This window comes from Rhyacophila brunnea, unplaced genomic scaffold, assembly GCF_057557595.1.
Source record: "Rhyacophila brunnea isolate RB1 unplaced genomic scaffold, BYU_Rbru_1.0 scaffold_18, whole genome shotgun sequence".
NCBI lineage: Eukaryota > Metazoa > Arthropoda > Insecta > Trichoptera > Rhyacophilidae > Rhyacophila > Rhyacophila brunnea.
In genome coordinates, this window is record NW_028232837.1 from 35,885,633 (window position 1) to 36,007,528 (window position 121,896).

Sequence of the window (121,896 nt, forward strand, 5' to 3'; positions counted from 1 at the left end):
CACGAAGCGACCCTGTGTGAAGCCGGGTACTTCAGCTAGTTAAATATAAATAAAACTATACTAGACTCTTTTTATGCCAAGCACCCAAAGGATTTTTAAAATTAATATTGGCACCCCCTATAAAAATAACATCACATGTGAAGACGAATGTGTCAATTTTTAATTCTTTAAACACGTAACCGTGGTCAAATAAATTGAACTAAAACCGGTGCATAAAATGTAAATTATTTAATATTAACTGAAAATGAAATATCTTTTATAAGAAAGTAAAATATAATATTTTATGTTTAATAATTTGTAACAGTAAAATACTGAAGACGAAAAAAATCAAAATTTGGCTAACCATACTCACAATGGCCGAGCAGTTACCGCGCCGGCTTATAATGTCGTGGGTCCCGAGTTCGAATCCCGGGTCTTCAAGTTCACATTATGTCTTTCAATATGTATATGGCGATATTACATATTACAAATTGATTTAATAGGCATTTCCATGTAGGTATCAAATTATAGCTAACTTTCTAAATAAATGACCGCGACAATAATCTTTGTATATCTGTTCTCACTTAATTAGTTAATAGCCTAATTATTACATAATTATAACTTGATAAAATAATAATCAGTACGTCATGATTGATAAAACGAGAATTATTCGATTGTAAGTTTTCGATTGAAGCACATCGCTCTGTGCTGTGATTCGCATTATTGTAACAATTGTACACCTGTACCTATGCAATTTAAATAAACTCACACCCTTCATAATCACGACAACTATAGATCTACCATCATAAATTGGCATTTCAGCGAGAGCGCTAGTATGACATTGAGAATATTACCATAACTAACAAAAAAATGGTAATTTATAATTTTTTATTGGTAGTAGATTTCTGTACAAATATTATGCAATCCATAACTCGAGAAACATGTTGTAAAATTAAATGGCATTTGTAACAAATTTATCCTCGATAGACAATTTTAGTTTCAAATTCGACCGGCTGCCAACTTACGATGGTAGATCTTTACTTCTCATCTCTCCTCGTCACAACACCATTGGCCCTCACATCGAGGGATCATAACATGAACTTTGAGATAAACCAATTGAAAAAATTTGAACAGTCATAAAAGTACCTTTGCGTGTGGCGCGGCTGCCATCAGATGTGTCATATTATTGTGAATTTACTTGATAGCAAAGGATTCTTCATATATGGCATCTCTCTAATACAGTGGTTCTTAACCTTTTCGAAGTCACGGTGCACTTTTGATCATAAGAAAAAATTGCGGTGCACCAAAATCAAACGGTCAGAAAATAAAGAAAATTATGTGGACATAACTTTTATTACAAAATAAAGAGATTTCATAACAGCCAAAGAAAAAAATGTTAAATAAAAGATATTTACATGTATGGAAAAAATGTAACTAAAAGTACCCTTAAGGGGGGACATGCTCGTCGTAGGTCAAAATTGAGTTTTTATTGTATATTCAAACCATGATCCTGGCCACTCCTTAAACGTTGTAGATAATCTATTTATATAATTTTAAGGCCTTATTATCCCTCATATTTGATGACTGCATAAAGTATTTTTGTTACATAAAATAGTATTCTTTTAAACCTCTCGCTCTAATGTTTTAGAATATAGTCATATTTCGGTACATAACTGTGCAGTGGTGTTAGGATTTTTTACATTTATTAATTTTTAAATGCATTTATAAAACCATAAGTATAATTTATGACGAGATAATTTTTGTAAAATATTCACGATAAAAAATTATATTGATAATCTCTGTGATCCTAAATTTGACAAGAATTAGGCATTTTATTATTCAAAAATCAGCTAGATTAACACATTTAAAGAAAATTCTAAAGATACTTATTATAAGCTATGTCTTTGACCATTCAAGTGTGATAAACATCTTACGAATAATGATTGCTTTATAATAATTATTGACCTAAGAATAAGGTAGTGTTTTTTTGAAATACGCCATTTCTTTCGGCATTCCCCAATGATTAAGCTACAACATACGGCCGTTGCTATAAATTAACAAACTATAATTAAAGTAGGAAGTATTATAAGATAACTTATAATAGGTATCTTTAGAATCATCTTGAAATGTGTAAATATTGCCCAGTTTTTGAATAATAAAATGCCTAATTCTTGTCAAATTTGGGATCACAGAGATTAATTGAATTCATGTACCGAAATATGACTATATTCTAAAACATTAGAGCGAGAGGTTTAAAAGAATACTATTTTATGTAACAAAAATACTTTATGCAGTCATCAAATGTTTAAAATAACTATAAAGGATAATAAGGCTTCAAAATTATATAAATAGATTATCTACAACGTTTAAGGAGTGTCCAGGATCATGGTTTGAAAATACAATAAAAACTCAATTTTGACCTACGACGAGCATGTGGGCCGTTAACAAAATGGAATTTATTTGATGTGAAAATCAATTACTTATATGATACCTGAGCTTGCCGGATTTTGCAAATTTCACAAATATTAGGTCGAATATTTGATATAGCTACCCTCAATTCTTCGTCTAAACTCGTGTCATTCTCGTTTTTTAGTTTTTATATTATTAGTTATTTTTAAGAAACTGAGCTCACATATATATTATGATGTTGAAAACTGTAACAAGATTTTCAGTACCCTCATGTAGAGAGCTGGATATTCGTCTTCGACAGAAATAATTCCTCCATAGTTATTTCAGAAAATTTAATTATTAGAGTACGATCCGTTGACAAGGTGATCAATTCTCCTTCTTCTTGGTAGGTACGAAATTTCACAACTTGATGTATCAATCGTAGTAAAAGGATTTCGTATCCAGTCATAATTTTCTATATTTAAGGAAGGAAAGTAATTTGCAATCTTTTCTTCTAATTAGGTTAAATGTTTTCGTTAAAGTCAATTCGGCAAAATCGAAATCACATTAGATCTTTCGTCGGCTTTCATAATTTCGGAAAAAAGGACTTTTTTGGTTATCACTATTTCGCGGATTTTTCTGCTTTTATCATTTTTTTTGACCGGTTAAGAACCACTGCTCTAATATAATACGTAATATAATACGGAAGGAAGAAGGCGTAGATGCACTTACCCCGTATATGAACTTACCTTTATTCACCTTATTAAATATTTTATTTCAGGTGAGAAGGGTGACAAAGGTACAGGTGATATTATCACACCCATATATAAAGAAGGCTTGAGCAACCGTTTTGAAAATTTGCACGTACTTAATAATCACGAAAAAAGAAGATATAAAAGAGCACAAATTGTAAGTAAATATAATTTTTTTTATATATTTCAATATAATATTAAAATTTGTTCTTAATTTTATGTCGAATTGGCCAGTATGCTTGCAGTGGAGTATGGCTTAAAAACCGGCTACTGCGGCCCAAATAAACTGGTAAGAGTTTAAACTGTGACATCCCAACGCAAAGTGTCGCCCTTAAGCAAATTTAGAATGCCCTCCAAATCATTTGTTAAAAAAAATCAGCGAACTAGTTACATATTTTATAATTTATTTTCGGCTATCTTAAACAGACAAATACGTGCAAAATCTTTAAATTGACGTACCTACACGTCTACTGAGAGTCATTGCTTTTCTAAGAAACCTATTCTGAAACAGTGATGATTTTAAATACGTGGAGGCCTGTGGTGCTGACAGGTTTGTAGGCAGATTATGGTCTATGCGATAAACTGCCATTACAATATGTAAAAGGTATTACAACACAGCAAGCTATGCTGTCAGGCGTCACTCCCCCTTAAGAAGTTTCATAAGTTTGATAAGTCAAAATTTTAAGGCAAGCAATGGCTTCTAAATACAGATTGTCATATTTTCCCATCAAAGCGCTTGCTGAACTTATTTTCTTGCTGCTTTCTTATGGCAACATAGATTACAAAGAATCTATGTCTATGGGTCATGGGTAATTTTGTTCTAACAAACAACATAAAATTTAAAAAAATATATATAAACATAGGTAAGTACCTAATTTTTTTATTATTTTCAGTTGAAGGAAATTTCTCCAGATATGCAGGAAATGCCACATTTTACTATGAATACGATAGAAATTATTAAGGTATTTTTTTTTAAATAATTAGTAGGTATTAATACAATTTAACTATACGAATATTTTACATTTACTGTAATGAAATTAGTCTTATTTGTTTCCTTACATAGGTATATAGACACCTCTGAGCTAAAGGGTTATTTATTTTTGAGTTGCCGACAGAAAGCTAAGTGTTATGCCGGGTCCACATGTCGCGCGACAACCTCGTTAAATTTTACGATACGTATGACAATTATCATAAAATTTCTTAAGCAATTATGATAATTATCGTAAAATTTAACGAGGTTGTCGCGCGACATGTTGCCAGTGTGGACCCGGCATTAGAATTTCCTTACAAATGTTGAGTGATAAATTATAATACATACATTATTTATATATATGCAGAGTCTCAAAAATAAATAGAATATTAATTTTAAGACATAAGTTCATTTATGTAACATTTTTCAAACTATTTAACTGTCTCATGGACGAGAGCGTGGCAAAACAGAAACGGATTTTTAAAAAAACTGGCCATTTAACTAAACCAGCCCAGTGACGTCCCTAGATAAAATGCCGCCCCTAGGCAACGCCAAAAAGCCGCCTCATTTTTTATACATTTTTCTTAACATCCTTTCATGAGTCCAATATCTAAGAAATGTTTTGTATGGATACATTACCAACATAATATCAGACTAATTTTTCGCAAATTTGCACGTGTAGTTTCTGGTCACCAAAGGCGTCGAAGGGCAACGGGAGTAAGCTAGACATCGCATAAACAAAAAATAAAGTCCTGTTTAACCTTTTATGTTAATTAATACATTATGTTTCCGACCAGTAAGCTGAATGTTTAATGGAAATATTTTCGTTATTACTAAGTTTAGGTGGCTATTTCTCTTCGATTTGCCGCCCTTCAAGTAACTGCCGCCCCCAAGCGACGCTCAATCTGCCTACCCCCACGAGACGTCACTGAACCAGCCGCCCGTTGTCAGACAACGCTTATTGATTTTTCTTCAACCATATGCCAGCGTTAATTAAACTGACTATAATGGCTTGTTAACATAAACTGTGTTTTACAGAAGCTGGAGGCAGCTGGTCTTGTTCCACTTGCAGAAATTCTGAAGAACATTAAAGTAAGAATGAATTTGACAATATCGACCTATGTACGTGCGTTAAGAGTTATACTAATTTGGCGTAACAAAACAAAAACAAAACTTGTGATACTAACTTAGATTCTTCGACTAGCTCTTAATTATCTTGTTAAATTACACACTTAACTAATCAAGGGGTAATTTTTTCTTGAGCTTACGGGCGCCGTTGGATTATTTCTATACACTTTAACTTACATTACAAAATTGTATAATTATTATTTCTCGTTGTTTTTATTTTTTTATTTTAACAACTGTTTTTCAAACCATACATAATTTTAGATATTTTATAGATAACCGAATATTTTTTGACTATTTACTATATTTACAGTGGCTTTGAATAGGCTGGGTTTAATTGAATTTTAAAAACTAACAAACAGTATTCACGCATTGTAGTCTTAATTCAATGAAAACAAATATGTTTGACTGACAAAGCTAATTGTGCACTATTTACGTCAGATCTTAAAAGCCTTCACACTTCGCCACTAGGTTATTGTCGTTCTTGTAATTATGAATAGTGATCTATTTTTATTAGGTTCTGAATATACATAATGTTTTATGAATATTAATTAGACTCTTTAGTAATATTTCTCGGCCTCACGACCCAAAACTTAATTACTTTATTCATATGTCTTCCACCTAACTCTAACGAGTTTAACGCATAGTGCAGAGATTATATGCCAGCCGAATGCTTTCTCACTCATAATTATTGTTTATTTTGGTGAGGCCTTGGTATAAAACTTAAATTAATGAAAGATTAATTTTCAGGGAGAAAAGGGACCTCCGGGAATGCCAGGAGAACAGGGACCTCCAGGATCTGTAAGAATGCTAAATCCCAAAGGGGAACCTGGAAATCCTGGACCAATAGGTCCAAAAGGAGATCCTGGATTAAAGGGTGATACAGGAATATCTGGAATGACAGGTAGTAAGGGGGAGCCCGGGTTGACTGGGTCTACAGGACTGACTGGATCGATAGGTCCTAAAGGCGATTCCGGCTTAATTGGACCTCGGGGAATAAATGGTATCCCTGGTGAAAAGGGAGTTTCTGGACCTAGAGGACTGCAGGGGCTCCAAGGAACAAAAGTAATATTCGATATTTCATAGTTGACACTATACCTCTGAGTACATATAGGTGTACAGATTATGAAAAGTTAATAGAAATGGGACATAGATGTTTGACACTAAATAAATAATTATTATACATTTTAAAAGATAGTCAATTTATTGGGATATTTGGTAGCTTTGATTTTGAATTACTGTTACCGTCTATACTAAATTTAATTATGATATTAGCGTACCTGGGGTTAAAGTTCCGTATTAGTATTATGTTATCCAGGACTAGATGGCATATATATTCATGAATGGCTGGGCCTAGAGGATCGCTTGGGTTACAAGAAGTAAAACTAATTCCATAATATTTAATGAGTTAGCATTTACTTTACATAAGTTTATCATACTCAAAATCCAAAAATCACGAATAGCGTATCGTGTCATGAATGAGTGCACGCTGGGCATAACACCTAAAGATCACAGAAGAAACCAATGGATAAGGAAGCAGACAAGAGTACACAATGTGATAGAGGTCTCTAAGCAAATGAAATGGCAATGGAGTGGACAACCGCTAGACAAATGCCGTCATACAGTGGTACTCAAGGGGCACTAAACGCCCACAGGGATGCCCTAAATCCTGCTGGGTAGACAAACTCATAAAGTTCGATGCATTACGTGGCAGCATAGAACTTGGGACCGAGAAGAATGGAGGAGCTAGGGGATGCATTTATCTAGCAGTGGATCGACCCCCCATGATGATGATGATGATGATGATATTAATTACATATTTTTCATAACTAAATAATATATTATCATAATTGGTTTCTACTCGTACCTAATGGCAATGATTTTTTAGGGCGACGTCGGACCACAAGGTCCTCCTGGATCGAATGGATTAATGGGTCCCCAAGGATCAGATGGAATAAAAGGAGTTTCAGGAATGCCTGGGCTTAATGGACTACCAGGCGTACAAGGAATAAAAGTATATGCCTAAATTTTCTTTTCGTTTAATTCTATCCTTGTGGCAAGTAGTTATCTAAAGCTAAAAGCTAAAGGTATACAAATTAAATAACTAGATTTCCAACTTGATTAAAAGAGAATTGAATGTGCAAGAATTTCTATAGATAGTAGGTACATAATATGAGCGCTTGCACCAATAAGGCAATTTTGTGGTATTTTTCTAAAAATATTTTTTTTTCAATTTAAATTTTTATTTAATTTTGAGCTTCAATTAAGAGACTTAGTTTTTATGAAGTGCCCTGTTAAACATTTGTTGACTAATGAACTGGAAAGTAGTTAAATTTTATAATATTGTTTTTGAAGTTAAATAGGAATACACTCCAAATTTTAAAAAAAATGTAGAGCTTACAGTATTATCTCAAATAGTAGTTGGTCAGTATATGGACACGCGTTATTTATCATAGTAATAATAATTAGTGACCGATATAGGAATTATGCGTATTAATATCAGTAAATAAGTAAGTTGTTGTTTGTAAATTAAGATATTGCAAGGGTCGTTTGAAAGTAGTTTTTTTATGATTTTGCTAAAGAAAACTGCATGTTTGCATTTATAAACCCATTTTCATTTAGTGAACAAAATATAATGCAGATGCGTAGTAACATGCAAATAGAACTGATTTATTTAAAAACAAATTTATTATTGAAAATGAAATTTGTAGAGATTTTTCCAGATCAAAATGCTTCTGACATAATTAATTTCTGGCGTTCATTGCCATGTGAACATTTCCCAGAGCTAAGAAAATATGCAAAAGTTATATTTATGTCGCTTTGGATCGACATACAGATGTGAACAAGGATTTTCATCCATAAAATTGATTAAAAGCAAAATAAGGCTGCGAATAACTGATTCAAATTTGAAGGATTCTCTGCTGCTCTCAGTAACAAATTTAACACCAAACATTGAAAGACTAGCGAAATCTAAACGCTTATAAGCTCTCAGTGCTCCATTTCGCTCAGAGCTCTCTCTCTCTTATCACACCTAAGAACTGTGGTCCAGAGTTATCTTCACCAAATGAGACTCTCCAACATCTGTAGTACCATCAGCGGAGTCCACGACAGTGATCACCCTCTCGTCCAAGAGATCATTTCTGAATATTGTAGATTGGTGCTCCAATAAACGTGTGTTTTTTGAACTGGCATAAATTAATTAATTTAATTGCGTGACTGAGTTATTTTTTTTTCTTCCCCTAAGCAAAGCAGATCCGATCCCTATTTTCCAACCTCAACCATGAACGTAAGAAGGTAGAAAAGGTGCTTGAGTTTTATGTAGCATCTGAGCTCGTCTGTAAAGAAAATTGGCGCATGGTATGCAACAAGTTGGCCACCCCTGGCTTACAGCATTATCTCAAACTTAATAGGCGGTCAGTAATAATAATTAATGACCGATATAGGAATTATTTGCGTATTAATATCACTACATACATAAGTTGTTATAATTAATAATATAGATTTTAATTAATTAGGGTCTATAGTACAATTCAATTTTGTAGGGTGATGTCGGACTACTTGGTTTATCTGGACCAAAAGGATCAATGGGACTTCCAGGACCAGAAGGTTCTCCCGGATTGAAAGGAGATCAAGGAATTTCTGGACTCGATGGATTACCAGGCCTACAAGGAATAAAAGTATGTATCTCATTTTAAATCATTTCCTATATATTATTATCCTACGACTTTTTCCGTTTTGGCGAGCGATTATGTGCCTTATTTGTCATGTCCGATGGGTTCAAAAAAACAAGCATTACTGAAACGTTCTTCATTTGAATTTGTCAGTACAGTATGAGAGACACGGTTTTTCCTTATTTTCAAATCTTGCAATGTATTCCCTATAGCTTTCCGACACGATACGTGACTTTATTGACCGCACAATCGACTGGGGAAAAAAATCACTTAATTGTAACACTGGTTTAATATCATCCATATGAACGATTTTAAAATAAAAATGAGTTTTTGACAATCTATTCTTACTCGGATCGACAGATACACATATTTTATATTTCATTCGCAAATTTATTCATAAGGTCGTCTCAAAAATTATACCCCAATAACCTAAAAATATCCGTATCGACCAATTATTGTAATCATTATTTACGTTAATTACTTACCACATTTTGCCCATTTTTTGAATAATAAAATGCCTAATTCTTGTCAAATTTGGGATCACAGAGATTATCAATATAATATTTTATCGTAATTATTTCACTATAATAATGTCAACATAAATTATACTAATGGTTTTATAAATGCGTTTAAAAATTAATAAATGTAAAAAATCTTAACACCACTGCACATACATGTACTGAAATATGACTATATTCTAAAACATTAGAGCGAGAGGTTTAAAAGAACACTATTTTATGTAATAAAAATACTTTATGCAGTCATCAAATGTTTACAATAAATATAAAAAATAATAAGGCTTCAAAATTATATAAATAGAATATGTACAACGTTTAAGGAATGTCCAGAATTACACTCTGAAAATACAATAAAAGCTCCATTTTGATTTACGCTGAGCATTTCCCCCCTTAATATTCACGTCATATTACACTTTTTAAGATAATCATAATATATTATATTGCTTTATATTTGAATGATTGAGATGTATAATTGATCATATTTAAATGCACGTGATTTAACAAAACATTAAACACATATTGATAAAAATATCAGTGGTAGCAATCTGCGATTGTCAGTTGTTTTGCTTGGACTAGCAGCCTGAGGTGGTATCAGACGACATTCTATTCTTCCAGATTAAACTACGCATATGACCTCAAATTTATATTAGCAGTAACAACTTGCAAATCATAAAACTGACGAATCAGCGAAATGTCAAACTGTCTGAAGTGCATGAAAATCCATCCCAAAGGGAAAACTATAACTTCAGATTTTTATAAAATCCAATACCATATCATTATGACGAAAGCTGTCCGCAAGACCTAGCGAGACAGACTGGCGAGAGCCAGCTGGCTCAGCTAGTTTATATTATTATAGAAAATATTTTCATAGAAACTAAAGCAATAAAAAGATAATAAATTTAAACCTAATTTACTTATATATATTATAGAATTTCTTCGAATCTGTACACATGTATAATGTATGAAATCTGTTAAAAAATCACTTTCAGATTCATAGCGGATTATATGGCTAATAGATAATGGATTTCGTTAGCTCTAATGAATAAAAGTGGCCTGTCTGTTTTGTACGGATGCCGGTATAAAGTATTGGAAATATCAGTCAGCAGGCTGCTTAGCAGGGGGTGCCAGGGTACAAGCTCGTGAAACACTTGCAATAAAAGTAATATTAAATGTATACTACTTTTTTAAGAATACGGATTACTAATTGCATTCAAATATTTAAAAAAAAACTTAGACTATTTCTGGTTTTAAGGAAACGACAGTATTAAAACTGGAAAGTCGTTCGGACTATCAGTTCTAAATACAGACAAAGTGTGAATATATTCGTAACAAAAATGATTTTAAATAAATTCTATAGGTAAAGAACCGTAAAATGAAAAGTGTAAAAATGCGTCGCAAAAAGTTTCGTCGTAAAACAGTGCGTCGCTGTAATTTACAGGGAGTCTTTTTCAACACATTATACTAATAGTTGGAGAAACTCTGAAAATCTACCCGATACTGCACAGTATTAAGACTTAGCCTAAACTGGCGCTACAGAAAATCCAGGTCCATGGGAGATTGCACAACTATTCTACACGATTCTGTCTCCCGTCGGTTACATTCAGCCTCTCTACGTTCCTTTTGACGTTATTCGCCCATCGCTTCCGGGGAGGCCCAGGAGCCGAGTGCGTAGAGAGGTTCCTTCATAAACTAAGTTGAGAGGTCTAGATCTTTTACTTATAATAAAGCGACTGACCAATTGGTTACCTGCTCACGTTGTATACCCGGAATTTTGTCTTTTTGGACAGTAGTTTGGACTTGAATAGACAACGATTAATTATTAGGACTAGACGTTATAAGGGGTATCCTTTCTGATAAAATATAGTTTTTTTCAACACCCAATTCAACGTAGCAGATAGCTGTCAAATATGGTACATGGAAAGAATGAAGGCGCTCGCTAGCTCTATCCAGTCTTATCGGTCCCTAGTTCTTGGCGACCTATATTATATCGCGCACTCTTGTCTGCCTCCTTATTCTGTATGTAAAGATTCTTTGATTACGGTCATAAGACATCTATAATAATTGATGATATTAATTACATATTTTTCATAACTAAATAATATATTATCATAATTGGTTCCTACTCGTACCTAATTGCAATGATTTTTTAGGGCGACGTCGGACCACAAGGTCCCCCTGGATCGAATGGATTAATGGGTTCCCCAGGACCAGATGGAATAAAAGGAGTTTCAGGAACGCCTGGACTTGAGGGACTACCAGGCATACAAGGAATAAAAGTATTTACCTAATTTTTCTTTTCATTGAGTTCTATCCGATACTACACAGTTTTAAGCCTTAACCCAAACTGGTGCTACAGAACATCCAGGTCCATGGGCGACTGTACAACTATTCTACATGATTCTGTCTCCAGTCGGTTACATTCAAACTCTCTACGTCTCTCTTGACGTTATTTGCCCATCTCGTGAGGCCCAGGGGCCGAGTGCATACATGGGTGCCTTCATAAACTTTGTAGAGACCTCTAGATCATTTGCTTATAATGAAGTGACTGACCAATTGGTTACCTGGTTACGTTGTATACCTGAAATTTTGTCTTTTTGGATAGTAGTTTGAACATAAATAGACAATTAATTATTAGGACTAGATATTATAAGAGGTTTTGTTCTGATAAAATGTAGCGTTTTCCATACCAAATTCAACAGTTCTAGCAGAGAGTTATCAAATATGATAGATGGAAAGGATGAAGGCGTCCGCTCGACCCATCAACAACTTACTCTTCTCGGTTTCTAGTTTTTGGTGACCTTTATTAGGTTACATCACATTCTTTTGTATGCCTCATTATTCTGTGTGTTGAGATTCTTTGATTACGTACATAAAGCACCTATAATTGAGATTTTTTTCATGATTTCATTTACCATTGTATTGTCGCCTCTTCTAAATCCGACTTGCCTCTCTCGGTTATTGTCATTTCCTACAATTTCCAGGCGGCTTAAATTATTTTTGTAAATTTTTTTATCAGAATTGGTAAATGACTAATTGGCCAATAATTTTTAAAATCTTCGGGGGCTCGTTTCATATGAAGGATGCGAAAAATGAAGTGGATGGATTTGGAGGATTGAGGAAATTACCAAGTCCTTGGAAGTTGTCAACAGCCGTGCAAGCACTTTGTTAACAAATTTTATCGGCCCTCTTGAAATTATATATTGTTAATCCACCTTCTCGTAAAGCTTTCCAACTATCCATATTGGATGATCTGCTTCATAAGTACACACCAATATTTAACGTTATATTAACATGTAAATCGATAATTTTTTATAACAATAATTTAGGGTGACATTGGCGTACGGGGTCCACCTGGAAAAGATGGACTGTCAGGATCCCCTGGTGAAATTGGATACCAAGGTCAAAAGGGAGAGCCGGGGACGAATGGGCCACAAGGATTGCAAGGCTTACGTGGAGTGCAAGGAGAGATAGGATCTCCCGGTCTCAATGGGATCCAAGGTCAAAAAGGAGACCTAGGCCCAACGGGCTTAACTGGAAAGAATGGGGCCCAAGGAGCAACAGGATCTCCTGGTCGTGATGGATTCCAAGGTCAAGACGGAGAGCCGGGGACGAATGGACCACAAGGATTGCAAGGCCTACATGGATTCCAAGGTCAAAAAGGAGAGCAAGGACCAAGAGGCTATACTGGCATGACTGGAGCTCAGGTAGGCAACATTTTTTATTTTAATTATTAACATTGTCAAAGGTTTCATAACCATAGCTTCTAGTGCTTTTCGCAACTACTAGTTTTTGAATTTAGAGTTTTTTTAAATGTTAGTACTTTCTACGGTACTTCCAATTATAATGACTAAAATAACAGGTTATTACCCTACAATCTACATAGTCCCTACGCCCGCAAGAGATGTACCTAGAATGTACCTAAAGGTCAATTAGATTCATCATAAATAAGACTTTAAAAATATTTTATGTCTATTATGTAATATAAACTATTGTAATACGTCGAAAGAATTTTAGAATATATTTCGTGTAGGTAGTTGATATACATTCTTTCTTCCATTACATTATGACAAATTAGTGTTTATCTTTATATCTTTCCATCAATAAATAACGGTGGAGAAATCTTTGCTCTGCGATTTTCTTAGACGCAAATGATCTAAAATGGGCCTTCAATTAATTGAAATCAGTCATAAAATTATTAAATTATAGCATAATCTAAAAGAGATTTTTAATTTATCACTATATTGTTAGGACAAACGATCAACATTCAACAATGTTTAAATAATTGACGTTCTGTGGGAGTACACTGATCACGCGTTGCTAAGAAACAGCAAATTATGGCAGAAATCGCATATTATATTCAATTGATAACAGATTCCGTGCACATGAAGCTATTTAGAGGGAATTTTGTTTACGTGGGACTCCATTAACAGTGGGAGTAGCATATAAATATAAATAAAAACAGAATAATTAATTATTGTGCTATGCAACAGATTAATGTCGCTTCAAAAATATTTATAAATTTAATTTTGTATGTTTTAGTGGTAGGTATATTATATTTTGTTAGTAATGTATCCATACATCATACATCTTAGATATGTGAAGAAAGAATGATACAGAATACTGTATAAAAAATTGGGGCGGCATTTTAGCGCTGTCTAAGGGCGGCATTTTTTCTAGGGACGTCACTGCTTTGGATAAGACCAAGATAGAGGCAAATGCTGGAGGAGGCTAAGACCCACAGCACATACATATATTCATACCAACAAAAATGAGAAGATATATACAAACTTGATTACCTACACTGATGGTTGTCGCATTAAAAAATATTACAAATGTTGATAAAACGAAAATTTGTCTTAAATTTTACAGGGCGAAAGAGGATTTTCGGGCAGTGATGGAATCCCAGGAATGAAAGGCGACAAAGGTGATTCGTACAGACAGTGGATTCAGGAAAATATTGATAATAATAATTATAGGATGACTGAAAAAAATAATGGAATCCCTACGATGTCTGGATCATCAAGGCTACAATCAATGGTGATGGAAACCTGAAATTCAGATTTTTTTTCTTTCATAACATTATTGCAATATAATTTAACATTCACAAGTAGTTATGCTAGTTGATAACCTGTTTATTTTTAAAGAAATGCAAGGGTATGACAACTGAAGATTTCGTTGAATTCTGACTTCAACTATGCTGCTAGTAATATAATTTACCTTTATTAAAAGCCTATCAAGTTATACACATTTATATATATATATATATAATAATGTGTATAAATAAAAATCCTTTTTATTTGAATTAAATCGAGGTTAAATAATAGTGCAACCATATCGAAAATTCGATATAAATTGAATGGATTTCAAGTTAAATATTACATACGTAGGTACCTACATTATTGAATATTTCAAAAATATTTAAAACTAAAATTTAATAATAAAAATATCCATAGATTAATATGTAATAAAGAGGTTGAATTCACATTTTATAAAGTTTTTTTTATTGTATGTTTATCTTTGACTCTTTCTTTTTAATATTTTAGAAACGTGGATATTGATTAACTAATTAAAATAAGTCTTTTAAATGTAAATTATCTCTTAAACTTTGTATTTTGAGCCTCGTAGGCCGTTATAAGGGGTGTAGTTGTTATTTTATTAGTCAACTATCCCCGTTATTGTTTTATATTTGGACGGTTGCTTTTATAATATGTGACATGTGATATCGTATGGGCAGTGTTGAAGGAAAACACGAGTCGGTATTTGTATTGTTTATATGGCAGAAATACATTAGTGGTTTTTTTATTTTGTTAACTATCAATTCATGATGGAACTACATTGTGTTTTGTTTAATTTAATAAAACACATTTTTTTGTAATACTTATTCTGCTTTTAATCAATAAATTAGGACCAGTTTCGTCGGCGTCAGAGGGACATTTTCAACAACTGGTCCTAATTTATTGATTAAAAGTGGTATAAGTACTACAAAAAAATGCGTTTTATTAAATTAAACAACAATACATTAGTGGTTATTACACAGCAGATAGCATGAAGTTATATTAAACTATATTTTGAGTGTGAAGTTGTATCATGACTCTTTTAACTGGATAATTTGGAAAAAGAGCTGAGCGCCTCGTAACCTCTACATAGATTCAAGGTCTCTAGACACCTGTAATTTACGTCTCGCCATTGTCTATGCTCTAAACATAATCATAACGTTTCAGTTGTAGAGTTTGGTAAAACCCACACAGTTAATTCCTATTTATTGGCGGAACCTCAGAGAGTTAATAATATATACTATTATATTCTTAAATGTCATGTTTATTCAGTAGCATAAATTGATATTTAAAATTTGTTTTTAGCCACCGAGGTACATCTCAAGACCACGCGAATTTGGTGTCAACGGTAATATTTTTACATTATTAAAGCATTATAATTTTTTCCAATAGTAATTAATCATCATTTTAATAAGTACATTAAAATATTGTTGACATTGTTTTTAAAAAATCGATTTCCGTTGACCAAAAAAATTGAAGCGGCTGAACCCGCGTTTATAATATAAGGTTAGCTGGGGTATATAGATCAGTGGTTCTCATGTGCGGCCACCAGAGGATTTTGCTGTGGCCACCAACATCATTTTCAGTATTTATTTTAATTTAATTAACTGGGTTAACGTTAAATATGTGTTATTGGAAATGAGTCATGACCAAGTACTGAAAAACCATTTTAATAATACCACGGTTGAAAAATTTTGATCGAAGTCATATTTACACGACTAAGTCAATTCAAAATATTGGCAACCATTGCTTTATTAATATTGTTGATTTTTCCTACTACTGTATACTGTGAAAGATCATTCAATGTAATGCACTTCATAAAAAACAAATATCGAAGGCAGTTGACAGATGTAAACTTAGAAGCAGCCATGCGGCTCGCATTGGAAAAAAGGAGTATTGAGGAATTACCATTTGCATTATTTTTAAATAAATAGATATGTACATAAATGTTCAAATGTCTTTTATTAAATTGACTTGTCTATAAATAAATTGATCTATTTTTTAGTAAATAAAATTAAGCTTTAATTTTTTCAATCATAACAAAAAGTGAAATTTTTTGCGGCCACCAGACGTTTCCATAGAACTGTCGATGTCAATTGTGCGGCCACAGTTGAATTTCATTTTTATGTTGATTGACATAAAACTAATAAATCGCATGTACAGTAGGTAACGGCTCATCTTTCGTAAGCGACGTCGGTGAAGCGATGAGCGGCGCGCGCAACTCAAACGTATAAACGTACAACCAAAAAAGGCTGTATACGAACATTTTCACACACGGTTATACGTTTGAGTTGCGCGTGCCGCTCAACGCTTCGCGCGACTTCGCCAACGTTAAACGCTCCGTTAGAAGTGGAGTAAAGATGTATTATTACATTGTGATACATACAATATAATATTTCGAAGTAACGAAGTAAAATTTCTTATATTATTAAATAAATAAATAACTTTGTTTTTAGGTGTGATGAATCAAGAATTACCGACTCACCACTATCATCAAGAACATTCATCTTACTCCGTAACCAGGGAATCCAATCCCGGGATCCCGGGATTCCAGACTAATTCCAATAGCTATGGAAACTGGGATTAGTAAACATAATCCCGAGACTTTCAGGATTGATTTTTTTATCTATCACAATCAATAAAATTGGTATTTGTACAAAATCATTACCTATGTTAGTGACGTGTATGTAACTGCATATACGGATAGTAAATAACCATTTTTTGCTGCCATACCAATGGTTACAACATTAGAGAAATACGCCACTGATGTGCAGGCACGCACTTGTTTATATCCCAATTTTTTTAATTTTCTCATTCAATTTGATACAAACATATCAACTAATGAATAGCAATTGTTGTTAGAATCTCGGAATATTTATGAATTTTATTCTACGTATTGTACTTACTGTCAACACCAGTGGCGCACCCAGGTGGGGGAGCAAGAGGCCCTGGCACCCCCAAACATCCCCCACAATTATCAGAATGATTTTAAACATTGAAATTGAAAGCCAATAAACTATACCTTTGTTGGGCTTAGACAAATAAAAACAAGGCAAAAAAAATATTTGTAATTCTCCAGCACCCTTTTTAGAAAAATTTCTTAGATTTTAATTTCTAACACAAAAATTTCGAAACATTAATGTCAGGTTTTTCTAGAAACCTAATCCCTTGTCAAAAAATTCTCGGTGTCCACCCGAATTCTGAAGTGGTAAAGGTCATGGCTGGGGAGGACTGGCAGGGATCTAGCCTGGGAGCCCGGTCTGTGGGGGGCCCGGCGCGTCGGGTTGACCAGATAAGTGAAATAAACACACATCATAAATTAGTTTCAATATTAAAAAAAGTCGCCTGCGGAGCTATTAACTTTACTTATTACTATTAACGGATATATTAAGCGGAGGCCATAAACATTTTCAATTATGTAATTGTGCAATATATTTTTGATTATTATGTGTCGATACTCGACAGCTCCATTAATAAAGTAGATGTATTAAAAATCGCCAATAATTCACTGTATAGTACCCTTAATTTGAACTAAAACACAATTTGAAATACGTTAATGTAGTGTTTTACACTGTCTTTAATCTTAGCAGTAGGTAGAGGGCCCGTTTCAGGATATGGGGACCATGGTGTAGGTACACCGAGTGCAATAGACAAAAGGCCGATAAACGAGAAATTAGGCTGTGAAGAAGAAAAAGAGCCGATGGGACTAATTTACATTCTGCTCCTTGGGCCGCCCCCAATATTAAATCCTGAGTGCGCCACTGGTCAACACAATATGAAATTTTTCTTTTATTTTAATTGAACTTAAATTTATTATCTTAAATACAGGGGGTCCTCATTATCCGACAATTCGTTATCCGAGTTATCGCATTTGCACAAAAATGCAAAAAAAAACTATAAAAACACAAGCGCAATCAATAGCGCACAATCGTCAACTACTGTTACTTTCAATCTTTCCATCCCACACTCTTATGCTATTTCTGTCCTACGCATGTGTCTTTTTCTTTTCTAAAAGTGTCCCAATTAAACCCATTTACCAAGAAATTTTGGTCGCCGTTTTAAGAGGTATTTTTCGATACCAATTACCCTGGGATAACGAGGGGCCCCTGTAAATAAATAAAACTGTTTTACTTTCATATTATTATTTATATATTACAATATTATTTAATACATTAAATCTATGTATTTCTAAGATTTAATGTACACAATATTAATAATACATGTCTTAAATAGTATAAATTATACTAGGCATTTTGGACCGATATTTTTATAATTAATATAAAATTTTGGTACTGTTCGGTTAAAGCGGATACAGCGGAAAACGCAATTTTAAATAGCCGATAAACTGGATTATGTGTTAGGTTAACTTAACCAAACCTAACCTAACCTAACCTAACCTAACCTAACCTAACCTAACCCAACCTAACCATAACTAACCCAAACTAACAAATAATTCATTTTATTGGCTATTTTAAAAATGCGTTTTCCGCTGTATCCGCTTTAACCGAACAGTACCAAAATTTTATATTACTTACGAAAAAAATGCGTATCGGGACCAGTCCTGGGATCGTCAAATTGTAATCCCGAAATCCCGATTTTGACTCGGTATTGGATTCTTATCTGTAACTGATAATAAAGGCACTCGTACTACCTACTGTCGAATAAGAACTTCTTGTCAACGTGTTAAAACTTTGAACTATTAAGACCCTCATACTTTTAACCTTTCTAACGCGGCAACTGACTTTAGTCAGCCTATACGCGCGAGTCATCCGCGCGTCAGCTGACTAAAGTCATTTCGATTTTCGTTTGCCTAGTACTCCTTTCGGCCAGGCGCGAATAATTCGAACATTGATTTAATTTATTCAGAAATCATCCTTCTCTTGACATCTGTCAATGGATAGCCTAAACTTTTGTTCTATCTAATTTAAATAAATATTTTTCGGGAGCGTGTCTTGAATAAAAAAATATCAGTCATCGGGCCAATTCAAATTTGCCGCGTATATAGTGTCTTATCGCTTCTTAGTGCATGTGCGTCGAAGACATTTGACTGACGTGTTTGTAACGATACGAGTTTGCGATATAATAAGTTATATTGTTTTTTAATGATTGAAAAACTATTTGGTGCGTAAACTGTTAAATAGAATATTCGAAATTTACATTGATCAAAGTGAATTTACAAAATATTTTTACAAAAGGAATGCTTTTGGAGATTGCATTCATTCGCCTATCTGCTATTATATTATCCGCGAGTAAATAGTTTCGGAAAATAATTTGAACAAGGTGTCATTTAAATATACCTAGGAGTCCGCGATTCAATATGTCTCTTTGTTTATCATTGATTAACATTTTTAAATACTATTTTCTGGTTATAGAATTAGGTGAAACAGACAAAAATTATTTATTTACCCTAGTTATCAGCCATTTATAAAGAAAAGACACGAACAATCAGATGCCCGTTCCCGCATAAATGCGGAAATTGTCGTATTACGCTACACCAGGTCCCGCGCTACTGAATTTTTATACACTGCGCGGCAAATCATCGTCTGCTGGTGTGAGACAGACACTTGAGAATTATTTTTTTCGTAACACTATTCAAAAGGGTTTGATTCATGACTACTATTTTTTTTTATGGAGAATTCTTCTTATATTTATAGTCGAAAATAACTCGAGTTACTTACTATCATGTCATTATAATAAAATAAGAGATTACCTATTCTAGTACCAGTGGGTCTATTCTATACTTATCGACCGCTAAAGTGATAAAGTAATAAATATTATCATACTTAGGGTAGGTTTGTATCAAAATGTTAGCACTTATTGTAACAATTACACGAAGTTGGTTTTTATTGTTGCAATAAGTGCTATATTTTAACAGCACCTATCTTGCTGCTGTTGAAATATCGCACTTATTGCAACAATAAAAACCAACTTCGTGTAATTGTTACAATAAGTGCTAATATTTTGATACAAACCTACCCTAAGTTTGATACTATTTATCACTTTAGTGTTCGATAAGTATAGAATAGACCCACAGGTTATTGAAGTAATATAATAAAAAAAAAACAAATGAACTTGAAAATAAAATTGTGGTGACTATAAAGCATTTAGAAGTGCAAAAAGTGTTTGAAATTTAATATTTTACGAATTGTAATAGCCTAATAGGTATTCGAAAAATAAACCGTTTTGTTATAAACTATGTGTCATTCGATTCCATTCAGTTCGGGGTCAATGGTAGGTACAAACCAGGCACTGGTGGTAAGTACATTACTCTCAAATAGCCAGTAGTTCTCAAGGATGATTTATTTATACTCGACCTGCAGTGCTGCAATGTGTATGGGAGTTCAAATAAAAGTTACACAGTTTGAGATGTCCTGGATGCTATAAAAATGAGCTATTTATGACTGATATTTTTTTAACACACTCAACAAAAATGCTCATAAAAGTCATAAACCATATTATTATTCATTATGTGTATGACATATTTGTCGAAATCGTAGCCGTAGACTATAATACTGAACTGTTCTTACACTTGTTAATCTGTCATCGACGCATTAGTCCAGCACCATTTCGTAAGTGTCATGGCGCCGCTCGAGTAAGCCGGCATTTTTTCAATGAAGAAATCTTGTTCGTGATTTCTTATCAGTTTTAGGCGACGAATGTTTATTTTTAGAGTCACATAAAATATTAGGTTCTGTCATAATCATTTTTGAACTTGACTCCGATTTTTTACTACTCTATTTGTGTATGTTTGACTGACATTTATTACGATTTATTGATGCTTGAAATAACAACGCGCACTGTTGTACTAAGTCGGGATTCGTAACGCTTAGAAAGGGTTAACCGCACTTTGACTGCAACGACTTATGTTTATTGACGAGTTGTCCACGTGTTAAGCTGTGAACTAATAAGCCCCTCATACTTTTAATCTCACTTCGACTGCAACGACTTCTGGTTATCGACGAGTTGTCCACGTGTTAAAACTATGAACTAACAAGCACCTCCTACTTTTAACCGCACTTCGACTCCAGCGACTTTCAGTTATTGCCTAGATCTTCTTGTCGGACAGTACTACATACAACTAACAGTAAATAGAAAAATCATTGTGGAACCTTAAAATCATCACAACAACATAAAAGCATTAACCCAATGTTTACGGGCTTTTTTAATTATTTTTTTAATTAACGTGTTAATTTGCATTTGAAAAGTAATTAGCAAAAACACAATTTTGTGCGGCCCGTAAGCATTGGGTTAATTATAAGAGAGAGACTCAAATTGGAAAGTAACAATTAGAATATAAAAATAACTTTTTCTATACTTACCACGTTTTTAAATTTTCTGTTGAATCGTATACACTTGACAATTATATGTATTAATAAAACCTTTTGTATTGTACTTGATAGAAATACTGAATAAATATTATAGAATATTGATGTCACTTTGACATTTCATATTGATTTCCATAGTAACGCACGTATATATTAATATTTCTGTTGCTAGGACCCCATTAGCAACCAATAATAGTGAGTAGTAAATATAACTTTTAACGATTTTTTTCCGAAACATACTAAACAAAATTAACTGAAAATGAATTCAATTCTGCTAAAAGATGGCCAAAAGTATTAAAAGAATGCGTTGTCGTCGTGTATCTTTTAAAAGTTTCAAATATCTAGCTAGTCGGGAAGTTAGTTAAAAATCTTCAATCCTCCAATAAAAATCTTGGACAAACAAGAAAAAAATTGTACTGGACACACAAGAAAAAATCTGTACCGGACAAACAAGAATACGAGCTAATACAAACGTGGGAAAAAGTAATAACTGTGTTGTACACCGGTGTCAATACTTTTTTTGATTTGGAATAATTATATAAGTATAGACGATTAGTTCAACAAAAATTCAAGAATGATGCAGAATTTCGTGTGGTGACTAGTGGGTGTATCTATAAGTCAGTTTTACGTGGTATCAAAATAATGTTTTAAAATGGGCGAAACTTAACAGGAATCAAACATGGAGTACAAGATTAACACAACGAAAATAAATGTTCTTTATGTGCGTACAAGTTTTCATATATTTTGACATGCATATGGACTATATTATTATGATAGTTACTCTCTATCTTCTCGTACTCAATACCTCGACAGAACTAAGATTTTCTAAATTTTATTTTATATATTGATTTGGTATGTTTAACTAGTGACTACAACAAGTAACTCGAACAGTAATAATTCAACATTTGAAAAGATGCACGTCATAATATTCATAGAATGTTAAAATCAGATATATTATGAGGAGTTTACAGTCGAACAATTAACTTTGAAGCTAATTGGAATATATTGGTCATCAGCGCATTTTTATTAATTCAACTCTCAGCTTCTCAACTTTATAAGCAAAGGATTAAAATTTCAATTAAAGAAAATCTTGCCAAAGCAATTCTGATGTAATACTTTAATTAGAAAATTATCAGGTGCGAAAATACGAAGATATAAAATTTACATAATAATAAATCAGTTTTTAAAACGAACCCCTATTTAATATAAAAAAGATTAAAACTATGCATAAATCAAAAATATCTTAGGTAAAACATATAAAACTAAATAATCTAAATTTTAATAATAAATATGACCATAAAATATATGTATCTAATAATAAGATGGGGTCATTACAAGTTTATCTTTGACTCGAATAAAAACATTTTTCTTTTTAATGATTTTAGATACCTATATATTTATTAATTAATACAGTTGAAATTGTAAATTATCAAAAAAAACGTCTCAAATTGCAAGTTTCATATTTTTCCGCTAGAAAGGTGGCATTCAAAAGGTACTTTGTTTAGATACGTCACTGGATACACGGCCATCATATTGATAATGATAATACGTTTTCACGTTTACGATAAACGGTGAGCTTATTAGGTGAGGTTTTTTTTTTGCCAGTCACTCATCAGTTATGACACATCTTTCTAAATAATTTGAATACTAGGTACATATTATATACGTTTAATATTTTTTTTTTGAATTCTTTTTTGGAAATCCCGAAAGGAAAGACCCAGAATTCAAAATTTCATAAATTTGGGAAATTCCGAATCTTGAGATTGTGAACTTCACGGAAAATACCCAACTTGAATTCTATAATCAAAAGTTTTTGCTAAAATTCCAAGAATCATTTTTTTACGTACTTCCATAATATTTGGCAATCGGTTTGAGGGAAAACCCGACAAAATAACACTGACGACAGAGATAACTCAAAGAAAAGGTCAGACTGATAGGTTAAACTCAAATAATCATGATATAAAATAACATTATATTATATAGGTAAGGCAAGTCAATAATTTATTCAGTATACATACGGAATACAGTAAAATCAACACGTTTTTATATTTAGAGGTAATTTAAACAATAAAACATTAGATAATGGACAAAAACGAGCTGTTTTCTAACAGACATGATCCAGCATTATATGGAAAAATGAAATTCGCACATAAACAAAACAAAATGTTAACCTTAGAAGATATTCCAAGTAAAAGTGATAATAACAATAAAATTGCGTGGATTATTTCGTTTTCTTTAAGTTTCTACGCTATTGTCAGGTGTGGTATGTTGCAAAGTGAGTTAAGTGATACCAAATCTATGCAAAGTAATGTCAGTTTTATGCCAAGTGATATAATAATGAAGCAGATTGAAAATGAAATCTATGAAAGAATTCATAAAAGGATGGCGAAAATCTATGAATCATCTACAATGGCAAGTGTTTCACAGGAAGGAAGCTTTTCAAAAGAAGAAGTGGTCGATTTAATGCCGAATATTAGAAGAATGCAAAATTGTAACTGTCCTAAAGGTATAATACCTATATGTTATTGAATAATAGTTATTGATTTATACAATAGATTTTATTTGCTAGTTTTCGATTCTAACATAACGTCCGGTTATTTCAGTCATCTTATCTAGCACTGTTTCCACAACTTTTATTTCTCAGCGGCATAAAATTTAAATTATTAAATTGTCATGGCACACTTTTTTAAACATAAGAATAACATTGGATATACCTAAGAAACTAACCTGTTGCAATATGTGTTTGTAATAAGGGTAATATAATAAGAGTAACACGACATAATATAATACACATAGTATTTTATAACACTCATAGAAATGTGTGAACACTGCATTATAGTAATTATAACACTAAAAAATCAAGAAACTCGACGTGACGAAACCAGATAAACGCGTAAATACCTATCAGTCTCATATTCAACTGGAACTAAAATTATTGGAATTTATAAACTGAATTCAAATTTTATACGTGATTGTGTACATGAATAATAATTATATACTTAAACAATTTGTGTAAAAATGGCTTCTAAAAAGCACTGTCACAGCTTTTCACGCCAAACGCTCTATATAATATCCCAAATACTAGTAAGTATTTTGGAACAGGTTTTGATACTAAGCATTTTTTTACACTGGTAGTAAGTATACCTACTTAGTCTTCAAAATCGACTAGTTTTACTTTTATCCGTGAAAAAGAATTTATAATAATATATGAAACCATTTTTTTTACTAACATTGTATTACAATCCATGAATATTATCTTCCATCAGACAGTCAGATACAATAGCGGCTGGTCCATTAGGTCAATTGGTCAATGACCCTCCAAAAATAAACATCTTACAATCTATGTAGGTTATAATCTAAGATGTAGGTACAATGTATTATAATAATTATCGGCTAACACGTCAAGGCGAGACGCACACGGACGAACGAACTGTGTGTATAAAATTCAAACAAAAGGAATCCGCTCGGTCACTATAATTTGGGCATTTGGAAATATGCCGGAATAAAATATTTCTACCTATTTCTCTTTCTCTCTCATTTTCCATATGTGAAATGGAGAAAACACACATTTCGCCAGTCTTTTTTTTAATTTGTTTTTACGCTGCATAGGCAAGATTTTCGTCATTGTCCCAGAAAGAGATAACAATACATTTTTCAGTGTGTTAAAGGAAACAGGTATAAAACGTTGTTCTGTTATTAATTATTATTGCCTCGCGATTTCATCGAGCATGTATTATATTACCTACCAAGCATGGTTTCAACCGTATTATTTTTTATATTTTTATTATTTCATACTTCCTATTGTTGTCTGAAAGTTTCATATTATGCAATGTCATTGTTTGTTTTGTAATATTATAGTACTCAACCAAAAATAGCTTTTTAGTTTAGTTTAAATACAACCTTTGACTAAAACGCATCGAATGCATTCATTGTATTAAACAGTTAAACCATTGTATAAAAGTTACCCTTTAAAATGTAATCTGCTATATTAATCGTAAAAGTTACCTTCTAATAAAATCAGTGGAAATATAAAAAGTGTTTATATATACATGATCCCGCCATTTCATAACAGTACACAACACTTTTTCTGATAGTGATAGTTTAATGAAAAAGCTACGGAGTTTTTATTAAATATTTTTGATTGTTTAATGTGAAAATAGACATTTTTTTTAAAGGGTTAGTAGGTATCTATCTTTTTAATCTAACTATCTAACAATTTATATCACTTCTTTTATAATGTATAAAAAGCCAATTTGCTATACGTCTTTTAAGTGTACAACGAAAAGGCAAATTAAAATAATATAAAACTGACCTACCAAATCATCGAGCATAGAGCCGCCAATGGTCAGATATATTTATACCTATATGGACTACTCGTATTTTTGAGATGATGAGCCACAGTTATGTTAACATTTATTTTGGAAGTCTAAAGGGTGTACGACGGACTACATGGATTTAAGTATATATTGATACCGAGAAGAATGGTAGAGAACTCACATGTATGCTGGCAGCATTCTTCACGAGCGTCACTTCGATTGAGGGATGTGTGGACATCAGGATATATAATTCAAGATAAAACACGTCTTTGATTTGACAGTTCCACGTGGAACTAGGTTTATTTACGCTAGAGCATAGGCAAACATTGATAATATTACATCATTTACATCTAAAGAGGTCTTAAATTAGTCACCGCACTGTCTTTATATTAGGGGTCGATTCACTATTGTAATCACACGCACTAAGCACTGATTCACTTTTTCTCTCACTAGGGAATTGATTAACTTTCATTGGATTTTTGCGCGAGTCACCGATTGGTATTACAACGATTACGGATTATTAACGATTGATTTAAAAAATGGGTCGGGAACGCCACCGATTGCGCGGCGACACACCTCGCCGGCGTGACGGTTATTTTTTTGCGTTATCCCTTCATTGTAAGTGGACTCCAAATGACTTTATTTTTCAAAAGCATCTTTTTAATTTTAGCGGGATTTATTCTTCTCAGGAGAGGGGCAGAGAGGTGCGGGTTATTCGAGAAATATTTAACTCTGCCTGGGCGGCGGTCAGTATTCAAGGTCGCCTGAAATTTCTTAGAAAAACGATCAGGTACTCGGCCCTGTTTTCGCCTGTCAAAGTGCGTTGCAATGATGTTATTTCGTAAATCAGGGGAGGTGAACCCTAATTCGGGGGCGTTTGATTAGGTTGTGGATTTGTGATTTGAAACTGCGGACCAGGGGTTTTTTCGTCCGGTAACAATATATGTAACGTTATTATTATGTGTATAACAAAGTATAACATTTGAATGTTGTAGCGTCACTTGTCCTTGTAGTAACATCAAAATCTTGAGCGGTAATGCAGCTTACTGCATTTTCATTTGTTTAAAAAAAAAAAAAAATGAATCATGCTTTCAGTTGTTCTTTTTGACTCCATCATTAAACATCAACAGCATAAAAACTGTTCTGTCATTTACTAAAATAAAATTAGCAGAGCTAGCTGCCTCGCTAGACCTTGCAGGTCGCTTGGTGTCCTAATCTAATGGAAGTCTAGATAAAATGATAAAAAAGTATGATCACCATGAAACCCATTGATTTGGTACGCTAATTATTTTATGTAGTAGGTAGTTTGTATTGTGTCATAGTTTTTCATTAGAATAGATTTTCGCTCAATTTGTCTCACCTATAAAAATTATAATATATTACATCTGGGATTTTAACAGCTCAATGACGATTTACTGTGAATACATACATCCTGATTTAAGGTGAAAAGGGTGAAAAAGGGGACAGTTATCCTTATGTGAAAAGCGAAGCAAACATAGCGAATACAATTTTTGAAAATTCATATGACGTGTTTGGTGATGATACTAGTAAACGGTACAAAAGAGAGTACATGGTAAGTTCGTCAAAATTATGTTATATTTAATTTATTTGCATGAAAAAACATTAACAATTTGCAGTTGAATACGTTCACAATATAATATAAAACTGTATTATAAAAAAATATCACCTTCAACCGTAGTTAATCTACTGCCAGATTTCCAGACCTCCTCGCTCTCTAGTTCTGCGCTGCCACGTTCGTCGATCCATCGTGCTTTAGCATAGACCTATAGCCTGTAAATGTATGTTGGGTGCCATTGTAAGGGCTCATACGCACTAGCGGCAGGCCGCCGTGGACAACCACCAATCGCGTTTTGTACGAAAAGTACCTACACCATAGGTACGCACTGCGTCTTGGCGGTTTGGCTAACGCGGCGGTTGTCACGCACAGCGTGGCCCGCCCACGGCCAATAGCTCCGCAGAGTAGTACCAGTGCTGCCAACCGTACTATAATTATAGTAGTTGTACTAAAATTTTGGTCCGCGTACTATGTACGATATAAAACAGGTATAGTACGCCCAAAATACTATAATTTTGAAAATCGGAAAAAATATGTAAAAGTACTAAAATGTCGATATTTCCGTTCGATAAATTGGTGCGAAGTACTATAATTTCGCAATATAAGAAGATTTGGAAAACTTGGAAAAAAATGCTCGAAATACTTCCGTGACTTTGGTTTAAAAAGAAATTTCTTGAATTCTTCGGGAAGCATTTTTGGTCGGAAGAGGTACCCACCTAAATAAAAAGGGGTCTCGGAGTTCCTCAAAATCTCCGTTATTTTTTTTTTTGAGAAACAAAAAACCTATACATTTTCAACAGATGACAACGCGTACTATATTTTCCTCCCAAATACTGTAATTTTGGAGGCTCTGTACTATAATTCCACTATGAAAAAATGACAACACTGAGTGGTACGTACTATACGGTTAGTCGGAGGCTGACAGTATGCGTGATTACACGTTAAAAACTTATTCCGATATCGATTTTGACACAGAAAAATTTATTCACTATGTAGAAAAACGACCTTGTATATGAAACATGAAATGTGCCGAATGTCATAGAAATTTAAAAATTCTGAGTTGGAAAGAATTCGTTAATATTTTTGGAGGATCAGACGAAAAAAAGAAAAACATAGATTTTTTATTACTTAAACAAATCTGTTCATTTTGAAACTAGCTACGCCTAGCTGCTAACGTAACTTCGTCCCCGCGATCAGCCGTCTTGCGGACAACCGCGAATATAACGGCAACCCGCGGTTAACCGCAATGCGGCCTGCCGCTGGTGCGTATGAGCCCTTAGACTACATTTTCTAAAACAGTTGTTTACTCGCCGAGCGAATTGTTCAGCTTATTCCCATTTTACCAGATGGACGATCTCTATCATATTGTGTATTTGAAAATTCATGGACAAATGTTAGTTATTTTCTAATATTGTCAACTCCAACTACGAGTTTAAAACAGAAGGTGCTAATTACATTCTAACCAATTACCTACAATGTCAAGAAAATATTTCACTTTTCACGTGGCTTAAGTTTACTTATTACCCTCATTTGATATTCCAACCGTTAGTTTCGAATTATGTCAACTACCAATTCGAAGGATTTGAACGGTCTCGTACTATGCAAAATTAATGTAACTTGCCTAACACTGAAACCATAGGACTCATTGTGTGTGATTTTTAATTTTATCTATTAGTTAGCATGTTAATAATTTGTTTGTGAATAATTTATTTTAATGTTTCATATTATTCTATTTTGAATGCTTATGTACTTACATTATTTATTATTTCCAGGAAAATAATGTTCATCGAAGACGCATTCGTGGAACAAAAAGTAAATCAGGCGATGATATAGCTGATATTATAAAGGTAACAGTTTTTACTATTGAATACATTTACATGGGGTTTGGGGTGGGTACTCGACTGTACAATACTCAACCGTTCTCGCAACCAACAGCGACCAATATGTGTCATTAACGCAGTCGATCCAAATGGGCTAAATAGTATGAAGTTCAAGAGAGAAAGTTTTATTTATCATAGGAATCTGGTATCTACAAAATTATAATAACATCGAGATAGACGAAACCGGTCTCAAATGTTACCCATGATCTGGGAACATTACACTGATGTTTGGCGGTATTGTATAAACATACTAATAACTTCATATTTTTTTTTTGTTCATATTGATCGTGGACAAACTTTTTTTTAAATTTGGGTACCTACCTAATAACTTTGGATGAGACAAAAACTTTTTCTAATTATCAAACCACTAAATCTCTTATATTATGTATTTTAATTAAATTGTATGATTACACACTACAGTTAAGTTATTTTGGGGCTTGTTTGTTTGTATTATATTAATCTTGATTAGCTTCTATACAAATAATTATCTAACAAGGTATTGTTTTTTAGGACTTAGAAGCTGCTGGACTGGGTTCGATCGCTCAAGCTCTAAAGGATGTTAAGGTACATAAATATAGCTTAATTTTTATAGATTTAATATTTATAATATATTCATTTATTCGAAAGAGGGCGAAGACCAGTGTTTCCCAACGTGAGCGCACGCCCCACTGGCGGGCAATATGACTGTTTTGGATGGCAATGTGCAAATCGATAATATTTGTTACATTTTCTTTGATATTGCAACCCTGACTTTCCGAGAAATAGATGGCAGCACTGTAATATGTGTACTTTTCCTTATTATTTTTTACTGATCAATATGAGAAAAGATCAACAGTACATTCTCTTGTTAGGAAACTATAAAATTTTGATAAGGGACATGGAGGTTTTTGAAGCATAGAAGTGGGGCATGGCTCAAATAAAGTTGAGAAATACTGGTGTAGATGGTAGACGATAACACACAATATCCACAAAAACACAGTCACTGACAGACAATCTGAAAGGAAGAAAGTCTCCCAGGAAAGGCACACATGGCACAGAACACAACAACATACTGTCATCTCCCGTCAAGTCGTGAGTGAGAAGATGCATTCTCTTTTCGCTCAGTTTACTGGTTGCTGGTTATCGTCTGTCATTTGGGACTTGGAAGTGAACAAATTACACTTCAGAATGGTTGAAAATGGCGATTTTTTTTGTTTATTCTTCTTCTTCTTCTTTGATGGCGCTACAGCTCAAATCGAGCCCTGGCCTACTCCACCCCCGTCCTCCAGCCGGAACGGTCCTCCGCACGTCTTTTCCAGTTCATGATTTTTAGCGGCTGGTTGGCATCTTTTGTAATGTTGTCACCCCATCGTGTGCGTGGTTTTCCCACTGGCCTTTCCCCCCCTGGGTTTCCTTCGAGGATCTTCATCGGTTGTTTATACTATTTAGTAACTATATTTTATATAATTTTTGCGGAGGACGAAATGTATCTATTTACGATTTGGATGTCTAGGAGCGTCTGCCAGCCAAAAATCATGTTTTCCATTTCGCTTTATTTATAGCGCTGTCAGCGAAAAAGCGCTTTAGCGCTTGAAGCATTACCTCTTCCAATGCAAGCAGTCTCCCACAACAGCGGTGTACAATTCCAGCGTTGCAGATATTTTTTAATGGCCGCGACTTACAACGTTGCCGGATATTTTAAGTTATACTTCTTTTGGCGCGTTTTGGAAATCAGATCAGAGTGTTTTTTTTTGCGTGTGACATGTAACACATAATTTATTTAAATCACCGATTGTTCGGTTATCAGCCGAACGCACTACCTTTACGCCACAGTATGATACTGCAATCGTGACGATTATACATTATAATATTATAGTTTAGAATTGTTCCGTTGCCTAGGCAGCGAATTTATTAATGTCGGACATTTGCAATTATTCCTTACGTAAACAAACTATTGAACGTCAGAGTGACATTTGGTACTTTAAAAATAAAAACAACGAGAAACCAGTATATAATTTAGTGGTGTAAGTTAAAATGTATATAAATAAACCAACGGCGTTCCAATAAGCGGCCCATTTTCTTACGTGTGTAATTTAACAAGATAATTAAGAGCTAGTCGAAGAATCTAGGTAATCACAAGTTTTGTTTTTGTTTTATTACGCCAAAGAAGTATAACTTCTAACACGCGTACATAAGTACACACACCGTTTTTTTTCATAATCGGCCATTACTTTAAGTCATCTCAAAAATGGTCCTGCCCTCTCTAGACCCCCAGAGAACATCCCGCAATCGGTGACAATACGTACATCGGGTATGTCCGCAGCGTAGGCCTACGATGCATCAAGTGCTTGGAAAGGCTACCATTACATCTATAATCATAACTATGTAATATAAAGTATAAAAACGACCGAATCCTCTATGACCCGACTGTTCTGTTATACACCTACCATGTGTTTTGTATTCAACTTTAAGAATAATAATTTAATATTCTTTTCTAAATATTAATTTAAAATTGAAATATTTACGAACCAGAAAGCTATGTATAAATTTTCCAAGAAACGGGTCGATATTCTCGAGGACTTCACGAACCGAAGTTGCGTTCCAGTCCGCTCCAGACCATTTTGAGCACTGCCTAAGACGTAATCTTTTTAAACACACCTCTGTATATAATATTACACCATTAAATAGGCTCTGTATCCCCGCTAAGCCCATATATTGAATGTATTCGTAATTGTGCTTGGGTGTGGGTCCATGACTATGTAGGTAGATAAATGTACACTACTTAAAAATTACTAAAAGTATATCATAAGTATTGACTTAAAATAAAGTTTATTGAACCTTTAAAAATTTTATTGCCATTAATCAGATTAATTTATCGAAAGTATGATATTAAATGACGTTTTAATATAATGTTTATATTAATTAACTACTTATAACTTTTGAAGGGTGATCGCGGTCCGCCTGGCCCACCAGGTGTGAGTGGGCCTCCAGGAATAATCGGGATGAGAGGCGACAAAGGTGATCAAGGACTTATGGGGCCAATTGTAATTATACCTTTATAAGTTAATAATTCATTGTGCGGGCGTTTCACGGGTGATCTGGTTTCCACAAGGGATAATTATTATTAACTATTTAGTAAGAGAGAAGTTCTCTCATAATCTAGTAATGACTCTCAGCTGAAATAATATACAAAACAAATTAAGCCCTGACGCCCAAAATTATTAAACGTGGAACATGCTTTAGCGTGTTGGCTGGCAAATATCTGATTTTCTACCTACTAAATCTCTGAATGCTGGTTTTCCAAATTCGAAAAACTAACAAATAATCCAGTATATCGGCTATTTTCAAAATGTGTTTTCCGCTGTATTCCTCATAACCGAACTGTACCATTTTTTCTTTTTTTTTTTAGTTTTAATTGCCAGTTTTGCTCCTAGTAGAGTAGAGTATACCTATAGGTTAAGGGTGGATTATTGTCATTTTAAATAACATTACTTTGTAGGCTAATTAAGTCATCGATATTTTAGGACAAGGATTTATAATTCACAACCTCATCCCCAAGATTTTTTAATTTAAATAATAAAAATTATTACTCTTCTTTGATCAAATAAATAATCTATCCGTGATGGAAAAAGGTTAAATATCTTTTTTATAGGTATGTATTTGGTTTTCTAGGGTGATACTGGTGCAGAAGGTTTACCTGGCGCCATAGGGTTACCAGGAAAAGTTGGATTAAAGGGAGATTCAGGATTACGAGGACTTACAGGAATACCTGGTCAAATGGGAGAGAAAGTAAGTTTAATTATTTTTATCATAACTTATAATTATGATTTAATAGGTTTGATTTAAATCTATCTGGTCTTGGGAGCATTGCAAGACCCAAATTACGATGATGGGATGACGTGGCTCAGAATGATTGTAGAAAGCTATCCTAGGATAGACCACGATGACGACGACAAGTTGTTGGGTGCGCACCACGAATGATGATAAATATGATGTTCTTTTATGAAATCTGTCAATAAATTTATTAAAGGCTATATTGCGTTGTTAACAATTGAAACCTAATGTCTGTGTAGTAAAAAATATGCAATCATCAGCTAATTCGTGGATCTCCTCAAAAATAACAAGTATCATTGATTAATGAAAACTATGTAAGTTATGAAATGTTTGATTATTTTTTTTGTATTTAGGACCAGCAGGAATAAAAGTAACTCAATATTTTAATTCTCCACATTTAATTAACAGAAGAAAGATTAATTTGGATTAGATACATTTTATAGCACCTTTTTTACTAGGTTGAAAAGTTCCCTTTAACTGACATAGTCCCTTTAGTAATGTCTCCGTAGGTAGACAACATCTGATATTGGACTTAATTTGAAATCCCCAATAATGTGTAGGTAAATTTTAGAGCCATACAAAAAATATCAAGTAAATAACTATTTTCGCAGTAGAGAAGAAAATTTATCAATTTCGATGATATTGCTTTGATGGATGAAGCTGGCTTCAGAAAAAAGACACAAAATGAGAGATGGCGTGTCAAATCAAGAGTGTCGCGTATATAGTATAGTACCAAAGACGATGCCGCAATCAATGTTCAAGTTGCAGGATGATATAAATTATGAGCGCTATAATCACAGTATCGAGAGAGGAATAAAATAGACCTTAGTAGGTATGACAAAACAGTCTGTTTCTATAAGAATGATTTTTTTAATGAAAAATGTTTTTCAGGGTCATTCCGGAATCGGTATTCAAGGAGTTCCGGGACCAATAGGGCCAGCTGGACCTCCAAGACTTAATGGAATAGCTGGGGTTAAAGGAGATTTGGGAATGCCAGGAGCTGTGGGATCACCTGGGCCTGTAGGCATGAAGGTAACTTAATATTCTACTTTTTTACTCCTGTAATTGCTTTAATATTATTGTAAAGCATCTGAGATAGATCCCTATTCCGTTCGCATTATTTTAATAAATTATGTCGATAGTGAACTGATGATGATGAGATGGTAGAAAAATAGACGCATCTATGCGGAAATAATACGCCTGCTTGCTAGCAACCTGTAACTCTTCTTCACGCATATCGACTTTCACTATCTATCAGAAATCATGGAGCTCCGCCGTTACTATCTAGGGTGAGCCAGCGATATTATATAAAACTTGTCATTGATAACTTGATATGAATAGACAAGTGTTTCCCAAACGCCCGTCCGCCGACCACTACCGGTGCGCAAATAGTTATGGTCATTTTAACTTGATCACTGCCAGAGCTGAGTTAGGTCATCAAAGCATGTATGTCAGGCCATGGATAAGTTAACTCGGTAAAGTGACTAAGACACTGAAGTTGTGACAACCCTGTTTGTGTATATTTTCTAAACAATATTTATCATTTCGGCGTGAAAATATTCACGAAATATAACTCGAAAAACATGTTGAGTTGACAAATATTTATCACTCTGTGCCTATTTCATAATTATGTTTGCGTAATGGATTTATTTTATTCCAAAAACAACTGTCCTACAAGTCTTAGTGTACACCTAGTAAAAATTAGCTGCCAGTGATGTTTATGCCAAAAATTCCAAGAATTACGAACTTAATATTTTTCGTCAGGGATTTTCCACAAATATTTTTATGCTGAGAAATAAGATGGATGGGTATAAAAATAATATGTTTCTTTGGGATAACCCCGTACAATAGGAAGAAATAAAATGTTTTCACCTTTGCAAGAATTTTTAATTGCTTCCGACGTCAACCGCAATGCAGCGATTTATCTCTCCGAAACAACACTAAAACTATCAACTACCTATTCAAGCAAAGATACAGCAGCATATTTTACAATTACTCATTTAATAATTTTAAATTGTTTTAAATATACTTAATAATAAATTAATATTATTCATTGCAACTACTAGGTAGGTATCGTTTCAATCATAGGTTTTTAAATAAATTGAATGTAATACACAATTATGTACCTACTCGCTTATGGATATTATGAGATTATTCATAAAGACATCTAAGGGCATAATATCATTAATTATATTAAGTACATAATACTGGCACTCCATTCGCGAGCCTAAAGTCCGAGAACAATAAATCGTCCGATTTGTCTATGCTCTGCTACTAACCAACGAACGAATAAAAAAGGCGAGCTGTCAAAAGTTGCGATTATCGTAATGTCTTCCGATAATCCTACAATTTTATGTTATGTATATGTAGACTTGCATAAAACAATATAGCAATATATGGCAACTCGGAGAGTAAAATATCAAATTGTTTGAAATCCAACGAGCCTGGAGTGCGGATTTATAAGTCCACAGACCTGAGGTGTTCTACGTGGAAAAAAAGTCCGAAGACTGTAAATCGTCTGATTTGCGTGCCAATGGAGCACACGCTTAATTATGTAGGGATATTTTCATAAAATATGAATATTTTTTAAATAGCATATATATAGAGCATATAACTAACAGTTACAGCTAACGGCTAAAAGGAATTTCTTGAGAAATCTGCCCAGAAGATCATATTGCATCGTGGAGCCATTTTTTGGATACATTCATTATAATTATAAAAAATACTATTCTAGATTTCTAGTGGCGAGGAAGTCAACTCTCATCTGTCAAGGTACAACATAACCATAGACGAAAAATATGGTGCAACTAAGTTAATTAGCCTATGGTACAATTAACTTGTTTATTAGTCTATGGTATAACTCTGGCTGGAGTGCCAGAGAAGAATACTAGGTATCCTACTAAATTTTTAAAAGCGGTCAACTAAATTATTTCTGTTCAAATTTTAATCTAGTCTAACACACAAATATTATTATACTTGCCATTAAGCATTTTAATAATAACTCCCTGTGCTTATTTAAATACTTTCTATAATATATTATTTGAATACTTACCATTTAGCATTTTTTTACTTGTTGTTGATATTAAATTATTCCACATTCCAACATTTAATAATCCACTTTTATTAAGATACTTCCTTTTTTTGCGTATATCCATAAATAATGCTTCCCTAAATTTCAGAAGTTCGATAATTAACAATTTATTTATTGATCGGGTTTTGACTATTTCAATTAACGATAAAATGTTGATGGCATATATTTTTTGTACTCACAATCAGACTGTTAAAATGTCTGTTATACATTATAATATATGATTTAAAAACTAAAAATTAAAATACTATTTAAATAATTTCTTCTTTAGCGGTCCGCGAACTATTTTTCCTATATTCACCGGTCGGCATATTGTGTAAAAAGGTTCAATATACTTACAATATACCACTGCAAAACTGCAAATCAAAATATCAATAAAATTGGTCAAGTAACCCTGAGATCAGATAATGATTGACCGTCAGAAGACATTAATAAAATATCACTAAGCAAAGGGTCAGAGGTGTTATAATTTTATTCAAGTCATAAGCTCAAATTACATTGGCAAATTGCGTCTGGCCCGATCGTCTGCCACGACTGTCAAACTCTATTCTCTATGGATTTCAAGGATCGTGAGCGATCGGGACAAAAGTGGAAAGTTTTCTATTATTCCGTCGTGCAATCCATTCATTAGCAAGCGAAAATTGCCGAAAACGCGCCCGCTCGTGAGCCATGCAAATGGTCGTTCATTCTACTGCTCGATTTCAATAACTACAAGATGGCGAAATCTGAAAAATATGTATGGACTAGCGCTGAAGACACAGTCCTCGTCGAAAAATGTCAAACGGCCGCGCAAATTTCAACAGCTGATGCTCGCTAGGTTTGATAGTTCAGTTTTTTTGAAGTAAAATTGCGCGGAAATACGTTTAGTGTAGCCACCAATCTAAGAAATAGCTAGTTTTCGGTCAACCTATATTTTAATAATAGCAACACTTTGTTAATTTTAAACCAATCAAAGGCAATGATCAACGCGATTGAATCGTTGCATGTAATTGCAAAATAGCGTTAAAATGTTGGCCACGATGGTTATTGGATCGGGTTGGGTCTGCGCGTCTGCCAATGTAATTAAGCCTATATACCCATGCACAAAATAATCAATAATATTATTTAGAAGAAAGCATTTATATTCGCTTGTATGAAGGTAGAGCCAATACTGAATGTGTGAATACTAGACTCAATAGGAGAGTACAAAATACATCTGAGATAAACTATGTCCAGCAGTCGTTATAGAGGAAATAATTATTTATCTTAATATTTTTCCAGGGCGACGCCGGTATTGGGATCCAAGGTCTGCCTGGACCAATAGGTCCAGTCGGACTTCCAGGACTTAGTGGAGTCGCGGGAGTTAAAGGCGATTCGGGAATGGTAGGACCCGTGGGATCGCCTGGGCCTCTAGGCATGAAGGTAATATTGATAAAAATATCCTTAATAATATCATAACAAAAGCAAAAATACTAGAACATCGTATGGATGAGGGAAAAATACCAAGTTCACGCTGAACATCAGAATTTTTAAGAGCAACCAAGTTGAAATAATTGTTACTGTCTTTATGCTATTTTCTTTTACAATAATGTATTTATTGACTTATTAAGTTCCGTACTAAATGTAAAGAAAATTTCAAGGGTGAACAAGGTCTACAAGGGCTTCAGGGGGCAACTGGAATCCCTGGACCACAAGGGCCTCAGGGAGCACAAAGCCTACCTGGGCTACCTGGACCACCAGGGCCTGTAGGAGTAACTGGACCACAAGGAGGACAGGGACCACCAGGACCTCAGGGAGCACAAAGCCCACCTGGGCCACCTGGACCTCCAGGGCCTGTCGGAGCAACTGGACCGCAAGGAGGACAAGGGCCACCAGGACCTTGGGGAGCACAAGGACCTCCTGGACCACCAGGACCACAGGTAATAACTTCAATAAATCTAAACGTCAATACAACTAACGGGATTACCAAAATTCTACCGCACATATATTATACGACTGCTTGTGACTATGAATGGTGGTAACCGTAGGTTGCGGACTGTATTTCTCATACTGTTTAAATGGAATGTTTACACACGCTGCGTAGTCTGTGCCGACGTTGAAAAATCTCCGTTCTTACCCCGTAGGTACCTTACAAAGAAAGAGAAAATTTTAAATTAACATTTTAGTAAGAAGCTAAATTGTTAAACTAATAATATAAGACAAAAGAAGTAATTTGATTTTGATATAGATAGTGTGATCTATTAACATGAGATAATTTATAAATTTAACAATACTTAAAATATAGGAAGTTTATAATGTAAGTAAAAAAGTTATGTTAGAAAGATATTGAGTAAGAATAGCGCAATCTGAAAGGTGACAAATCAATGAAAGAATAAAAAGAATCCTTGAATGAAATATTTGACATGGATTCAGCAGGAAAAGAGGTACCATGCTTAGACTATAAATACATCTAGACGCCACCCATTGCATTGCTAAATGAAGGTGTGTGCCGTGCGTTTGGTTTGTGGGCGAGCGAACGCATTCGTATACAAATGTTTGAGACCATAGACCATTATTTTGCTAGTGCTCGCCCAAAGTGCTCGCACTAGACGCTCAGCATTAAAATATTTTTTTCTATTTTTTTATGTTATATAGTATTTTTAAGTGGTCAAAATGCAACCATTAGGTAAAGATATCCATTAATTATGTTATTTTAAAGAAACACTAGGTCACTTGATGTTAAAATACATAATAATACACTTACAAATAATTTGTCACGAACATGTATCTACTTACCTGTGAAACATAATACCATCTTCTTGCTTAACAGTACGGCTACCATATTTTAATACAACACACAGAACCATCTTTTCTACTTAATTAACTAAAAATATTTACCACTGACTTTATACATACACTGACTTTTACAAAAACTAGCAATTTTAGCAACACGGTTTTGACGCTTAGTTAAGCAATAAAGTAAGATTTGGCGGCGACACCGTAGCAAACCATCTCCCACATCTGTAAACTTTTTATCTTACTCTAGCGCGTGTCGCAGAGATTATAAGGGTGCCAAATACTTTCTCACTCGCACTTATGCATCGTTTTTGTGCAGGCCTTGGTACCGTGATATTTTCACAAATCATTGTGTTTTATTTTCCAGGGATTTCCAGGAGCAGTTGGCCCACCAGCAATGCATGGTACGTACTGTAGAAACGTATTATTATGTTTACATAGGAAATAAAAAAAAACAATTTTGAATATTAATGATTCAATTCATTTCAATTCAATTCATTTATTTTATATATTGTGGTATAGACATGCGTATAGACGTGAGGCGAACAACTTAATAAAATCAAATATGCATTTAATGATGATGTATATATAGATCTAAAAAAATATGTTCTGCTATAAGAGGTATCTAAAAATAATATATTGCATTAGACATACAAGAAGATTAAATTTCATGTATTCCTAGGTACAGTCTTATTCCTAATGACTCAATGTTCAAAGTTCTTATTTCCTGCCAATACAACCTGGGGTGACCCTTTGCCGTCTTGAACCATACTCTTCCAATCTGCTTTTATTCTCCACTTAAAACGCCTGCAAGTCCTTCTGTAGGGTATCAAGCCACCAATGTCGTGGTCTTCCCGCACTCGGTTTTCATTCTGTGGGTCTATTCTATACTTATCGACCGCTAAAGTGATAAAGTTATAAATATTATCAAACTTAGGGTTCGTTTGTATTAAAGTATTAGCACTTATTGTAACAATTACAATAAGATGTTTTTAATTGTTTCAATAAGTGCTAAATTTTAACAGCAGCAACCTAGGTGACAAAACAGAATAACCAGGGGAAAAATAGAACATTTTTTTTTGTAAAATCTAAATCTTAATTAAATACTGATAAAACTTAATTTTATAAACAAAATATGTATATATAAATAGTTAATATTTAAAAAAGAACAATTTTTAAGTGAAATCATCAACTGTTTATTAGAACTTAAAGGTATACACACTGACAACGAATATGTACCGATAATTATTCTAACTTATATAATAAATTAAAACAATAAAGTAGGAAAAACTTTATCACCTACCTATTAAGTCAAGGATCACAATAAAAAATACAACAAACCAATTATGAATAGTTGAAGTGTTTCTGAAAAACCCTACCTCATTACTAATAAATAATAATTCACTCGATAAGCGTATAAATCGACAAATCCTAATAATAGATCATTAATAATTTATTATAATCAATAGAAATACTTTCTACACTCAAGAGGTGTAAAATTGTCTATTCTGGGAACCATATCAACGTAGGGTAAGAGGTACAATGATGGGCCAGTTAAGCGAATTGCTTGCTTTGATCGGTCAGAACAAACTTATTAATGCGGTTTTGTTGAAATGCAATTTTTTTTCGTGTTAACAAAGCATGTATATTGATATATATGTGTACATATTTTATAATACCAAACATGGTTATTACAAAAAATATAAAAGAAAAGAAATCACAAAAAGTACAGTGATTGGCCACACTCAGATAGTGATCGGCCACTTTCCAGACAGTGATGGGCCACCCGTCTTTTTCTGCATAAATTAAACAACTAAGGCTTACTTTTCAATAAAATATTGAATCAAAGTGTCTAATCTTATGATATAATCAACAAACATACTCCTTTATCTCACCGTTGATGTAATAAAAGAGGATAGAGTGACAGAGAGTGGATTCTAAGGTCTTAGAAAATTATTGACCTGTCTGTTGAATACTTCATCACCTGAGTCACTAAATAAAACATCAATCTCAATTGGGACATGAACTTGCTGAGATTTTGGAACGCAATTTGAATGGAAGCTATCTTTATACGCTGAAAATTATAATTTATAAAGATGTTTTATTATTATTTCACAAATCGCACAACGATTTTGGCCGCCATTTCTTAAACTTTATTATTTTTGATTGCCTCAACTTTCAATTGCCTCATTGAAATGTGCTGTTTTTGCCTTTATTTTTTTATCTTCCTCTGCACTTTTCTTGTTTTCCATTTTTTGGTCTTAAATACCTATCTCTATATTTTTGCAAAGTAATGGCGAATGGAACTCTTTGTAAAAAACGTTTATCGTTTATTTTCGGTCTCTGAGGCCATGATAATGTTTGAATTAGAACTGTAGATATTATAGTTACCATATTTTTATTTATTTCTTCCATGCGTCCAGTATCTATTGCCATGTTACATTCTCTCTCGGCACTGACACTTTAGACACATTTAATTGGGTTATATTTTATATGCTCTAGCTGTTGTCAGATAATGACTTAGTTTTTCCGCAATCGGTAGGTATGGTATAAAAAATGTTTTTTCTGCTTACCTCCACTAGTATTTTGAATATTTTTTAAGATTTTCTTCTATTTAATTGCCTACTAAATCGTAAAATCTTTAAGGATCAAAATAGCATTTGCGGTATTTTGCAGCTTTAACTGGAGGGAAACCAGTTATATCTATAGGCTGAAGAATCTTAGGTGCATTAGGATTATAGTGCTATAAGATGTATTTCAAATAAAATTTTAGACACAGCTAGCTAACTTGGTAGATGAGATGTGACTTATGCCTTTCGATAAATAATATAGGAAACTCTATACCCACAGTAACCAGATTTGGATAGAAAATATTTCCAATGTATTGATATCGATCGTGGCACTCCGATATTTTTTTTTTGCAATTTCACATAGTGATCCCCTATTTTTATAAAAGTATGCAACAGCATCATCTATAGTTTTAACATCATATTTAAACTTAAATTATTCAATAATTTGATATTCTGAAAGAAATGGGAAGTTAAATGTTTCTAAATACAGTAATCGGCCGCGTGGCCAACGACTGTTTAAAATTAAAATAACATAAAAATAAAAACGGCAGGTACCACAGTGCATTATAAATATTGTATTTAGCATAAAAAAGTTAGTTAAAAGTAAAAAAAACATTTTTTTAGTCATGGGCCAGCCCGGCTCATCATACAACTGCTGCCAATGGCCACCCAGCTAGATGTGACATTTAATTTTAAAATAGTCATAGTTTAACATAATTATATGTTTGAATATCCAGCATAACGACTATTAAATAAAAAGTATAATTAGTAATATAGTTAAAGAGATCTTACCTTCCAAAGTATGTTATTTCCTTAACAAAAAGTTAAGTAATTGTCAGACAAAATGCAAAACGTGTGACTTGGTATACAAAATGGTCACTTATATGGTCAGTCCTGCTACCTATACAGGAAATAATGTACTAGAACCAAAGTATATGATGTTGTGAGTCACATATAGGAACAAATACCCATAACTTTGGTTTTTAAATACCTATTTTTTGTGTTTTACTGCTGAGTGGCCCATCACTATTCTACCATCAGATTGTACCTCATACCCTATTGGGAATTTAATGGAGTCAACTAATGAGATATGTGAATGATATTATTTCTTCAACTCGTAGTTCAAATATTCAATAATATTCTTACATGCTACTTTTTTATTTTTTATTATTATTATTTATTACAATGTTTAATATTAAATATTTCTTAATCTTTAGTCAACCCGCCTCCTCCAGAATATACTAGTGGTATCAACTATGGCCCACCACATGAATGGCGGCGGTAAAACTGTACCCGGCACAGGGTAAGTGAATGTAATGGCTAAATTACATGATTAAACTAGTTGACTTGCCAACTCTCATCGCCTATCTGTTACTTTGAATCATCTCGCCGAGATGTGAGCAAAATAGAATAAGTTATATTTTTTCCCCAATTCAATTCCATGACTGCCACAATGATGGAACAAAATCATTATTTTATGGTCCAGACCTAGCGCGGTGCAATCTATTAATGTTGTAATTGCCTTTATAAGAATAGTTACCAAACTGTTATAATATGTTCATAATTTCAACACAGTAACTACAAAGCAAACAAGTGGATATTATATTTTAACAAGTAAGGTGAATCGGGGTAAGTGTAACTTGGGGGTAAGTGTATCTATTAAGATTTCTCAGTATCTACTACAAATTGGATGATGCCATAAATAGAAAGGTGATGCAAAGTCACTGATTTATAAAAATAATCAGAAATGGTGTCGATACCATGTTTTCTGAGGTGACTACATGGATTATTCTCCAGGCGACATTTTGAAGTCGACGAGTGAGATGGTAGCTGTTACTAAACTATTTTTTAATACACGGAAATCTGCACATTGTAGTTGTAAAAATTGATGAGTATATGTGTTTTGATACCGTGCTTCACGTTTTGTTATCCTGCGATCTTTCTGTAATCAATTGGTACTAGAACTTGTCTTATTAAACAGTACAATCATAAACCTGAATTTAAAAGATTGTCCACTAAGCATAATAGTATTATATTATGTTGACAAAAGAAGTTTTTCCCATGATCCTTCAAAAAGTAAATACGTTGACTAATAAAAAATACGTCGTTTTGGTTTCGGGACATCACTAGCTCTTCATATTACATCAGTATGACACACTTACCCCAAAAAATGTTATAAGTAGTTCATTTTTGTTGAAATTCTATGCTTACTTACTATAGTTTTAACTCAAGGCTCAATATCCATTAAATGAAATATTTATTACCTTTCTATGCATGTAATACTTTATGGTTTTGAAGTAATTATGGAATAAAGATGAATTTAGTTACACTTACCCCAATATTGGGGTAAGTGTAATAATCAAAAAATATTAAAATGTCGTAGTATAGTAAGATATACAGTGGATTCCTTCTGTGTATATTAATAATGTAATCTTAGACTGTATTGTAATGCTTTTGTCAGCGCTCGAAATGGAAAATTTTACGAACCGGAACGCTCGATAATTTTATGAAAATATTAACGTTGTTATCTAATTGTATATGTATTTCATAAAAATAAGTCTGTTAGACTTTTTATTATATGACATGTCTAGCTCAGACGGTCAAATTTATATTTCCACGAGAATTTATGAACCGGAACGGCGCTCCGGTGCGTTCCGGTCCATTTCGAGCCCTGGCTTTTGTATATCTACGGTAAAGTTTTCAACTGTTTAAAACACACTTATTCATCATGAACTAGGTTAAAATTCATATCATTAGATTCTATGTAACACTCACCCCTGACTCACCTTACTTAACAAGTTTCTGATTGTATTTAGTAGCATATAGCATAATATTATGTTTGTTTCGCATTCTAATGGTTTGTAAAAATCGAAAAATCAGGCAACCTTCATTGTGTTAACGTTAAATACGTTAAATAATGTAATGCGAACTAAATAATATCTGCAAATAAATATTATAGTAGATTATCTGTAGAATACTGCAGTACTTAACTACTCGTATAGGTACAATCTGAATTCCGCATATTAAATTTATATTTTAAAATCTGTTTTGAAATGAATAAATTGAGCAAAAATCGTAAACTATTGACATTGTGGTAGGAGTTCTAAATCAAAAAACAGCATTGTACGCTAATAGAGTATATTATATTCGTTTAATTGAAAAAGTTTCTTAAGGTGATTTTTACATTCAAACTTATTAAAGTGGAAGTCTGCACTCATGAAAAATATGAGTTGTGCCACTGTAGTTCTCCTTGCCTGATAATCCAGATATAACTATTGATAGTTCCAGGAGATCATGCATCCCGATGGTACATACAAGCTAAACCGTCTGATGGTGGTCGGGTTATACTTCAACGACCTTCCAGATCACTTTATTGTATAAATAATTACATTTTGCTGGACAAACGTTTATTTCAACCTTTTTGATTTGGCGGTGCCGTTGAAGCAATATCTCGGGGAACCTATCTGATTGACACGTCGATCCAGAGTTTACGCCTAGATCGGTAGATAGTGACACACCTGGCCAAAAATGCCAATTCGAATAATAAAAATGCTTCGTTTACTATCATATTATATTATGTTAAATCGAGACCCACTATACTTTATTATTTTACGTGGTTATCCTCAACAACTATTTATGTATAAATAAATTGTTTATATATCCTAAACCCATATTATCAATAAATGCCTGTAATCCATTGATAATAAAATTTTAATAACCATTTTTTGTTGCCATAAACAATCGTTACAACATCAGAAAAATAATATATCCGTGCAGGCACGCACATGTTTTTACGCCAAATTTTATGCATGTATGTTTTAATTTTCTCATTCAATTTAATACAAACAGATCTAAGAATGAATAGCAATTGTTAGAATCTCTGAATGTTTGTGAATTTTATTCTACGTATTGTACTTATTAATTGTCAACACAATATGTTATTTTTTATTTTAATTCACTTGTATTTGTATTTATTATTTTAAATAAAGGGGGTTCTCATTATACGAGCTTTCGTTATCCGAGTTTCCGCAGTTACGACTTTGCATAAAAATGCAAACAACTAGAAAAACACATAAAAAAAACAAGCGCAATTATTATCAATAGCGCACAATCGTCAACTGTCACATTCAATCCCACACTCTTACGCTATTTCTGTCCTACTCACATGTCTTTTTCTTTTCTAAATGTGTCTCAATTAAACGCATTTATAAAGGAAGTCCCCGTTTTAAGAGATTTAAAACTTGAAATTCTTTTAAAAAAATTTGAAGTTATTCACATTTATATTTTTTATAAAAATAGATGTTTTTAAAATAAATTTAAAAAAGATTAAAACTATGAATTAGTCAAAAATCTCTTGGGCACAACATAGAAAACTAAATAAACTAATATTTAATAATGAACATGACAATAAAATATATGTAATAATATTTGACAAATTTACGTTTTATAACATTTCTTTACAATTGTAAGTTTATCTTTGACTTAAATAATAAATAAATTTATTTTTTATGATTTTAGTTAGGTACCTACATATTTACTAATTAATACAGTTGAAATTAAAGATTATCAAAAAAAAAGTCTCAAATTGCAAGCTTCGTATTTTTCTACTATGTGCCTCTGGTAGGTACAGACGTCGCCTTAAGGTAGCCAAAATTAAATAATAAAATAGGTAAGTAGGTCCCTACCTAACGAATTTGTAGAAATTTTGAAACAAAAAATGAAAAAGGGTGGCATTCAAAGAATACTTTGTCTAGATATGTCACTGGATACACCGCTTAACCTAACCTAACCTAACCTAACGACTTTTCAGACATTTTGAAACTAAAAATGAAAGAGGGTGGCATTCAAAGTCCGCTTAAGAACGGCACTTTGTCTAGAGACGTCACCGGATACACCGCCTAACTTAACCTAACAAATTTTCAGACATTTTGAAACTAAAAATGAAAGAGGGTGACATTTAAAGTCTGCTTAAGGCTATACCTCAGTTGAGGCACGGTCTAAAAAGATCGTGGCTAGGCGATGCGCGGATTGCGGGTCGCGGGTGCAAATGACGCATGCCAAACGAAATATAATTTGTCATATAAATCTAAATATGATATGAGGTTAAGGGTACTTAAATAGGATTTACAAGGGGATATCATATATATATATATATATATTATATATATATATATATATATAAGGGGCAATTGGAATTATAAAATACGGAAAAGGGAATTCGGATAGAGCGAGGAGAAGCTAGTTTCAGGAAGTGGGTCTCGATCCCCGTACCTTACGCCGCTCACGTGCCTTCCAACAATATAACTTACGGTTTAGACTTATGGCCGAGGAGGTTCTGAAACAAGAAATACTAGAAATGCAACCCCCGGAGGGGATAATGTCAGATGTAACAAAATAAAGAATAGGTTCAGTTAAATAAAAGACGGCGGTAGTTATAATAAATAAATAAATTTCTTGAAAGGCAACATGGTGTATACATCTGACATGGTAATACTATGAACACCAGAATTTAATCAAATTTAAATATACTGGAAAGAAGCTATGGTGAACTAACTATAGAAACATAATACTAGCCACGATGTCCGGATGCCAAATACAAAAGATCACAGGAACGATACAGAAAATACTTGCGGTTCAACTGGATGATGACAGTTCTTCAACATTGTTCTTTTAGGTTAAACGGTGCACTGAATTTAAAGTAAGCCCACCGGTTACTAAGTTCACCGGGGGCTTACGCTAACACTGGACTCGACGACGGCTGGGTATCAAAAAAACCTCATAATCCCACCGGATTATCTTTTTATAACATCCTTAATCGGCGGAACCTGTGTTCAACTTGCAACTTCAGTGTTGTGACGTTTCGGCTGCCTCGTCGCTATGTTTTTTTACAGGTCGCCGGGCGAAATGGTGTTGCCATCGTATCGACAGATATCATTATGTATACTCGTTGGTTATGTTATTTGAACATAACAATGCATCCATTTAATGTTCTGTTTATTGTTCTATTACTAACAATAATAATATATTCATTGACATGTTTTCTTTTTAAAGTAAATGGGTAACGTATTTAGTCATCTTTACACGATTAAAGAATTAATACGCACGTCGCCATCACGAAACAAATTGACGTGTGCCCAGCTCGACGTTATCTCTCGGAATGCCAGCGAGTAGTGAGCGAGTCCAAAATTTTGTCGCGCCTATAGTTGAAAATTATTTGCCGTTTCACTGATGTATCACCTTAACGGCCCACATGCTCAGCGTAGGTCAAAATGGAGGTTTTATGTTATTTTCAGAGCGTAACCCTGGCCATTTTTTAAACGTTGTACATAATCTATTTACATAATTTTGAAGCCTTATTTATATTTATTAATTTTTAAAAGCATTTATAAAACCATAAGTAAAATTTATGTCGACATTATTAAAGTTAAATATTTACGATAAAAAATTATATTGATATTCTCTGTGATCCAAATTTGACAATAATTAGGCATTTTATTATTCAAAAAATGAGCAAGATTTACACATTTAAAGATAATTCTAAAGATACTGATTATAAGCTATGTTTTTGACCATTCAAATGTGATATAAACATTTTACGAATAATGTTTGCTTTATAATAATTATTGACCTAAGCATAAGATAAGGTAGTATTTTTTTGAAATACGCCATTTTTATTGTCATTTCCCAGTGGTTAAGCTACAACATACGGCCGTAGCACATACATTGAATGGATGTACTGAAATATGACTATATTCTAAAACATTAGGTCGAGAGGTTTAAAAGAATACTATTTTATGTAATTAAAATACTTAATGCGGTCATCAAATGTTTAAAATAAATATAAAGAATAATACGGCTTCGAAATTATATAAATAGATTATCTATAACGTTTAAGGAATGTCCAGGATCATGCTTTGAAAATAGCATAAAACCTCCATTTTGACCTACGCGGCGCACGGCCCCCCTTAAGAACGGCACTTTGTCTAGAGACGTCACTGGATACACTGCCATATTGATATGACAATACGTTTTCGCGTTTACGATAAACGATGAGCCTATTGCGCGAGGTGTTTGTTGCCAGTCACTCATCATCACTCTCATCAGTTATATGACACATCTTTCTATATAATTTTAATATTAGGTATATAAATTTAATAATTAAGACACCCCATATAAATTATGAAGTCCATAATCAATATTATTTACTAGAATTCCAAGAAGCATTATTTGTTTATGTAGTATTTCGCAATTGGATTGAGGGAAGTACCGGCAAACTAATACTGATAACAGAGATAACTCAAAGAAAAGGTCAGACTGATAGGTTAAATTGCAATAATCATGATATAAAATAACATTATGTATAAGGCAAGTCAATAATATATTCAGTATACATAAGGAATACAATAAGATCAACACGTTTTTATATTAATAAGTAATTTAAACATTAAAACTTAAAACATTAAATAATGTACAAAAACCAGCCGTTTCCTAATAGAAATGATCCAGCAATATATGGAAAAATGGATTTAGCACATAAACAAAACAAAGTATTCACTGTAGAAGATATTCCAAGTAAGAGTGGTAATAACAATAAAATTGCGTGGATTATTTCCTTTTTTCTAAGTTTCTACGCTATTGTCAGGTGTGGTATGTTGCAAAGTGAGTTAAGTGATACCAAATCTATGCAAAGTTATGTCAGTTTTATGCCTAGTGATATAATAATGAAGCAGATTGAAAATGAAATCTATGAAAGAATTCATAAAAGGATGGCGGAAATCTATGAATCATCTACAACGGCAAGTATTTCCCAGGAACGGAGCTTTTCAAAAGAAGAAGTGATCGATTTAATGCCGAATATTAGAAGAATGCAAAATTGTAACTGTCCTAAAGGTATAATACCTACATGTTATTGAATAATAGTTATCGATTTATACAATAGATTTTATTTGCTAGTTTCCGATTCTAACATAGCGCCCGGTTATTTCAGTCATCTTCTCTAGCACTGTTTCCACAACTTTTATTGCTCAGGGGCACAAAATTAAAATTATTAAATTGTCGTGGCACACTCACTTTTTTATACATGAATAATAAATTAACATTGGATATACATAAGTACCTAAAAAAACTAATCTGATGCAATCTGTGTTTATAATTAAGGTTTTTCAATACAACATAATAATTATAATACACATCGTATTTTATAACACCCACAGAAATGTATGAACTCTGTATGTCGACATGCCGTTGCCAGATTGGTTAGATTAGTGACAATATGTCAAATGTTCAGGAGACGAAAAACAATGTTCAATACCTTATATTGTTTCAATGCTAGAAGGTTTTTCATATATATTTATTTCAAATAGCGAGATATGCATTATATTAGAATATTTTAAAAGACTGATCCAGCAATATTACTCATTTAATTCAGAAGAATTTCTACTTATTCAACAGAAGATACTGCACTTAAGCAGCGATCGGTCCGCATTGTGGAGATTAGATAATTCAAATCGTATTTATAAATGCTTGTGGCAAAAGACGGTTATCCAGAAAATATTTAAATTAATTGAATTATAATAAATACGTAACCAAAATATTACGTAGTTTTTGTTAGAACTATTATTTGTATATAAAAAGTAGAAGGAACATAATTTATAATAAATATTATTTATGTGGGAAATTAATTATTATACTAAGGCTTATATGAATTATGTCGGGTTTGGTCGTACTGATTTTAATGCTATAAAAATATCAAAAAATATACCTAAGTTATCAAAATTATAAACAATATGGCTTAATATTCTTATTCTATCATTTTTAGTTGCATTGCATATTCAATTGCAATAATTAAGATACGCGTTCGAAGAAGCATAACGTCGGTAATTTTCTACAAACACATATAAAAGTGATAGGTATATTATTATACGCACAAAATGAGTTGGGACAGCGCCATCATCATAGAGTCGGCTGTGGTTGGAAACATCTTTTCAAAAAGAATGTAAAACCATTTTTTACTAACATTGTATTACAATCCATGAACATCTTCCGTCAGCCAGTCAGATATATTTATATAATATGGATTCTTCGTATTTTTGAGATGTTGAGTCACAGTTATGTCAACATTTATTTGGGAAGTCTAAAGGTTGTATGACGGACTACATGGATTTTAGTATACATAATAATAGTGTCATTACAATAAGGGGGGACATGCTCAGCGTACGTCAAAATGGAGCTTTTATGCTATTTTCAAAGCATGATCCTAGACATTCCTTAAACGTTGTAGATAATATATTTACATAATTTTGAAGCCTTATTATCCTTTATATTTATTTTAAACATTTGATAACTGCATAAAGTATTTTTATTACATAAAATAGTATTCTTTTATACTTCTCGCTCTAATGTTTTAGAATATAAACACACAAATAAAAACAGTTCTGTCATATACCTACTACAATAATGTACATCCTCTTTCAAACACTACAAATATTTATAAACATAAGGAAATATCAATATTGATTCCAAGTAGGTATTATCTATCATTTCTATGATATGTCTATAATGTTTTATATGATTATCTAATTTTAATAAGACCGTAAAACCTCCAATGTACGTTGAAGCAAGATAAATCGAGTTATTCAGAAACGTTAAGGTTTAAAGCAATTTTTGTCCCACCGGAATTTGTTACATCTGGGGTTTTAACAGCCCAGTGACGATTTACTGTGAATAAATCCTGATTTTAGGTGAAAAGGGTGAAAAGGGGGAGAGTAATCCTTATGTGAAAAGTGAAGAAAACAGAGCGAATACGATAATTGAAAATTCATATATGTTTGGTGATGATACTAGTAAACGGTACAAAAGAGAGTACATGGTAAGTTCATCCAAATTATGTTATATTTAATTTATTTGCATGAAAATACATTACAAATTTGAAGTTAAATACGTTCACTCACAATAAATATACATAAAAACAAAAAACTGTATTATAAAAAATAAAAGCCTTCAACCGTAGTCAATCTACTCTCAGATTTTCAGACCTCCTCGCTCTCTAGTTCTGCGCTACCACGTTCGTTGATCCATCAGGGTTTACAGCCGTATTCATACAGTTTCGAACCGCGCTCAACACAGTTAGTCATTTATCGGCCGAATAAGGAAACTATAAAAAATGCATACGTCACGAAGATGCGTACAGGAATGCGCACCAATACATATATTATGTCTAAAATGAGTTCATCACAACAAGCGTTTAGTAGGTTTAGTTCGTCTTGATTGAAGTTAACTGCCCGTCGTCGTTGGGCTAGAGATGGATTCATGATGGTAAACATACTAAAATTGTAAACATGTATACAGATATCGAGGATCGATGGAAATGTCAATATTGTCAATGAGCCCGCGAAGCTATATTGCCATATTATGGAAATGTTTACGGGGCATACTTCATCCTTTTGTGCATTGAAGTATAAAATAAATATGATATTGTAACAAATATTTTTTTTAAAGTTCATGTTAATTATTCATTTATAATTATTAAATTTATATGGTACCGTTTGCACATTTTTACAACTATTCACAATTTCAAAATTTTAAATTAATTATCGGGGAATAAAAATTTAAAAATTGGTAACATTAGTCACGGCATGACGCGTATTACGTCAGCAACGTGACGTCACTATTCAACGGTCTCTATTTAGGTTTATGCATGCAAATTTGCATTACATAGCTTGAATGCAGTTTGCTGTTATATGCATACGCCAGCATGGACCTATAGTCTTTTAATACCCATGGGGTACCATTGAGACTACATTTCTCCAACAGTTATCCACTCGCCAAGCGACATGTTCAGCCTACGACGAGCACCACGAGTTTAAAACGGAAGGTGTTAATTACATTCTAACCAATTACCTACAATGACAAGAAAATATTTCACTTGTCACGTGGCCTAAGTTTCATCATTACCTTTATTTTATATTCCAACCGTTAGTTTCAAATTATGTCAACACCCAATTCTAAGGATTTGAACCGTCTCGTACTATGCAAATGGCTAACATTCAAACCAATTGTGTGTGATTTTTAATTTCAGAATAAGGCAATAATAATATAATATTAGTAAGCAAGTTAACATATTATTTCATATTATTATATTTTGTACGCCTACTTATATTATTTGTTATTTTCAGGAAAATAATGTTCATAGAAGACGCATTCGTGGAACGAAAAGTAAATCAGGCGATGATATAGCCGATATTATAAAGGTAATAGTTTTTACTATTGAATACATTTTGATGATTTCCTACACTTACATGGTGTTTGAGGTAGGTACTCGACTGTATAATACTCACCCGTTCTCTCAACCAACAGCGACCAATATGCGTCATTAACACGGACGATCCAAATGGGCTAAATATTATGAAGTTCAGGGGAGAAAGTTTCATTTATGATAAGAGTCTGGTATCTACAACATTACGAGTATAGTACCCGCAAGTTAGACGAAACCGGTCTCAATTATTGTTACCCATGGTCTGGGTATATTGCACTGATGTTTTCAGCATTGGATAAACATACTTCATAACTATTTTTTTATTTTGTTCACATCGATCATGGATTAACTTTTTTTTAATTTGGGTACCTGCCTAATAATTTTGGAAGAGATAAAAACATAATTTTTTTTTCTTATTATCGAAATCTTACTCTTTGATATTAAGTATGTACTTGAAATAAATTTTATGTTGACACACTACCTACACTTAAGTTAGTTTTGGGACTTGTTTGTACTATATTAATCTTGATTTGCTTCTATACAATTTATCTATTATGTATTTTTTAGGACTTGGAAGCAGCTGGGCTGGGTATGGTCGCTCAAGCTCTAAAGGATGTTAAGGTAAATAAATATAGCTTAATTTTTATAGATATACTATGTATAATATATTCATTTATTTGAGAGAGGGTGTACTATAGACGGTCGAAGTTAACACACAATATCCACAAAACCACTGTCACCGACAGACAATCCGAAAAGAAGAAAGTTTCCCAGGAAATAAATACAGGACACAGATCACAACAATATACGTATATCGGCTACGTCCGCAGCGTAGGCCTACGATGCATCAGAAGCTTGGAAGGCCTACCATTATAGGTTCCTATAATCATAACTCTGTAAAATAAAATATAAAAACGACCGAATCCTCTATGACTAACACATATCTAAATAAATAAAAAATATATAGCTTTGGTATTTTCTATTTTTATGTATGTGGTGGAATCCTGGACTTAACGAGCCAATTATGGGCGGCGGGTCTAAGTGTCCAGCGCTCGAAAAAGATTTTTTTTACCAATCGGAGCGTTTGATAATTTTTCAAAAACATTAAAAAATGTCTGTTTTTCTGTTATACACCTACCATGTGTTTTGTATTTAAATATTTATACAAAATTTAAATATTTACGAACCAGAAAGTTATGTATAAATTTTCAACAAAACGGAGCGATATTCTCGAGGATTTCACGAACCGGAGCTGCGTTCCAGTCCGCTCCAGACCATTTCGAGCACTGCCTAAGAGCTAGCGAGCGAGCCTGCTCTTTTTAAACACACCTGTATAATATATATTACACCATTAAATAGGTTCTGTATCCCCGCTAAACCCATATATTGAATATATGTTGTGCTGGGGTGTGAGTCCACGACTATGTAGATAAATGTGTACTACTTAAAAATTACTAAGTATGTTATACGTATTAACTTAAAATAAAGTCTATTGGACTTTTAAAACTGTTACTTCAATGAATCAGATTAATTTATTGAAAGTAGGGTATTGAAATGATGTTTTATTGTAATGTATATATTAATTAATTAATATCTTTTAAGGGTGATCGCGGTCCGCCTGGCCCACCAGGTGAAAGTGGACCTCCAGGATTAATCGGGATGAGAGGCAACAAAGGTGATCAAGGACTTATGGGGCCAATTGTAATTATACCTTATTTCTAATATAATAAATATCTAATGTCTAGTCTCAACCAACTACGCTAAAAAATAAAAACTTATATGAAAACTGTTCACTAAGATTTATATATGTAATCAATATATTTACAGTGACAATGTTTTTTTGTATTCCACCATAGATGTAAAACATAACGTATTCACATACTTTGTAATTATTGCGACTTCGTGAATATTTTACCTATATTAGGTACCTATCCTAATATGGAAGTAGCGACAGAATGTTTGCGTATTTATGTGTAGGCATTAGAGGTGGGAAAATTGATCGATTTTGAAAACTAAGCTTACTTACTACCCAGTATAAAAAATACTTAGTATCGAAACTTGTTCCAAAATACTTATTAGTATTTGGTATATTATATATAGCGTTTGGCGTACAAAGTTGTATCAGTGCTTTTTAGAAGCCATTTTTACACAAATTATTTTATATAATTATTACCTATTTACACAATCACGCATAAAATTTGAATTCAGTTTATATGTTCCAATTATAACACAAAAAATTGAGAAACTCGACGTGACGAAACCAGATAAACTCGCAAATACTTATCAGTGTCATACTCAACTGGAACTAAAACTAACTCCAAATTTTTACCATATAAAACGAACTTGTCACCATTTCTGTCCTTCACTTTCACAACTTTACAACTGGGGAGAAAAATGACGCCAATGACGGTTATGTGTATCACTGCTCGACATACGTGTAATATGCTACGAGTATCACGCTCGCGCGCATTTAATGTCATTAGTATTGAAAGGCGAGTCGCGATTAACTCGTCGTATGAGTTCGAACAAGTATCTTGGAACAAGTTTATTGGGCCACACGTAATATCTATGGGTAGTTGCATCCGATACTTGAGTAAACAAACTGGTGACAGTATGTCTAACTCACCTCTAGTAGGCATATGCTTGTTAATATTAATGGAGCAGGACAAACATTTATTAAAAATATATAGTGCATTTACTGCGCATTTGTGTTTGGGCAGATGTTTACAGACATTTTTATAATTTCTTTACGGGCAGATGTATCTTGCTCTGAAGCATAATGATTGTATCGTTATAGATGAAAGTTGTTTATTTGCACATTGTATCAATGCCGACGTAACATTATCAAATTGTCGTTGATCAAGGAGTTTGATAGCACAGTCCAAGGTGGCACTATTTACCTCGGTACAGTACAATTTTGAACTCTTCTTTCTATATTAACTATGCAGCACGTGGGTCCCTCTTCAAGAAACGTTATAGTATGAGGAATGTTCAGTAATGACGATATATAATATATATTATATGAGATTGGGAGGTTAGTGACATTCGGAAGGCACGTGAAGCATTTCTTTGTCACAAAAAAATAGGAGCCGTAATCAATAATACTACCGCATTTTATATACCTAGGGTACTCCAGGACTACCAGGTGAGCGGGGACTTTCCGGACTACAAGGAGCACAGGGTTTAAAGGGGGATCCAGGCTCTCCCGGACCTGCAGGATTCGCAGGAAGTAAAGTAATTAATAATATTTTATTATCGTGGCATAAATTTATATTCTATATCAATCGAAAAGGGTTTTCGTAATGCAATTTACATGGATATATTTAAAAAAAATGCAGCATTTGGAGTCGCAGCCAAGAATGCAATTTGAAAATATATGTTAGGTAATAATATCATTACAATAATTTAACATACCTACAAATCAAATCTTCACATTTCGTAGTTACATTTTGAACGTCAATATATTTCGTACGACAGATCTTTATACCTAGGTACATATTTAGATAATTGATATCTTTTTATACTTCATCGACGGTTCCTAATCTGGGGTGCTAGAAAAGGGAAAGGATTTAGTCGAAAAACATCTAGGTTTCCGTAATACCTATATATTTTTTGTGAATAGAATATAGAAAATTTATATTCCCAGTACCTAAGTAAATGAAAAAAATAACTGATATTAAATTTGATTTTGTACTTTTGCATAGAGGAGTCAAATAAATTTTACCTATGAAATATGTTCATGCACTTCTAGAGGGGTGTTTTTGTAGAAGATGTGAGCATTGAACAAACAAGTCTTAGGGGTGCTAGGCATGGAAAAGGTTGGAAACCTGTCCTCAATAATGAGTAGTGCATGGAGCTAGATAATCAGACTGACTAAACAATCTAACTCTAAACCATTATACTAGTTCTATCGGCCTCCTGGTTTCATACTACGTTAAAAGGCGCTTCTCAGTTGTCATGCTACGAGTTACGGTAATCCGGTAGATGGTAATTTTTGGCGGCATTTCTCCACCGATATAAAATCCGAAAGTCCAATGTATCAATCTTCTTTTTGATCTTGTGAAAAATATTAATCTTAGACTTATCCTCCTTTTCCTTTCGAGCAGATTAATATTCTTTCAAATTTAACCTTTCAGACGTATTAGCATATTTCCATTGGGCAGTGGCCAAAATGGGTTCAACATTAACATATAGCAACCAGCGAATACCCGCAGCCTTAGATGGCTGTATAAATTATATATGCCATATAAAATATATGTAATTCTGCAATCTATTTTCCCCACTATTTTTTTTTCAATCTTCTATAAGAATAAATCATTATACGGTACTACAACCCTTGGCGGGTCTTGGTCTCCTTCAAAAACTTCCCCCAACCTGGACGATTCAGCGCCGCACTCTCTAGTTGCTTTGACCGAGCATTCTTAAATCTCATGTGGCGCAGTGTAGCTATCTCAATTTTGGCCGTACAGGTCTTATATTGCCCTCGGGGGTTGCGTACATAACCCGCGTTGCTGGTGTATCCTCCGGCATTCCATGCACGTGGCTGATCTAGCGCAGTTTCTGTTTTTCATATGCCACGTAATCTTTTCGCCCCTATAAAGTGTGTAAGCTCCTCATTATATCTTCACAATGCCAGTTTCTTTAACAGCCCCATATGTTTTCTCTCTCTTTTTATATTGAGATTATTATAATACTTAGGTATATGAGATTATTTTTATAAATATTTTAATATTTTTCTCTATTGTTGATTTTTAGGGAGATGCTGGTGTATCCGGTTCTCTTGGCCCAATAGGTCTACAGGGACTTACAGGATTGACCGGTTTGAAAGGAGATCCGGGAATTATGGGACCTATGGGATTAACAGGTCATCCAGGAGGCAAAGTAATATGTCTTCTTCTTTTTTTCTGGGTTAATTACAATTTTTGTTTAGGAACAAGGAGTAGAGTATATAGATTAAAGGTGGATCATTGTCTCGATATAATTGGAATTTTATTTAAATGTAGTAATTAAATAGTTATTAAATGCTCCGCGGTGAAAAGGTTAAATAACATAACTAGGTAGGTTAATTAAGTAGGTATTCGATATTTTAGGAAAACGTTTTATAATCGACCACCTCATCTCCAAGACTTTTTAATTCAATTAATAAAAATTAATACTCCTCCTTGGATGAATTAACTAATCGCTCCGTATTGGAAAAAAGTTAAATGATTTAATATATATTGAAAATGATAGGTAGGAATTTGCTTTTCTAGGGTGATACTGGTGCAGAAGGTTTACCTGGCGCTATAGGGTTACCAGGAGTAGTTGGATTAAAGGGAGATTCAGGATTACCAGGACTTACAGGAATACCTGGTCAAATGGGAGTGAAAGTAAGTTTAATTATTTTCATTATAACTTATAATTAATTATGATTTAATAAGGTTAATTTAAATTCATCTGGACGGAGGAGCATTGTGAGACCCAATTGATGACCCGGTGATTGAATGACATGGCTAAGAATGCGGGAGGAATCCACATCGTGGGTTGGAATCCAGAGAAGATTATAGAAAGATATCCTAGGATAGACCACGATGAAGACGACAAGTTGTTGGGTGCGCACCACGAATGATGATAAATATAAATGATGTTCTTTTATGAAATGTGTCGTAATTTCTGTCAATAAATTTATTAAAAGCTATATTGTGTTGTTAACTATAATTATTGGAACTTAATGTCGGTCTAGTAAAAAATATGCAATCATCACCAGATATGTCGATCTCCTCAATAATAACAAATAGTATTGAATAATGAAAACTATGCAAGTTATGAATTGTTTGATTATTTATTTTTTCTAGGGTGATGCTGGTATTGCAGGTATTGCAGGTATTCCCGGGCCACCCGGTCTTGCGGGATCTCCAGGACTTAATGGAGCAGCAGGGATAAAAGGGGATACAGGGATGATAGGAGCAGCAGGAATAAAAGTAACTCAATGTTTTAATTCTCCACATTTAATTAACAGAAGAAAGATTAATTTGAATTAGATACAATTTATAGTAAAAGATAAAACATAGCACCTATGACATTTTCTCCGTTGATATGTGAGATGGAATCATTTAATATTCCTGTTACTTCATAAGTCGTGAGCATGTGCTGTCCCCTATAGTTTTTTTGCTAGGTTGAAAAATTCTCTTTAACTGACATAGTCCCTTTAACCTCCAAAAATGTGGCGCCAATAATAATTATGAGTACCTTAACTCATTCACTGCTGACTAGATAATGATTTTTTAATTACAACCTTTAAAATTCACGTTAATTACATCGATCGGCCGCCTGATCATTACGCGCCAGGTGCGTCTTCAGCGTCCAAAGTATTAATCACAATTCACAGTATCGAGAGAGGAATAAAATATACCTTAGTAGGTATGACAAAACATTCTCATTCTATAAGAATGATTTTTGAAATGAAAAATGTTTTTCAGGGTGATTCCGGTATCGGTATCCAAGGTGTGCCAGGACCAACAGGGCCAGCTGGACCTCCAGGACTTACTGGAGTAGCTGGGATTAAAGGAGATTTGGGAATGGCAGGAGCTATGGGATCACCCGGGCCTGTAGGCATGAAGGTAACTTAATATTCTACTTTTTGAAGTTATACTTTTTTTGGCGCGTTTGGGAAATCCGATCAGAGTATATTTTTGGCGTGTGACATGTAACACATAATTTATTTTTTCACAGAAAAAAAACGCACTCGATTGGATTCGAACCACCGATTGTTCGGCCATCAGCCGAACGCACTACCTTTACGCCACAGTATGATACTGCAAAAGTGACGATTATACAGTATAATAGTATAGTTTAAAATTGTTCCGTTGCCTAGGCAGAGAATTTATTATTGTAGGCCATTTCCAATTCTTTACGTAAACACACGATTAAACGTCAGAGTGACTTTTGGTACTTTAAAATAAAAACAACGAGAAAACATTATATAATTTAGTAATATAAGTTAAAGTGTATAGAAATAAACCAATGGCGTTCCAATGAGCGGACCTTTTCTTGAGTGTGTAATTTAACAAGATAATTAAGAGTTAGTCAAAGAATCAAGTTTATCAAAAGTTTTGTTTTTGTTTTGTTACGCCAAAGAAGTATAACTTCTAACGCGCGGGCATTAGTATACACACCGATTTTTTAATTGTACAATTGCAAACAATATTTATCATTTTGGTGTGGAAATATTCACGATAAACTCGAGAAACATGTTGATTTGGTAATTTTGCACAAATATTTATCATTATGTACCTATTTCATGTTTTTAAGGGATTTATTTTATTCAAAAAATAACTGGCCTGCAAGTGTCCACCTAGTAAAACTTGGCTGGCCGTGATATGGTTTTGTGTCGATGTCTATGCCAAAAATTTCAAGAATTATTACGAACTTAATATCTTCAGGGATTTTCCACATTTTTTTATACTGAGAAGTAAGATGGATGCGTATAAAATAATATATTTCTTTGGGATAGTACATAAGGAAGAAATATAAATGTTTTTCACTTTTAAGTACAAGAATTTTTAATTGCTTTCGACGTCAACCGAAAAGTGATAAATATAATAAGTCAACATTTAAAGACGTTATTCTAAACATTCTTTCTTTTGACCATGTCATATCCTAATATGATTATTAGGGCCTCCAAGGAGTGGAGGTTTGTATTAACAGATTTTTTGTTTTTACGAGAAATGGATGTTAGCCACTCAACCTATTAGGTCCATACTCTGACTCATTGAAAAACAATATATTAAAACAGTCTATTTACCAGACCCATGATTCGAACCTGAGACCCACGACATTATAAGCCGACGCCTAAGCTGCTCGGCCATTAAACATTAATCGATAATATTCCGAAAATGAGAATCCTCGTTAAAGCAATCTATTAATAATTAATAATCGCTTTATAAAAGACGTCATTTAATGTGCACTTAATATTTAAAAAAAGGAAACCCGAGTTATTATCTCTGATATCCAACCATAAAATACAAACTGTGCCTGTGTATATCATCAGAAGAAAAATATATATCTCTATGTTACAAATCCGTTAAACTATTTTCCGCATTTTTGATTTCCTTTTCATGTGAGAAAACTTTTAAAAACGAAACATAGAAACTGAATTAATGTCAATGCAACGATTTATCTCTCAGGGACAATACTCAAACTATCAACCACTGTCCAACAAGTCTTCTTGGCTACGTGTTAAAACTGTGAACTAACAAGCTCCTCCCATTTTTAATCGCACTTCGATTATAGTGCCTTCCGGTTAGCGACGTGTTAAAACTGTGAACTAACAAGCTCCTCATACTTTTAACCGCACTAGCGACTTCCGACTATTGCCTAGATCTTCTTGTCGGAAAGTACACATTCTAACAAAGATACAGCAGCAAATTTGACACAAATTTTTTGAAAGTAAATAATGCTTCCCTAAATTTCAGAACGCCTATTATTAATAATTTATTTACTGACCAGTTTTTGACGATTTCAATTAACAATAAAATTTTGATGACATATATTGTTTTTACTCGCAATCAGACTGCTAAATGTCTGTTATCTTCTTCCACGGCGCTACATTCCGGGGTGGGATTTGGCCTCCTCCACAACCGCTCTCCACTCACTCCGGTCTCTCGCCACATTTCTCCAGTTACCGGGTCTTCCTATATGAAGCCAGACCACTTCTACGGCGTCAGCCCATCTCCTTCTTGGACGGCCTCTGGGTCTCTTCCGTTGGGGTAGCCACTTCGTCATGATCTTTGGCACTCTAACTTCAGGCATTCTCTCCACATGTCCCGCCCATCGTAGTCTTTGGGACTTACAGTAGTGATTGTTTGCTGTTCAATCAGCTCTTCCAACTCATTTTTATTCTGTAGTTCCCATTTTCCAACGTAGGTCCAAATATCCTGCGGAGTATTTTGCACTCGAAGACAGCTAATTTGTTTTCCTCATTTTCAGTTAAGCACCAAGTCTCACAGCCATAAGTGACCATTGGCCTTATAATTGTTTTATAAATTAGAAGTTTACTTCTTCGGCTTAGAATTTTCGACCCCACCAGTCGCTTGCAGGCATGCCAGCATTTATTCCCGGAGATAAGGCGGATTTTTATCTCCTCTGCTGTCTTATTTTGGGTATTTAGGCTGGATCCGAGATACGTGAACTTGTCCACCTCTTCATATGCATGTTGTCCTATGTCTATATTCTGCAGCGGTACCTGATCGCGTGTGCTGACCATATACTTAGTTTTTGTCTGGTTTATTTGCAGCCCAGCGTTTTCTGCTTTTATTTTCATAGTGCCACCATGGTCGATCATCCTCTGTTTGAATCTGCTTGTAACTACTATGTCGTCAGCATAAGCGCACATCTGCGTTGTACTGTTGTCTACCCATCCTCTTATGTTGGTTTCACGAGCTATGGATTCCACCACAAGGTTAAATACCATAGTGGATAGCGCATCTCCTTGTCTCACACCTGATTCGATTGAATTGAAGCTTTCAGTTTGCTCATTTTGCACAGTGACAACTGCTTGAGTATCCGTCAGTGTGGTTTTTATTAGCTTTACTAGTTTTAAGGGAATTCCCAGTATTTTTAGGCTTTGCAGCATCTTATCCCTATTCATGCTGTCGAAAGCTTGTTTAAAATCAATAAACAGGTGGTGGAGTGTAAGGTTGTGTTCGTGCGCTTTCTCCATAGTTTGCCTCATGAGATGGATGTGATCTATGCTGGATCTATTTGGTCGGAAGCCGCATTGGTATTCTCCCAGGATTTCCTCACCATAGATCATTAACCTGCTATACAGTACAGATGAGAAAACTTTATAAGCTGTGTTTAGAATTGTGATCCCTCTGTAGTTATCGCACATTGTTTTGTCTCCCTTTTTCAGAATAGGCACGATTATACCCATCTTCCATTCCTAAGGTAGAATTTCTTTTTCGCAAATATTGAGAATTATCTTGTGGATATTTGCTTCCAGTGTTGGGCCACCACTCTTTATCAGCTCGGCTGTTATCCTGTCGGTTCCAGGTGCTTTATTGTTTTTCAGCGTTCTTATGCTCTTCTTACTTCAGGTAGAGTAGGCTCATCAATAAATTCCTCAGCAGTATGGTACAATACTTCTTCCGTTTCCTCATGACCATTACTATAAGCCTGATTTAAAAGTGTTGTGAAATAGCCTTTCCATCTTTCCATAATGTCCTCCTTTTCGATCAGCATTTGTTCTTCACTATCCTTACAGGAGTTTAATCTGGGTTGATAGGATTTCGTTAGATTTCGAAGAGTCTTGTAAAATTTTCTGGGATCTTTGACATTCCATGTCTTGGAGTATTCTTTTGAGCATCATTGGCTTTTTCTCTCGACAGAGCTTTGTTGCAGTTTTTCTCTTTTCTTTATAAGTTTCGTAATTTTGGCGCATCTCCCTTTGTAGGCATTTCTTCCTTGCTTAATTTTTTTCAAATAGTGCTTGCCTGCAATCATCATCAAACCATCCTGCATCTATTTTTGCTTTGTTTTCCCCATAATTTCTGTGGCACTCGTGATAATACAGTTTTTTGTATTTTCCTATTCCACATTCACATCATCGGTTATTAAAGTCATTTTTAAGTTTGTTTCTATAGATTCCTGGTATTTATCAAAATTTCTTCATCCTTCAATTTTTCAGCTTTCCATATAGTTCTTCTCTGGCCTTCTTTTTTCAGTATTAGGGAGATTTTTTGTTTTAATTTTGCTCTCACCAGGAAGTGATCAGAATCGCAATTGGCTCCTCTGCAGACGCGCACATCCTCCACTGTTGTCGCTCTTCTTTTCGATATAAGAATGTGATCTATTTGGTTGCATGTATTACTTCCAGGTATTTTCCAGGTTCTTTTGTGGATATTTTTATGTTTAAACCATGTACCACTAATTATTAAATTATTTGCAGCCGCTAAAAAGCATAGACGTTCACCATTATCGCTTGTCGTTTCATGCAAACTGTGCTGCCCAGCAATTTTTTTAAATGCTTCCTCTTTTCCAATTTTTGCATTGAAGTCTCCCAAGATAATTAGAGCATCATATGGGGAGACTTTTTCGCAGGCTCTCTGCAGATCTTCATAGAATATATCTTTAATTTCCTCGGTCGCATCGTCAGCTGGGGCATAAACGTTGTTGAACGTAATATTGAAAAGTGTACCTTTCAGTTTAAGTTTACATAATCTCTCACTAATTGGCTCAAATCCTAGTACTGCCCTGCGCATATCAGAGCTGATTAAGAACCCAGTTCCATAGCGACCCTGCGTACTTGCAGATCCACTGTAATACAAAGTGTAGTTTCTCTTGTTTATGATACCTGCGCCCTCCCATCTTATTTCCTGCAATGCAGTTACGCTCATTTTATAATTATGCAATTCAATTGCAACCTCCTCCATCTATCCATAGTGCGTACGTTATATAATATTATTATAAGATAAGATTTAAAAGCTAAAAAATTAAATACTATTTATTAATTTCTGCTTTAGTGGTCCGCGAAATATTTACCCTATATTCACAGGTCCGCATGTGTAAAAAGGTTGGGAAATACAATTCAATAGGACACTGCAAAACCGCAAATCAAAATATCAATAAAATTGGTCAAGTAACTCTGAGATCAGATATTAATTGATAGTCAGAACTCTAAGGCATTAATAAAAAATGACTAAGCGAAAGGTCAGAGGTGTTGATGTGGTGGCATTTTATAATTTTATTCTAGTCATTGTACAATAATAACAATAATATTATTTGCAAGAGAGCATTTTATATTCGCTTGTATGAAGGTAAAGCCAATAGGTACTGGATGTCTGAATACTAGACTATATCGGACTATAAATAGTACAAAATACATCTGAGAAGAGTTATGTTTCGGGAATTTCCCGACGAAAATTCTTGAGAAATTTTTGAGATTCTCCATCCCAAATCTCGAGAATTGAAATTTTTAACATTTCGGGAAATCCCAGATCCCGCGAATGTTTTCTCGGGATTCGGGATTTCTTTATTATCAGATTTAATATTAATTGAAAAAAACAATTATTCTCTATGAAAAAAGTAGACAAAAAATACAAAACGTTCAAAGACTGAACGGGGGATAAGGGGGGACATGCTCTGCGTAGGTCAAAATGGAGCTTCGTCAAATTTGGGATCACAGAGATTATCAATATAATTTTTTATCGTAAATATTTCACTATAATAATGACGATATAAATTATACTGATGGTTTTATAAATGCGTTTAAAAATTAATAAATGTAAAAAATCTTAACACCACTGCACATTTTTTATGTACTGAAATATGACTATATTCTAAAACATTAGAGCGAGAGGTTTAAAAGAATACTATTTTATGTAATAAAAATACTTTATGCAGCCATCAAATGTTTAAAATAAATATAAAGAATAATAAGGCTTCAAAATTATATAAATAGATTATATACAACGCTTAAGGTATGTCCAAAATCATGCTTTGAAAATAGAAAAAAAGCTCAATTTTGACCCACGCTGAGCACGCCTGCCCTTTCAAAATGGGCGCAATTTTTCAACATCAGGGAATTTTGTCTCAAAAGCGTACGCGATTGTCAGACGCAGTCATTGACAGTCTGTGTTTTTTGAAATTCTATTTTTAATGTTTAAATTATTTTTGTTTTCCTACTTCTATTTTGTTTGTCTTCTACTTAAATAAAAAAAGTCATAATTTTTTGGAATTTGTCTTACGCTGATTTTAAGATTTTTCTAGATTTTTTTAATTCTCTCGATATCTAGAGAATTCTTTTCTGGAAATCCCGAATCTTGAGATTGAGATTTTCTCGGAAAAACCCAACTCTACATCTGAGATAAACACTGTCTAGCAGTCGTTATAGACTAGAGGAAATAATTATTTATCTTAATGTTTTTCCAGGGTGATGCCGGTATTGGTATCCAAGGTCTGCCTGGACCAATAGGGCCAGTCGGACCTCCAGGACTTACTGGAGTCGCGGGAGTTAAAGGCGATTCGGGAATGGTAGGACCCATGGGATCACCTGGTCCTTTAGGCATGAAGGTAATATTGATACAAACATCCTTTTTTATTGTGCTAACTGTCAATTCATCGTGGAACTGCATTGTATTATTAATTCATTTAATAAAACGCAAAATTATATTTGGAATGAAAATATAAATAATATTATATTCTTTTTTAAATAAAAAAACTTGTAGAAATTAATATTATTTATATTTTCATTTCTTGTAAAATTGAATTCTACCAAGTAAATGCTAACTCAATTAATATTGTTAGAGGGATAATGGAATGTATTGGTAGATTATTTTTGTCGCCTTTTGAATTTGTTTGGTAAATACCTGTTTTATAAATATTATTCAGTTGAAAATGTCCCTCTACGGCGGACGAAACCGGTCCAAATTTATTTATTATAATTGGAAGAACTACTAAAAAAATTTGCGTTTTATTAAATTAATCAATATTAAAATACCCTTTATTAATATCATAACAAAAGCAAAAATAGTCGAGCATCGTATGGGTGAGGGAAAAATACCTAGTTCACGCTAAACATCAAAATTTTTTAAGAGCAACCAAGTTGAAATTCTTAATGTCTTTATGTCATTTGCTTTTACTGCAATGTATTTATCGACTTATTAAATTCCGAACTAAATGTAAAGAATTATTTTTCAAGGGTGAACAAGGTTTACAAGGGCTTCAGGGGGCATCTGGAATCCCTGGACCACAAGGGCCTCAGGGAGCACAAAGCGCACCTGGACCACCTGGACCACCAGGGCCTGTAGGAGTAACTGGACCACAGGGAGGACAGGGACCACCAGGACCTCAGGGAGCACAAAGCCCACCTGGGCCACCTGGACCGCCAGGGCCTGTTGGAGCAATTGGACCGCAAGGAGGACAGGGACCACCAGGGCCTCTGGGAGCGCAAGGACCTCCTGGACCACCAGGACCTCAGGGAGCACAAAGCCCACCTGGACCGCCAGGGCCTGTCGGAGCAATTGGACCGCAAGGAGGACAGGGACCACCAGGGCCTCTGGGAGCGCAAGGACCTCCCGGACCACAGGTAATAACTTTTATAAAAAGTAAATGTCAATACAACTAACGAGAATACCAAAATTCTACCACACATATACGAATGCTTGTAACTATGACTGGTGGTAACCGTAGATTGCGGACTGTATTTCTCATACTGTTTGAATGGGATGTTTACACACTCTGCGTAGTCTGTGCCGAAGTTGAAAAGTCTCCGTTCTTACCCCGTAGGTACCTACATTATCTTACCCCCTTAGAGAGAAATAGAAAATTTAAAATAATATTTTAGTAAGAAGCTTAATTGTTAAACTAATAATATAAGACAAAAAAGGACATCTGATTTTATGAAGTGTGAAATATTAAAATGACATATTTTTTGTATTTAACAAAACTTAAAATGTAGGAAGTCTATAATGTAAATAAAAAAGCTATATCAGCAAGATATTGCGTAAGAATAGCGCAATCCGAAAGGTGACAAATCAATGAAAGAATAAAAATTGAAATAATTGACATGATTCAGCAGGAAAAAGGGTACCATGATATCTTTACAAATTATTGTGTTTTATTTTCCAGGGAATTCCAGGAGCAGCCGGCCCACCAGGAGTGAATGGTACGTACTGTAGAAACGTGTTATTATGTTTACGTACGCAATAAAAAACCCAGTTTTTAATATTAATGATACAGCTGCGTAAAGACCTTAACAGCTAATGAAATCAAATGTGTATTTAATTATGCAGCAAATTATGTTCCGCTATAATATATAAAAATAATATATTGCATAAGACATACAAGACGATTTCTTGTATTCCTAGGTGCAGTCCTATTCCCAATGACTCAATGTTCAAAGTTCTTTTTTTCTGCCACTACAACCCGGGGTGGTCCTTTGCCACCTCAATCAGACTCTTCCAATCTGCTTTTATTCTCCAGCTGATTACTTACAGCGCCCGCAAGTCCTTCTGTAGGGCATCAATTCACCAAAAACAGAACATGACAGAACAGAACGGTGACAAAACAGAACATGACAAAACAGAACAGTGACAAAACAGAACAGTCAGGGGAAAATAAAACATTCATTTTTGTGAAATCTATTTAATAATTAAATACTTATATAAACAAGTAATATTTTAAATATTTTCAATTTTTAAGTGAAATCATCAACTTTACTGTATTAGGTATAATATATACATTTTTTACAAAACCGTTATTTTTAAAATAATGCATTTTTTTATTTAGTAGGTATAGAGAATTTCCAATCTTGGCATGCCATGTATACAGTTGATAAAACATGCTGGGTGCTTTATCAAATGTTCCGTCTCCATAAACGACATCTTAGCTTGATTCTGAGAGCTTTCTGGGTCATCAACTCCCGTATCATGCGAAATTTTATACACTATATATAAAGAAAATGCATTATTTTCAAAATAACGGTTTTTTAAACTAATGTATAAGTATTGATACCTACTGAAGAACTCGCGTGAGATGATCGGCTTCGTTCCTTGTACTTTGGTGATGAGAGGGAGACATTTCAGGGGTTTGTGTTACATGTTATAGGTCAGCAAAAAGTGTCAAATGATTAACACGAACATAGATTTGTTAACCCTAAAAACGCGATTTTTTTTGTACTTATTCCACTTTTAATAATCTGGACCGTTTTCGTCCGCCTCAGAGAGACATTTTCAACTGAATACTCTTTATAAAATAGACATTTATCAAAACAAATTCAAAAGGCGACACAAATAATCAGCCAATACATTGAATTATCCATCCAATAATACTTTGTCAATAACAATTAAATTAAAATTAATGAAATTGGATAATAATATTTCATACCTATACAAGACAAAGACATTAAAAAATTTTTCTAAATTATTAAGATAAAACAAAATATGAAGCTACTGAAGTACTTACAATAACACATTTCAATATATCACCAAACAATTTTTTTTGATTAATAATTCATTTATAAAATTTACATTAAAAAATTAACAATATAAGGCACTTGATGGACAAACGAATGTGAACGAAAATATGAGTAAAAAATAAAATAATTAAAAAAATAATATAACATAATAAATAATGTACGAGTACAATCTATAAATTTATGTTAAATCAACAAGGCAATCCATAAAATTGTAAAGGATACAATAACGGAGATGACAGATGGAACACAATTCAATTGAACATTTAACAAAATATTAGAATTAGGTAAAAATATTATAATTCTATAAAGATTATTCAGTTGAACAATTTGTTGAACAAACAATTTATTTGGGTAGGCATAAACTCATAACAATTAATTAAAAATACAACATAATAAATGAAGTCAAATAAAACCACTATGTGCACATAAAGTGTACTTAGTTGACTATCACTCTGTCATGGTATACCAATAAAATATTCCTACCTAGTGGTGACATAGATATCCAGCTTAATTTTGGTGGGATTTTTAAATTGTATAAAAAAGTTAATGTTATCATTCATTTTCTGAACGTTCTGATTGGCTGTCATCCACTGCAGGTGCTTTGGTATAACCCTGAATGGTTTTTGAAGCTGAGAGACTATTGTATCTGCTATGAAAATCCTCCGGAATGATAGAACGGAACTTTGCGACAAAACTTTAGTAAATCATTCTTTTTTACCTGATTGGTATATTTTTAGTATACAATTTTTTAAATTTCTGCTGGTCGATTTGAGTACTTTCCCCTTCCATACGATAAAATTTGTTTATATTGGCCTTAATATTCCAGGTTCATCCTTCAAATACTTCAAAATTTTTACGAGAAGTCAATTCACAGTATCTCCTTCGGTATTTTTTGACCGTTTATAATATTTATCGAACAATAATTCACGTATATCAAAGAAACTATCATATTTAAGTTTTGTTACGTTATATTCAGAACTTCTTTGATTGTCATTTTTCTAAGATCGTGCTAGCTTAAAAAATGATATCAAATCTTGCATTGTGTAAACTGGGATATATTTTTTTTGCATTTTCAATGGCACTATGCGTCGTATCTACCTCCATATACGAATGACCGCTCTCTAAAAATGTATTTTCTATCACTTGAATGCGACTCGTTTGAACCACACAGGTACTGAGAAGGGCCGCAACATGCTGGTTGTGATTTTGGCTTCCGCATGTGTCTGAAAATAGTAACACTTCAGTCACATTCTGCGGCAAATTAACCAAATATTTATAGAGAAATGATCCAATCACAGAACTTCTCCTTTTCCCGTTAAAATCGGTCCAGCAATAACAAAATGCTGAATTAGGAGATGCGGATTCATAAATTTACCAGGTTATATGAAGACAATTTTCGGGTGTAATACATTAGGCTAACGTCTGATGAAGGAATTTGGAGAACCGACTGCAAATCAAAATAAAAATTTAAATTTGTGATCACTAGATAGTCTTTGTTTATCAATAGTCTTAGCAGTATACCATTCTGCTTTTCTCTTCATGTGGACATCATACGATGGTTGCACTTACATTTTTTGTGTTCCAGAGGAGGGGCCCGAGTGCAGGGCACTAGGGGCAGCCCATGCTGGTGCGCCTCTCTATTATGGTAGAACCAATACGAAACTCGATCGATCTATTGATGAAATAACTCTAATTAATCGTGAAATAAATCTAAATATTCGTGAAATAACTCTAAATATTCGTGAAATAACTCTGAGTATAAATGGATGGGGTTTAAAAGTAAGGGCGCTTAAGATCGCCTACGGCGCCATTTCTATGGGGATCGCCGCCTACGCTGCTAGTGCGTGGTGCTTTCGTATCCCAAAAATGTCAAACTTAGAACACTCTTTTATGCGGATAGCGGAGCGCGCTGCTTTCCATTACCAATGCCTACTGAACAGCTTCTAGAAACGCGCTCCCGGTACTGGCTGGCATTTTCCCACTAAATCTGCACATACAGGTCAGCAACGCGTCAACGATGCTCTTCAAAGACGAGGAGGCCGTTGTTGGTGACTTTCACCTTGCCCCACCTCCTCGGCTTGTTGCTGAAAAAATAGCCTTGTTGAAGCGGACAATACGTCTCATGACGCATGACGCGGCGTGGAAGACCTGGCAGCGACGGTGGGATGAATCAACCAAGGTCCGACACACATAAATGTTTTTTTCAAATATTAAATGACGATTGGAGATAACCAAATATCTAACTCCTGACAGTCACACCAGTCAAATTGTGACTGGACATGGTTAGTTCGCTGGCAAGCTCTTTGAGCTTGGACTTGTAAGCCGTCCGACATGTCCATGCGGAGGGGGAATTCAGGATGCCAACCACATCCTCTGGGAATGTCTTAAAATGTACTCCGAACGGTAGGAGATGCTCAGGTCGGTCCAACTAGCTGTTGGGCCCATCGAGCCGTCCGATTTGGTTAATACTAAGGCCAATTATCTTGCATTTTAAAAAATTGCGGCGTGTTACTGCGAGCGTGAAGATCCCTTCACATAATTTTGCTGTCCGTATGATCAGCTTTATTATTTTTGTTATATACCTATACACTAGAATCATTTTTTATTTTTATAATTTCCTTTTGCTCTTCTTTCCCCGGCACTTTGCATTAGAAAGTAAAGTCAGTCAGAGCTCACTTTGAGCATAGCAACCTTAGTCCTGGGTATCTTCTCCTATGGCATTCCCGGCCTAAAACTGAATTAGATGCTTCACATCGCCAAAGTAGGGCCACGTGATACGCTCGATTAAGACCGAGTGTGGTGCGTGGCGGGTTTTGGATTAGAGGGCTTAACTTCAATGGCTTGTAAATCTGCGGGGTTGCATATAGTGATTTTTTTTTAAATTAAATTTTTGAGGCGGAATTAGAGACATTCTTTCGGGATGGTATATTTGGTGATAGTATATACCTAATAAACAGCTGATAATTTCACTTAAAAATTGAAAAATTTTTAAATATTAAATATTTATATATATTTCGTTTATAAATTTAAGTTTTTTATTCTTATTTAATTAAGAAATCGATTCTACAAAAATGAATGTTTTATTTTTCCACTGGTTGTTCTGTTTTGTCATGTTCTGTTTTGTCACTGTTCTGTTTTGCCACGTTCTGTTTTGTCCGGTTACCACCAATGTCGTAGTCTTCCTGCACTTTTTTTTTTAAAGAACGGTTTTCCTTCTGCGAAGCTATTCTGTATACAAGACAGCTATCGACGGCTGTGATAAATATTATCACTTTATCTTATGTATCTATTGATACAATATTATATACAATTACGATAACAAAAAAACCATGAAAGTCTCAAGCAATATAATAAAACAATAAGTGAAACTATAGTACCTACCTACCTACACGTCATTATAGTACTGACCTGAAATCCATAAAATGCATTGTTCCACTGAATTTAAAATCTTTAGGCCAGTTCCTTAACTACTGCGATAATTATTTGTAAGCATTGTACGGACGGTTTAACGAGCCTATACATTTTGTATGAACGCACCGCACAACCATTTTTGAGCCAGCTTTACATAATTATAATTATTTATTGGTGGATCTCGTAGTCCAGTGCGTAAGGCGCTGGCCTTTCCTCTGAGGGCTCCGTGTTCATCATCAATCAAATAATATATTTATGTGATTTTCTATAAAGCCTGGGTGCAACTTTTGAGAGCAGCTGTGATTTTGTACGAATCAGAAGATGTAGTCGCTTTATTAGAAAGTATCGACATCTTAGTTTAAAAAAATAATCGAAACATAACTATTGTAATACTTTTCGTAATGGCAATTTATCACAGAGAAAAAATTTTCATTAGGGTGCTTCTAAATCACAAAAAAGATAATACAGCGCCACAGACCTTCACGTATCCAAATACGGTTACATGTAAGTTGTACGTGTGCAGTTCATCGTGGAACACGTTATACGAACACGAATAAGTGTCCTGCGGTGAACTGTTTACGTACAAATTACCGGATACGTCTCAATACACCACTAGACTAGGTTTCGTGAACATGTTATAATTATTCTCAGGAGAGATGGTGTGTGTGTCAATTCGTCAAAGTCGATTTTCGGTTTTGGTATTTGACGATTTAAGGTGTCCGAAAATAAATATTAAAATAGGTAATTACTAAAAAGGTACTACCTTACGAATTTGCAAATGGTTTGAAGCTAAATAATTACAAGATAAAAAGAACTTTTTATATACAACGTTTTTAAATTTTCTGTTGAATTATTATTTATTTATTTATTTATTTATTTATTTATTTTATTTATTTATAAAAAAAAGAGTATTACGGCATTACAGCTTTTGGCCAATGCGCCATAATACATACAAATATATAAAAATATCTTAATTACAAATAACAACTAATATGACAAGAAAGTGGAAAAGACAGCATGTGTAAATATTAAAGAAATATGATAATATATACAATTATAAATTTATCCTATTTAAAACGTCTACAAACATTATATAATTAATAAAAAACAAATCAACCTTTATGGTGCCATCAAATAAGCTAATTGCACGATACACAGCATCATGAAACATAACATCTGTCCTGCGACGAGGTATCTTGAAGACCGTGGAGCTGCGAGTGATATTGGTGGGAACATGAAAATTAATATTTGCCAGTATATGCGGATTGTAAATGAACCCACGAAGAAGTAAAAAGAAATGCTTTAAAAGAACAATCACTCTTCGGGTAGACAGGGATTGCATTGATAGCATACCCAGAAGAAAACGAGTCGGGAAATTCATTTTATTGTCATTATCATAAGGAAAGAACCCGTATGTTCTTAAGTAGAGAAATCTAAGAAATCTATTGTGGACTCGATCCAGCTTAATTGTGTGCATGAACCTATTAGGACTCCAAATAATGCTGGCATATTCAAGAATACTCAACACAAATGATACGTATAATGTACGTAGCACTCGGACGTTTTCGAATGATTTTGAAACCCTCATAACAAAACCAAGCATTTTGCTAGATCTAGTACTGATGTTACAATATGTTCAAGCTTGTACTTGATATGAAGTAAATAAAAAACAAATATAGAATACTGAAATGTCATCTTGACACATTATTTTGATTTCCATAGTAAGACACGTATATATTAATAATTTAGTTGCTATGACCACCCCCTTAGCAACCAATAATAGTCTTTTACTTTTTACGGATTTTTCTGAAATAACTTTTCATACAAAACAGAATTAACTGCAAATGAATTCAATTCTGCTTAAATATGGCTAAAATTATTAAAAGAATTCATTGGCATCGAGTTCTGATATATTCCAAATGTTTCAAATGTCGGGAAGTTAGTTGAAAATCGATTGCAAGATTTGTACTGGACAAACAACTACCGGACAAACAAGAATTCGAGCTAATAAAAACGTTGTAAAATAGAAGCGACGGGTTCCGTGAATAAACAGAACGGTGAAAAAACAGAACAACAATCTCCTATATATTATTATCCTAAGAGATTTTGGAAAATTCACTAACAGCTCATTTAAGCGACATTTTATTGTTATTTTTACATCTTCACTTCAAAATGTGCGCTACCGATTCATCTACCGTTTGAATTGACCACATTTCAGAAATTTTCAATGATTTTACAGGTACGTGACGTTTATATCCGATATTTTCTTACATACCATATACGATTCGCCATATTTCATTTAACGTACAGCAGAATGACGTCTTCGTCGCTTAAGACCTTCTAATCCTTTAATTGACAAACGAATTCGATTATTTTTATTCAAATATCGTAATGTAGGCATTGGCGCACTTTTTTCCGGTGAAAAAACCATAATTTTGGTACAATTCACTACGTAAATAAAAATCTGACAGGCGCGTCCGCTACTGTCCCCCATATCATAGATAACGTGATATTCCAAATTTGATTTTTTTAAATACTTCTTTGTGGCTGTTCACACACTATTTTTTTTATTGAATAATTACCTAGGCTACTAATTTCCATAGATCAGATGGTCATATTAAACAAACAAAGTTGCCATTGCAAACAATAAAAGAAATTAATACGAATTGTTATAGTCATCAAAATGTGTGATATTGTATAATACGAGTATCTACCTATTTTTATCGTCCTATCATCATCAATCTTGACCTATCCACTGCTGGATGAAGGCCTCCTCAGCCTTATTCTACTCCTTACTTACACATGAATTGTTATATTTATCAAAATCAGTGATATTATATTATTATCTACCTATCTATATATAATGCCATTATTATCACGAGCCTCAATAAATCCACTGCTAGATGAAGGCTTCTCTACGTTGACTGTATTCTTGACAGTATTGAATTTCTAATGCTATCTATCTACATATTCATATCGTCATCATAATCATCATCATCATCAACCAGGATCAATCCACTGCTGGATGAAGAGTTCCGCAACCTGATTCTACTACTATTGGTTTAACAAATTTGTGATATTATACATATTTCTATCCATCTTATCATCATCGACTTGAACCAATCCACTGCTGGATAATGGCCTCCCTAGCCCGAATCTACTCCTTTCTGTCATATGAATTGCTATATTTATCAAAATCAGTGATACTATATTTATCTACAAATTCATATTGTTATCATCATCATCATCAACCAGGATCAATCCTCTGCTTAATAAAGACCTCCATAGACTGATTCTACTCCTTTTTGTCATATGAATTTCTGTATTTATTAAAATCGGTTATATTATATTTATCTACATATTCATATCGTCATCATCATCACACCGACCTGAACCAATACACTGCTTAATAAAGACCTCCCTAGCCTGATTTTACTCCGTTCTGTCATATGAATCCCTGTATTTATAAAAATCGGTGATATTATATTTATCAGCATATTGATATCATCATCATCATCATCATCATCAACCAGGATTAATCCACTGCTTAATAAAGACTTCCGTAGCCTGATTCTACTCCTTTCTGTCAAATGAATTTCTGTATTTATCAAAATCGGTGATATTATATTTATCTACATATTCATATCGTCATTATCATTATTATCATCATCGACCTGAACCAATCCACTGCTTAATAAAGACCTCTTTAGCCTGATTTTACTCCTTTCTCTCATATGAATTGCTGTATTTCTCAAAATCGGTGATATTATATTTATCTACATATTCATATCGTCATCATCATCATCATCGACCTGAACCAATCCACTGCTTAATAAAGACCTCCCTAGCTTGATTCTACTCCTTTCTGTCATATGAATTGCTGTATTTATCAAAATCGGAGATATTATATTTATCTACATATTCATATCGTCATCATCATCATCATTGACCTGAACCAATCCACTGCTTAATAAAGACCTCGCTAGCCTAATTCTACTCCTTTCTGTGATATGAATTTCTGTATTTATCAAAATCGGTGATATTACATTTATCTACATATTCATATCGTCATCATCATCAACCAGATTCAATCCACTGCTGGATGGAGGGTTCCGCAACCTGATTCTACTACTATATTATACCTATTTCTATCTTCCTTATCATCATTGACCTGAACCCATCTACTGCTGGATAAAGGCCTCCCATGCCTGATTCTACTCCTTTCTGTCATTTGAATTGCTGTATTTATCAAAATCGGTGATATTATATTATATCTATTTATATTTCCATTATCATTGTGACCCTGAATCAATCCACCGGTGGATGAAGGCCTCTCTTAAGTTGTTTGAATTTCTGTCGGTCATATGAATTGCTATATTAATCAAAATTGCTGATATTATATTTACCCATTCATAATATCATCATTATCATCATCAACCGAGATTAATCCACTGCTGGATGAAGGTTATCCCAACCTAATTCTACTCTTCTTGGTCATATAAACTGCAATATTTTTTAAAATTTGTGATTTTATATACCTACCCATTTATATCGTCATTATCGTCATCAACCTGTATCAATCCACTGCTGGATGAAGGCCTCTTTAAGCTGATTCCACATCTTTAGGTCTTATAAATTCCTATTCATATCAGATATAATATGTATTGCTTCATTATTTATCAACATTTGTGTCGATATGAATGTCCCGTACCGGGAAACTATATTGTTTAAGGTTAATTTTTAAATCAAAATATGATTTTTAAAATACTATTCTATGACTCCAAGCATTTATTTTTTATAGACAATGAAACAAAATAATGTTTAAATTTATTTTTTATGCTGCTAACCTTTTTCTATTATGTAAATGGGACCCGTAAGAGATTAATATTCGCGTTATATTGGATCGCTATTTATGATAATCACAATTGAGATGTATAATTATTTATCATATTTAAATGCACATACCTACACATATATTGTATTAAAATTAAAATAACAGTGGTAACAATCGGCGATTGCCAGCTGTTCTGCTAAACCTAGCAGCCTGAAATGGTGTCAGACGATATTGAGAAGGCCAGACTCCAGAATAGAACACGCACATGACTCCAAATTTGTATTGGCAGTGGCGACATGCAGATCGTAAAACTGACAAATCAGCTAAATGTTCAACTGTCTGACGTGAATGAAAATCCATCCCGAAGAGAAAACTATGGCGCCGTCTATACACACTTTACAATTATTATATTAAAATCCAACACCAAGTCACTATGACGAAAAGCTGTCTGCAAGACCTAGCGAGACAGACTGGCGAGAGCCAGCTGGCTCAGCTAGTAAATATAAATATAGCAATTCAAAACCATGAATTTTTAGAACACAGGAAAAATAACACATTTAATATTAAAATCTGTCATATCTCTTTTATGTTGTATAGATTTGTAATAATACAGGGTTTTAATACGCCGTATAAAATTCAATTATACCGTTTGTGCATGCATCACTTGGAAAGTCTCGATTAAAGGTGACTCAAGTCGGTGTTGCCGGCAAGCTATATTATCTCGTCTTAATCAATCTAATATGCTCAAAATGCTTGAGTGACTCAGTGACGTCCCATGGGGGTAGGTAGATTGATCGTCGCTTGGGGGCGGCAGTTACCCAAAGGGCGGAAAATTGAGGAGAATCACTAGTTATTTATAGAAATAGCTACCTAAACTTAGTAACAACGGAAATATCTTTCCATTAAAAAAATTAGCTCGGTTGGAACAAAATATATTAATTATGTACTATAAAAGTTTTAACACGATTTTTTGTCGGGTTCGCGATATCTAGTTTACTTCCGTTGTTCTTGGACGTCACCGTCTTGGTGAACAGCAATGACACGTGCATACCTAATTTAAAATTTATCTAAATATGTTTGCCAGTCACTCGCGAGTTTTGGAAGTTGTCTAGTGTATTTTTAAATGTATCTACTTATCTGAAACTGAAGACTCGCAATATTGTCTATTGAAGCAGAGATGGCATTTAAATTAGATTTAGTGGTATATATAAGTATTGTTAGTAATATATCTATACAACACATTTCTTAGATATTGGAGTCATGAAAGGATGATTATAAAGTACTGTATAAAAAAAATGTGGCGGCATTTTGGCGCTGTCTAGGGCGGCATTTTTTCTAGGGACGTCACTGGTGACTACAACGAAAGAATGAGTTTAATAATTCTGTGAAGATAAAAAATAGAATTTTATCTATTTGAATAATATGTCGTCGGTGTTTTGTAAAAAGGGCGAATTAACCAAAATGCTATTTTACAAGAGGAGGATTTTTAACTTTTAACAGTTATTTGTTAACTACCTACCAGTGGATGATCATAAATGACTAATAAGTTTATAATAAAGCTTAGAAAGAATACTGTCCTTATAATAGGCATTCTAATATAATATTTTAAAAGGCCTTATATGCCACATTCGCTTTTTATTCATAATACTAAGTGGATATTCGCCCTTACGATTATCGTTTTTAAGTGCTTTCCTGTGGAGATACAAATTCGCCGTTTTTACACAACAAAGCTAGTCAAGTACATAATGTTTTTTCATTAAAATCTTAATTTCGCCAAAATGGTTGATTCGCCCTTTTTACAAAACACCGATGATGTGTTGTAATCTATCTAGTAAAATCATAATAATATTTATTTATTTCGCCAATGGTAGTTTTCTTTCAGTAATCTTGAATACGCTTGAATTGAAATGTTTTATTTTTCCCCTGTTCTGAATTTTTATAGTTCTGAGTTGTCATAGTTCTGTTTATCGCTGTTCTATTTTATTACGGTTCTGTTTCTTCATGTTCTTTTTATTCATGTCCTGTTACATCATGTACTGTTTATTCATGTTCTGTTATATCATGGTCTGTTTTGTCCGGTTACCAAAAGAATTATATTCTAAGTCTGCTTGAGGGCGGCACTTTGGTCATGAACGTCACCGTCTCGAAAAATATAAGAGACCACATTATTTGGGCTCTTGAGATGAATGCAAAACGTGTTATCATTGTTTTCTCATTTTCCATTTTACGTACCTACATCTACATACTATCTACATACTTTACCACTGCCTCGCTAATGCAGTTGGAAACCGAGTTTTGCTTGTAAAGGAAATGTTATTTAAACTATTTTTGATACAGCCTTATATTATAATCTACAAGAATATGGCAGTCATATTTCTTATCAACTATTTTTTAAAAAATCACAGATCATCATTAATCTAAACCAAGAAAAAAAGGAGATGGTTTGTACACGGTAAGTACCCTCACATTTTTATTACGTGATTTTTTTTAAATATTTTTACTTTAAACAGTTTAAACGGTAGTCCAATAATTATTTTTAGTTTTGTAGGGGTTGTCGATGTGAGGGCCAATAGAGTTGTGACGAGGAGAGATGAGAAGTCGTTGTCGTTATCAGTGGCGGCCGGTGGTCTTCAGAATAGCATTTTCTGGTAGTGCGCAATGGTTTACCTTCTATAAAGAGAAGATCTTCTTCTTTCACCCTGTCACTACACAGCATTGGGGCATAGGGCAAGCACAAGTTCGCACCACTGGCCCATCGCCAGCTCTTGCGCCTCCCGCCATGTCAGACCTGCATCACGTAGGTCGCTTTTGTGGCACCGCTGCAGGGTGAGTGAGGGCCGGCCATGGCGATGGAACCCTTGAGGCTGTGCCATAAGGGTACGACGTGTCACACTTTTTGGCGGCATCTGGAGCACGTGTCCTAGCCACGTAAGGTCGTAAAGCGTCTTTTCATGATTACCTCAATCACCGAAGGCTACCGTGTTCTCTTACCGACTTCTCAGAAGGTAAATTAAATATGTCTTTGTTTATTTATACTATTTCTCAAAAAAGATTTGAACAGCTAGAATGATTTAATATCAATAAAGAAATATAAATGTCACAGTTTATGGCTTACGCTCTGAGCGAACAGTGCTTTAGCGCGTTAGCCAAATAAATAACCGCTGATGTGTTTTTTTATTATTTTGAATGAATTTGAGTAGTTCAGAAATAAGCGCGGCAGGTTTGTACTTTCGTAAAATGTTGGCGATTCATTAAATATGTTAACTGTAAAAATATTAAAAATTAACTCCCCAACATTGTTATAAAACAGAAACTGGCGTTTTTGTTTCTAGAGTCCATCGTTTCGTGCGCCGATCTAAAAGTGTGTAAAAAATTCTAAACAAAACGCCATTACAGGAACATTCGGCCACCGTTTAAGGTGACGCATCAGTGAAACGCCAAATAATTTTCAACTGTACGCGCGACGAAATTTTGGACTCGCTGCCATTCAGTGAGAGAATGTTGACCCAGGAACACGTCACTTTGCTGCGTGATGGCGACGGGTCAATTAATTCTAAAATCGTGTAAAGATGACTAAAAACGTTACCCATTTACTTTAAAAAGAAAACATGTCAATGAATATATTATTATTGTTACTAATAGAACAATAAACAGAACATAAAATGGACGTATGTTGGATTTATATGACAAATAATATTTCGTTTGACAGGCGTCATTTTCACCCGCCACCCGCAATCCGCGCATCGCCTAGCAACGATCTTTTTAGACCGTGCCTCAACTAATGCATGGCCTTAAGCAGTATACAATGATCTCATTGTAATCCTGTACAAACTGAAAATCTATTTTGCTTTGCGCTCATAAACGGAGAATTGTTAATAATACTGCTACATGTTCTACTTTGCGAAGTGAGTGATACACGTATGAATAACAATGACAAGTTGAGCGATGTCTTCAAAAATGCAGGCAGTGCGTTGCACTTGCATGGTATTAGAGGAGCCGCCGCTGGTCGTGATTATGAAGGGTGTGAGTTTATTTAAATTGCATAAGTACAGGTGTACAATTGTTACAATAATGTGAATCACAGCACAGAGCGATGTACTTCGGTCGAACACTTACAATCGAATAATTCTCTTTTTATCAATCATGACGTACTGATTATTATTTTATCAACTTATAATTATGTAATAATTAGGCTATTAACCAATTAAGTGAGAACAGATATACAAAGATTATTGTCGCGGTCATTGATCTACAAAGTTAGCTATAACTTGATACCTACATGGAAATGCCTATTAATTCGATTTGTCATATGTAATATCGCCATAGTTTAATAACAATTACTAGATATTATATTATAAAAACACAATATCTCGCTAGAAATGATTAACAAAGAAAAATGCAAAGAAAAAATTAAAGCTACTACTTCGAACGGTTATTTCGAATTTTCAAATACAAAATAAATATGTGTGTGCCCAGGTACCGAATTAGGTAGTGAAACTTCATTTAGTCAGATGTAGGGATTCCAATCCCGGGATCCCGAGCTATTTTCGATACCTATGAATCCCGGGATTGGTAAACATAATCCCGGGATTTCGGGATTGATTTTTTATCAATTTTTATGAAAAATAAAATAAAAACGAAAATATAACAGAAAAAATACTTTTAATAACAAATAACTAAATTAGAAATAAACTAAGTTTGAATGAAGTTTGATTTATACCCATATGTAAGTTGCCGATTCATTCTATTTTTTCACATAAATCAATAAAAATGAGAAAGATTGGAAAAAAACAATTCTTCGCACTTTTAACAAAGTAATTCCACCATGATCTCATAAGTTTTACGGCAGTTTCATATTTGGTTGATTAATTAGATTTATGAAACGGAAAGGCCATACACCACGATTTGCTTTACTATTTTAAATCTAGCTAACCCATTAATTAAGTCTTTACTACCAGAAACAGCAATCTCATATTAAATTCACATTATTATTTATAGTATTTTCAAGATTGAACAATAATTAACATAATTAACAATAATAATTACAAGATAAAAATAACTTTTTATATACAACGTTTTTAAATTTTCTGTTGAATTATTATACTAAATATGCTCAAACTTGTACTTGATATGAATTAAATAAAAAACAAACAAACAAACAAATATAAAATATTGAAATGTCATTTTGATTTCCATAGTAACGCACGTATATATTAATAATTTAGTTGTTAGGACCACCGCCTTGGTAACCAATAATAGTCTTTAATTTTTTACGGATTTTTCTGAAATAAATTTCTAAACAAAACAGAATTAATAGAAAATGAATTCGATGCATTGGCATCGTGTTCTGATATATTCTAAAAGTTTCAAATGTCTATCTAGCCGGGAAGTTAGTTAAAAATCGATTGCAAGATTTGTACCGCACAAACAACCACCGGACAAATAAGAATACGAGCTAATGAAAACGTTGTATAAAAATGTCTTAAATAGTATAAATTATACTAGATTTATTTTTGACCGGTTTGTAATGTTATTTGTAAATATAAAAAAAAATGTATTAACTATGGAAAAAATGCCAATCCCGGGACCAGTCCCGGGATCCCGGGATTACAATTTGATTACGGGATTGGATTCCCTAGTCAGATGCCAATCTGGGTATTTTTGGAACTCTACGCGCGTTCGGCGATCTTCGTCTTTGGCGTGTAAACGGTTGTGAATAAATGACGTTTTGTCAGCTTCCTGTCTCATTTGCATCCTACACCCACGCTATAATATACATTATCACATGTTTCTGAGATTTTTTTATATAACATACATGATTTGAAAACACCCAGATCACCTACCACAAAACATCGTTTTTTTGAAAAAATACGACGCCCGACAAGACTTGAACCTTGAACCTATAACTACTGGATTTGCGCCAATCTGGTTTGCCAATTAACCACAAGCTCGCACCACTTCCTCGGTCTATCGCCAACTCACGCGTCGCCCACCATGCCAGACATACATCGCGTAGATCACTTTTGTAGCACCGCTGCAGGGTGAGGGAGGGCCGTCCACGGCGACGAAAACTTTCACGTTCAGGGAACACAAAATAATGGGAAGTGGGTGGGTGGGTCTGGATGGGGCGGGGCTGTTACAGCTCGAGTGTGGACGAAGTATGGGATTAACTTTAAAGAATATTTTATTTTAAATATATAGTTACGTTTGTATCTTAATAATATGCATTACAGTTTGTCAAATAAACAAATCTAATGTTTAAGAATACGGTGCGCTTTTTGTTCTGACCTTCATAAAGAAATAAACTGAAGCCGGCATCAAAACCCTAATCTCCTAAACACTTCTCAGTTACAAAGAGGAGAGAGGTACGCCATGGGTTATCGGCATGGCCCCCACATCCTCAAGCGCCCCCCCCCCCCGGCCAGGATCTTTGGCGGGCCCTCTACCTATCGCCAAGTTTAAAAGCGTTTTCAAAATCGTGTTAGAGGTAAAAGTAGGGGCCTTCAGTGTATTTTAGAGATTTTTGTGTAGTTTTGATACATCTAAGTGCTTACTTGAATTATGGAGATGTCGAGTATCAACATAAAACAGTCATAAATTGCACCGCACAACGTCATGTCGTGTAATAGCGCCGCAGGCGACTTTTTATTGTTAGAGCAAATTCGTGATGTGTGTTTATCTCACATATCTCACGAATCACGACAAAACCGCCCAGACATTGCCGCCAAACCAAATGCGCCCGTATCAGTGCTCGTCAATACATCCCGGACAAATCTGCCGAAACCGCCCGCAAAAATATATAAAACAAGTGCTTTTTTTGGTTTTTCGAATTGTCTATATTAGAAATTTACATACTTACGATAATCTTTCTATAATTTTTCTTCCAGTCAATCCTCCGCCATCTTCTCCACCTGCCGTCAGATCTATTGCACCATCGCCATATCCCAACAGGCATCCGGTTAGTCTTATTGGAGATATTGATAGCTTTCAGTGTCAGCAAAAATAAATAATATAAGTAAAACAATAATTTCGAAATTCGGTTAATTTTTCCTCGATAAAGACAATAACGGATTATTGCACTTCGAGGCCACATACGAAAAAAACATAGTTATTATCATAAACGTAGTGCATGGCATTTACAGAATATAATTGTATTATAAAAAATATTATGGGTATTTTCTATTTTTATGAATAATTGAAATCATTTATTTGGAATAAATATAACTATACTTAAAACAAATTCCGAGGGAAAAATATGGTTAGTTTATAAAAAATAACCATACTACGATTACCTTACCGTGCTACGTTGCTTCCGCAGCAGTAAGACCTGACCTATAATTCGTCACTGTACAGGCCAATTGCCGTAACCCTCACGTTTCACCAAATTGATATTTTGATGGTAATGGACATATTGCATACTCTTACACGAACTGGCCAAGTATCATAAATCCCAAAAAAAATATTTCATATCAGAATAATTCAAAACTATTTTTAAAGCCATTTGTAACTTGACAAAAAATATTCCAGCCAAATGCTGTAACCCTCTCTAAACGTAAGCCACAGGATACGTACAGACTAAGCCACTTAATCTGTAAAAAAATAATTAATAAATATTATACTCGTATAAAATATTAAGTAAATCCAATGCCCACAGTTTTTTTCACTTCCTGAATAATTTATACTTTATTTATACTATAGTTTTCACTTAGATAATTTGATATTTTAGGGTTACGCTACTTGGCCTGTACAGGGGAATGGGACGATTTGGCACCGCGAACTGGCCTCCGCCGATTGGCCTCCGGTAATTGGCCGCCGGTACAATCGGACGCCGGCCCAATTGGACGCCGACCCGATTCGACGCCGACCCAATTGGCCTCCGGGAGATTGGACGCCGCACAGTTGAATTAAATGCGCAAAGGAATAGACGTACGTTACGATTTGTTGGAGTAAATAAGCAAGTCAGTTTAATATGCTTCTATCTTCTCAGTAGTTGTACCTTATACATTTCGCGCTTGACACATTGTTAATATAGATTGAGAATAATTATTATGCCTTATGATGTTTATTAAAAGAAAATAATTCTTCCCTAGATAAAACTTAAAGATGTGCATAATCAATTAATTTATTGTCTATACATGGGTACTTATTTATATTTACAACAAATATTAAAAATAATGTTAGATGTTAGAATGAAAATTACATTATATTTCAGCGTTTTATCGACTTAATATTATAATAAAGCTTAAACATGTATATTATTATGCATAAATGCGTATTTTAAGATAGTATGATTGATAAACTACTTAGGTACTGGGTGCCGGACGAAATCCCGAAGGCCGAAATCCCGAAGGCCGAAATCCCGAAGGCCGAAATCCCGAATGCTGAAATCCCGAAGGCCAAAATCCCGAAAAATAAAAAAAATACAAATATCAATAATTGCGCAATTTTTGCAAGAGACACAAAAACCCATTTTTTGTGGATATATAAAAAAAATGTAAAATACAAACATCAATAATTGCGCAATCGTGGATTGCGCAATTTTTGCAAGAGACAAATCCCATTTTTGCGTTATTTTCATTCTAACATCTAACATTATTTTTAATATTTTTTGTAAATATAAATAAGTACCCATGTATAGACAATAAATTAATTGATTATGCACATCTTTAAGTTTTATCTAGGGAAGAATTATTTTCTTTTAATAAACATCATAAGGCATAATAATTATTCTCAATCTATATTAACAATGTGTCAAGCGCGAAATGTATAAGGTACAACTACTGAGAAGATAGAAGCATATTAAACCAACTTGCTTATTTACTCCAACAAATCGTAACGTACGTCTATTCCTTTGCGCATTTAATTCAACTGTGCGGCGCCCAATCTCCCGGAGGACAATTGGTTTGGCGTCGAATTGGGTCGGCGTCCAATTGGGCCGGCGTCCGATTGTACCGGCGGCCAATTACCGGAGGCCAATCGGCGGAGGCCAGTTCGCGGTGCCAAATCGTCCTAGACCCCCTGTACAGTGAGTAGTGACAACATGTTGTTCCCACAAGTGTGGCAAATAATCTAGTCTCGAATTAAACCTAATGCATTACTGATATTGGGACATAGAGTTATTAAAAGAAGAATTTTTATCCGAATAGTGGAAATCAATGATTTATAAATAATGATAAAATATCTTCATGTAAGAACTAATTGTTAAACATTATTGTGTTCTTGTTTTAGAATAAGATGTCTCCGTCCGATTTCTGGTGTTTTACCGGTTATATCGATTACATATTCATCTGTGATGGCAATAACGACTGCGGACAAGAGGAAGATGAGACCATGGAAGCCTGTCACAGTGTAGGAATTATGACTTAGGTTAGTAAATACCCTTGAACCAGTTATTATACAAGTTATTATAGTCACTGTTTGTCTACCTACCTCAGTTTGAAAAAATGCGCGTCGGTGCATATTATTGGGACATAACTCGAGGTGATCCACATAACACATTAATTCTGTATTACCCAACGTGATCAATGAATAGTTTCAATTCAGTGCGATTCTGATGTTTAAAATAAAGTAAAATAACAGGGCAAGCTGCGAGGTTATTAACCTAACCTAACCTAACTAGTTAACACCGTAACAGGGCTCCGTTATTTTTCCTGATCCAAAAAAACACGAACATCACTCGAGGCAATTCCGTATACAAGGCTGCTATCTAAAATAATTAGTAACAAACGTCACTGCGTCTTACTTGATTCTAATCGGATGCATTTGGAATCAAGTATGACGCTTTAAAAAAATGTTGTGGTACTACTCAACGACATTTGACAGCTGGCGATAATTTTTCAAAATCGCTGCATCTCAAATCTCAATATGCAATTGTCGTACTTAATCTCGTTCTAATACAGTTAACACAGACATGAGCTGCAGTGTTAAAAATATGACGCCATCGTTTTCAGTTTTCTTATTGATATATTAGAATAGTATGGTGGTTTTCATACGAGTATTGATTTGGTTTCATTAACGTATATTAGTAGTTTATGGGGAGTTTAATCCTTGTGAAGGGCATATTAAAATTTGTTAATATTATGAAGTGATATTTTAATTCTGAGAATTTGGTGTGTAATACATTTTTTTTTAATATTTTTGTCATTTTCACCTTACAGATTGGAAAGCTGAATAATGTTTGAGGTATGGACCACACTGTATGCATTCGCGGAATTGAGTCTCACGAGATTCGCGCGTGGTCCTGTGGGTTTACGGATAACATTCCTACATCATTTCAATATAATTCAAATATTAATTTAATAAAATTGTGTACTTAATTGGAAATATTATTCTATTTTATGGTTTCTTTAAAAAAACAACCACATGTTTCGAATTATAAATTATTAAACTTTTATCACTGTTTTGTTTTTCATAATTATTATTTTTTGAAGTACGGTTATTCGGTGAGATAGTTCAGAAGAAAATACTGAGATTTCTTAATCGAAGCTGTATGGATACAATCCGTGACTTTATCCAACTGACCTTAATTATTGAGCATGCTATATTGTCTTGACTGCGTTTGTTGAAAGTATTTTACCGAACGGTCATTATATTTATTAAGAACGAGCAGTTTAAATGTTTTTTCGCCAGTTAATGTTTTTGGTTTTCAATTCGCATTTGTGTGCTATTCTCAGTATGTTTATTTGAATGGACAAATCCTTTGTTCGCATAAATTATAAAAAAATCGCATTTAAATGGATTTTACCTGTAAGTGTGTAAAGTTTTTAAATTTAATTAAATATTGTACTTATAGGTACCTATGTGAAAACGCACTTAATTGGAGTGTCGCCAGTTTACGTGATTTTGTGATGCCATGCGTGCAGAAGAACACAAATTGGATTTGACATTTATTTGGGGCCGTCCCCCAAAATGAAATATTAAATATAATACTTATGCTTCCGCAAATTTACAACAATATTATTACTAATACTACTTATAGATATAGCATATCCTTTATATCTTACGTCACGATTGTATGACGCTGTATGCAGTTGTTAAGACTTCAGCGGGGATCGGGGTCGTAAAAATACACGTGAAATTGCGGGGGAAAACGTAGTTCCGCAGTTTGCCGCTAACACGCCCGTAGGAATGATTTAGTGGTCGGGCTATAATTACTAATACTTGATTATTGTAATTAATTATAAGAATAATATAAAAATAAAAGCGAGATAAAAATTATAAGAAATGATTTGGTCGGATGAAATTCACAACTGAACATGGAATTGGGACGTAATTATTCACGTGTCAGACAAGTTCACGGATTTGACAAAACAATGCAAATGTTGCAAGTATAGTTAGATGCACAATCACATATATTATGCCAAACACATATTTCAGCCGAAAAGTCAAAGCATCGCCGAAAATATCTGTAAACAAGCCGTAATAATGTTTTAATTTTAATCCGTCAACTACAACTAGGTACACACTAAAAAAGTTTAATTTATAAGCTGATATATTATTTGAGACGTTTCTGTGGCACTAGTGTCACGATGCATTGCGAGCTCTTAGCTTAGATCTACAAAACGCCGCTCCTCAAGTCATAGTTGTCGGTATCTATAGCCAAGCTATTTTTTAATAAACTTCGACTACTACTCTGTCATATTGACTCTTCTCCTTTGAGTCAGAACCCATTGTTCAAGTCCTCTCTCCAATTCTTTAAAGAACTCTAACATTCTTCCGAGCTCTTCTGTCTGCTCCGATGCCAGGGCACATTTCAGTTATCACTCAAACTTAGGGAGTTGTACTGCTATATATGAGAACAGTCAAACTCTTTACTCTTTAATTCTTCGAGTTCTATTTTATGACATTATTTATTTCCAGAATACGTACACCCCGTGGACATTCCTCAGGTTCTATCTCCATCCAGCCCGCCGCTACCCAAAACCTACAAACCTCTTCCTCCTGTGGGGCGATATGGTAGACCAGGTACTCCAGGTAGACGATGGAATTGAAAGAATTCTCGATGTAAGATATTTGCGATTTGAGACTGGTCCAGAATAAGGAAACGTAATAATAAAATTGGTCACCAACTTATGGTATAAATCTGTAGAATAAAATGCCAATAATATCGCTATTCTACATAAAATAATTATTAATCACGAAAAATGAGGTAAATGTGCCGCAGAGATGGACACGAGATTTTATAACTTTCTTTTTAGACCAAACCAAACCTAACCTAACATAATCTAACCTACCCCAACCTAATATTACCTCATATAATCTTAGTTTGTGATAATGGTGTTTCAAAATGTATGAAAATTTAAATTTTTCAATTAACGATTATTGGATCGAAAAACCGATGCGCCGACAGAAATAGGTATTTATTATAATTGTCTGCATGGAATAAACTATTTTCGTAAAAAAAAAAAAAAAAAAGCTCTTGTCCACCACTGCGGCACAATTACCAAAAATCGTTAATACTTTCCAAAATACTATTCCAAGCTTATGCAAATTCGTTGTTCATGCAATGCGTGTCATATTCTAAACAACAATAAACCACACGCTGTGTTTGTGTTCATCAGTTAATTCAGTGTATTCGTTCCTTTCGCAATGACATTTATTAGATACTGTGTACCTATTCAATTGCATACGAGATCATGTCGTTACCCACTAGTGCTGTAATCATTGACTTCCTACTAATGGACGTAGTATATAAAAAATAAACGATACAACTCATTAAAATTTAATTATTTTATTAGCATGCTGATAAAATTAAAATGTGGTTGAATTGTTAACTCTACTCTACTTACATTGCAATAAAGTCCATTTTTTCAAATCTGGTTCTTTTTTTACAGTATTGTTGTTATATTTTGCTAACCCATCTGCAGGTGTAATTTATATATATTGTAATAATACATAATGTATGTCAGTGGCGACTGGTGCCTGTATAAGGTATGTAGACTGTAATAGATAGATAACCGAAAGAAAGTCCTAGAACAGTCATATTTACAGGAAATGATTTTGAATTCTGTTCATCTTCAGTATTTTACTGAACAAAGAATAGTTTATTTTTCCTTTTTATAGATATTTCACGATAAAATGACAACAGGGACTAAAATAGATATAAAAAAGAAACTACTCAAACTCTGTCTAGAAAATTCGAATGTAACGTGCATTCTATTTTGAGAGCCATCAGTACGTCTTGTTCTACTTGAAATTTACGGCCTGGCCGCTATAAAACACATTGCTTTAAAATTTTGGTCCATGGCGATGGTTTTTAAATTTATGTTTATTAATCTGTTTTGTAGATAGGTATTTAAAATTCAATTAGGTACATGCATGTACATTTTAAAACGAGGCAAAACATTCTATTTAAAGTCTGGTGTTCCAAACATGGTATCCCAATAAAAAAATGCAATTGTTAATAATTGTGCTATCACTAAGATCTTCATCAATAGATTCCTCGTGGACTTAATAAATTGTGTATTAAAAATGCTACGATATAATTATATTAAACTAAGGGACAATAATGCAAAACCGATCGCCAATGTAGCTCAATTTAGAAAGCGCTGCAGTGAGTATTAAAAGCCATTAGTTAAAATTTGTCGTAATTAAGTATGACTCCTTTAGCATTGCGGTCAATGTGCATGGGCCCCAATACCCGAGAGATTCAGGTTCGATTCCTGCGGGGTGTCTTACTTTTTTCAAAAAGATTTTTTGTATAAGTTATAATATATATATATTCTCAGATGTGTTTTAAAAATTAAGTATGTTCACTAATGCAATGAATAAAAACTCTAATTGATAACGATGACGTATTGACAATGAGTTTTTATTTAATTAAATCTCTTTAGTCTTCCTGTTTTCTAAAGTGTTGGATCCTTTATAAGCTAAGGGTTTTAAAACCCGTTTATTTATTTTTGTTGTTTTTGATTTGCCTAAAAATCACTTCATTGGGTTACCATTATTGACATGATTAAACAAACACATCCATAAACCTACCTACGTGGGTCTGTTTTTTCGTATGCGAAAATTCATATTATGCTATCTAATGTGTGATTTTAAGATTCAAGAAGAGAAATTAATTACTTTGTTCCACCAAATCACTTTGAATAATGATATATTCCGCTTGCGTGAGAATGAGTTTATGTTATTGTTATTATACATAAAAACTTAGCAATCTACATACTACGTCTGTGAGTAGATGGGCACATGTAAATTGTACGTAAACTTGTAAATTGTATGAACATTAATTTAATTTTCATGGTTGATTTTGGCAAAATTCATGAATTCAACCTAACCAAACGTAATAAACAATCCAGTATATCGGTTATTTTTCAAAAATTATTTGCTGCTGGCTTATTGTAAAGTGTAAACCGAAAAGAACCGGGTTTTATTTAGACATGAATTTTATGTCAGTACTATATGGCCCAAAGAGGTTGGACGGTCTTTCATATACGGCCATAAATTTCCGATACAACATTTCACGGTGAAGTGTGATACGGTGAACTGCATACGTACAAGTTTCCGAACACGTGAGTGGTTATGGTGAACGGATTCAATTGAATGGAGTGAATTATTCTTTCTAGCCCTACATCCGCATCCACCTTTCCTCCGACATGCCCATCGGGGTAATCATGGCCCCCCATTCTAGAGATGGCAGTAAAATTATTGTTCCCGCCACAAGAGTGAGTGAAATTAAATGGCTATATTACATGAACAGTCTCGCCGATTGTCTGGCCCGATAGATAACCTGTCGCTTTGAATCGTTTCTTGAGCAAAATAGAAACAAATTTAATTAATATATTGTTTGAGTCTTTCACGTTTATTTGTTTTTATATTAAGAATAGTACATATACATAATTATATTGCATTATGTAAAGTAAACCCTTATCTATGCGATGGCGTATTTACTTACTTTACATATTAATGTTTAATGTTTTTAATTAAGGGGGGACATGCTCGTCGAAGGTCAAAATTGAGTTTTTATTGTATATTCAAACCATGATCCTGGACACTCCTTAAACGTTGTAGATGATCTATTTATATACTTTTGAAGCGTTATTATCCTTTATAGTTATTTTAAACATTTGATGACTGCATGAAGTATTTTTGTTACATAAAATAGTATTCTTTTAAACCTCTCGCTCTAATGTTTTAGAATATAGTCATATTTCGGTACATAACTGTGCAGTGGTGTTAAGATTTTTTACATTTATTAATTTTTAAACGCATTTATAAAACCATTAGCATAATTTATTACGAGATAATTTTTGTAAAATATTCACGATAAAAAATTATATTGATAATCTCTGTGATCCCAAATTTGACAAGAATTAGGCATTTTATTATTCAAAAAATCGGCAAGATTTACACATTTCAAGATGATTCTAAAGATATTTATTATAAACTATGTCTTTGACCATTCAAGTGTGATAAACATCTTATGAATAATGATTGCTTAATAATAATTATTGACCTAAGAACAAGGTAGTGTTTTTTTGAAATACGCCATTTCTTTTGTCATTCCCCAGTGGTTAAGCTACAACATACGGCCGTAGCCGTAAATTGACAAACTAAAATTGAAGTAAAGAGTAAAATGATATTGACGCGCGTGTTTGAACATGTACCGTTTAAAAAAAAATAAAAAAAAATTCGGTTAGGTACATGTTCAAACACGCGCGTTAACATAATTTTACTCCCTACTTTAATTACAGTTTGTCATTTTATGGCTACGGCCGTATGTTGTAGCTTAACCACTAGGGAATGACAAAAGAAATGGCGTATTTCAAAAAAACACTACCTTATTCTTAGGTCAATATTTATTATAAAGCAATCATTATTCATAAGATTTTTATCACACTTGAATGGTCAAAGACATAGTTTATAATAAATATCTTTAGAATCATCTTCAAATGTGGTTATTTTGCCGATTTTTTGAATAATAAAATGCCTAATTCTTGTCAAATTTGGGATCACAGAGATTATCAAAATAATTTTTTATCGTGAATATTTTACAAAAATTATCTCGTAATAAATTATACTAATGGTTTTATAAATGCATTTAAAAATTAATAAATGTAAAAAATCTTAACACCACTGCACAGTTCTGTACCGAAATATGACTATATTCTAAAACATTAGAGCGAGAGGTTTAAAAGAATACTATTTTATGTAACAAAAATACTTCATGCAGTCATCAAATGTTTAAAATAACTATGAAGGATAATAAGGCTTCAAAATTATATAAATAGATTATCTACAACGTTTAAGGAGTGTCCAGGATCATGGTTTGAAAATACAATAAAAACTCAATTTTGACCTTCGACGAGCATGTCCCCCCTTAACTATTTCTTTTATTCAAACAAATAATTCACAAGATTTAAGAATATATCATTCTGATTATTGAACATTATATAATTTAGAAAAACACTAACTGAGAGAGTATATCACAACCAATAGAAAAAACTTTTTTTTGAAAAAAGTAAGCCAACCGGTCGGGAATCGAACCGGCATCTCCAACGGGTAAACGCCCCAAACTCGTCGCATTCAGCCATTATGCTACGGAAGACATACTAATGACGACAATATTTAAGCTATTGGCTATTAAATATTAAAATATTAAATATTAAAAAATATTGGAGAAATTCCTAGACGTCGGTTAGTAATCGTTGTAATAGTAACATAACTACCTACTTTGATTTAATAAACAAAAATCGATTGCCGAAGTAACATGATTTCGAAGAGCGCTGAGTGGTAGGTATTTAATAGCCAATAGCTTAAATATTGTCGTCATTAGTATGTCTTCCGTAGCATAATGGCTGAATGCGACGAGTTTGGGGTGTTTACCCGTTGGAGATGCCGGGTTCGATTCCCGACCGGTTGGCTTACTTTTTTCAAAAAAAAGTTTTTTCTATTGGTTGTGATATACTCTCTCAGTTAGTGTTTTTCTAAATTATATAATGTTTAATGTTTTATTCAACACATTCTTTGATCATCATCGTGCCGGTTGATTCATTCAGCAAATCTTTTGATTTGTTGATGTTTAGGTCCGATATGTTCAATATATTTTTCATTTGTATGAAAAGTATTTCATTGAGATAATATTATTGACATGTCTAAAAATCTATATTGATAAAATGATAACCGGACAAAATAGAACATGATAAAATAGAAAATGACAAAACAGAACATGACAAAACAGAACAGCCAGGGGAAAAATGAAATATTAATTTTTGTGGAATCTATTTAGGTTAGGTCATTATTTCGTTGTACCTAGTCACCCAATGATCTTGAACATATTATATTGATTAAGATGAGATATCCTAAGCTTGACGGCAACACCGAGTTCAGTCCCGTTTATTTGAGGCTTTCTAACGATTAGGAATGCAAAAATTAAGTATATAATTTGATTTATTATGGCGTATTGAAAATCTATACTATTAAAAATCTATAGACATAATAGAGATAGGAGAATTTCAATATTAAATTAATAATTATAGTATTTAGGACCTTTCGGTCATAGTTATATTTATCGTTGTTCTGTTTTGTCATGTTATGTTTTGTCACTGTTCTGTTTAGTCATGGAACCTCATAATGAAACGAAGTTTAGCAATATTGAGCTCTTTATGCTGCAAATTTCAAATTTTAAGAATCCCTATACTATGTCCGTAAGTGGACATGGTGATCGAGTGTAATGCAAATCATTATTTCTAGAGCCAAACCCGTCTATGCCATTCCATCTTCGTAGAATCGTCTAAAGCCCACCACTACTCGAGGAAAGGTGGTAAAACTGTAATACCTGATACAAAAGAAAGTGAATGTAATGGCTATATTACACGAAACGAATTATTAGTTACCGACGACCGTCTGGCACGATCAATAGATGTAATTTTGAATTATTTCTTGATGAGCCAAATAGAAAATTTATATATCCTTTGAGACTTTCACGGTTGGTTATTATTGTATTATACTATGTATATAATATATTATATATTATATTGAGTAAAGAAAAGCCATCGTCTATGATGATAACGTAGATAATTATAATGTTTTATATTAAATATTTCTTAATCTTTAGTTGACATACTTAAGCAATAAATTTTGAATTGTCTAAATGCAGCATATCATAAAAATGAATGATTGCTATGCTTCGTATGCGAGTGAACATTGTGATAGAATGTAATCTGAATCATTCTTTCTAGACCAAAACCCGCCTCCACCATTTCATCGTCGTAGATTCCACCACGGCCAACATGGTCACCACCATGGCTTCCGTGGCCCACCACCCGAAGGGATGCGGTAAAACTGTATCCGGCATAGGAGTAAGTGAATGTAATGGCTAAATTACATGATCAGATTAGTTGACTTGCCAACTCTCATCGCTTGTCTGTTACAGACCTACAAACTTATCTAAAGAATGGATGGGGGAGCCACTGTCGAAAACTACCCAATTAAGACTGTCAACTGGACAGAATCTGACATTCGAATGACATTTTCAAAATGGCGTCCATATGGTAGTTCGTAGTTCCATTTTCGACCGTTCTCTAGATTAGCTTGTAGGATTGTACTTTGAATCGTCTCGCCGAGAAGTGAGCAAAATAGAATACGACAGTAATGTTATATCTTCTTCCCGTTGCCACAATCATTATATTCTGGTCCAGACCCAGCACGGTGCACTCTGTTATGTTGATGTTAAAATTGCCTTTATAAGAATAGTCACCAAACTTTATCAATACTTTAAACAGACAGTAGCAATACGTACTAAATATATTAATAATATCGTTTGTGTGTACTTAAGTAATCATGATTTTAATTTCTATTTGATCGTAGTGTTTGCTATTCCATTTTAATCGTTTTTAGCAAACCACGTCTCCATCCACCACACATATAGTACATAAATATACAACTGACACATACCTACGAAAGTTACATAATTACTAAATTACCTTATTAGATATCATAAAATGTCGTCTGTAAAGAATTTTCTGAGAATTGGAGAATCATAAGTGCCATTATATAAAACTCATTAATTACATAAAATATAGTACAAAACTTGCATCAATTAGAAATATAATATGCTACAAAATACAATCAGAATCTTTTGACTTGTACAAATCTCTGTAAAGCGTTTAAGGTGACATTTGGAGTAGATACCTAATAAAATCTGACAGACCATCTATTAGTCACCTTGGTTGGAGATTACATTTGGACAAGCAACAAGTTGCTGATTGTATTTAGCAGTATATATAATATTATGTTTGTTTCGCATTCTTATTGTTTATTTAACTTTAACTCATACAGCGCTGACGACACGGCTGCCGTGTCAGCATTAGATGGCCATGAGATATAATTAGCATGTTGCGTGCAAAAGACGCGATTGGCCATACTCGTGGTTAGGCTCACGCCAACTTCGGTTGTTTTCGTATATTCTCGATAATCTTAGAGACATTTTTCATCAGGTCAGTGCTGAAGAAAAGAAATTAACCTATTTTATTCATGCCTAAACCAAACTAAGATAATAACTTAAGTACATCAGTATGGTGTACATTAAAAACTGTTCGGAAGCTGTATCAAAATTATTTTTACGTATGTTCAGAACACTTAACATGTTCAGTTTGCCCATGTATTTTTGTTTTTTAATAGGAATGGAAAACATTGTTAATATGCAGATGTTTTTTGTTGAGACTAAGCCGTCCATCCGCGACTCGACGAAATGATTCAAACTAACATTGTGAATAGAAATTGACATAAATATGCCTGACGATTGTGCTGGTCGTCGGTCAACGAGTTTGCTCGTGTAGTTTATGCTCTATCATTTTGAACACTAAGAACACAAAGGATGTGATGATGCCTTCGCTGGCAGGCTCTTTGAGCTTGGTCTTGTTACCCGTTCAACATGTCCATCTGGCGGAAAAATACAGGATGAAAACCACATCCTCTGGGAATGTCCTAAAACGTGTACGGACAGAGAAGAGCTGCTCAAGTCGGTTGAACCAACTGTTGGGCCCATCTGACTGTCCGACCTGGTCGCCACAAAGGCCAATTTAATTTCATTTAGAAAATTTGCGGCGTCATACTGCCAACGTGAAGATCTCTTCACTTAGAATGTTCGGCAGTTTTGTATTAGCTTTAATTTGTTACTTACTACAATTTTTAACGTGCTCAACTCTCCCATGGGTACCTGAACTTAAAGTCATGTAATCAAAGCACATTTGAGTGCATGGCGACCTTAGTCTTGTGTAACTGCTCCTAAGATATTCCCAGCCATAAAATGCTTCACACCAAACGTAGGGTTCCGTTCCGGGTGTGGTGCGGGGTGGGTGTGGTTTGATGGGGCCATTAACTTCAATGTACATACATACTTAGCTACCTATGTGAACTTTTTATCATACAAGTCACAGTATAAGACCAATATATTGTGAAAAATTCTTTTATTTGCGGAAAAATGAATACATCGCTCAGGTACCTAAGCCTAAATGTAATATTTTACATGTTTATTTAATATAAAAAACAAATTATTTATGTTGCACTGCTCTTAATCATACTATTATAATATTCAATATTTTTGTCACTTAGCTATCCTTGTGCCATTCACTATCTGAGGTCGGCCAGCATCTATATAAATAATATTTTCTACCGTTGCTGTGTGGACTGTTGATATTTCTATGTATCATGAGCTGGTGAATGCTGTACCTTTGTCCTCTCATAATGTGGCCGTGGTAACGTTGCAGTAGCGAAGGATGTATGTAGGCTGTTAAGGTCTGCCATAAATAGTGCACATTAAACTTTGTTAATCATGCGTATTTGTTTTTATTGAACTGAGATTACAATGAACATATTATGGTGTTGGTTAGTTTGTAAAATTCAATGAAAACCTGCCTAAACCAAACCATAATAATTTTGGGTAAAATTTTGCATACTTTTTCATTCACACTTTTCGTTAGATTATGAATTCATATTACACATTTATTGTTGGTTCATTTTTTTAATTCATTAAGCCCTGCCTAAACCAAACTACAACAGATAAAAATATTATTGTATCTATAAAATACCTAAAGTTATGTATCATTTAATCACATAATTTAGTATTGTTCGACTATTATCTATTATGGCTTGGTTTCGCAGGGTAAATTGAATTTTAAAAACTCGCCAATACCATCTGTAAATTGTAGTTTTATTTCAATGAAAACAAATACGTATGACTGACAAAGTTTAGTGTGCACTATTTTTTCGGATCTTAACAGCCTACTTCCACCCTTCGCCACTGCCTCGTTGTTATGTTATGTAGAAAATTTCGGTCATTTCCCATTTATATATTGTCGACGTCAACATTAAGCACCCTGTCGGTCCAAGGAATATTAATGATACGTGCATCTAGTTTTCTTTAAAATAGCTTCAGAGTAAAAAAAAATAGTTATGGTGATAGTGTAAACCCTTGTCAGACACCACGACGAAAACTGTTAGCTACAAATGTCAATTTCACACTTCAATAAAAAAATATATTTTATTCATAATTGGGAAGCCTTCATATTTGAATATTTAGGAGTGTGTCACCACGTTTTTTCGAAATTTTGGAAAATTAATTTTTAGAGATTCAATATTTGCCGTTTCTGATTATTTCTCGAGAATTCTCGAGACGGTATTTTTCGATCACATACTCTAATACTGACTAAAGAATTTCTGTAAATAAATACTATAGCAGAGTATCTGTAGAATAATACAGTACCTACATACTCGTGTAGGTGCCTTTTGAATTTTGCATAAATTGATATTTTAATATCTATTTTGGAATGAGTAAATTGAGCAAAAATCGTAACCTATTGACATTGTGGTTGGAGTTTAAGGATTTTCAGAGCATTAAAAGATATTTATGATCAAAAATTCTAAAACAAAAATTTTATATATTAATATAGTATATCGTCACCCTACTATTTAAACCTCGTAAGTATGTTTGAGAAGAATGTTGACGGGAAGAAAAAAACGTAATAAAAACAATATTTTAAACATCTCTCTAATCAATGAATCTGCTAACACTGGTTGACCAATGAGTTTTTAAAATTTGTCGATAGATAAACAGCTAGGGAACCGAGGTTTTGATATGATTTAAAATGTTTTTTTTTTAGTTAAAATTTTGTCGAACAAACTTAATTTTTTCATAATATCGGACTTACGAGGTCTTAGTAGAAGGTGACGATATACCTACATACTCGTTTAATTGAAAAAGTTTCTTAATAACATTTTTAAATTCAAAATTATACTTGAAGTGGAAGTCTGCACCCATGAAATATATGAGTTGCGCCACTGTAGTTATCCTTGCCTGATAATCCAGATATAATAATTGTTGATAATTCCAGGACATCGTGCATCCGGATGGTCTCTACAAGCTAGACCGTCTCCTGGTGGTCGGGTGGTACTTCATCGACCTTCCAGACGAAACTGAAAGTGACGTAAACTCTAATACTATAAAAACCACCAACATTTTTTTTAAATTTTGACTTATCAATAATAGAAAACATGTACCTAGTTAACATGTATTTAATATTAATTAGATCCTTGTTTTATGATAATTATTAAAAATATGACAGAAATGTTAATTAAAGTAAGATACCAATACCCAGCCAATTATTTTATTTTATTATCAAATAACTATTCGGCTAACTTTGATCTTTTTTGTGTTACATAAACCGAAGTTTTTTTTTATAAATTTTCCCACATAATATCATAAAATTGTTGAAAATAATGAATGTAGGTACTCTATCTTTCCTGACACGTATAACAGTAGTATAATATTGACTATAGTAATATTCTAATCTTTTCATAGAACAGATTAATCAGATATAAATGCGAAACCCAGTCGTCATTGACCAAGACTTTCAAGCAGTTTTATGGCAATTTAGTTTATGAATTAATGACAGTCAAACCATAAAACTTAAGAAATATCCTCAAATAGCATCAATACAATGGATTGCAATACCGGTATTTTAAAACCGGTATTCAATTATTCATCGATACCGAAATACTGGTTTAAAAAATCCAAAAAAGCGATATTTTCAGTATTAAGAAAGTATAGACGTTCATGTTTTTTGAAAATGAATTTAGTGTTATTTCTTCATTACTTAGTATACTTATATTATATATTAAATTTATTGTATAAGTTTTACACTGCCAACACGCAAATATATTGACTGAAACCAAAAAAAGTTAAATAAAATTAAAACAAAATCCCTCAAATATACCTACTTTGAGAATTTTTAGAATTGTCGCGATGAATTAACAGAATATTTTAAAATATTCGTGGCAAATATTTCTAATTATTCTATAATCATTGGCAGAACATGCAACGTTCAATTTGAGAAAGATTTTCCAGTAAACAGACTTGTATTATTTGTAAAAATTAGCAGCTCTAAAATATTATGATCTAAGTATACATATTTATAAAGGTCAGCATAATAAAATATGTAGATATGTACTATAGGTTGCTATAAAATAGTGTTTTAAATACTAGTTATATAAATAATTATTGATAGGAACTTCTTTTTTTCTACGGTTTTTCTACCGGTATTCAATAAGAAACACCGAAATACAGGTATTGATATATTCATCCGGTATTGCAACCCCTAATCAATAGATACATAATGAATGCGCGTTTTATTTACGCTAGAAATTTTAATGAATATTATAATACTCGTAGGTACATAAATATTGAATATAACATATTCTATAACACGTGTTTAAACTTATTCCATATTTCTCCACACTTGAGATTTGTGCCTTCTTACAGCCATGCCCAGAAGGTAACACACTTCCCAATATTTTTTATTTTCTGATTCAATCTATTTTACATACTTTATGCGCAGAAATTAGAAAAACGGCTTTTCGGCCCAACTCTCGACTGGCTCATTGGGCCTGCGTGACCATTACGACGGCCAACTGGGCTGGTGATGGAGCATAACCACACGCAGTACGTGTAAATCGTGTATTGTCTGGGTATGGAGAGAGATGAAGCTGGGTAAAGTGGGAGGAACAAGGCATGGTAAGGTACGCGCGGAGGTAAGAGGAATCAACCGACCAGCCGTTGATGTGCCATTGTGCTGTTATGTGCCATTCAAATTCTGTAACTGTTAGTGAGTCAGCCAGTGGATTCGACCGGCTGAAATGAGTTCATTATTATTTTTACATGTTAAATCTTGTTCATTTCTTAAGTTCGTTGCATCATCTTTATTGTTCCTTTTTTGTAGTATTCCAGTATATAAAACACTCTTCAGTCGGACTTCTCACAAGAAACACATATTGTACATAGTAATATTCAACCTTATATTAGTATACTAGTAAACTAGTAAAAATATGTAATGTGATGTTGTGTTATAAAGCGGAAATAAAAGGATTACATTAAATACAATAATAATATCTTTTAATAATTCCAACCCATAACAGTGCCATTGCGTCGAATTGCGCCGGCGCACTAATGAGTGCACAGGTTTATATTATACTCTTTAATATATTATTATAAACTACTTAATGTACCTATTCACAAATAACATGACACTATGTATCATCTTCGATTTATATTATACGGGCTTGTCCACAGGTTTTGAATTATATTAAAAACCGTTAAACTTTCTTTCTTGTCTTTACTGCAGAATGCATTGATTTAAACGATGCACTTTACGTTAATAAAACTATAAGGAATCATTTCCACCGACGATCTCAGTGCTCTCCTATTTTTTCCAACATTTGAGGTAAAAACCAATTTGTAGGTATATTTTTGAGATTTAAAAAAATCAAATTAATACAAACAACTTCAAACAATAGTAAAAATTAACAATATTCTACTAGATTCTTTCTTATATCGGGATTTAAAGGAAATGAATAAGCAGATAGTTTATCAAAAACAGCAAATGTTGAGAGAAGCATAGATAAACTACCCATACCTTATACCAGTGGCAAATAGTGGAGGTAGGCTGATAAGATTCACCATAAATAGTACACATTAAACTTTGTCAGTCATACGTATTTGTTTTCATTGAAATAAGACTACAATTACAGATGGTGTTGGTTAGTTTTTAAAATTCAATTAAGCCCTGCGAAACCAATCCATAGTCAAAAAATACTCGTCTATCTATAAACTATCTAAATTTATGCAATTAAATCATACATAACTTTGAATATTTTATAGATAAAACAATATTTTTAATCTATTATAGTTTGATTTAGGCAGAGCGTAATGAATTTAAAAAAATGAAACAACAAAATGTGTGATATTATGTATTCTTAAACTGACGAAAACAAATAAATTTAGTATGAATGAAAAAGTATGCACAATTTTGTCATATCGCCCTTAAGCAGGGTTTAATTGATTTTTAAAAACTAACCAAGATCATCTGTAAATTGTAGTCTTAGTTCAATAAAAACAAATACGTATGCCTAACAAAGTTTAGTGTGCACTATTTATGGCGGATATTAACAGCCTACATCCACCCTTCCCTACTGCCGTATACTATATATTTTTTTGAATTATTTAAGAAAACAGCCTAAACTAAAATAGAAAAAAAACGTTAAAAGGACATGGTAAGCCAGAAGGTCAAAATTACATTCAATCGTATTAGAGTAGTAAAACCAACCCCTGATTCGCTAATAAAATGCCTGATAAGGAAACAATTGTAACAGTAATTAATCACTGCATTACTGTTCATTACAATCATGATGTGACATCCTTAGCTCGTTTGGGTATAACAAATGATCCCAAATATCAATGAGAAACCCAGGGCTATGCCAAGAGTGGTTGCCGCCCGCCTAAAATTGTAAATATAATATTATAAACATCAATATAAAAGAAGTGAAAAAAATGAAATATATACTTTGGTGGGTACTTATTTTATTTTCATCCACAAAAAGTATATTATATCAAGTTTAAAAAAACATTATCTCGTATAATAAATGTTCAAATGAAGACTATGCTGCAGACGACTTTTTTATGATCCGTAAAACTTTTAGTGGATAAAATATAATAATATATTCAAACTGCATCACTTACTGTACAAATCGAACTTGGTTATTACGATCACAGAAATAGCGAGATCTCGGATGTAATGAGGAAACATTCGTTGACATTTTTAGTTTATGATTTTGTCCATACATTTATTAACTTTTATAGCTACTTCCCGGGTATACCAAGCAAAACTGTTAATGTGTCGATCGTTGAAAAACAACATTTTCGACCATAAGCAATAAAATCCGACCGGGCAGTTAACTAGACCGATGCCGCCGGGATCGGATTACGTTTATGACACTAGTTAAGTGTCTAAGTAGGTACCTAATTGGTGTTTTCGCCGACAACATTGAAAAAGTATCCACGGATATGGTAGGTATCGGTAGGTACCTACCAGCGCCGGCAGCTCAGCATTTCATTACAATAAACAACTTCTTTTGTAGTTTATGAATGCCATGCTTGTTTCGGGAAATTTTACGATTGTTTTCACATTTTTTATGTTCTATGTTTAAATAGAATTTGGCGCGAAAAATGTTATATAACGATATAACGAGTAATTATTATAACGAGCAAATTCAATCGGTCCCATCTTCCTCGTAAAAACCGAGTTCGAATGTAATTACATTTTGCTGTAGAAACGTTTATTTCAACCTTTTTTATTTGGTGGTGTCGTTGAAGTAAAGACTCATGGAATTCCTATCTCATTGACACGTCGATCCAGAGGTGTTTCTTACAAAATTTACGTCTAAATCAGTAAAAAGTGACACACCTAACCAATAATGCCACTTATAATTATAATCACAATGCTTCGTTTACTATCAAATTATAAGTATTATGTTAAATCATTACCTACATGTTTACTTTACGTGGTTATCTTAAACAAGTCATCATGATCATCATCATCAGCCTGAATCTATCCACTGTTAGATGAAGGCCTTTCCAAGCTGATTCCACTTCTCTTGGTCCTGTGCGTTGCGTTGCCACGACGTACTTCTGCAGAACTTTATCATTTCATCGATCCAGCGGCCTCTAGATCTACTCTCTTAAATACCAATGGATGACTAAATTTGTCCATCGATTGTCCCTTCTTCGAGCTATGTGTCCAGCTTATTTCCGTTTAAGGTTTTTAGCAAACTTTATTACATCGCAAACCCTTGTCTGTTCCCTTATCCACTCATTCCTCCTTTTGTCCTTTCGCGTTATGCCCAGTATGCACCTCTCCATGTCACGTTGTGTTACTCTAAGTTTCTGGAACACACACTGGTAGAACACGTTGCGCTATAGGCACAGTGGGAGTTCACTGTCTTAAACAAGACAAGTACTTACGTATAAATATTTTTTTTATAAATCCTATACACATATTCATAAATGCCTATAATCGGTTGACGCCACAGGCAAAGAAATAGTATCTCCAGGAACCTGTATCCGGAAACTTGTACATATATGCATATCATGTTTGAGGCTTTCACGGTTGTTTTTTATCGTAGTAGATTTTTCCACCGTGTGTCCTTCTTTCTTCTTTACTCGACGTTTAAAGAAATGTTTAGAGCAATATACCTACACTACATTTTCATCATAAAAATATCATCTCTTGATAATGGCCTCTGCAACGAGCCCGGACACACGGAGGAAACCCAAAAATCTACTACGATTGTACATATGCAGTTCGCCGTATCACACTTCACCGTGAAATGTTGTATCGGCAATATATGGCCGAATATTAAAGGTCGTCCAACCTCTTTGAGTCATATAGTACTGATATAAAATTAATATCTAAATAAAACACGGTTCTTGTCCGTTTACACTTTACAGGACGCCAGCAGCAAACAAATTTTGAAAATAGCCGATATACTGGATTATTTGTTAGGTCAGGTTGAATTCATGAATTTTGCCAAAATCAGCTTTGAAAATTGAATGAATGTTCATATTGAATCTAATAAAATTGGAGACCGTATATTATACGGTTATCTATTTCCTATAGAAAGCTGTGCCACGGTGAAACGTTTTAAGTACAATTTACATGTAACCCCAGGAATCTGCTCTCAAAAGTTGTATTGTTCAACTAAATTTCTGTTCAAGTAAAGTTAATTTTTATTAATATTTCCTAAATTGTTTTGCCATAGTAATTATGACACAAAGACCCCTCCCAAAGAAAACGCTGCTACTTAAATAATAGATTAGTTTGTATTTTTTTACAACGTTTTTATTAGATCGTATGCTTGTTTGTCCGGTGGTTCTTTGTCCAGTACAAATCTTGCAATCGATTTTTAACTAACTTCCCGACTAGCTAGAAATTTGAAACTTTTAGAATATATCAGAACACGATGCCAATGCATTCTTTTAATACTTTTAGCCATTTTTAAGCAGAATTGAATTCATTTTCAGTTAATTCTGTTTTGTATGGAAAGTTATTTCAGAAAAATCCGTAAAAAGTGAAAGACTGGTGGTTGCTAAGGGGGTGGTCATAGCAACTAAATTAATAATATAAACGTGCGGTAGTATGGAAATGAAAATCAAAATGTCAAAATGACATTTCAGTATTCTATATTTGTTTGTTTTTTATTTACTTCATATCAAGTACAAGTTTGAGCATATTGAGCATAATAATTCAACAGAAAATTTAAAAACGTTGTATATAACAAGTTCTTTGGTACTGTTCGGTTATCTGGAATACAGCAGTAAACATATTTCTAAAATAGCCGATAAACTGGATTATTTGTTAGGTTAACCTAACCAAACCTAACCTAACCTAAACTAACCCAAATTAATAAATAATCCAATAAATCGGGTATTTTCGAAAAGTGTTTTCCGCTGTATTCCTGATAACCGAACAGTACCGGTTATTATTATTCTATTTTTAAATATATGTAATAATTATTCTCAATCTATATTAAAAATGTGTCAAGCGCGAAATGTATAAGGTACAACTACTGAGAAGATAGAATCATATTAAGCTGACTTGCTTATTTACTCCAACAAATCGTAACGTACGTCTATTCCTTTGCGCATTTAATTCAACTGTGCGGCGTCCAATCCTCCCGGAGGCCAATTGGGTCGGCGTCGAATTGGGTCGGTGTCCAATTGGGCCGGCGTCCGATTGTACCGGCGGTCAATTACCGGAGGCCAATCGACGGAGGCCAGTTCGCGGTGCCAAATCGTCCCATTCCCGTAGAAAGTATTACACCTGGCCGACAATGCCACTTCTAAATATAATCAAAATTCTTCGTTTACTATCAAATTATATTAGGTATTAATACTATCGACCGACGGTACTTAATGGAATTTGAATTTAAAATCTAATGGATTTAAGTTTTGTACTATTCCATTTGAGACGTTTTTTTTGCGACCCGTGTTTCGCCTTTCGGCATCTTCATCCACTACTCCACTTCATGGACTCACCTATGGCACACACCAAAAGGCAAATACACACTGAAAACGAATAAAACTTATTCTAACTTATATAATAAATTAATACAATAAAGTAGGTAAAAACTTTATCACTGACATATTATGTCAAGGATCACAATACAATTATAACCAACAAATTATGAATAGTAGTTAAAGTGATTGTAAAAAACCCCTATCACTAATAAAACAATCAATAGGCGTATAAATCGTCAAACCATAATAATATATCATTAGATAATAATCAATAAAAATTTATTGATTATGAAAAAATATTTTTTCTAGAGATTTTGCCGCCCCATGCTGTGGACCGCCAAACCCCATGCCGACAGCCGCGTCCATGGGGTAAGCAACATTTTTTATGAAAAACCAATTAAGCGTCAATTGCATTGAGCTTCTTTACGAGCTGTTTGTTGGCGAATTTATAATCTGCCTGTAAAGTCGCCCAGTGTAATCATCGAACATGTTAGCTTGTTCAATGATTACACTGGGCGACTTTACAGGCAGATTATAAATTCGCCAACAAACAGCTCGTAAGGAAGCTCAATGTAATTGACGCTTTACAGGTTAAATATTAGGGTTTCTTTACAATTTTATTGAAGCAGTCAAGATTATCAATTAAGTATGTACTTAATCTTGAGATGTTTATAGATCAGCCAAGCCATATCTTGCAAATATGAATTATTATAATATCACATATCTGAAGCTAAATTATTGTTGTATTATGAATAATTTACGTATTATAATGTTTTTTTTTATAGGATCATTAATCTTGTACCTACATATAAATAATGGAATATACAACAAAATAATATATTAGTGAAATGCGTCGATGACATTGAGTTACTTTCCAAGCTGCTTATTGGCGAATTTAAAAGCGGGCGAGTCAGCTAATGCGATTGTGATGATGACACACAAAACTTTCCACTCGCTCAGAAGCCACAAGCTAACGACTATTTTGACTGGACGTAGTTCGTTTTTTTACCGAGAGGTCGCCACCATCGCTCTACTGCGCAGACGTAGACGTAGCCCACACGCCAGCGAGTAGCGTGTAAAGTAGCCCAGCTATCAACTTTCCTCGATAGATTGTTTACAATCTGCTTGTTAGCTTGTTCGATGATGACACTGGGCGAGTTTATAAGCAGATTGTAAATTCGCCAACAAGTAGCTTGTAAAGTAGCTCAATGTCATCGAGCCTTAAGACAGATAACATAGGGGGGTAGGTAAATTATAAATACAATCATATCGTACATATTTGCTGGCCTATTCGTATATTGACCAACCGATATCCATGATAATGTTAGCTAGTTTATGGTGCAAGGGTACATGGTCACAAAAAGTGCGTTTTCTTAAAAAAATGAATTCGTTTTATTTAGCACCTAAAAGTTGTTAAGCCGTTGGGATTCTAATAGAATTCCCTAAATCATTGTCTAAATTATTGATTTTAGCGATTAGCACAAACTTTCAAAGTATATACCTATTATTATTATTTACATATCACTTTCGTTCCTCAAGTAGGTACATTTTGAAAATTTATCCATAATATTTTTTTATTGATTTTTAAGGCGCCGGGAGGGGGCGGGGTTAACAATATCAAACAGGTGACACATTTACGCCGCTTACTACTTAAAGATTTTCGTCGCTTCAACCGCGGAATATGGCACTTTTCCAGTTACATTCATCATACCCAGACACTCCACACTTTGAGTCTAGTGATAAACACCTGACCCACATATATCTAAGGGTACCTACGCGTTATTGCGAGCTGTCGCATCCACAAGTTGCTATCGTATGCGCATCGCTTAACAGTCATAATTATTAGGATCGTTAGCGTCATTTGTGTCATACCCGCTGTCTTGTCTTTTAGACATGTGGCATCGGAATATTAAAGCAAACATTAGATGCCCCAGATAGTTGCAACAGTTTATGAGTGTCTTCAACTGGCTACAGGCCCTGCATATCGTAGAATACTGACAGGAGTTAGGCAAACCCGTTGCGAAGGCTGTTTGACAGTCAAATTATCCGGGCCATAATATCTTGACGAATAAGAACAACATGCTTATTGAGATGAGTCACCGCGGATGATCATCCGCAGTGAATTGATTACAGGCGTTAATTTTTTGTTTACACATGTCACTGAACGTGAAATATACAATTCATCCAAAATGGCGTCAAGTGAAATTACGCTGCAGGTTGGAATTCAAACAATTATTTGTGATTGTTTGTTATATGGGTGCAGAAATTTCATCGAGAGAAAGAGGAATAGGAAAAAGAGTCGTTGGTGGATAAAACCATAAACTAAATACATGGGTAATGCGACGTAATATCCATGGGGAATATGATACTCAGGGGCGCAGTGCACATGCACAGTACTTTTGGAATCACCGCAGTGAACACAAAATGACCAAAAAATAGGACCAGTTGAACTTCATTCACTTTTGATTTCGGATGATCACTTTCGATGATTCGTTGATGAATGTGCGTTTATACGGGTCACTGGGGATGATTCCTCCGCGATGATCGTCAAAATGAATCATGCAAGCGGGACTTTATATGCCATTCACCTAAATAATTTGTATCTTTTCCGTTTGGTTCTGAGGGGGTCCGGACCCTCTCCTCCCCCTCTTCCCATACCTTTGTGTTCGCACCTGTCTCACCAGTATGTTGACGCTTGATGCTTCCAGAATAAACAAGATCCAGGCCATCAGCGATGCCAGCAACTAGAACAATTCCTGGAGGTTGGATAGTAAATAATCAAGCACTACCTCCTAGGCGTCGTCGACCGTAGTGATCTGATTATTTATGTTTAATAAAAATAACGATAAGCGGCCTCACATATTAAGGCAACGATAACTGATTACTAAAAAACATATTTGACATCCACTAAACACATGATACTAGTAATGCATTCAACCTATTGTAGTTTTCAATTACTATTTTTTTACTCAATTAATAGTTCACAAGATTTAAGAATGTAACATTCTAATTATTGAATATAAGTAGGTACATAATTTTGAAAACACTTCTGAGAAAAATATATATTATAACCAATACCTAGATTTTTTTGAAAAAATTAAGACACCCCGCTGGAATCAAACCTGCATCGTTTGGGTATCGCGCCCATGTACATATAAGCACTATGCTAAAGGAGTCCTACTTAAATGCAACAAATTTTCACTAATGGCTTTGTAAAACTTAACCATATTTGGCGGCACACTAAGAAAACACTCGCGGCACAACGGTATATTCACGTTGGTTATTTTGTGTTATTCTATTATAGTAGAACAATTTGACCACGCGGCATGTTAATAGCAAATGCACCTCATGTATTGCTATTGTGGACAGTACTTAGATCAATATTGCATCATTTTTTCTAGCTCAGTGCCACCCAGAGGCGGGTCTAGCGGTAAGCGGACTAAGGGGCCCGTGATCTTGGAATGTCTTTAAAGAGATGTGTTATAGACGGATTTTGATAATTTCTGATATTTTTTTGATAATTTCTGATATTTTTTTGATAATTTCTGTAATTGGGTGCAGTTCATCGTTTACTTTATTATGGTCTCGCTATTAAACAGTGGAATGCGAACTATTGAAAGGATCTATTCCAGCGATACTCAACCTGCGGCCCGAAACACATTTATTATCAGGAATTTCGTATATCTTGAGATTCGTTTCGACTTTTTCAACACCCGAAGAGGATTGTCATTATGGTCCACATCAGATCTGGTATAAGAGTGTTGCTATTGCACACGATTAATTTAAAAAAACACGCATAATTTTTTAAATCTCAAAAATCTTTTGTAAAAAAGGGGAGTTTCATGATTTTTTTAGTAGTACCACCAGTAGTGATGCGGCCCGCGTTACTTTACAAATATATGTATTTGGCCCGAAGAAAAAAAAGGTTGAGCATCATTGATTTATTCTACTGAAGTCATTAGAAAATTTCATCAATAATTTCCGAGACGAATATAAAAAAGTTGAAAAAGAGGCAACTGATTTATCAGGATTATCCTATGATGAATATGGACAAACTCGCAGACAACAAAAAAGAAAAATGTTTTTTGATGAAAACAAAGAAGTCGGACATGAATTTACAACTAGAGAAGATTTGAAAATAAAATTCATTTTATGTCATCTGTGAAAAGACCAAGGACCAAAGAGCAGCCTTTTAGAATATTTTTTGATTGGAATCTATAAATAGAAGAAAAAAAGAACGTGATAAAAAAGTTGATGCATATTTACAAAAAGGACATTGATATTTGTACTTTTGTAGACGAATTTGACCATTTTTTAATATTTCTTAAAGAAAACAAGGACACTATTAAAACCACACCAGACATATATGAGAGGTATGGGAGAAGAAAGATTAAATAGTAAGGCCATTTTGTATATAGAGCAAGAAATTTTAAACCGAATTGACACTGCCAAAATAATTGACGAATTTGCAAGAAATAAAGAAGCAAGGCGAAAATTTATTTTAAAAATATGTTTTTTTTAATTTTATTTCTAATTCCTTTGTTATATATATAGTTTATGTTAAAAAATTAATGAGAATTTCTATGTATAAAACTTTTTTTCTAACTTGAATTTGGGGGCCCCGAAATTTTTACCTCTCAGGGCCTCCGCTTGAATTGATCCGCCTCTGGTGCCGCACCTCCGACTATCTATATTTTACTGTCAAAACTATCAAATTTCACGACAGTGTGGTTTGTTTATGATGTTGTTATTGTCAGAAATATTGATATTTAATTAGTGATTACTATAACTATGTCATTTAAATAGTATTTACTTTCTAGTACTGGATTTGCCATTAGCGTAAACCATTTATGTACAAGTTGAAAAATTAAATAAGAATTATCGTCATTCTAGTTGAGATTGCGTGAAACAAACCGACATATTAAAATAATACGTCTTGAAAATGTATACTTTGGCATTAAGGTGATAGTGTGTGTGGTGTGGATTTTAATTATTAAATATGTAATAACAAGTTAATACAACCAACGAGGTGTAGTTGCCTTGCGGTTGTATGTGAGCGACTGCTTAGTTGGACTTTTGATTTGATGGAGCTTTGATTCTCAGGATGATGGCCGTCTACTGTTATATTTATTATGAATGAACACAAAGTCATCACATCAGTTTTTTTAATTAATAATATCATTATAATATACACAGTAACTACTTATTAATAATTCGAGTGCTTAAAGTCAGATAACGTTATTTTACATTTGAGGCTACATGATAGTCAAACAACGTTATGTCAATTTTTTCTAATTTCTTATTAAATCGTCAGTAAAGTTTAACGCTAACTACATGAGTTACCCTTGTTTTCATATTTTTTTAAAACTATCCCTATAAATTTTAACATCATCATAAGCAAGATAAATGTACAATACACAATAAATTATAAAATATTAACATTAGGTTTTAAATAAACATTTCCCTTGTTGAGTTACAAGAATCTAAAATAACGATTTTTGGCTCTCCTGTAAAGTTGCACTTTTGTAGATAGTGTTGTTTGACACTAAGCCCTCGAATTATCATAGGACTTTGGTAGTACTACATTAATAAATAATAATTGTATTGTAATATTATTAATTTAATTAACGGCTGTTGACCAATATGATAATTTCATAAAATAAAACCGGTTAAATATAGGATTATATTATAAATTCTGTTAAGGGGGGACATGCTCGTCGAAGGTCAAAATTGAGTTTTTATTGTATTTTCAAACCATGATCCTGGACACTACTTAAACGTTGTAGATGATCTATTTATATAATTTTAAAGCCTTATTATCCTGTATAGTTATTTTAAACATTTGATGACTGCATGAAGTATTTTTGTTACATAAAATAGTATTCTTTTAAACCTCTCGCTCTAATGTTTTAGAATATAGTCATATTTCGGTACATAACTGTGCAGTGGTGTTAAGATTTTTTACATTTATTAATTTTTAAACGCATTTATAAAACCATTAGCATAATTTATTACGAGATAATTTTTGTAAAATATTCACGATAAAAAATTATATTGATAATCTCTGTGATCCCAAATTTGACAAGAATTAGGCATTTTATTATTCAAAAAATCGGCAAGATCAACACATTTGAAGATGATTCTAAAGATATTTATTATAAACTATGTTTTTGACCATTCAAGTGTGATAAACATCTTATGAATAATGATTGCTTTATAATAATTATTGACCTAAGAATAAGGTAGTGTTTTTTTGAAATACGCCATTTCTTTTGTCATTCCCCAGTGGTTAAGCTACAACATACGGCCGTAGCCATAAATTGACAAACTATAATTGAAGTAGGGAGTAAAATGATATTGACGCGCGTGTTTGAACATGTACCGTTTAAAAAAAAATAAAAAAAAATTCGGTTAGGTACATGTTCAAACACACGCGTTAACATAATTTTTCTCCCTACTTTAATTATAGTTTGTCATTTTATGGCTACGGCCGTATATTGTAGCTTAACCACTAGGGAATGACAAAAGAAATGGCGTATTTCAAAAAAACACTACCTTATTCTTAGGTCAATAATTATTATAAAGCGATCATTATTCATAAGATGTTTATCACACTTGAATGGTCAAAGACATAGCTTATAATAAGTATCTTTAGAATCATCTTCAAATGTGTTAATCTTGCCGATTTTTTGAATAATAAAATGCCTAATTCTTGTCAAATTTGGGATCACAGAGATTATCAAAATAATTTTTTATCGTGAATATTTTACAAAAATTATCTCGTAATAAATTATACTAATGGTTTTATAAATGCATTTAAAAATTAATAAATGTAAAAAATCTTAACACCACTGCACAGTTATGTACCGAAATATGACTATATTCTGAAATATTAGAGCGAGAGGTTTAAAAGAATACTATTTTATGTAACAAAAATACTTCATACAGTCATCAAATGTTTAAAATAACAATAAAGAATAATAAGGCTTCAAAATTATATAAATAGATTATCTACAACGTTTAAGGAGTGTCCAGGATCATGGTTTGAAAATACAATAAAAACTCAATTTTGACCTTCGACGAGCATGTCCCCCCTTAAGAATACTATCAATAAACAAAATATGTTTTTCTAATGTTTTTTTAATATGGTACCTATGTATATAATATTATAATAAAAAATAAACGTAGTTAAATAATAAAATGTGAATTTCATTTATTCAAGACTGTCATTAATTAGTCATGGCACTCTTATATTTTCGAAAACACAGTAGTGTTCAGTAATACTCCGACTCATTGAAAAGGGTTTAAAAACGAAAAAAAATATTGAAAATTGATTTAGGTAGGTATCACCTGCAGAATCCAATTAACTAGGATCTAAGAAAATACACGAATGTCAGGACTAAATGTAATGTGTTAATCAATCGTTCGATACTATTATTATTTTACATTGTTTAACTTTCTTCAGGGAGTGACATGGGTAATTATTTCATTTTAGTTGCCATCAGTTACATACCTAAGGATTTTGACTTTTGTGATCAAGTCAAGTGTTTGATCAGTGGCATACTGAGGAGGCTATCTTTATTTTACAGCCTCATATAGAGACTAAAACAGCATTATAATACTGGCATACGCCACTTCTTTATTACATAATTATTTCATAGAAAATAATGTAAGTAATATTGCTTAAGTACAGCTGCTTCGGTGAGCCTTAGTTAAAGTAATTTATAGTGATGTCACTTAGGCCACGCAGAAACTAAAATCTGACGAACTGGTTGGTGATGGAACTCATAGACTAGCCAGTGACTGATGCTTCGCACACGGTGATAGGTACTGAAACCTAATAATATCATAACCTCAAACTGTCAAACCCTTTGTCTTTCCTACTTCATTCTTAGCTTTTTCCGTAATATATTTACGGGAATATTCTGGTGGCCTGTAATAAATTATACAGGCAGGAGTATTTCTCAACATCTGCCACATATTTTAAATTAAAAATCAATTTGCCTATCTTTAACTTTTGACGTATTGACTGGTTATTGCTTGTTTAGTTCAGTGCAGTGCTACCAATTTTGGTAAGAAAATATGGAATCTACTGATATTGGTACCACTGTTTTATGGGTGACTGGAAACTGAGAGACTGGGAGACTAGCATGTTGCGTCTCTTCGGTTACGGTCGCGGACATTTTGAAACTGAGAGATTCCAGTCTTCCCGTCAGCGAGCCGCCATTGAAATATATTTTAGCTAAATACTGGAGTTTCAGTCTCATCTCTTTTGTGTATTCACATGAGCGGATGGCCTTACTGATTAATATAATTAGTTTCTCCTATTGCTATAGTCATGAGTTTGAGACTTTTTTATTATTATTTCTAGTTAATCCTTCTAATGCAAAGGCGTTACCAGATGAGGCAGGTTACATACGCGGACTTAATCTAGGTAAGTAAAATTAAGGTGAAATATTATTATTACTTCAGTTGAGGCATTGTCTAAAAAGATCGTGACTAGGCGATACGCGGATTGTGCAAATGACGCGAGCCGAACGAAATATAATTCGTTATACAAATTCAACATGGGTCCTTTTAATGTTATGTTTATTATTATATTCGTAATAATAATAGTAAGTATATACATTGGACATGTTTTCTTTTACAAGTACCTACATGCGGAACGTTTTTTAGTCATCTTTAGACGATTTCAGAATATATTGCTCCGACGCCCACAAAACAAATTGACGTGCTCACACCTCGACTATCAGTCTCCGATTGGCGACGACTGCGAAATTTCGTTCCACATACTGTTGAAAATTATTTTCCGTTTCACTTATGTACGCTCTTAAATAATTTAATAAATTAAAAACACTAAAAATAGCTAAGTTAATTATTATGTTTATATAATGACTACCTACTACTATTTTGTTTAGTGAATTAGTGACAATAGTAACAAACATTCAATTATGAGACATACCTACCTGCCGCAAAATGCGCAAAACGAATGCCAAACATAAAAACATTACCATATTATATTTACAATAAAATGACAGTATTATAAACAGTTTTAACATAAGTATATAAAATAATTTTAAAAATGTGTAGGTTTACATTCCTGTGCAGAGATAACAATCCATTACAATAAGACAGATCTCTGCACGGAAGAGAGTAGTCTCAGGTCACTTTTCTTTTAAATTACTTGATAATATTAAGATATAAAATTTGGTTAATAATTTACGGATCGGCAGAAAATACCTATGGACCGGCGGTTGGGAAGCACTGATCTAAAGCATGGACCTAATGGATTGAGCAAGTGGCTAACGTCAATTACTGCATGCGTGGTCGCAGCCATGATCTATTTTGGGTGAAAGCTGTTTCCTAATGTAAGGCTCACCAGGCACCAATAGCGAGGACTGAGCGGCTGGTCAATGCACTCCCTAGAGATGTATACATTTTTAGCGATGCATTATGTATTCTGTTTTTTTTAAATTCTATTTTATTGTTTAATTTGTATTTTTTTTGAATTATTTGTTTTTTTATTTTATTTCTTTTCTATAAAATTGTTTTAGAAGTTATCCTTCTTTTGGCTCGTTGGGAAATCAGATCAGAATGTATTTTTGGCGTATGACATGTAACACATAATTTATTTTCTCACACGAAAAAAAACGCACTTGATTGGATTCGAACCACCGATTTTTCGGTTATCAGCCGAACGCACTACCTTTACGCCACGGTATGGTACTGCAATCATGATGATTATACAGTATAATATTATAGTTTAGAATTGTTCCGTTGCCTAGGCAGCGAATTCATTATTGTCGGCCATTTGCAATTATTCCTTATGCAAATAAACGATTAAATGTCAGAGTGACAGTTGGTATTTTAAAAATGAAAACAACGATAAACCATTATATAATTTAGTGATATAAGTTAAAGTTTATAGAAATAAACCAACGGCGTTCCAATAAGCGGTCCTTTTTCTAGAGTGTGTAATTTAACAAGATAATTTAGAGCTAGTCAAAGAATCTAGTTTATTACAAGTTTTGTTTTTGTATTGTTACGCCAAAGAAGTATAACTTCTTACGCGAGTACATAAGTACACACACACCGATTTTTTTTGCTTTTTTTTCTCCGCCTTGTTTTTTCTTTGATTTAGAGCGAAGCCACACGGGCGTTGCGTCGCGAGACCCCTGTATTCCGACTGTGAGCGGAAGTGAGGACGCAGCAGTGTTGCCATATTTTCAAATTGGAATAATAGTACAGAGCCTCCAAAATTATAGTATTTTGTGAAAAAATATAGTACGCGTTGTGATCTGTAGAAAATGTATAGGTTTTTTGTTTCTCCGAAAAAAAAATAATGAAGAATTTGAGTAACTCCGAGACCCCTTTTTATTTAGGTACCTCTTCCGACCAAAAATGCTTACCGAAGGATTCAAGAAATTTCATTTTAAACCAAAATCAAGGGATTTTTTTCAAAGTTCTCCAAATCTTCTTATATTGAGAAATTATAGTACTTTGCACTAAATTATCGAATGGAAATATCTAAATTTTAGTACTTTTTACATATTTTTCCGATATTAAAAATTATTTTGGGAGTACTATTCCTGTTTTATATCGTACATAGTACGCGGATAAAAATTATGGTACAAATACTATATTTATAGTACGGTTTGCAACACTGGGACGCAGCGCCCGTGTGGCTTCGCTCTTACTTGTACTTTTTATTCTAAATGTCATATTATGAACGTCTTGAATTAATAATTTGTTGTGTGCTCAATGTGTCTTTTTTTAAATAAATAAATCCATACCTATTATATTATAGATTGAATGTACATAATTGTATTTAGGCGTTGTCCACGAAATTCGGCGTTTAAATGCTAACTTTATTTTCTTTCTAAATTATCAAACATTTTTTTAAAATAATGTATAATGTGTTTTACACCAAGTAATTCAGGCATTTTTAAGACTTGTTTTTGTAAATTTTCAGATAATTATTACAATTGGATAAAGGAACCCTGCCGGCGTATGAGAAACGGAATGAAAATATGTCGCCTTGGAACCAAATAAATAATAAAATAAATAAAGAATGCCTCAAATTCAAATACGTACATATTATACAAAAACACATAAGGAAAGGTCTGAGGACTTTTAGGATATTGTATTGAGACGGGATTGCCTTGAGAGTTTTGATAAACTCAATATTTTTGACTATACAATGACTGTCATTAACTGGGAGATTTTAAAGTACGTATTGAGTAATAAAATAATTAATAATATATTATAATATAATGGGATCCTTTAACGAATTCAATTTTTTTTTTAATTGTGAGTTTACCTTTTTAACATTTTTCTTTTTGATGATTTTAGATATCTACGTATTTATTAATTTAAGCACTTTACAATGTAATGTCTGTAAATATCTCAAATTTCGTCATCGTCTTTTACCGCGAGGCACTTCTGGTAGATGAAGTATTCGTTGTAATGGAAAAAAGCACCCGGACAGTAAATAACCTATGTGAGCTGATTGTATCACACTTTTCCCCTATAATTTCCAAAGCTCCAGATTTGGAAAACATTAATGTGATTGCTTCTATGATCGTTCCACTTTTACTACAACACTACTGCCATTGGGTCTCATAGCCTGTTGTAGTGTGATCTACGAGTATCTTTAGAATAATTATCTTCAAATGTCTTAATCTTGCCCATTTTTTGAATAATTAAATGCCTAATTCTTGTCAAATTTGGGATCACAGAGATTATCAATATATTTTTTTATCGTAAATATTTTACTATAATAATGTCGACATAAATTAAACTAACGTTTTATAAATGCGTTTAAAAATTAATAAATGTAAAAAATCTTAACACCACTGCACATTCATGTACTGAAATATGACTATATTCTAAAACATTAGAGCGAGAGGTTTAAAAGAATACTATTTTATGTAATAAAAATACTTTGTGCAGTCATCAAATGTTTAAAATTAATATAAAGGATATTAAGGCTTCAAAATTATATAAATAGATTATCTACAACGTTTAAGGAATGTCCAGGGTTGTGCTTTGAAAATGCAATAAAAGCTCCATTTTCACCTACGCTGAACATGTCCCCCCTTAATACCTAGTACATAAATAATAAAATATTTTCACTTACCCATCAATATTGGTTTTCCTGTCGTCACCTGAGAACTGTAGTGGGATATCTAAAAAAAATGTGTTTTTTTTTTATCTGCTTATAAAATTCATTATTTTTCATAGTGCTGTATTTTTATGTTACATTTCAAAATCAGCCAAGTCCACCTTCAGGTATTTTTTACTTTTTTGTGAATTGCTGAAGAACTACTGCTTTCTAACATTTCTGCATTATCAAAATATGGAATTTATTAATTTTAAATATTCTATACTCGAAATCATATAAACTTTCACCCTGTGAACTGCATATTTGAGAAAACAAAAAGCTGTTTTTCTCCTATTCATCTGGTTCCATGACAAAACAGAACAGTGGATAAACAGAACACGACAAAACAGAACAACAAAACAGAACAACGATAAATATAACTATGGCATTTCAGAACAAATGTAAATTTAATATTGAAATTTTCCAAAATTTTTCTAAAAGCCATTTAAATAATGTAATATTTTATCACCTATCCCAAACACGAATGGTAACTTGATACCAATACCTAACCTAAAACCTATCAGTATCACAATGCTACCTATGTTTGTAATCGAGCGATCAACCGGGCGAATCAATCAGGACTCCCAATCATTTGGAATTTAATTTAAATGAATAAAATTATTCCAGATATTGCTTTTTTGAAATTCTGGAAGATCTAAATATTGATTAAGATGAGATATCCTAAGCTTGCCGGCAACACCGAGTTAAGTTTATTTGAGGCTTTCTAGCGATTAGTAATGCAGAAATTAGGTATATAACTTGATGTATTATGGCGAATTGAAAATCTGTGCTATTAAAAATCTATCAACATAATAGATTTCTTCATACATCTTAAATCGGTTGCAAGCTGTTGCAATTAAAGGATTCGTTTCCAGTTTTATACACATTCCATCTGGAGTACCGCAGGGGTCCCACCTTGGTTCCTTATTAATCATCTTATATAATATTAATGATATGAGTGCCTGTTTTCTTAACTCACAATTTTCTATCTATGTAGATGACACAAAAATATATAAAAATATCTCTTCAGTCGATGATTGTATTGAGTTACAATCTGACTTAAATAGACTGTATAGATACTGTCAATTGAATCACCTTTATCTAAATGTCAACAAATGCTCGTCAATTACATTCTCCAAAAGTGTGAACCCCATCAATACAGAATACTAACTATGAGTCGAACCCTTGAAACGCAGCTCAAAAATACGTGACCTGGGTGTCATAATGGATAATAAGATGAATTTTAACGCACATATCAATGAAACTATCAGTAAAGCATTAAAATTACTAGGTTTTATTCTTCGAATCTCTAAACCATTCAGATCACCTGATGTTCTGAAGGTACTTTACTTCTCATATGTTCGATCCATAGTTGAGTTTGGACCTGTCGTGTGGAATCCACAGTACGTTACATACATAAATCGTCTCGAAGGGATACAAAAGCGATTTCGTAAGAACATCAATTTTAAAGCTTTCCGTTATGATTTATCTAATTCTACTTCGACCACTGCAACTTTTATGGTACCATCTTTGAAAAGTAGATGTTCTATATCTGATCAATGTTTTCTTTTTAAAATTATCAATGGTTTTGTTGACTCGCCAAACCTACTCGAAAGGGTGGGTTTCCATTGTCCATCAACATTTACGCGAAACCAAATTTTGTTCCATATCAGTCGTATCGGTTCTAATTATGCACAAAACTCCAAAATTTTGTATAAATATGTCATATACTTATATATTTTTTTTTGTTAAGTACTTTTTTTGTGTATAATTTAATTATTCATTATTCTTCCTCAATTTTCCCATGTAATTTCTTTATATTTATGTTATTCTTACTCTCTATCTTGTTAGGCTTAACTATATTTTAATGTATATATGGAAACTTTGCTGGTTGCAATAACTTTTCATTATTATATTTGAAATTTTTGTAATCAATATGTAACTGTTTGTTTCCTTATTAAATTAAATAAATAAATAATAGTTTTTAGTGATTTACTCAAAACTCCAAAAACCCTCAGGAGCTACTTTAGCGACTCAGCGCCTCAAATAGATTACAATATATTATATAAATATTGGTAAAATACCTTCACTGCAGCATTGACGTCACTAATCGATTATAAACTTTCCCAGTCAACATTCTGAGATTTAGTTGTATCAAATCGAGAAGAATATGTCTATTTGTGGGACCCACAATATTATAAGCCAACACGTAAGCTGCCCGGCAATGGTGAGAGTGGATAGTCACAGGATATTAGTGCCGCAGGCGATAAATTTGTATCCTTCACGTAATTTACTTTCAAAAGTTGTATTATTCGTATTTCTTCTTAATCTCCTAGAATGTCTTGCTCTAAGTAAAGCATACCATGCCTATTGGCACGATATGTCACTGCCAGTAAGGTTAGTAAACAGTTTTTATGTAGTTTGTATTAAAAAATATATTTTAACCGTATTTAGTACAACTGAATTAATCAGAATTTATATTTTTATAGAATTTAACGCCCACTGTGGCCGCCCGGCTTAAGAGTTGGACTATAACGCTGTGGGTCCCAGGTTAGAATCCTGGGTCTGGCAAGTACACATATTGTTTTTCAATTTGTGACCTAGTAGGTTGAGCAAGTGGCTGACATCCATTTTCTCATAAAAAACAAAATCTGTCAATACAAACCTCTACTCTGTGGAGGCCCATATGATCCTATTAGGATCGGACATGGTCGAAAGAAGAATTATTCAATTTTTGCTTTTTCATATACATACCTAGCTGTTCTTTGCTATGCTATATTATACAAATTCTCTTCCCAAGTGAAATTTGCTTTATTATAATTCAATAATAACTATGATGCTATATTTAAACTTAAACAAGATTAACATTCCAAATACCTACTCACTCCATTACTAAATGCAGGTCTCACGATAAGCTTTACTTTTAGCCAATTACATACCATAAAGTTTTTCAAGATGTACCTACCTTCCTACATAGCTTATGAGTGAGCTTTCCCGAATTCTCACGGAGCTCTTGATAGATTTCGCTGAACATCGGTTGTGAATCACTGCACTAAGCACCATCAATATAAACAAATTATTAATGCTAATGCTTACTATAAAAGCCAAAATAAATGAAGTAATATTAAGAGGTTTATCAGTTATCTCGAG

General features: G+C 33.5%; 2 protein-coding genes across 15 annotated transcripts; both read left to right on the plus strand.

Annotated features, from left to right (window-relative positions):
• Positions 1-23,789: 23,789 nt before the first annotated feature.
• Positions 23,790-45,781, plus strand: LOC147073478 (uncharacterized). Of its 2 annotated transcripts, none has more exons than XM_085945510.1 (12): positions 23,790-24,288; positions 27,541-27,671; positions 29,447-29,521; positions 30,065-30,118; positions 32,479-32,577; positions 33,206-33,322; positions 34,259-34,399; positions 37,716-37,856; positions 38,075-38,353; positions 39,577-39,613; positions 42,997-43,082; positions 45,062-45,781. In XM_085945510.1, the coding sequence occupies exons 1-11, from the start codon at positions 23,865-23,867 to the stop codon at positions 43,062-43,064; spliced, it is 1,566 nt and encodes a 521-aa protein (XP_085801636.1). In that variant the 5' UTR covers positions 23,790-23,864; the 3' UTR covers positions 43,065-43,082; positions 45,062-45,781. The 2 variants fall into 2 exon arrangements, with proteins under 2 accessions (XP_085801636.1, XP_085801637.1); XM_085945511.1 differs by having other exon boundaries at positions 45,068-45,781.
• Positions 45,782-49,163: 3,382 nt separating this feature from the next.
• Positions 49,164-117,814, plus strand: LOC147073479 (uncharacterized). 13 transcript variants are annotated; one of them, XR_015070480.1, is made up of 17 exons: positions 49,164-49,669; positions 51,520-51,647; positions 52,954-53,028; positions 53,601-53,654; positions 54,636-54,734; positions 56,160-56,267; positions 57,789-57,914; positions 58,286-58,402; positions 58,868-58,993; positions 59,492-59,632; positions 65,943-66,083; positions 66,712-67,098; positions 67,641-67,677; positions 89,093-89,206; positions 91,801-91,899; positions 95,416-95,535; positions 99,568-99,833. XR_015070480.1 is itself a non-coding variant. In XM_085945499.1 (16 exons), exons 1-16 carry the CDS (start codon positions 49,246-49,248, stop codon positions 117,633-117,635), a joined length of 2,220 nt encoding a protein of 739 aa, XP_085801625.1. In that variant the 5' UTR covers positions 49,164-49,245; the 3' UTR covers positions 117,636-117,814. The 13 variants fall into 13 exon arrangements, 11 of the variants coding, with proteins under 11 accessions (XP_085801625.1, XP_085801628.1, XP_085801626.1 ...); XR_015070481.1 differs by lacking the exon at positions 91,801-91,899 and having other exon boundaries at positions 89,093-89,236; positions 99,568-99,829; XM_085945499.1 differs by lacking the exons at positions 91,801-91,899; positions 95,416-95,535; positions 99,568-99,833 and adding exons at positions 114,955-115,017; positions 117,556-117,814.
• The last annotated feature ends 4,082 nt before the right edge of the window (positions 117,815-121,896 follow it).

Coding starts and splice junctions, on each gene's coding strand:
- LOC147073478 (XM_085945510.1), top strand. CDS start 23,865: ATGGACAAAAACGAGCTGTTTTCTAACAGACATGATCCAGCATTATAT. Junction 29,522..30,064: donor ATATAGCTGATATTATAAAG/GTAACAGTTTTT, acceptor ATTGTTTTTTAG/GACTTAGAAGCTGCTGGACT. Junction 34,400..37,715: donor CTGGGCCTGTAGGCATGAAG/GTAACTTAATAT, acceptor ATATTTTTCCAG/GGCGACGCCGGTATTGGGAT.
- LOC147073479 (XM_085945499.1), top strand. CDS start 49,246: ATGTACAAAAACCAGCCGTTTCCTAATAGAAATGATCCAGCAATATAT. Junction 54,735..56,159: donor AAGGACTTATGGGGCCAATT/GTAATTATACCT, acceptor TTATATACCTAG/GGTACTCCAGGACTACCAGG. Junction 67,099..67,640: donor AAGGACCTCCCGGACCACAG/GTAATAACTTTT, acceptor TTTATTTTCCAG/GGAATTCCAGGAGCAGCCGG.